Source organism: Lagopus leucura, unplaced genomic scaffold (assembly GCF_019238085.1).
Source record: "Lagopus leucura isolate 7727_CA_CO unplaced genomic scaffold, USGS_WTPT01 Super-Scaffold_100012, whole genome shotgun sequence".
NCBI lineage: Eukaryota > Metazoa > Chordata > Aves > Galliformes > Phasianidae > Lagopus > Lagopus leucura.
The window spans coordinates 14,374,967-14,513,861 of NW_024962267.1; the positions used below are offsets into that span (position 1 = coordinate 14,374,967).

The window sequence follows — 138,895 nt, forward strand, 5'->3', positions numbered from 1 at the left end:
CTTTTATTCGGTAAAGAAATGTTTGACAATCTAGCCTACAACAGAATGAAGATGCCTGGTTTCTGGCACGGTTATAACCTACATCCTTCTCCTCCCCTGTCATGAGCTTCTTCATACTCTCGTAACTCCTTCTCAGAAATGGTCTGGTTCCCCTTCATTGCCATTCGGTCCACCCCCGTAACAGGCTCAAATCCCATCCTGTCCTAACTATCTTTTCTGGGTTGCTGGCCAGGCAAGGGATGACACAGTGTAGATGGTCCAGAGCTATCAGTGCACTGACTAATGACTAAGCACATGCTGACTGGCTAATTAAAGGCTGCCAAAAAGGATGGGTAATGGTTGGGCTCTGCTTGCCTTCTCCTCAGGGAGGGCATTAGTAATCTTCTTTTCCTCTACACAGTCACTGTTTTTCCATAAAACTCACAGTAACACAGCGTCTTCAAAACCTCTGTGTCAGTCATTTTGGGGTTTGGATATTTTTTTCTATTTTCTTTAGGTTTTCCAACGAGTATGAAAACTACTGGGGCAAAGCAGAAAGCCAAAAGGCAGCTGACAGTTAAACAAATGTGTGAGTTTTCTCCTTTGAAAGAGACACATGTTGCTTGATTTTGGGGGCCTGAGTCATGATCTTTGAATAGCCAGGGTTGGGAATACTGTTCACTATTGGCAGGCACAGCGGGTAGAATGACACAAATCCCAAAGATAATATTAAAATGCCATAAAGTTCAGTAAGATGTGCATTTCATTTTTAACTCTTTGGTTTTGCTGATGGTAACGTGCTGCTTATTTTTAAATCATTTTTGTAAAATAATTTTTTTGGGAAACTCTTCTATCTGGTTACTTTCCTTTCACTTATTATTTACTTTTGTCACCTACATCTGTAGTCAGCATTATCCTTCAATGCCACAATGAAAGTCATAAAGAAAAACCATTTCTGTGTGGCACTGTTAAAGACATTGAGTGTTTCAGTACCTCCTAATCAAATGCTATGCCTTAAGCTCTCTCCAAATTCTTGCAGTCTCATAGAAAAGAAACAACAACAAGAAAAGATGAAGACAAAGTTATTCTACTAACAACCTACAGGTATTCAGAGAATGTGCATCACCATGGTGGCTGAGAGAAAGCTCTGCCCTTGCTCAAAGCTCGCTGGCATTTTCAGGCATGACAAATAAAGGATTTACATCCTGCAGTCATGAACAAATGCATTATTGACGGAAAAAGAGTGGCTTTTTTTTTTCCTTCCACAATCGTTACACAACACTGACAGAAAATCATGCATTAGTTCACAACAAGCCACAGTCAGTGGAAGACCTTGAAGGAGGAGGAGGCCAGGTCTCGCACCAGGCAAGCAGCTGCACAGCACAAAGAAGAGACATGCTGGTAGAGGCGTTTCTCACCGGCCACTTCTCTCGTCCCTTCTCAAACATGATGAGTGGCTCCCAGCCAGTCTGCCAGAGCATTTAATGATTCTGATTTTAACGACTGCGTCAGTGTTCCTACCTGTTTATTGATGGATCATCATTCCCTTTGGAACTGAATCTACTGTGAAACTTGGCACTATTATTAAGGTTTCCACTTGGGGGTAGATTCCCTTTTATGCTCAGCTTTTTAGTCATTCTGATTAATATAAAATAGCTTTATTATGATATGCATCGTTATAATACATTAAAAAGAACACCACGACCCAAAACAAATAAAGAACCAACTAAAACCTTATGAATAGTCTGGAACTGGGTTAGCAACTTCTGAGATTCTTTATGTGAATCATCCTATCCACCATTCATAAAGATGTTTTTCCAGCACCTGTAGTGTACTGGCCTCTTAAAAGTGCAAGAATACTAAGAGTCTGTTTAAAACAGTATGCTGTGAACATGGCATTGCAAACTCAGATCTCTCCTAACTTGTAGTTCCAGTGAACCACGAGCCCCTTTATGTTTCCATACACTGAGAGCACTGACAGGAGCATCTTGCATCAAAATAAATGCTCAGAATATAAGCTATCAAAATGCTTGCTCTACACATGGATCTGACTGAAATGAGAACATCAAAGTTAGACCCTAAAGCTGCAACCTGGAACATGTGAGCACAGCACATTTATTGCTTGCATCAACTTTACACCATGGAAAGACAATCAGTTTAAATCGAATACTCAAGATTTATGAGCTGAATATTAGGCTCAGTTCTGTGCCATGCAGTGAATTTCTGTGCCCTGGAAAGGTAATGCAAAATAACACAAATGACTAGGCAGAAAAAGAGCTCTTGGATTGTTCTGTCAAGTAGCATTCTTCCTATACGAATGTATGCAAACAAATGCCCGTATTTGCCACGCTTTCAGGTGTACTCATTATGGAAAAGAAACAAAAAAAAAAAGTGAAAAACTGACAGCATGGTCCCAACTTAGGCAAACTGTGACATTTTGCATGAAATTCTGGGATTTGTGTTTGCTCTAACATATAGACCCCCAATTCCCCAAATGAAAATGAATTATTGTGGTTTTTTTTTTGCTAGCAGCATGTCTAGTCTCATCTACATTAATGTAAGATTTTACAAGCCATGACCTGTAATTATACAATGCTGTCTAGGTGTGTCTTATGCAGTAAGCATATTAAAATCATAATTATAAAAATATAACTGGGATATAGAAAACTTACATGCTTGAATAGAAAGCCAAACACACTATCACTTCAGTTGGCATAATACAGAGGGACCCTGAACTGAAGTAAAATAGGATATGAAAAATGAAGATTTACTGACAGAAGGAATTTAAACAGTTTATGTCATTTACAAATTTCAGTAACAATGGAAAAAGCAAGCTGGACTATTTCTGTGTAATATTACAGTTGAGTAGCTCATGATATTCCTTAAAAATACCTTTGTTACTGAAGGTCTCTTAGTATCTAATTTGCTGCCCAGGATTTTGCTGACAAGGCAAACTTTCTTTGCTTATTAAGTGTCTACACACTTCAGTAATTCATTTTGATATTAAAGGGTCAAATAGTTAGCCCTTACTTTTACTCATACATGTACAAAATCTTTATTCCTGCTTATCTAGTACTCATGAGAAACACCTATTACAGTTGACTGAAATTTGAACTGCTTAATACATTTAAACTGTTGCACAGCACAGATTCCTAATGTTTGCAGTGTATAATTACGTATTTTTTCCCCTCTTTTTTTCTTTTTTTTTTTTTTAAAGAAATCCCTCAGAATTTTACTTTAGATAGCACAAACTTTCAGTCAAAATAGTGACAGAATCCTAAAGCAACTCTAAAGAAAGCTCTGTCTCAATTCATAGTGCAGCTATGTGTTCAGTGTTTATTTAAGAATGATAGCGCTGTCTTCCAGCACTGCTGCCCATAGTACTTGGAAACATATCCTTTCAGTATGTGAAGACGTATCCTCTATGAAGCCACCAGATAAATCAGTTCACCCTTGGCTGTAACTAAATGCTGTCTAGTGACTTGTGATCGACAGGGCTTTAACCTCTGACAGCTAGATTCATTGTTGGGACAACAACCAATCGTCGGTTTTGACGACATGAGCCTAATCAAAGTTGGAGTATAAAAGCCCCCTTGGCATATATAAGGCACACCAGTGTGGCAAGCTGTCTCTCAGACTGCATTTGCTTTCACGGATCTGTTCAGAACTGAAAGAAAAAGGGAAAGAGGGACAGGGGAAAAAAAAAAAAAAAAAAAGGAAAAAAGCTGCAGTGACTGTAAGATCATGCAAAAGCTAGCAGTCTATGTTTATATTTACCTGTTCATGCAGATTTCAGTTGATCCGGTGGCTCTTGATGGCAGTAGTCAGCCCACAGAGAACGCTGAAAAAGACGGACTGTGCAATGCTTGTACGTGGAGACAGAACACTAAATCCTCCAGAATAGAAGCCATAAAAATTCAAATCCTCAGCAAACTGCGCCTGGAACAAGCACCTAACATTAGCAGGGACGTTATTAAACAGCTTATACCCAAAGCTCCTCCACTGCAGGAACTGATTGATCAGTATGACGTCCAGAGAGACGACAGTAGCGATGGCTCTTTGGAAGACGATGACTATCATGCCACAACCGAAACGATTATCACAATGCCTACGGAGTGTAAGTAATAACCCTGCTGCTTTCGTCTTGCTCCGCTCCTCCGAGAGTTGTCTCTGTGCTGTAGAGCCACACAACTCCTTCTCAGGCTCTCCCAACAGGCTGCTGGCTGGAGTCTGTCGGAGGGAGGGAGGAGAGTGTATTTCTAAAGAATTTGAGTCAGGTTCAAAGGACCGTGTTGCGAGCCTTTGTTTTACTGTTCATTTTTTCAGCTCCTTGTAATGTGTGCCCTGTAGCACACTTAGGATTTGCCTAAGTGTGTTTAGAAAGCAAAAGGACATCTGCAGTTGGCTCTGTTACGTGCAGCATTCAGGAAGTTCCCTATTGCAGATAGAAAGTGCAAGTGCAGCTAATAAGATAACTATATTTTCTGCATGACGTTCCACCTGCTACTGTGTTTAAAAGCCATAGCAGTGAGTAGAAATATAGCTTAGAGTAGGAGACCTACCTAACTACAGCATGTTAAAGCAAGTGTAAGCATAGAGTTAAATTCTTGCTTCTTTGCCACAGGCTAGCACCACCCACCTCCGAGTTAAAACTGTATATTTAAAGCAAACCTATGTGTAACAGATTTAAATGTTAAAATGTCCAAATTATAGTTATCAGCTCCAGTAGTGGTGCCAAGGAAGAATGAAGGCATTTACTGAATGAGCAGATTCTAAGTTATCTTCTGAGTGCTAAACATCTGCTACGGCTCCTCTCAAGTATCTTTTGCACAGCTAATACTATAGTATCTTATGTTCTTCATCAGCTGAAGTATTTGGCTATGGCAGCTGTTTTTTAAAATAACACTTAAGAATATGATGTCAAAAAGGAAAAAAGATGTCAGGACATATAAGGCAGGTTAGCAGTTACAGATATCATTACCATACGTATACTAGAATAATATCAGCTCCTGTAGCCAGCTAAAATGGACAAAAGATTAACTTTGTCTGAAGCCTTTTTTAACTTTGATAAGATGCATGCTTAACAGCAACACATTATTGCAGCCTTATCGCAGACTGTCAGCAGTTTTATTCTAGCCTATTATGTACAAAATTTCAAAACTATTTTAATTAAACCTCTATATAGTCACAATGACTGGGGAAAAGTCATTATGCTTTATTGCTCTATTTTCTTCTTTTTATAAAAAGCATTTGAACTACAACACATACGCTAAAGAGGCAGTTATCTTAAGTGATCTGATTTATGAGTGTCAAAGATCTGTATCATTTAAGATGAGCATTATCTGTTTTATCCTGGCATGGAGATATGCTATCATGACTAGGTAGGACAGCTGCATTATAGGCTACAGGAATGAAGCATTGCACATGACTTTCCTTTAATAACGTTGAAATGAAAACAAATATTCAGATTAGCACTTTCAATTTTCTTTCCACTCAGAAAAGAAAATGAAGTGTTAAGGGTAGTTTGCACATAGTCGCCCCTCTTTGCACAGTACACAGCACCCTAAGGTTATTTAGTAATCTAAAACTTCCCACAGGTGACAGAAACATTGAGTCAGCTCATGCTAAGCTGCCGTTGCTTTATGAAGGTCCTCAGATGAGCAGCAGAAGTGGGCTTGCAGTAGTCACCATGAAGTTGCACTGGCTGTGCCCTGTCCTCTGACAAATTTAGTCTGGGAAAGAGACTTTTCTGCAGCTGCATGGGTCAGCCCACAGTGCTGGTGTGATGGTCAGATCCTTGAGGACCACAGGAGTCCCTTAGCTTTTCTTCTCTTGCCTACCATTCCTGAATTTCTGCCTGTGCACATCGCTCAACTCTGCATACCTACAAAGTGCAATGGATCAGCTACAGTTACTTAGAAAACTGTTAGCCAAACCTTCTTCTAGCCTGCTTACAAAACAACCATCAATTCCTTGTCACATTATGTTACTTATAGGTGACAGTATAATGATTATATTTGCTGTAGGATGTGAAGTGCAGAAATTGAATGATATTGCATCCACTTTGTTACCAGTACTGTTTATATAATATTGTAAGACATCCTACATGATCTGGAAAAAAAAATTGGGTTGATATATGCATATTTCTTTTTGTTCCCTGTTCAGTAATTTGTTCTTTCCATTCATTTATAGCTGATTTTCTTGTACAAATGGAGGGAAAACCAAAATGTTGCTTCTTTAAGTTTAGCTCTAAAATACAATATAACAAAGTAGTAAAGGCACAATTATGGATATACTTGAGGCAAGTCCAAAAACCTACAACGGTGTTTGTGCAGATCCTGAGACTCATTAAACCCATGAAAGACGGTACAAGATATACTGGAATTCGATCTTTGAAACTTGACATGAACCCAGGCACTGGTATCTGGCAGAGCATTGATGTGAAGACAGTGTTGCAAAATTGGCTCAAACAGCCTGAATCCAATTTAGGCATCGAAATAAAAGCTTTTGATGAGAATGGACGAGATCTTGCTGTAACATTCCCAGGACCAGGTGAAGATGGACTGGTAAGTTTACTAAAAAAGCCTCATTTAAATATCTTGGTGTTGGTTTTTTTTTTTATCATTGGAAAGTGATTGGTTGTCTTTTAAGGATAAAAATGGAAATACTGCTTAAGGAATGGACGATAAAGGTTCTATATACCCAATTCTTTCACTCTTTGCTCTCAATAGCAAAATCACTTAGACATTCCTGTGCCTCCATTTTCCTATTTGAAAAATTAAGATGAATTGAAATACCTCAGGGTCATGTTGTAAGGCACTGATTGGAAAATGTTTTGGCACTTACAAATGGATGGTACTATCAAAGTTACATTATTTCCAAACTTGAGAGCAAATACTGCATAATGTGAAGACTTTTTGCATAAAAGAAGCTAAAAGCAATTCAACTCTTTCTGTGATAAGAAATCTGCTGTAGATGGTGTTGAAAAGATTTTTCGCTCAATACATAAGAGAATTTCTCCCTATTCTGTATGCATGTGTTTTCCATTAATGACAATGAAAATTATCTATGTTTACGAACCCTGAGTTGTGCATCTTTTAGTGACAGAATGAATAATTCCTCCTAATAGGAATGTTTGAGTACATAAATTCTGCTCGATGCAATAAATGCATCATAATGATGAGCAAGCATAAAATAACTTGTTTTTTTTTCCTGCAAGGTGAACATAATAAATCTAAAGCATACCAGTTTAACCACAGCATTTTCCTTGTTGCTTCCCCAAGTTGCTAATCTTTTACAACCACAGCTGAACTTGCTGAAACAATCAAGAAATTTCTGCTTTTGAATAAAGTACTAGGAGCATAATTTTGCTTTTACTGCTACACAATAGATCATTCTGTTTATGTAGCTATGAGATGTTTAACTTCATAGCAGCGTAATGCAGTGAAAAGAATCAAGGGGAAAAGCACATCTTAACTGTAGATCCATCACAGATCTGAGTCTTCCGTAGTTGAAAGAGGCCACTGAGATATCAATAATGGCCATGCCACCTCCACCCATTCAAGTATCCAACAAGGTGTTTTCACATATGTGGATAAGCCAAGGCTTTTCCAGAGCTATCATCATCTGTAAAAACAAACTGAATCAAGAGCAATACAAGAAGAGATGCTCTGCAGTCCACAGCAGAGGAAATGTATTTCCTCTTTCCTCCATCTCCTCTCTCCAGCTGCTCTCTGTAGCGGGATGCCCCTCTCCATCACGCCTCTCTCCAAATTGGTTACTTCTGGAAAATGCTTTTCCAGCAGCTGAACAATGTACTGACCTAAAGGTGCGTGCCTTGAAAGGAACCAACTTGAGCAGCAGTTAGCTGGGCTGTTATTTACTCCTGAGGCAACTGCCTGGTCAGTGGCAAACAGGCATATTGCTGAAATTGACATGGGGCAGAAGAAACTTTGGGAACTTTTTCAAACTTATGATTACAAAGGTTAACATTTATTTCTATTCTCAGTTAAGGACTGCGCAAAGACACCTTCAGTAGGAAGCATGTGGCTCAGACATCTGCCCAAAGTGCTCTCCTGGCCACAAGGCTCTCTCACCAGTCAAAATATCACTTGTCCCTCCAAAGTCATTGCAGCATATCCAGCCCCCGGAGTAAAAGCTGTGAAGTGGAAATAACCTGCCTAGCAGGTTATTAATATTTTTCTACTACCACTCCAATCACTCCACCCAACCGTAATTAGAGAGATTTCCTGTCCTCCTGGGTCTGGAGGAGAGGCCTTCCCTGATATCCAGAAAAATCAAATACAGTAACGTTTGAATGGAGGAAATTTCAGATGGACTCACAAAAGGAATCCAGCACAGGTTGGATCCCGCCCTTTAAATGTGTGTGGGGTTTTTTTGGGTTTGTTTGTTTGGAGTTTTCTCCTTTTCGGAGTTCTTCTATAGAGAAGAAAGAAAGAAAGAAAAGCTCTTATTGTAGCAGCAAGGAAAACAACAGCTAAAGTAGGAGCCCAAGATCCTCATAATCTCTGAAGCTTTCTCTTAGCAGTTCAGGAAGAGATAGGCAGAAATTAACACTCTTCATGGAGAAGCAGCAGGGAAATGCTGGTCTTCAGAGTGAAGAAGAGAAACAATCCCTGAGCAGGGAACAAACGTAGCAGCCTTGGGTGAGGAAAAAGTTCTCAGAAGGGTAGAAGTTCAAAAAGGTTTGCAGATGTTATTTGAGAATATGAATTTGATACGTTTGTGTCAGAAATATCTATCTGCATGTTCTTACTCAAATTACATACGCCTACCTTGTTAATACTTCCGATTCCTTTTCCTCTTCTCTCAGAACCCATTTTTAGAGGTCAGAGTTACAGACACACCAAAACGGTCCCGCAGGGATTTTGGCCTTGACTGTGACGAGCACTCAACGGAATCTCGATGTTGCCGCTACCCACTGACAGTGGATTTTGAAGCTTTTGGATGGGACTGGATTATAGCACCTAAAAGATACAAAGCCAATTACTGCTCTGGAGAATGCGAATTTGTATTCCTACAGAAATACCCACACACCCACCTGGTACACCAAGCAAATCCAAGAGGCTCAGCAGGCCCTTGCTGCACACCCACCAAGATGTCCCCTATAAACATGCTGTATTTCAATGGAAAAGAACAAATAATATATGGAAAGATACCAGCCATGGTTGTAGATCGTTGCGGGTGCTCATGAGACCATCGTGAGATCCACCACTTCATAAATTGTGGAAGCCACCAAAAAAGCTATATCCCCTCATCCATCTTTTAAACTGTGAAATTACGTACGCTAGGCGTTGCCAACATCCTTATACTGTACAATCATACAGACCACATATAGCACAACACGAGCTGCAGAATGTGAACTAAAAGACGATAGAATTACCTAAGGGCTGGCTCTGAAACCACGGACAAAGAAGCTACAATCAAAATCATCGGATTTAACAAATGAGTTTCTTACACTGTGAGGGAATCAATATTCAGTCATTCAGACACAAATTTATATGTAGTTTTCAACATATGTTGGTAATCAAAAGCAAGCTCCTTCTCATCCAAGGACAGAAGGAGCAGGCTATTAAATCAACTTCTTCACAGCTTCACTTAATATTGTATTTACAGCAAAATATATACTGGTAATATATACACCACTACACAATACCACCAGAATCATCCTTGAACACTTGAATATATAGTGCAGAGTTGTGATAAGATGAAATTCCACGTAAATGGACAAATCCTGAAGTTAGGGATGGTATATTGTATTTAGCGTGTTTCCATTCCTTTTTTTTCATTAGTATGTTAGTAATCAATGGCAATGGTGCTACGTAAGCAGGCTGAGTAAATAGAAAGATAGTTATCTAAGTGAACGAATTTGGAGTAATAATGAATTTGCCCTATCCTCAGGTACACTATTCAACATTCGCAAGAAAAAGGTTTTTTTTAAAGGAAGGTGAATAGTTTTCTAAATGTAGTAAAACAAAAGGCAGCACGGAAGTCTAACGTTCAAACCATAATCCCATATTGTAATCTGCCTTTGCAACATTACCATTTGCACTATGATAAGCCAATGCAAATAGTTGGTTGCTACAGACATTGTTAAAAAACCACTTTGATATAACTGACTTGTGTAATATGTATGCATCAATATTTTGTAAATAAATGTTTATTTTTTAATCACTGTTGGTATATGTTCATTACAAAAAAAAGAGTGATGTTAATCTGTACTTTAGTTTAATAAACAAAAACCAGTATTCTCTTCATAACATAATTTCCTGGTTTTTAACAGTAATATGAAGGAACAATGCAACAAAGTAAGCCATATGCAGAGAATTAGACCACATTTTGTATTTTTTTTTTTTTATACTAGCATGAGCCATCTGTGGAGAAATGTTGGCTGTTGACATGTTTACAAGATTCCTGTAGGTTTCTCTGGTCATTTCGATCCATACCCCATTTTCCATATGTTGAATGTTATATCCATAAGAAATACCACCACAGAAGACTGCTGCTAAGTGCCCATTATTACACTGTAAATTTTGCAGCAAACTATTATCTTCATTTGGGTAAACATAGAATTTGGGTGAAAATCTGTTTACTATATTTTCCCCTTGTGATAAAACATTGTTGATTGAAATTAAAATGTTTTCATGTTAATGAAATACATTTTTCGCTATATTGAAGAAATCAATTTTGAACTTTTCTTTGTGCGAAGCCATTGTAGAATTGCAGCAATAATAGATTTTCCCCTCTGATGTATTTTTTTGCATGGGTGGTAAATATTTTTTAAAAGGCAAACAGTCTTGCTATAAAGAAATCATACAAGGATGAAATTTGAAGTTTGAGCGATAAACATGAAACTTAAAGAATGAGCAGATTTTTGAGCATTTCTTTTCAACTATGAAGAGTTGTGCTAAAGTTGTGCCCAAGCATCACACAGATGTTCACCTTCTAATATAGTTCATCTCAGCAGACCTCTGGAGCCCTTACGTACACCATCAGTTTAGTTTCCCACAAGACACAGTGTAAAAGCAGCCTCAAGCAAGCCCACCAGCAGTGCGCAGGATTGCGAGCCCTCAGGTACACTGAAAGCCTGCTACACTGCTCAGAGCTTTCCATAGCACAGCACACAGCTGTTAGCTGAGCTTGTTCATAAGGCAGCAGCTGCAGAGGCGGCGGCACGTTGGAGCTGATGGCAAAGAAGACATGGTCAGTCTGCACTGCAGTGCTGATATGGCACCCGCGTGCTGACTTCTAGTCACAGTAGCTAAACTGAAGCGAATGCAAAGGCAGTTACCTCACATAAGGACATCCTTGGCTGTACCCTGCTGGTCCAGCCTCTGCCATCGCTGCCCTCCTGCCTGCTCCTCAGCCTCAGCTCATGCTGAAAACCGTGCTCTGGTGGGAAATGCTTCCAATACGCTTAAATGGAGCTCACAGGAAGCTTAACTGCTGGCAAAGGAGCCATCACCACCAGGCACGTGTAAGCTGCAGCTTTTCACAGAGGTACTGGTTTGCTAGCTACGGGCAGATTTCAACACTCAACATAGAACTGCTCAAGGCCAATCACATTCACAGTTGTAGGTCTATTTTCCAGTTCCATAGAGTCTAGGTTCATTCTTCTGTGGTAGCTGGCTGGTGGTTTTATTTTCCTTCCCCACTTTTTTTTTTTTTTTTTTAAATCAGAGATTACCAAATTGTCTCATTCTTGGATGCAAAGGAGTTCTTTTGGCCAAATGCCTTAAAAAAAAGAAGGCCTGAGACTTGGACAGTCCAATCCAGGCGGTTACATCTTTTAAAGATACAGCAAGACAAAACATGGTGTTATAAAATGAAGCTCCCAACAAACTCAATAGCCAAATGATCCCAAGTCCACTTAAATATTTAGTGAAAAAAAAATTAAAAGTTAGGAAACAGTAGGTAGATAGAAGGCACTAACTAGAAACGTTATTTATATTACCTATGTATTTCAGCAAAACAGTCACCAAGAACCTCAGCCTAATGATCCAAGCTAGCTGGCGTATTAACTTCATCCCAAGAACAATGCTTAAAGCAGCAGCATCTCTGCATATCACAGCTATCTGTGCACTGATGCAATAAAACACACAGCAAAGACGCTCACCAAACCACTCAGCTGCCCCTGTGAGTGCTCCCTTGAACTGTGTTTTGTATCAATGAAATTGGATGTTCACAAGCTCTGGAAATGCTAAAGCTCCAGTTCTCTCTCCTGCTTAGCAAAGAAAAGCCCTGACAATATTCAAAGATCAGCTTATTAATTTGTATAGGCACAAAGTACTGCTCTGCTCACGCTTTGCTGTTTATCTAAAAGAAGAACTTATAGTGCCATCACCTCCTGAAGCAAACTTGTGCGAAGAACAATAGAAAAGGGCAGGCATACAGTTCGTTCAGCATTAAGCAGCTGTGAAGCAAAATTGCAGTGAATATTCTACAGCCTATTGTTTGGTACACCAGAAGTACTGACAACGAGAAGCCTGGAAGCCATCTGTAGGTCAGCTGGAAAGATGGGCAATGAGCTTTGGAGCACTTTGGGTGTAAATCTGTCTGACGTTCATCAGCCTTGGCTGCTAAAGCTCATTTTGAAGCTACAGGAGAGACTTCATTCTCTTCTGAAGTGGACATGATTCATCTGGCGTGTGTTTTCAAGATGGTACAGCTTCCAGGGAAAATAAACCAGCTCAGTGCCCATAAGTCAACCTGTAACACATCAGTTTGTAACCTAAAGGCCATCTCTTGCCACACTCTCTAAATCTAATTATGCACGCAAACAGCTCCCGCACAGAAATATCTTCCACTGAAAGTCAAAGACCAGAGTTAATTTCCAACCTGCTGCTTTTCTACTATCTATGTATCATTCTGCACTAAGCCATTAGAAGCAAAGGTAATCCCTCCGAGCACTGAAAGGATTCAGCCAAGATGAATCCTAGCTGAGAAAAGGCAATGGGAAATTAGCTGATTTGATCTGGGGGCTTTTCCACCAGAAATATCGTCACTTCTCCCCCCCCACCGCCCCTTCACCAGTTTCTCACCTGAGAGAAAACAAACGACAGTTCGAGCTGAGCAATGATATTACGGAGATCGCACTGCGAATTCCAACGCTATGGAGCGCTCTGAAGTAACGCTCACCTTCGGACAGCACACACAACAGCACACAGGGCACAGGCTCCCTTGGCGCTGCAGCACACGCACCTTTGAATGAGAGGCTTATCTCACTTTTGGCCAAGCGTTGAGCCTCTCTCCCGCCAGCACATTCGTCACCATTTTTCATGTCATTATCCGTCAAGTTCGGCCCCGCTGACATATGAACCAGGCAGACCGAACACCTGGCTGTCACGCATTATAGCATCAGGTTGCAGCACGGCGCCAGGTGGTCCCACGTCAGGCAGATGCCTGCAGGCTGAGGTCAGCTGCCTACTGTATGCCGCGGGCCGGCCGCGCTGACACGTGGGCAGTGCAGCGAGGTGCTGGGGAAAAAGCCTCCTGCTTGGCTGTGCCTGGCACCTACCGTGGTAGGCAGGAGCTCCACCTCGCCCATCGCTTTCTGGCGTGTTGCTCACATGTCACTGCTGGAACAGCATCTAAAATGCCTTTCCTGCTTGGAGTGCTTGGGAAACATGACGCTCTAAAAATTTCTCCAACTCAAACCCTATATGTTATCTCCTCCTTATGAGTTTCTAGAGTCTTCCGCACTGGTGATCATTTATACATAGGAATGTTCAGGAGGAGAGCATTGATTTTTATGCTGCATTTATGCTGCTGCCTGTAAGTCAGCACGGCAAAACCTATTTACTGGCTTGTGGACCCACCCTCACTCAGAATCAGAGTACCAGTCTGTGGGTACCAGGATTCACAGCCAGCCTGTCAGTCACCAGAAAGGTACAGAAGAACCCAGCATTCCAGCAACCACCTCTGTATGGCCAGGACATCCACTACCAAGGTCACACCAACCAGCACTAGCAAAACCTCCTCTTTTGTATGACAGCTTATTTCATTTTTCCCATACCTTACCAAAACCGGAAATGCTATCAAAGCATCCTTGCAGATGTATCTTCTCATTTCTATAAGGATCTCACCCCTCTGGTTCATACCACTGCCTCAGCTCTCCTTGTCAACCAGTCCTGATGTAGATCCAAGCTCAAAGATAATCTCTTTTGAGCTTATCATCACCTTAGGTTTGCTCATTTCTGTCAAAAATATTAGCTGCTAGCAACTTTTCATGATTTTTTTTAGACTCCTTCGTTCATGAAAAAAAAAATCACAGCAAGATTTTCTAAAGCCAACCAAATAAAAGCAACGACAAAACCTGAACATGCACAAAAAGTCTCAGGTTCCAGGGAAAGAAAAGTAGCCCCAAAAGCCCTTATTTTTACTGCTTTATTCTCACCAAATAAATCAATAAATAAAATTTGAATGGATTCAATTCCTATTTTTCTTTGAAAACAGCTGTCTGAGGAATATAGAATTAAAAATAAAAAGGGAAAAAGGTCATTTACTGAAAAATATATTAACTATTAGTGAAAAAGACCTGTATTAATGATTTTTCTTATGTATTCTTTCAGCATACGTTATTTGCAATAGGGAACAACATTTTTCTTGGTTTTATTTCAAAGCACAGATTTTAGGCAGCACAGTATAGGCCTGGTAACAGATCCTAGGCAGCCCTGTGCTCCCTTTGTGCCATAGTGACAGCGGCTCTCCTGGCGCCTTACCATTACCTGCATGTGTTAAGACTGCTGGCCTTTTCAAAGATGCTGCCAGAATCTCTCACTGTTCATGAGTTTCCATTCCTTTACGTCTCCAATGCTGTACGTCTGTCACATGTACAGGAAGCCATCTGATTAAATGTGTGCCAAACTGTCATTGCCACATAATCGTATACAACAGTCCTTTTCATTTTTACAGCAGATCTCAAAGTAAATCAAGTCTACAGTAGGTACAATGCAACCCTTTGTATCTGTTGTTTGGAATTAGATACGACTAAACTTCAGATCTTCAGCTGAAAAACAACCAAAGATTGGTTCCACAAATTTCTTTCGACTGTGATTCAGCAGGAGCTTAGTTAGAACCAAATGTGATTACTCGGTTTTGGCTATGCAGCCTTTGTGAGGCTTTCCCAGATCCGCTCCCACGGACACTAAAGCTAATTCAGAAGCCAATTGTTCCCTGGCAACGTTACCATGGGTCTTGGTTAGCAATATCTCCATGGGCTTGCAGCAAACACCAATGTGTCACACACATGTATCTTTCTGATAACATAATTTTAAAGCCATAAAGCCATAAATTCATTTGAGTTAAGATGGACTGTTAAAGATCACTTAGCCCGATTCTCTCACAGTAAAGAGGAACACCTACACTTAGATCAGGATGCTAAGAGCTCCATCTAGCCTGACCTTGAATGTCTTCAAGGATGTGGTACCCAACCATCTCACTGGGCTACCTGTTCCAGTACTGCACCATCCTTACTGTAAAAAATTTCTTCCTTATATCCAGTCTAAACCTCCCCTCTTTTAGTTTGAAACCATTTCCCCTTGTCCTGTCACCAAGAACCTACTAAAGAGTCAGTCCCCTTCCTTCTTATAGCCCTCGTTCAGATACTGAAAGGCCACTCTCAGATCTCCCCAGAGCCTTCTCTTCTCCAGGCTCAACAGCCGCCACTCTTTCAGCCAGTCCTTGTAGGGAAGGTGCTCCATCCCTTCAATCAGTTATGTGGCTCTCCTCCAGACATGCTCTAATAGGTCCATATTTCTCTTGTGCTGAGGACTCCACATGTGGGCATTGTACTCCAGATGATGTATCACCAGCACAGAATAGAGGAGCAGGGTTACCTCCCTTGTCCGGCCAGCCATGCTTCTTTTGACATAGCCCAGGATACAGCTGGCTTTCTGGGTTGCAAGGACACATTGCTGCCTCATGTCAAGCTGCCATCCCTCAGTACCCCCCCAACTCCTTTTTGGCAGGGCTGTGCTCCATCCTTACATCCCCCAGCTTGTATTGATAGCAGGGGTTGCCACAACCCAGATGCAAGACCCTGCATTGAATTTGTTAAACTTCATGAGGGTTCATCCAGGGCCCAATGCTTGAGCCTGCCTAGATCCCTCCCATCTTCATTATGATGGAGGAAAGAGTGGCATTCTGTGCCACCTGAGAGGTCCTCTAACCGTATCCTCTGCTGTATTATCGCTATAAATAGTTAAGTATTCTTGTAAGCAGAAATGCAACTACAGTCTAGATAGAAATATCTGATGTGAATACAGTTTGTTTTACAATAGTGAATGATGGAGCAGCAAGAAGCTGGGTGTATGCCTGCAAGTCAGCTGGTCAGGACCAAGCCCTTGAGCTTCTCCCAGTAGAGCTGGTAAGGCTGAATCTGCTGGGCTCTCCACAAGCCCCACACTTCATTATCTCTGCTCTTTCAAAGAGCAGAGTTGCATAAGGCACGTGGTAAGGGCTTAACAACGTGGTTGTGAAGTACTTCTGCAGCAAGGAAAGCAAGTCTTCAAAGCAGAATCCATCCCCAAATATGCCACCACATTCAGACAAGGAGCTGAGTCCCCATAGATATTTGACTTACCTATTTGCTGGTTTATCTAGAAGTACTCAGGTTTCATTTAACCAGTTCAAAACAACTTTACGCTTCTGTGAGGCTTATGCAAAAAGAACAAGCCTCTTTTCTGATAGAGAGAAGCAGAAAGAGAAAGGACTGTGAATTCCTCCTTTGCTATCACTCCGTTCAGCAGCTGGCTGCACAGCTGCTTGCAAACAGGTACGGATTCCTGTGATGGCAGGGCTCTCTCTGTAGGGGAGCTGTAGCACCTGCTCAACAAAGAGGCCGCAAGCATCTTTGCCAGCAGGCTTGCAAACCAGTGAAGATTTTCACTGGATTATTTGAAAGGTGGCTAACATGGGAATAGGAGAAATACCCGTAAGTGCAGGGCTGTTACAGCTCCTGAACAAGCTGCATGGCCACAGGGTCCATCTCAAGTGCCTGTACCAAAACATCATACATAATCCAAAAATATACAGCAGATGAGGACTCTCCAAGTATTTGCAGAGCTACCGGGGTCAAAGAGGTGCCTCCTCACACTGGAGGCATCATGGTGAGTGTTTGTTACAGACTGTTTGCTCAACAAGTGAAGAAGCCTGCTTTTAAGAACTTGAGGAAGTGTCATGGCCACAAGTTTATGGGGGGACTTGAACCACTCCACACCTGCCAGAAGCAGCACAGCCAGGCACCAGCTATGCCAGGGATTTCTGGTCCATGGCAGCAGGTGGACTTGCAGTGCAAAGCCAACCTGAAAGGCCAAGTTGCCCAAGATGACTCACTGATTCTCACAATGCCTTGAACAGTCCTATGAGATGGGCAGAAGGACAATTCCCACAAGGTATAACTTGCTATTATCAGCATGGACAGGAAAAAAACAAAAAAAAAACATGCACCATTTAACAACTCAGCTCATTATTTTGACAGCTATTTCTTAGCTTCTTGTGGCTGCAACACTTCTGGGCTGCAATGAAGAAATCAGCGAAATTGGTGAAGTGCTTTAAAACCTTTCAGAGCATTGCTTTCTGTGTGTTTCACCTGTTCAAGATGTGCTAAACATAGAAATACAGATTAAACTGAGAAACTTGGCTAGAACAGTTAAGCTCAAAGACAATTTCAATAATGGCCTCCTGTCTCTTTCTTAAGCCAAAGAATAAGGTTTCCGTGTCCAGAGCAGCCTTCATCCATCCATGCAAATACGACAGAATGATAACAGAAGGCCAAATCAGACAGTTGTCATTCAGTGACAGCATCTTTTGTACTTTCCTGTACCACCAACTTCCTGGAAAAAGAATCATCAAATTTTCATCCATAAAAGTTATGTACCTATTACAACAAAAAGAAACAAACAATAAAGGAAACCTTCACTTGCTTCCCTGTAAACTTAGGAAAACTAGTCAGAAACCAAGGACTTGTGGCTCTAAGTTGCAAATGAGATTCAGGGACCTTGCACTGATGCTAGTTTTTATTACTGAAATTGTAATAGAAATAACAATTTACCAGATCTACAAGAGGCCTCATTCTTCTGGCAATTGCAGTGTGCTGGCACTCTCAGCTTTCAACTTCTTCTGTTCAAGAGAGTGACACACTTCACATTCCTTACAGAACGTGCTATACATGAGAACATAAGTTGTCAAATATCCTACAGGTGGTACCCAGAAAGTCAGGTGGAAAAAACATAATGAATTCATGAGACAACCGACCTCTTTCACCTTAAATTATTTTTTCTACAAAATACGGCAAACCATATCTCAAACGGTATTCTTCTTTAGGTAGTAAATAACTTGGTAACTGCTCCTTTGGGACATGACAAGGTGATAGATTCATGGATTACACCACTGAAATCTCCCAGAATTCCCAGACTTCTCCTAGACTCCTATCCATTGTAATAAACACAGTAGATTGGTATTTTCCAAAAAGTTATTCTTAAAATTTTATTTTTCATCCAAACATTTGGCAACCTGGCAACATATAAAAACTGAACTCAAAAAAGAAAATTCAGCAGTAAATTTGAAACAGAATCATAGAATCACAAAACATCCTGAATTGAAAGGGACTTGCAAGAATAATCAAGCACTTGGTTCCACAAAGAACCACCCAAATTTCAAACCCTATGTCTGAGAAGGTTGCCCAGCACTCCATGAACTCTAGCAGGGCTGGGGCTGAGTCCATCGCCCTGGGGAGACATTTTAGAGAGTGCCATCTAACGCACAGGTGCCAAACACAAACATCCATTTCAATGAGTCCTGTAACTGCCTATGCCTTCTTACCCCTAGCACTAAATCACTCCAGCAGAAGTGCAGCCATAGTTTTTTTCTGACATACCCCACGCTCAGCATTAGACAACGCATTGTAATATTTCTGGAAAAATTATTTTGAAACAATTGCGCTGAAATGTTTGAAGTTTAATTATGTTATTTAATGAATAAGATTTTTTACCGCTTGACATCTCACAATAATGTTTGGCCAGCTTGATGAACTGGAAGAGTTACTGACACCTCTACAGAAAAGTTACAGAGATACCTTCTTTTGTTTGAGCAGATGGTCATATCCCATTAAACAGTAAAACAATGAATAAAGTCCATTGGACTCAATGACAAAATCATGAGCTGGAATCTGAATTTCATGATCATTTTTTCTAAGGGAGGTGAAAGCCTTCAATCCCAGATTCCAGTTGTGCTAAAGTAATCGGATAATCTTCATTCTATATGTATGGAAAGAATGTAAGAGAATACTGCCATTACAGCTGCCTGCTTTAGCACACTATGGAGATGGCTACAAGTAAGTGTAGTTCACCCCACTAACTTAGTTGAGAATATCAGGAAAGCTACACGGCCAAGTGGATGGAAGGACACAAATACTTGTTTGGTCTGTTCTTCAGAAACCAGGCATCTAGATTTCTGGTTAGAGTTCACAGCATACGCACGCAGTTTTCATTTAACTTTGGACACATCTGCTAACAAAAATCAATTTTGATTCACTCTCACTGCCAGCAAGGCAGTGGAATTTGGCTGCTCAAAGACAAGTCTCCAGTTGGCCTTTTTTAAAAGCTTTTTTGCTATTTTCTGTATTTGGTATTAAAAGGAAGTTTGATTACACATGAACTTGCAGGTGAAGAAGTGGTTTTGCAAGAGACCTCGTGTTCAGTGTCACACCATAGCCTCCTCCCTGATTAAGAGCTCAACCCAGGGCAGGCTATAATTCACATTAAATGATGCTTACAGAGCAAAGTTCTGTCAGGTTTACTCACGTGTTGTTCAGTGCACTAGAACAACACTATTTGGAGTCTATTGATTGAGTATCCCTTGAGGAACACAGACTTTTCTGAGCTGGTGCATGGCCTCACAGACCTTTTTCAAACAAGGGGCAAAATAATGAATCTACGTCCCATTTACCATCAACATTTCTGAACAAATAAAGCTCTTAGTGACTGTGACACTGCAGGGACACAGTGTCTAACTTTACAGTCATTTCTTATGATACAGTGAATATGCTTCCTAGCATGCTCTCCTCCCTTGCAAAAGTTAAGTCAGTAAGTGCTCCTGAAACATACTTGGATATACAGAATGACACGTTTTATTTAACTGTACCCCCAAAACATTCCACCCTATTTGGTAAACAGTAAAATGAAGTAGCAGGAGAAGGGAAGGCTAAAAAAATAAAAAATAAAACCTACCATGCACAAATTTTATCTTTAGCTGCCATGAAGCAGAACCAGCAAGATCCAAATATAAGCAAACATCTTTATCGTTAGGATAGTGCAGATAAGTAACAAAAATAATTCCTCCCATATTAAAGCATTATGCTTGCCCTTCAAAGTACTACTCTAAAGGTAAATTGGCTCCTAGAGCAGTAGTAATGGGCAATATCCCATTAAACCTCTTCTTTTTCCTCCTTCCTCCACACAATTATTTGTAGTTTCCTATAGCATACCTTTCTGTAGAGGCAACATAATGATGTGCAACAGAGATGCTGAGTGTTCAAGTCAGGTTAGATGGTTTTCAGATGGACAAAGTCACATCAGGGCAAGCCCGGTATCGTTCCTCAGAGCAGTACATCTACCCCAAGCACACCAGGGCGAAGATTCTCCAAGGATTTTCACTCTTTGAAACTTCCTTTGAAATTTAGGTAAAAGCCTACCATGATGTTTTCCCTCTTCACATCACCTTAATGGTGCTGAGGCCTAATCTGTCTGCACAGAGAAGTAAGAACTTGCCAGTTCTATTTTATTTTTCTGAACCTGTTAATCACCAACTGATCACTAGCTTACATTCAATTGTAAATCCAGTTTCCATCCCTAGAGAAAAAGAAAAACAACACAAACCTATCAAGTGATAAAACAGCAACTACAAGGACAGTGCTGCAAATAGCCTACTAACAGCAGATGCTCAGTGCTACTTGTCAAGAAGATGAACTGCAACCACTTCTTCGGAATAAGGCATTAGCAGAGAGCTATAACAGAATAAACATGCAGGCAAACACTTGTTTTTAGAGCAAAGTGCACCTCTGTTGTGGAAGAATTACTCCTTTCAAATACAGAAAGAAAGATTAAAAAAATATTAGAGTATCAAGCACTCCTTGCTTTAACAAAGGTGAATAATGCATTATCACCATCCCTTTGAAATGCCTTTTTCCCCTTTACAATTAAGGACCTATGCAAACAGAAGCCACAAAACAGAAGCCTTTTTTGTACTGCTGCCAGCTGATTTGCCTTTGTTCATGACCTGTGCATGTTACTGGGCTACTTCTGCCTTTCCCAATCTCCTGATCCATAAAGACATCCACAATTAGTAGCCCTGATGGACTGTTTCCTATGATTTGCAGTTTTTATCTCGTCTTTGTTTGCTATCCACCATGACTTCCCCAAGAGAGGCACAGCCCAGAGAACTCCTTCAGTTCTGGGCGGCACAGGGTTGGAAGGCTGAGACATCAGCAGCTTCTCCCATGAAGCCACCAACACACCCACATCTCCCAGGCCTCAAGATTGCCCTTGCCTGGGGACCAACTTACTCCACAAAGAGCAATGCAGCAGTTACCTCCAAACCCCAAAACACCTTGCTCCTCCAATTTTCACTGTCTTGTTACTTCCATAAGATGTGGGGTCTTTCAGCCCTTGACTTTCTGCCATTCTGCTGTAAATTTGGAGGCCAGGCATTAGGAAGGAAACAATTCTGAAAGAGATAGGTACAGGAATTACTTGAACGTGGCTAATTTGGAAGCAGTTAATGTGGTTTTATTATTACATCCTGTTTTTCATGACAAGGAAAGGAACAGAGGGGGAAAAAAAATGAATTTTTACATTAGTAGCAAAGCTTCTGTCTCCCCCTAAAAAAATTACTTGAAAGAGGTCATGATTTTGACATGTAAGTACAAAACTCAAGTAAACATGATTTTGCCTCATCTTGCCAAAAGCTTGTTGAAAAAGGATGGAAAGTATCAGGAAGCAGAGATTTTTAGGATCCTGGAGGCATCCATTTGTTGCTCCAAATCCTGTTCCTGTAATGTGAAGCATTCCTAGTGAAAGGAGACACCTGCTTTTCCACGAGGCAGTTCCCCTTTGGGCCGTGAATAATCTGATACACTTCAGCAGGGTTTTTCATCCTTCTGAATCCAGCAGTAATCCAATTTAAAATACAGAGTGGATTTTCCAAGGTAATAAATTATATCTGTTATTAACATAATGTTTTGGACAAAGTTCTCTTTACAAAGTTAACTAGAGGTTTCTAAGGACCTGGATAATTCATCAATATGGTTTTGGCATCCTCCTTTCTCAGTATTGATAATGAATATTCCAAGCTGAAATATCTCTCTGAAATAAGACAACGTGATATACTGCATTAGAAAAGTTCTTATACATGATAGGTTTGCATTGTTACATATTGAACCAACAGTCTGAAACAGCTGTACAACTGAGAACATCGGTAGAAAGCTAAGCCACATTACATAGTTAGTATTAGTAAATTCAGTATATGGGAAAACACATTTTCCAAGTCCAGAAATCCAAAGACAGAAGCAATGCATGTTAAAAATTCTCTCTACTTACACTTTTAAACCAAGTGATCCTGATTAAGTTTGTTTAGGTGTTCTATACTGAACTGAAAGCAATAATCTTCAAGCAAGTGATGCTTTTACTTTCTTGTTCTTCTGGCTTAAGAAATACTACAAACTTGCATATCTTTTTAAGATGCGCACATCAGATGTGTGATTATAGATGCTCAGCATATAAGGCAGTGACAGAAAGAAGCTACACCAGTGTTATTACCTCACCAAAACTAAGCACATTTACAGACACCAACAGCGTGACCACAGTGAGTCCACAAAAAGCAGTTTGAAAATAAAATACTGGTAAAGTTTTCTGAATGAACACAACATAAGTACATGTCACAGACCACCCTGGATTAGAGGCTGCAGTTTTGCTGCACATTCATGAAGCATCTGAAAGCAACTGGTGCTATCACAGTGATGCTGAAGAGAATTCAGAGCTGATGCTGGACTGTCCCGCAGAGCACTCCATTTTCAAGACCAACATCAGAAAGCAGCATTGGTGACAAGCTCAGCAGCGCGCCCTTTTGTAACCATAGCTTGGCACTCTAAGTGATTTTTCAAGTAATTGTTGTTAAATCTGCATCAAGCAGCAGCCCAGAGCTTTTACACGGCTTCTGAAAGAGTAAAATCACTTGCAAAAAAATATATATTCCTTTTTAAGTTCTTATTTGTGAAGCTTCTTGCAAAATCTTTTTGATGAGGTTTTTCAAAGTATTACTTTACGTGACTACATCCATTTCAGCAATGCAGAACAGATAATGAAAATCACTCAATATCATTGCCTTTCCAGCTGCAGTTCAAGCTGAAATATTAAGCTATCACATAACCCTGGCAACTCTCCAGGCAGAAAAAAAATGCTTTGCACCTGTTTACAAATGTATGTAGTCGTTATTCATCATTACCTTGAGTCTACATCTGATTAACTATGTTTGAGCCAGCCTTCTTTTCCACTACACCTGTTTCACGGCCCTCTTACAGTCCAGATGAATCCTTAGCTTCTAAATGGCAGAGAATCCCAACTGCACTCGCCATTTCATTTTCCTGCAACAGTCCAATATCTGTAAATCAATGCATTCATTCAACATCTCCTTGAAAATCTCTGAAGCAAACCTACATCCGATGTACATAAAAGCCTCTTAGATGTCTTTTACCAACAGAAACCACCGCACTGAAAATTACTATTTACTATTGATAGTTTACACTTCCCCGCCTCACTATTTTACAAAAGCATCCTTTCAAGTACAAGCATGAAGAAAAATGACATCATTATTTAACTGGGAAGAATTCACAGAAATGCTGACACTTCCCATTGTTGTCAGCACTACAACTGTTCTAGACGTTTATGTCAGGCTTGGAGTATTTTGGAAGCATTACACAGCTTGGGAATTGAACTCAATCGCACAAACCAAACACGATGACAATATTTAGTTACTTTGGAGCCATAATATGACATAAGGAACTACTGGGAAAACTTAAAACAAATGCAGTTCCTTTGTTGAACACCATCCAAGACGCTGACATCGCTGCTTAAACCAAAAAACACTGGAGGCTTCTTGAAAAATAAACAGCACCATAAGGAAAGCGTGTGAATCTGCCTACATGGAGCTCTGAATTATTCCAGTCATCATTTACCAGCTACAATCAACCCACTTACCCTTCATTTGTCAGACTGCCTTCTGATCTTAAGGAATATGATCAAAGACTGTATTCACAGAACAGATCTCAGAAATAGGTTTTGCCCATACATCTTGTGCTTGGATCAGCACAATCAGATTGCTAGGAATAAGTTTAACCTCCTTATTACTTGGAAAGCAGGACATTAACTGCACTTCAGCAGGGTTTTTTTTGTCTTTAACCTGTACTTGAGAATTTGGAATGAATACTGCTTCAGTTAATTGGGATGGAGAGATCAGAAAAGGAATCATTATAATTCTACAACTGCAGATAGGCACTTATTAGAACAAGAGTGAGTGCCTGGATTCCTCAAGTGACTGCCCACACAAACTCTCATCTGTGTGACCAAAAGGTATTTACACTGACCTTCAAGACAAGAGAGTGCTCCTATTTCAAGACTGAGGGTAGGAGAGACTCCTAGTTCTTTCTACAGCTCTGTCTCAACAGGTACTAGGAAATAACAAATAATTCAGTTTTCTCTGCATTGAGCCACAAAAAAAAGCATTTACATAGTGAGTGAGAAATTTAAAGTGGTTTAGATTATAACACAGATTTTGAGAGGAAAAACAGAAGATAAAACAGGAACATTTAAAGTCTAACACTGCCTTTTACAGAAACGTGAGAGCATATCCACATCCTCTTGCAACACAGAATACGAAAGATTTTCCACAAGATCCTTTCCAGATCACTTCTTCTGAAGCAAAGCCCCACTGAAGGCTGTATCCTTTTGCAAATAGCAGTAATGGTAAGAGGTTGCCCAGTAAAGGTCCAGTGACATAAGGGACACATGAGGCTCCTTACAAGTTCCCATGGGCAGCTTTTGGGAGCACAGGAAGGTGCACCGCTCGGAGATCCAGAAAGGACACATACAACAGCCTTCTACCAGATGCTCTGTTCTACACCTATGCTGATCAGAAGGGAAAAAACAAACTGGCTGCATAGACAACAATGGACTATTAAGGGAACTTGAGATGTTCAATGAGAAAGAGCCAAAACAGCCAATACCTTTTAACCCTGCTTGTGCCCAAACAGCCAACAACAGCAAAGAGAAGACTTGTAAGGAGATAATCAGTCCCAGGGGCAATGCAGTCCATAATATGCACGTTAGGGGAGCATGAAGCACTGCTGAGATGAGTTGAAGAGGAGAATAAAATGTGGTTGATGCTGCTTATCTTCAATTCTTCAGTTACAGAGGAGAAAAGGGCACTCACAGTGCAGGTGGAGGCAACGTTATTTGAAATCACCAGCCTTAAGTTCTGTGGGACTTGCATCAACAGAATTATGTTCACATATACACCACCACTAGAAATTGCACGTTTCCAGAGTGAAGTGCACATTATTATACTTCAGCAAAGCATGGATTTACCAGATTTTACAAATGAAGTTAAAGGAAAACAGATGACTGAAGCACGTGAGAGGAGCATGTAGAGCATAACATTTGTTTTATTGATGCCTGTCTCCAAAAGTCAAGGTGAAATTTAAATTGGTGGGTGACCAGTTAGAGAAAAACAAACCAAAGACATCCCAAAGACACTCTCAAGGAGAAAGAACTGCACGAATAGCTTTTGTACAAGATGAAAGAACAGTCTACAAAATTTACTTGACATCACTTAGTTCGTGATGAAGTCTTACGAGCATGACTTGTCTTTCAGATGAGGCAAAGGATCTAGCTCAGAAGAAAATCAGCAGAAGTAATTTATATATGAGGAAAAAAAGCCAAGCCACAACAGGAACAGGGAGATTGCAGGCTTGGCCATGCAAGAGACCCCAGCCACACTGCCCCCACTTCTGCAATTGATGGCTTGGCCGTGGCCGCTGCTTGCCCTCAGTGGAGAGAAAAGATTGGAAGAGTGGGAAGAAACAGGAAGGTTTTGCATTATGCTGTTATTTGCAGTGCCAGCAACAGCCAAAACAGATTAGTCGGTGTCCAAATTCAAGAGCACGTGCTTCAGAGCCAGCTTCCCAGTTGTTCACCATTTATCTACCCCTCATCTTCTAACATAGTGTGAACTATTTCAAAACTTGAGTAAGTCACCCTCAAATTACTTATCTCCATTTCAGCTGAAGTGAATATTCCTGGTATGAGTGGTTTTCTCCAGAGCGCAACTAATTCTCAGTGTAAATACCCACCTGTCTCCACAACCAATTTCACAAAACGGTTGTAAAAAAGTGGAATTTAGAACAGTCATTAAAGACAACATCCCCTAATGATGTTGAAATTTTGGACCATATACAGAGTTCTGTACACAGAACAGTTTTGTTCCCATGAATGGTAATAATAGTCCACTCTTCTGGGTAGAATATACAGTCCTCAGAACGTGAGGAGGTTGGGGCTCTGAAAATAAATTAGTTTCAATGCTTTTTTTTTGTTAATTTTTTTCCCCCCACATTAACTAGCACAGTAATACTGAAAACTATGTCCCCTAAAAGTTTAATGCAAGTCTACTGAACTGAATTTTGAAGATAATTTAGAATATTCGTTTAGCAACCCACCTCTTACATTACATGCAAACACAGAAGGAAGCTGTTGAGTGAGGGGCACTAAAACAAGCAGGCAAAGAGGTGTAACAATATAAATAGGATGGTTGGGGGGGGGAAGAAACGGTAGGAACTTGCAAGGAACAGAAAAAATGCCAAACATGGTCTTTCAACCTCAGATTAAAGACTTAAAAAACTGGCTTTATAGTTCAACAAAATGTTATTTCCAATTTGAAGTTGCTCTTGATAGCAGTGAGTGCTGGGGAAGAAGGAAGCTGTAGCTAGAAAGAGGGATGGAGAAAAGGCAGTTGTGGGTAACTAAAAACGCAAGAGTGCAAAAGCCACGCATGGGTGGAAGAGTGAACTTCTTTCTAGAGGAAGAGGCTGCAAGGGATGAAGAAGGCAGCAGAAATAAGAAAAAAAGATGGAAGTCGGGTAGCTGGAAAAGAAAGCGTATGAACAGTAGAGACTATTTGCTGAAGTAACAGAAAAATCAGAATTAAAAAGTTTACAATAAGGATAAATCCAATATACTCCTCGGATATTGACTTCTGACAAAATAAGCATGGTGCTTAAACTAACGGAATACAGATACTCAAAAGTTGAGTGGGTGTCAGGTAGTGAAAGAAGATAAAAAAAAAAAAGTAAAATGAAACATGCCCAAAATCACAGGATATGTACCTCCACATTACCTAGCTATGAATCTTCTTCCACTTAAATAAAGCCTTTCAATCTCATATTGGAAATAGAAGCTGGTACAAAACTTAAAAGGATGCTGATCTGCCAAAGATAAGACAAACATGTCACACACAGAGAAGGATGCAGAAGTCACAAGTACTTGTGAAAGTTAACAGCAAGAGAGAGTAATGTTATGCCTTATGGGGAGCATCAGCATGAATAAAGCTGTTTATATTTACTTACACATAAACTGACTTAAAATTGTAGGCTCCCTCTCATAACAGAATAACAGTTAACTTTTAATGAACACAGGAAAAACTTTACACAGCACAGTCATATTTTATGCAAATATTTACCAGTATATATTTAAATTACACTGTTAAATTCATAGAATCACAGTATCATAGGAGTCAGACAGGATCTCTAGAGATCACCTAGTCCAACCATCCGCTTACACCAGGTCGAGCAGGAAAGCATCCAGGAAGGTGTTGAGTATCTCCAGAGAAGGAGACTTCACAACCTCTCTAGCAGTCTGTTTCAGTGCTCTGTCATCATCACAGTGAAGAAGTTCTTGTACATGTTTATATGGAACTTTCTGTGTCCCACTTTTTGCCTGTCGTCCCCTGCCCTGTGGCTGCACACCACTGAAAAGAGCCCCATCCATTTGACTCCTGCATTTTAGGTATCCATAAATGGTTATGAGATTCCCCCCAGCCTTCTCTTCTCAAGGTTGAACAGCGCTACATCTCTCAGCCTTTCCTTGTATGGGAGATACAGGCCCCTACTCATCTTTGTGGCCCTCCACTGGACTCTAGGAGATCCCTGTCTGTCTTTTTTGAACTGAGGAGCGCAGAACTGGAGACAGGTGTATCCTTACCATAGCAGAATACAGGGTGAAGTTCACCTCCCTGACCTGCTGGCCACGCTCTTTTTAGCAAACCTCAGGGTACCATTAGCTTTCTTGGCCACAAGGGCACACAGCTGGCTGATGGCCGACCTGTTGCTCAGCAGGCAGCCTGGTCCTTCTCCACCGAGTTCCTCTCCAGCAGATCAGCCCCAAACCTGTACTGAGGCACACAATTATTCCTCCCCACGTGTAGGATTTCACATCTGCTCTTACTCAATCTCATCAGGTTTCTCCGTGCTCAATTGTCCATTCTGTCCAGGTCCCATTGAAGGGCAGCACTTCCTTCTGGTGTGTCAGCCTCTACTCCCAGCTTCGTATTGGCAGCAAACTTGGTGAGGATTAACTCTATTCCCCTTGGTCCAGGTCACTGATGAAGATGTTGAAACAAGACTGAACCCAGTACCAACGCCAAAGGAACACTGCTAGTTACAGGCCAAAAACAATTGTCAGGAGTGGGATTTGAACCCACGCCTCCAGGGGAGACTGCGACCTGAACGCAGCGCCTTAGACCGCTCGGCCATCCTGACTCATTGAAATTACAGTCCTAAAATTGTTTTTTTGTTGTTGTTGTTTTGTTTGTTTGTTTTTAAATTCTAAATGGTAATTTGTCTCTAAAATACAATACACCTGAACTGGTCAGGGCAATAAAACTAAGCTTCCCCTTTGGAGTTACAAAAACAAAACAACAACAACTATTAAGCCTTCACCAGGTAGGCTTACATTTAATCCTGGCTACATATTGAGTAGTGACTGCTTTCTCTGCAACAGATGAGCTGTAGGGTACATTGAGCTAAATGTGGTATCAGCTACTTAATTCAATTTATTTGAGCTTTCTTCACAGCTTAAAGAGAAGGATAAAGCTCATAGCATGTTCTTTCACTGACACACTAAGAAAGATTTAGCAAGATTTTCCACTTCAACTTTTCAAGCTTACTGTGTCACAGCAGGCTCCTATTTATTATTATTATTGTTATTATTATTTTACATAGTGAGGGTTATTTTTTTTCTTCAGTTTGATGACAGTTTCTCGTTGTTTTTCTTTCCTCACTTCAGAACTTCCAAAAAGCTCCGGAAAACAACTGCCTGAGGCAGGAGCCAAGACACAGAGATCCACACCAACTGAGGAAGTAACACCAGGAAGCTCTCAGAAGCTTGAGGAGTGCTTCATATTCACTTACATAGAGTCATGTATCTATTTTTGAGTTTCTGGTACAGGAATCACATTTGCTGTGCTATAGGAAAGATCACCTACAGAGTCTTTCAGCTTTCCCTAACGCCTGGGGAGCAGCTTTCCTGCTTCTGAGACCACCTCAAAAGATCTCTTTGAATTGGTCCCTTAGCAAAAACAGGACACAAAAGCAAAGATGATCAGGGATCTTCTGTTTCTACTCATAGCATACGTGCTGCTGGGCGTAGGAGAGAAACACCTGGCCTAAACAAATACTAATGCCAGAACCATGTGAAATGCAGTGGCCATCACACACAATAAAAAAGGCAAAGCCATTATGCCTTTTGAAATAGAAGCTCAGTTCATTCTCCTTGAATTATGCCCCATCCCTGGAGGTGTTCAAAGCCAGGTTGGATGGGGCCCTGGGTAACCTGGTCTGGTATTAAACGGGGAGGTTGGTGGCCCTGCATGTGGCAGAGGGGTTGGAGATTCATGATCCTTGAGGTCCCTTCCAAACCTTGCCATTCTGTGATCCTGTGCTTGCTGACTGCACAGAGACTTCCTGTGGAACACAGATTTATTATGGGCCACTCCATGACTGAAAGGAAGAGAGAAACTAACTTTTAACTAAATAAATACCAAGAAATCTCCCAGCATCACCATGTGCTATTTGCATCACAGACATGCATTAAAGAAAACCCTGTACTTAGACAACACTGGTTTTGAATCTCTGCATATCTGCCATATAACAAGATTACTTCTCTCTTTTCCTAAAAGCGTACTAACTCCTCATTTGTCTACATAGAGATAATATTAAAATTCATATCAATACACTTCCAATCAGTATGCATTAATTTAATTAAACTTAACACTGCTTTTACAATAAAAGCCAGTTCTGGTGTAATAAGATTGTAGAGAAAACCAGCAACTGTTTCAGAAGAGTGTTTGGATGATATTCCAAAGGCCACAGAGTACATCATATAGACACGCTTCAGTTGAGGCAGAGCTCACATGAGCCTTGCTATGCAGTCCATATTCTTCCTGTTTTTTCCTGTGGTTTGACCTTTTCTACCGGAAAACCTCTGGAAAGAAGTTCAAGAGGGAATTGGAGCAGTTGTTGATCCTATCTCAATTCTAGGTCTGTTGCATGCAGTTTACATGCATTCAAGGCTGAGATTAACCTACTGCACTTTAGAAAGCAGATAATTAAAAAAAAATTAAGCATCATAAATTACATTCCATCCCAAAGGATCTTAAAATGCTTTATAGGCTATGCACACGGAGCACTCCATCTGTCACCCAAAGCAAGTACCTCTGGGATGAAATGCAACAACTGTTGCACGGCGAATGGCAGCAGAGAGGAAGTGAGGAATACCAGCGCATCAAATTGGAATTGCAGGGGGAATTTAGGTAGGAAGAATGCAATTACCCACTTTGGAGCCCAGCCAGACCACGGGGGTTAAAATCTTATAAAGAGCCCTATGAGAATTTTAACAACCCCTCGTGCTCAGGACCTTCGATTTACGTTAGCCTTCAGGAACAAGGTTAACAGCTCCGCTCAAGTGGTTTCACACGCTGCCACAGGACACAGGGAAAAACCAACCTCTGCTCCTTCCCTGCAGCTTCCACCCAAGTACTGAGCAGATTAATGCTACTTAGTTGCAATATGTGACCAAAATGCAGTGGAAGGCAACGTGATTGAAAGCTGCAATGAATCAGAGCACTTCTTAGTGATCCTTCAAAAGCTCTACTGGAAAAAAATACTTTCTATTCCAGTAAATCCTCAAATCCTTGTAATGAAAGCATTTGAGGTCATCCCAGCAGGTATAATAATGTTTGTGAAGGGGCACAGAGAGAAAGATTCACAGTGCTAACATCAGAAATAGATATTCTCGCTCCAACAGCAACAACTGAGAAACAGCATGAGCACAGATCACGTCCTATCACATACAAAGCAAGCAATTGTCATATATTGCAAAAACATCATCTATCTCATGCTACCACATACATAGGTGTTACTCAAGTAAACCTGAAAATTAAAAGCAACAATCTAAGTGAGAAAGATGAGCAGGTAAGAAGAAACACAAGCACACGGCCCATCTGACTTCCTCCCAAACCAATGGCACTTCTGGGCTATAAAAAAAAATTGCAGATAGGCTTCCAAACCTTCTTCCTCCAAAATAACATATCAAGTGAAGCTGTAATAGAGCATGGCCCTTCACTCCCATTGAACTGAAAGTATTTGGAGCAAATTCCAAGGCACTGCCAAACACACTTTGAAACTGTTTACATTATGTACCCATACCCCACAAGTATCTTATTTCTTCAATGAGGTTACACACAATTTAGAGATATTTAACCTCTTTGCCACAGACTAATGCAACACATCAGATATTATGTCATTGTTTTGAAACTTTTACAGTTAGCTAGGGTCCATTTTGTTTGCCTTCGGCTAAAGTGTTTTGTTCACATGAGATGAATGAGGAAAGTACTGCGGTACTGTAGACGACTTCCACTTAGAAATCCTTACTCATTTCATCTTATTACTTGTCACCATGAAAGAAGTGAGGTAAAGAAGCAGCAACCCAAGGCAGAGCATTCGGGGCAGTAAATATCCCTCGGCAGCAGCAGAAGCGCTGCGCGTCACACGGACACTGCTACTGCTGCAGGAGCTCTGTGATTTATGCTAATGAGAAAAGCCACCTTGACGAACAGAAAACTAAGGACAGACCAGCTCAGTGCTGATGCAGATTTTGAACATTAGGTTTAGATTTCACAGGAAATACCGAAGACCAGTGGTTTCAGGAATCTTGCAATGCTGGTACATATCTGGGAGTCTTCACTGGAGAGATGTCAGTCAGAGGCACAAATCACTTACGCGCCATTTGTACCATGTGGTTTTATCCCAGGTCTTAGCAGCTCTCCTGCATCCTCTGCTGAAGATAGGATGGTTCCTGCTTTTCAGAGAGGATTTGCAGACCAATACTTCCACTACAAGCACATAATTCAGCCTCCTCTGTAAGATCATCAAGCACAAGTACTCTACAATACTGCAGTTGCAAGAAAGGCTTGCCTTGCTCTAAGTTTACATTTAAGCGGGTCTTGCCACAGAGTTGGTGTCATCCTTTCCTCCCCAGGCACCTCTGGTACAACTTCCAAGAGGTAAACAAGCATTCAGGAGTCTATTCCTTCACTGACGTTCAAGGTTAAATGAGCTCCCAAGTCCCTAAGATCCAAATTTTCAACAGCAGTTGTGAACTTACAGAGATTTCATGTGCTCTTTCCCTATAGATTTCAAAGCAGCAAGAAAAATACTAGCTCTGGTTTAAGACCTGTGTCCTTACTGCAGTCAAAGAAAATCAAAACCAATCGTATGAGGTCTCTGCATGGCCACAGAAGCAGAATTTTCAAGCACCACACATTCTCAAACTAGTTCTGTATGCTTGTTTCACTCAGATCAGCTAGTACTCACATACAGCAATGAGCACACTTGCACCTACTAGGTCTTGAAAGAATCTGCTTGGCATTGTCAGAAATATTTCTAACTCTGATGCCCATTTGTCAATTCACCTAAATTATGGAGAATTTAATTGGTCATAAGCCCACTAAGTGTCTCTTTCTGCTGACTTCTGGAGAACAGCAGGGATGCATTCAGAGCAGAAGGCGAACCAGCTTTGCTACTATTATTTTGCATTAAAACACTGTCAAGCTCTTCATGCATTTGTCCTGAGCTGCCTTTTCTTTCAATACATACCACTTACATTTTGTACACGAGTTCGTAATTCATGTTCTTTTAGCTTGATACACATCTGCTCCACCTGAAGGTCTAAATGCCTTCTAGCCCAGAAACTGGTCTGAGTAGGTACGTTACTTCCAGAGGTAAGCATCTTTCAGATCTCATCTTTCAGATCTTATCAAGAACAGGTCTCAAGTTATGAACTTAGGTCCTGTCCTTATTGACTACATAGAGATAATGTCAACTCACTGTTGGATTTTTTTTTGCCATCCATAGTGATTTGAGGAAGGATTTATTTCTTCAGATCTGCAAATGGTCACATCCATTGATTAATCTCATGCTTAACATTTTACTTGACTAAACAGAGCGCTAAGGGCCAATGAGCTCATTTCCATTTGTGATTACTCAAAGTGCCCTCCCTCTCCATAGCTTCTGAAAGGATACCTGTACTCACACATACTGCTTATTCATAAGCTATATTCATCCCTCACATTAAATGCACCAAATACTACTCATGGAAAGTGCTACAGGGTTACAAAACACTACTTAGGCACAGAAAATAAAACTAAAATCTATGTGGAGATACCTCCAGCTTGGATTTAGGGAGGGCTTCCAGTTAGGCTGCCAAGCAGAAGACTAGTAAGTGTTCCCACAATCATTAAATGGATGATTAAAATAAAAATGATTAGAACATGTTGCTGCTGACCTCGTCCAGCTAAACTGCAGAAATATATATGCTGTTTAAATGTAAGTAAATGGCTTAAAAAAACCCACTTCTGTAATTTGCAGGGTCAGCACTGCTAATTCATAGCAAGACCATGGCACACTGAGGAGGACTTTAAAATTCTCTAAATATATACCACCATACAGACACTGCACACTATGACACGTATGTACAATAATGAAACATGCACACCTTCGTCTACTTATTTGTAATGACATTTCAAACAAAACCACACAAAATAACACTTCTTGGGTTTAGTAGAAGGTGGGACAGAACAGGGAATGTATTTTGCCCCATTGATTAGAGTGAACAAAAGTGGCCATGATCTTAACACCTGGGAAAAGTCAGGGCATGCACAGCTGGCCGCGAGCTGGTCACACATTCCTGAGGTTACAATTACAACCAGTGTTCTCAAACCAGGCTCACTGACAAGCAGTTGCAGATGGCCAAAATGCTTATGTGTGGAAATAGCTTTACTCAGCAAAATCTTAGAAAAATAACGTATCAATAGGAACACTTGTATATGTAGATGTAGCATTTTCTCAGTGATGTTTTCTTCAGTTAGCCCACAGGTCATGTAATATAAACTGAAAACAGGAAATCTTTTGTGTTGCACGCCATATATATCACTCGGTACCAGAGTATCGCTTTCTGCAGCAAGCAGGCTTCCCTTGCAGTTGAAGCAGGGAAACAGGCTGCACACAAGGTCCCATTCCCAGGTCTGCCAGCACTGGGTCAGATCTGGGCTCCACGTGTTGGCTTCCTGATGGGGCAAACGGGTGCAGTGCTGCTCCCACCCATGTACACAGCGCCGTGGTGCAGACACAGGGGTGAGCAGCACTGAAAGCCATCAGGTACAATTTCAGAATCTCTACGAGTACCTACTTGCTCCCTCTTAAGTAATGACTTTCTACAAAGATGTTACAAAAACTGTAGTGATCAAAACTCAACCAAGGTAAAAATCAGAAACAGGGCCTGCTGAGGCACAATTACATAGAGCTTAATTCCTAGCTATTTACTGAACCATCCCTGCAGGATGCTCCTTCTGTCAGGTTGGTTACTTGGGAGCCACTCAACCAGGTGACATTCTTTCTTACGTACAAGATGTCCAAACTTCAGTATAAGAACAACAGCTCCAACTGTGCTAAAATACAGGAGGGAAGAAGCACTTCAGTGCAGCACATACCTTGAATTTGATGTTTTCAAACTCCTGAGTTGAACGTCCAGCAGAATCTTTATCCGAGTTATACCTCGCACCTACAAATTATCAGGCTTCCCACCAGAGGAGCCAGAGCAGGTAACCACGGAAAAATTATCAATTAAGATTTCAACCAATAGACACCAATGTCTATTTGGACGACTAAATGAATCTTGTTTTCTAGACAAAAGAACAACTACCTTTTCTAACACAAAATATGACAAAACCCTTTCATCTGAGTGCAATTACAAACATTCTAATTGCAGAATTTTCCCTACAAAAAACACAGGAGAACAAATGTACAAGAACATCGCTCATCCCTGCTGTCCTCTGAGCCAGCACCTCGTTGCTGGGATTATGACGAATATCTTTATGCACATGGTCAGCAAGACCAAAAGGTCACTATGGTTTTAATTTACTATTTGCCATAAAACTCCTATCGCAAGCAGAGTTGGCAAACATTTCTCAGACACTGCACGTAACTAGAAGTCAACAAACTGCAAAGTTAGGTTACAAACCACTCTGTGCAAAGTCCTATTAATAATTTCTGATCCAAAGCAGCCCAAAGCCCACCTCCCCAGGTGCCACCACATTCTACACTGCACTCCTTCACAGAGACAGCCCCTATGAAGATTAAGGTATTTTGCTAGGATCAAGTGAGCAAGGCCAGACTGTTGGACAGCCATAATCATAACGTTCTCCTAAACTAGCAGTGCCTGCACACAACACTTGTTATCATTTAACTTAAAAATCTTTTTAATAAGTAGTTTCAAATGTATTTCCTAAATGTGAAGGTCAATGACAGCGAGCATCAAAACCTCCTGAAAGAGTTTGCTGTGAGATAAACTTGAACTGGTCTGTTCCCTTCTGCATACTGAGATTTTCAGAGATAATTTTATTCAGCTTGTAACTACCAGCACAAATGCTGATTCTAAATATATCTGCTGAACTCTAAATGACTTCTGTTTATAGAAATAGGACATAACAAGCCATTAAACGCTCCTTACAACAAACTGCCCTGTGCCAAAATGCTTGTTGCAAATTTTGAAGTTAAAGACTTAGGCTGACAAGGTTAAGAAAACTACTAAGACAGTTATTATTGCAATACACTGTACCTTACAAGTCTTCGTTCAGAATTTTAGTTTTAATTCACACAGGCTTGCCAATAAAGAAAAAACCTGCCAGTGCTCGAGACTATGATTGCTTAGCATGATTTAAAGAATCAGCACAACACTTTCTTGCTATACAGCATCCAGGTAAATGCAGAAGGAGCAGCGCGCACTAGTTTAACAAAAGACTGCACAGTTTTGGTGACTCTTGGTACCATTTGTTCTAAAACTTCAGCCCAAAGGATTCTACAAAGAGTTCCTAATTAGATGAGAGTTAAGCACAGCCAACCATTAGCCATTACATTCAGACCAATTACGCCAAAAACCTAAAAGCAGAAGCTTAGCTGCAAGAACTGGGTTTCCTGTTCCCCCACCACAACTCTGCACCCAGCTCAAGCTGCTGATGGAGTTGTGTAGGAACTTCCATAACCTAACAGCAGTCGGTGCACTTTTCAGGATATAGAATCATGAAGGAGGAAAAGATCTGTAACATCATCTCACTCAAGCGCCCACCTACCACCAAAATTGCCCCCTAAACCGTGGTCCTTAATACCACATCTACACATGTACATCTACAGTAAAGCTTACTAACAGTACAAAAGGTTGCAGTTCTGAAAGGATGGAGTCCACCTTACTGCGCTCTCATAGTCGACGCAAGAATCACATTTACTTATTAGCAGATGTCAGCTCAAATCCATACTCTCTGAAGGAGCTGGCAGTGTTTTCACATGCTCAGAGGTTGCAGCAAACAGCAGAGTTACAGCTCTCTTAAGTGGCAACAGATCACAAGCAAATAATTTTCAAATGCAAAGCTTTAGGAGCAATAATGGCAGCAACGCTGTGTAAAGGAGGATGCTACCTTGTGGGAGAAGTAACTGAATCCCCCTGAAGAGGGAACATTTTCTACAACTAGTTTCACACATCTGAGTAACTACAAACAGGTTCTTCTACTAATTTATACATACCTACACTGCCAGGGAATAGAAATTTTAACTGACTAAGTAAGAGTCAAACTCTGTTTGTTTTAAGTGAAGAACAGAAATCCCATAGCACATTGCTTTGAAAGAATCTATTTATTACTAGTCAGTTCTGGCCCAAAGTTTGACGAGAATCACTCCTCACAGCTGAAACCATTCGCCTTTCAACAACTACTTTATATGAAATAAACTCAAATTATTTCCAGAAGGATTTTCCTTTACTTTCTCCAGAAGTTAGACGACAGGACTTTTTCTAAACCTACTGAATGAATACGAGAGGGTTCCTCTTATTATTTAATGGAGACAAATTCTCTCATCTCTTGTTGAGACCACTCATTCACCTTGTAGAAACAGTACCGGGCTAATAAGCACAGGGAAAGACACAACATCTTTGTTATTTTATATCCACTCAAATCATTTTAAGACTCGGCATCTTTACAATCCTCCAAAAATGAGTGCAAACTGTACTTCTACCAACGTCATTTTCTCACTGGACGACCTGAGAAGTGAGCACTCCTATAAAATCACCTCTAGCAAAATGGTTGCTCCTTGTGCCAATATTCTAATTTGAACAGGCACTGTAAGTGCAGAGACATGAAATACCGGTTATTTAAAACAACAAAAATGTTATGATCCAATTACTGCTGAGTTACTCCATGCATGAATGAACAAATTGACCTGAGTTTGAATACAGCATTTTAATAATGCAGCTGCCATATTCATTGGTCTTTACGTTTCCTGAAAGCTAATCTGCCAAACAAGTTATAGAGCATTAATCTTCTGTGCTTCCGTTCTTGGAGTGCTGAGTTAGTAATGCTCCACAATTTCACGTGATTTCACTGAAATGTTCTTTTCCCAAAATACGTGTCACATTCACAGATACCATAACTTCAACACGAGCACATTTTCATTCGAGGAACTATCAACTCTGAGGAGGTGAGTGGCAAGTACCCATTTCTGCACAACCTCAGGTCAATTTAGGCGCTGACTTTTAAATACTTGTTTTAGCTACACGTGGTGTCCACATTTGCAAGTTATTTTTTCCCATAAGCCGTCAGAATCATAGCTGTTCTGTACTTCAAAACCTCAGTAACACGACACATCTGTCTCAAGGCATACAGAAAATAAACTTGGGTTGAAGCTATTTTCACACAGAACAAAAATTCCCATGAGCTACCTAAGAGCCTCATTTGTACCACCTTATGAGTGCTGCCCCAACGTGCAGCGATGTGAAGTGCTGGATCTAAAAGAGTCTGCTCTGGCAAAGCTTTACCCACGATGCCAAGCAGCAATGGAGGGTGTAATTACCAAGGAAGAAATAAGCATTGAAAAACTCAAAGTTCAGGGCCGTTTTGCCTGAGTAATTCCAACAGAATTGTCAGTAAAATTACTGATGTGCAAAAGGACATGTCATCAATTGATAAAAACTACAGTGCCATTGGATAAACATTTACAATGACAGATACGTAGATGATAAAAAAAAACCCTGAGAATTCTGTAGCTGCAGATGACAGCACTACTACAGTTAATATTTAATCACGAGATTGTGAGAATGTTCAGTAGTGGGGGACAGGATTAACATATTGCTTTAAAACATTCCATTACTTTCTGCATCTGTTTACTGATAATAAAAGAAACAGCTGTTCTAAATGTAACATTAACAGGTGTAAACCATTCATTTGAGATTTTAAAACAATAATTCTCATCTATTTCCTCTGGAGCTATTTTGAAATGACATGACGAGCACCCCTCCTCTTAGCTTACACAATTAACTAGTAATTGTTTAAACTCTTCTCATGTCCGCAAAACATATACATGTGGAGTTAGCTTCCTTCTCGTTTTGTGCAAAAGGCTCTGTTCTTATGCAGGGCACATCCTGAACTAATTCACCAGATGTGTTCCATAAAATGTTTGGTCACACTATTCAGCAGCTTTCCTTTAGCAACTGTTCTATATCAAATTTACTGTAAAAAAAGCATCATAATTATGAAGTAACACTGTATCAAATTCACAGACCTAATACCTCACTATGCGTAGTTAAACTATGAATGATAATTGAGCTTGAAATTGTATATTTACTTTAAATAAGTCCTCCAAATCATCTGCAACAATGTGTGCTTAATTCGAAGCCATTAACAAAAGATTTAACATTTCCACATTTATACTCTTCATAATTTTAGATATGATACTCTGTGCTTAAGGAGGAGAGAGAGAGACAGAGAATAAAAGCCACTTCTGGTAGGTTTCCATTTGAAAAATTAAATGAACATCCCTTAAGCTTAATATAAATCTTAACCCAGTCTGCTAAATACTGAATATAAAACAAACAGATTTTTAAACTCTTCAATATTACTATTGTAGCAAAAAATAAAAAAATAAAAAAAATAAAAAACAAAAAGCAACAAAAACACCACCAATGGCAAACAACAAATGCAAAGCTGTAGGTTTGTCTAAGAAACATGCACACAGAAACCCAATCAACCAGAAACCAGGCCAGATCACAAAAGATACAACAAGTTCTGAAGACAAATATTAGCAAATCTTTCCAAAAAAAAAAAAAAAAAACAAACAACAACAAAAAACCCTGTTGTCCTTGATGCTTACTTCCATGAAAGTAATGCTAGTACATTTGTGAGGAAATTAAAAAAACAACAACAACAAAAAAATCACTTGAAAACGCATGAAAACCCTGCAACTGAAGAATTATCAGTTGTGCAACCAGAACATTGTTTGAAGGTATTGATTCCATTGCTAGATACTTTCAGTAATCCATACTGAAATATAGAAGAGCCCATTTTAACAACATGCACCATAGAATTTGCTACCAATTATTGGCTAAGGGCTCCACAAATAAGTCACCATCCCCCTGGTTTTGCAATTATTCTCTGAACTGGCACTGCTCATACTGAAAGAATAGAAATATACATCCATGGAAATAATCCAATCCCTTCACATACACACTTCTTAACCAACAGGAAACAGAAACTTCATTATTACGACTCTCAATACATTTAGAAAAGAAACAAGCAGAAGGTATTTTTGTGTGCTTATATTTACAAGCAGGAAAAATTTATCTTCCTTCGGTAAGATTCTTCTGTATTTAAAAAGAAAGTTATTGTTCAGTGGCTTCGTATTAAGACAGAACTTCTCAGAATTTGGGGGAGGTGGACACTCGAGCTGGAAGCGCACCAGCACAGCCAGCCAAAAAACACCACACACGCGATCCTTCTGAGAAAAGAGGAAAGACACAGAGAGCCAGAAGGTTAGAAAACCAAAGAGACAAAAAAGCCTTAGTCTGGAAAGCCTTATGTTACTGGACAGGAAATGCTGCTACCTGCACTAGGCTTATCTGGGGAAGGGGAGAAGAGCTCTCCATGAGCAGTTTCCCACATGGGAACACTTTGGCACACTGCTGACTGGAAGGAGAGCACGGTGCTCCCTCGTCACCAGCCCCGGAGCTGCCAGTTGACCACTTTGTCAGGCAGATCTACACAAGAATAGAATGCCAGCAGAGGGCAGTGCAAATACTGGAACTCCCCTGAGATGCCCACAGCCAGCCATTGGCGGTGGAGAGGGCCAGGTCTGAGGCTCCCTGCCTGCTTCACTGCAACCCGTCCTGCTCCAGCTCGTCCTTTAAGGGGAGAGCCTACTAGCAACCAAGCTTTTACACGGTGTTTCACCTCTCCAGCCTTTGTTTTTCCCTCCCGATAGGGAGCACAGTTCAGGGCTGCTGCCCGCCGATACCCCCGGTGCTCTGAGGAGACTCTGTCATGTCACCCGAGGGCTGAGAGACAGCAGACAAGGATCAAAGCTGATAAGGCATTTCAGTTCAAGAACCACTGCACCAAAATCACTGCCTGGCTTCTCCAAAGCTATCTACAACCATCACCAAGTTCCCCTCAGCACAGCATCAGAACAAGTCCCAGTTATAACTCACAGTGCCGCAGCCGCCATTGCTGAGGTGAGGTACAGCCTCGTCCCCACAGCGCCGTCCTGCAGCACTCGCTGCCAGCCCCCAGCCTCAGCACCTCACAAAGACTAAAAGAAGCCTAAACTGAGACCGAAAGAACTCTACGCTCACCTACCTGAAGGAGATATCTCGAGGTACCTCCGGAGCACAGAACAACCAGCCTGGGCAGGAAGGCAGGAGCAGAGCACACCTGCCCCACAGAAATGCCTGCTGCTCATTTGTTGTCATGGCAACGGAGCCCAGCTCAGCACCTGTGCAGCTGCTGGCTGTATCAATTTACCACCCACCTCACCTGTGTACCTTTGAGTGAACAACCGTTAAACTCAGGAACTGCTACATAGGCTAATTGAGATTTATATATATATATACACACACACATATACATACACATATATACATATATATATACATATATATATGTAGCACTTACTGAGATTAATGCACATACAACTAACTACTCTTCCTAACCAACTAAAATCAGAGCATGCAATCATTTAATTTCTTCACTTGGTGATCCATTCTCCGTATTGACTTTGGCATTTCTCATGGCTAGGGCTGCTCTTTCAACTCTTAACAGTTTGTATCCAAACAAGAGTAAAAATTAACTATAACCTCCCACATCCACTGCCACACCAGGATCCTGTTTTCCACTCAGAGCCCAAAGTCACATCTCATTCCTGTGCCTCCATACCCCTCCTTGCTTTCACTCTGAAAATTCACATCTTCTGCATTGAGTGGCATTTACAGACAACGTGAACCTAGTCTTCCACTCATGCTCTCATTACAAATTAAGATACCTTCCTTGTGCACTCTCTTGGTCCCCGCTCTGTTCTCCTCCCCCTGTCCCTGTGCTGCTGACCCCTCCTTCTCCAATGACTCCTTCTCTAATGACTCCTTCCTGCCCACAGGGTTTGCCCTCAGTGTGAGTATAACAGTTCTGCAGTGTACTGCTAGGCCTCTGATGAGGCTCCTAACACTCTCTTTAAAGTCATCCCAACAAAACCTGTTAAGATCTTTCACAGCTGGGAAACATAATGCCAGTGCAAAAGAAAGGTGGCAGCTGCTTGATCACCCAGGCTTTGGATGCATGATCCTCTTGCTGGTTTTTCAGTCAAGCACATCAACCCCGTGCCTTCTGCAGGTCTCTCATAGCCAGGATATTCACAGCTATCTCTTAGGACTCCCTCAGAGTAACAGCAGATATCAAACCTTCTCCAGAAAGAGACTACTGCTTCCCCCTTTACACTTAATTACTACTCTTGAAGGCTCTCACTGCCTAGTATTTCAGCTGTTCTCAGTCTGACATATGACAGGTGCACACAAGAGGTAGGGAACAGCAGAAGAGGAACGCACATATTCCTTGTGCTCAAGGCAAGAGGAAGGGAGCACCTTGTTTGCTACCGCACTTTTGCTGCTGCACTATCCTTCCACGTATCAGGAGAGGTAATAAATACTACTTGCTGTTGCATCGTTCATTAGCTCACCGCTAATGTTTGGTACGGAGCAGTATATCAGTAATCTGCATTTTCACACTATGCATTTCCTTGACACTCTGATATTCTTGCCCACAAAGCAGCTTAGATTCAGGCTTTTCAGCAACCTTTTAACCACTTACCTAGCAGCCACAGAAACACTGCAAAATTAGGCTAACTCCCATAGTTACACAGTACTGAAATGTGCTGTGACAAAACAATTAGGGACATACACAAATTTACAGGTCATCTTGTTTGAAACTTTTAAACATAAGCTTCCAGAGACGTGTTGCACAGAAGGCATAATCTAGTAAAATTATGGTAGAAACAAAATGAACAAGTTTACCAACATCAGCAGCTCTTTATATAGCAGATTTCTCCCTAATTATGCCATGCTCTTTTCGACTGAGGACTGTCTGCTTCCAAATGGCAAATGGTTCAAGTATAGCACTGCACTATTGCAGGTGTGTTGACATCTGCTTCCAGTGCTAACCTGTACTCTCTTGACTCTGATCCATTCATCTTTTAAATAATAAACTGGTTTTCATTAATCTGAAGTTTTAGCATTGTACTCAACTTTTAAGAATCACAACTTTGCACCTGAAGGTTAGAAATAATTGGAGTGATTTGCACAGTTAATAGAAAAGCTTTTCAGAGATTGAACTCTATGACTTCACAAAATAACAGTTTACAGATAGAAATCCAGCAACATAAATATGTGCCAATAACAACCACATATGGTAGGGCCATAATTAAATGCTTAAATAACTTACTGCTATCTGGCTTCCTTCAAAAATTAACATATCTTGTCATAGTGCAATAAATTTTGCCACGCTCTGTTGAGAGCAGCTTATAACCATATCTAAAACATTCTGACATACTGATATTTTCTAAATCTGCAGTAGTGAGAAAAGCATCAAACTAGTTGAGAATATTTCTTTAATAAATTCTTTTTAAAAATAGTGGAGCTTTTCTCTACAATATTAATTTATTTCCATTTCTCAAGTAGCATCTGAATTTAAATTTAAAAAAGAAGTCAAGAAGGTGAACTTTGATAATGAAAAGTAACTATACAAAAGCTTCACACAAAACGTGCTGAGGTTACAGAATAACGATCAAAATTAAGCAAGAGAAATCTGATCCCAAACAAAATGTTCCATTTACTGAATAATTTCCTTGGAGTTACGGCTTGTTAACTTCTGGAATATCTGTTAAGTGATGAAAAAAAGGACGACCATGAACGCAGCCTTTATTTTCCCTTCCAAGCTGTTGCTTCATCCTGTAAATTGTGTTTTCTACATCTTCTTTTGACAAATGTAAGGGCAGCTGCCGAGCTAAACGCACTGCTTCTCCCTGTGGAAAGGAAAAACAAAACAAAAAACCCAACAGTGTTAAAGTTCTGCTTTGTAACATGTTAACCTAGGGCTATCAGAAAGCATGAATGAAGCACTCACTGGGGAAAGGTCACTGTTTTCCTTTCACATTTATATACTCTGAATCCCAGAAACACAAATTAAACTCTAAACATAGCATACTGGTCATTTCATGCTCTTCTGCAACAGTCACACACAGTCTACTGGTTATGTTGGCACTTTTTCTGTTAGGGTCCCTGTGTTTCTGAATAGCTCAATTTCTCTGTTGGTGACAGTGTTGCCTGAAAAGATTTACCAGTTCACAAGATGCATTCTACACCACAAAATTGTGAACTGGTATAAATTAAACAAATAGTTAAACAGAGTATTAAAAATACTATTGTGAAATTTTAGGTCAGTGCTGTATTAAATATATACTTCATGCTATTGTCTCACAGTACTAGAAATCAAAAGTGACAGCTAAACACTGCACTACTAGCAAACACCCTCAAAGAATTAGTAGCTTCAAAATTAATTTGTTTCCTGCTGTTATCTTAGGCTGTCATGCCTTCACAAGGCATGAAACCAACATTTAACATTTTTTAATATGAATCTTTTCAGCCGTTCCCCCCCAGCCCTCTCTTCCAAATGGAAAAAATGATCACTGTGGACCATTCTCTACTTAAGCAGGCTTTTACTTTGACCAGTTCTCTATTTTTGCTTCTAGGTTTACCAGAAGATAGCCAAATAAGAAGATATGCTGATTACTCCAACTTAGGACAGAAACTGCATCTTTGAACATGAAGTGATAGTAAAAAATAAATAAAAATCCAGTGCTTGCTTTTAAAATTTATCTTTTTCACGAATGCAAGCCATGTACTTTCCAGGGAATATGCATTTTCCAGCTACTATTACTGCTCAACATTCTTTTGAACTGTTCCTCACAAGATCACCAACAGCTTTTAATAATGCTTTGATAGTCTCTTGACATACACTTTACTGTACCTTCATATATACACACGCTCTCCTTTTAAACATACAAATCAACTCCATCCCAATCCAAAAGACAGGTATTTGTAAGTAGAGAACTTAAAGCTTCTACCTCCAAATGAGGTTACATTCATACAGTCTCAATGTTTAACTGACTCTTTCCTTAAGAGTGCATGACAACAACAAAGGCAGCTGTAAATTTACTGACCCCAAAAAGCAGCAAAAGATTTGTATAATGAATGTTCAAAAGGTTGATATATATTTACATTATATTATAACATTATTACTACATTATATTATATATATATTCCATGTAAATGCCTGGGCCACACTAAGTACTCTAATTCAAAAAAACACACAGGCAAGAGCTTATATAAAAACAAGCTTAACATATACCTTGGTATTCTTTTGAACAGCTATCTCAAGAACTGTGGCTTAAGATGGCATTAGTAAACTATGTAGAAATAAGACAATAAATTATGGAAAACTACTTCTTTTAGTTATTCCAGCTCTTACTAGTACCATATTTATTAGCCATCTCTGTGAATTCATGCCTATTATTGTCTCTGGGCAGACAATTTTATCTACTGCATATCAAACATTAAAAAAAAAAAAACTAATTCTGGTTCCAACTGTTGCATAACAACATCTGAAAGAAAACAGCTTAAAGATTCTTCTACTAAAGCACCGTTTCTCTGGCTGCTTGTGAATAGTGCTGGCTGCTGGTAAAGAACACATGGTTTCCTGCAAAACTTAGTCACTAGTGCCTTGAGTAGAGTGGACTTCTGAGACTCAGTTGTCAGCATGTGCTGCCCTTAACTTCAGAAGTTACTGATGCTAACTAAATACAAGCATTTGCAGAAGCATATGGGTTTCACTACATGTGAGACTTCATTTCTTTCACTTCAATGTCTTTATTTCAGTGACAGCTTGCTTTTTTGGCAAAGAAAATTCTCTTTGTCTCTTATCCCCTTTTGGAATGAATCATAGCAATTTTTCTTCATCAAATGGAAATGGTGCACTTTCTGCTTTTCAGGACATGCAACTCTGAGGTTCACACAAGAGTTAAGTTTCTGTTAATTCCTACTTTTCATAAACTAATGACTTAAATCATTTTATTATTCCTTCACAGATCTACTTAGGAGGGAATAAAAGCTTGATTACTGTTCTGGATTCAACTGCATTGAAGAGCTGGAAAACTATTTTATGACTTTTCTGTATTCTGACAAGGAGAAATGCCTTTCTCTTCTGAAAACTGCATACCCAGAAAAACCCCTGTGAGCATAAACTCTCAGCATGTATTAGATCACAATGGATGACTGTTTTGTGGCATGTCTGATGGAAGTTTTTTGTAAGCAATGCAGAGCCCGTACACCTCAGAGAGGATCTGGCACTCTCCTTTTCAAAAGTAACTTCTGTTCAGACAAGAATTACATTACTTACAATGGAAAATTGAAAAAAGAATCTCAACCTTCGAGATTTTAAAGACTTGCTACAAGCTCAGCTAGCCAATCTTTACAAGTAAATTGTTATGCCTTACCTCCAAGTAGTTTATCACTTTGAGAGGTCTGCATTCATATACTTCCTTTGCATTTCTATTAACTACTGCATTCAGAATTTCTTTCAAATCAGAAACACCATAATAGGACAGACAATTAGCCATTCCTTCTATTTCCATATGGCTTTCTGTAGCTGAAGCACCTGAAAACACAAAAAATAAAACAGCAATTTATGCACTGCTTTGATTTCTACCCTGGAGCAATTCAGAGAAAGTTAAACGAATCTAAAATCACTTAATAGATTAGTACAATGAATTCAATGCAATTAGGAAACCTTTTTTACTCCTCCTGTGAAATGTGTTTCTTTGTTCAAGGTTTCAAAATGATGATTTGTCCATATTGACATCACTAGCCTACAGGTTCAATTTAATTCAAATCCTAGCTGGTGCTGCTGAAATGCTTAAAACCTTCTGCAGCATTTCCAGCCTTAAGCATAGCTTTAATTAAAGCTTCTACAGCTTTGATTAAAACATACGTTAAGTTAAATTAAAAGCTTATAATAAAATACAATTTAATTTGAAAATAATTAAAACAATGCTGGCCCTATTTTCTATGTAACTGGTTTAAACATCTGTACAGTTCAACTTCCATCATAACAAATCCGACTTCCACCAAACCAAAAAGCAGTTATTTCTCCCAGCACTGCAGAGAAAGATCTGAAGCCTGCATATCTAAAATTTCGATGACAGACTTCATACACGCTCACGTGACACCACTACAATTTAAAACTAGATTAAATCCTCCCTTAGTTTTGGCCTAAGGTGGGAGAATCACATACATTCAGCCTGGATCATGAATGACTTTGAGAAATCAAAAAAAGAGGAAACAAGCAGACTGGTATAAACTGGATTAAATTAAAGAACTGCAACAAGGGATCGTTCATATTCCTAATAATACACAAGCTATAGCACTAGAAGTATCTGAAGATTTTAGAGATTAGACAAAAATATACATACAATGTAAGTCAAGACAATGCATTAGCTATTGCAATTTGATCATTATTATCCACGACTGGTCATTGTTAATTTGACAGTAATTAAATGAGACTGCAGATGAACAGAAGGACTGTACAGGTTGAAAAGTGTTGTCTAAATATGGGTATGTCATAAAGGTAAATCATGCTGATGGAGTTTTTCAGGCTTTGGGCAAGAGATATTTTGATCCGAATGGGAATTTGATGCAAGGAACTAAGAATCACATAATCTCATCCCAGCAACATATTTAGCACCACTTCAAATTCGGAATTTTACTTCCTTTTTCATCCAGCATTGTTGTCATCCTCTTCCTCAGGCTGTCTTTCCCTTAGAATCCCAGTCTCAGCTAGTAAAGCCCAACATTTTTACATACTGCTGTGAGCCTGCAATCAGAACCAGCTGAAAGCAACCAAGTTTGCCCATTAGTAAAGATGAGGTAGGATCACATACAGTGCCACTATTTGTCCATAAGAAAGGCTGCAAGAGACTGCAGCAAAGATAATCCATTGTTGATCTCCTTCACCACTTCTCTTCATTTTTACGCCATTTTTGCTTTGAAGTAAGACTAAACTCGTGTTGCTGATTCAGATCACTTGCTTATGCTCCTCTTTCTACAATAACAGCACATCCTACCTGACAGCTTTTCAATAATTTGCAGCATAGGCAACCAAATGCAGGACACAGAACTTCCTTACATTTAAGATTTCCAGTTGAAAAGTTTGAATCCTCACAGCTACCCTTAAAATTTCACGACAGTAAGATTCTGGACTTGCAAAGCAAATTTTTGCAAATGCAGTAAACCAGTCAAACACGCTTCCTAATGAGACTGCTTGAAACTCAGGGGTTTTACCAATAACAATTTCTCCATATGCAAATTTTGACAGTCAAATTTAACTTCACAATACTGTTCATTTACTTATGGGTCAAATCAGACTTGAGAGCACACCATAAAAACAAATAATACAACGTCTGAAGTCTCCTTCTCTGGTAACTTCTATTTCTCCCTTTCTGCTTACGTTCTTCAGACTGAAAAGCAGTGCACTGCATGCTGACTAACATATATTTATCTGCAAGCCTTTGCAGGAATTCAGACATTGGCAACATTTGATGATATAAGCAGATGTCCAAACCTCAATATACTTGTAAATTTTTGACAAAATATACGTTAAAATTTTTGAGTACTCAAACAGCAGTCTTCAAGCAGTTTCCATAGTGAATTCTGTGAAATCCTTTCCAACTTCCAAGGAAAATATTTCAATGAACAAATAAACTAGTTTTCAACTGACTAAAAATGTGGATTTCTCATTGCTAAAAATTTCCCCTTTGTCTGTCCAAACAAAACATTCACCATCACCTTTGGATAATTCCTTTTCGATGGCCAGGAAAATCTGTTCTCTTCCAGCTGCCACCTAGATTAGGTGACACTGTAAGACTACCTAGCTTACAGACTTCGATCAAAATCAAACTGAAGTAAAGCAGCAGCATGATTTTCCACCGGTTGTTTACAAGCAGCAGCTTGTATTACCAAAGGAAGCAGGTTGGTTGTGTGTTACTGCTCTTTGAAACCTTATCAACAGTCTTTGTACACACATAGTTTGGATATGTGTACTCTATTAAGATTACAGCTCGACTCTAACATTTTGCCTTAGTTCAAGGCACACAGATTAAAAAAAAAGGGTAAGACAGTTCTCAGTTCATTTCCACCCAAGCATTTACACCCATCTCAAGTTTTCCCAGAGGAAATGGATTTGTTGTGAACATCTGTATATCATAAATATGATAAGAACTGGATGGAAAGTAATCCTTACTTCCTGAAATGGTTCTCTGCGCATAGCGATCACTGCAAGCTATACTCAGCAAACAAATGCCAGGAGGAACCCAGAAGTAAAAGCAATAAGAGCACTCTCTCAAAGGCAGCATCACTTGAAGACTCAGCAAGGCCAGAACACTGAGTGGGTGGGAGGGAGGTGAAGGAGGACCGGAGCTCAGCGTCTCCACTTATGAGGATCACAATTGGCATGTTCCACAAAAAAAACATTGATTTTGCCCAAGTGACATTTATGCCAAGAAACTTTCCTGAGTTATTTCACAACATGTTTTTCACTGTCAGCTATCCAGAGAAAAATCTAGTTAAAAACTCTTTAGAGTGCTGAGCAATCAATATAGAGAGACAAAGAAACAAAAATATTGGTCTACCAAACAAGAGAACATGGCACATCCAACATCTAGAACACTTAAAACAGCTTTGGTTGCAATCACTCAAACGACAGGTAAACTACATTCTCATTTTACAGCAAGAGAATATTCAAAGGACAGATGTAGCCTTAAAAGAAACCATACCCAAGCATGGTCTGGAACTCCTGCACTCTTGGAGAAACTACTGTCTAAAGGCTGGACTCGTGAAAGCAGAAAATGTTGCCACAAGTTCAAAGATTTCCCAATAAAATGGTAGAACAAAATCATACACAGTCCTTGTTAGGAAGAACAAGGGTATGAAGTTATCACAGGAGTTGAATCAAGTCTACATTAAGAAACAGCAATTAAAACAAGATCTATGAGAGCTGACAAATTGGATAGTAGAAGAGTTAAGGACCAACTGATGGCATCACAGACTTAATCAGAAATATTAATTCAACTACTTGTTTCTTTGCAAGAAAGTATTAGTAGGGATATAACTGTCACATTCAAATGCAAAGATAAAGAAAGGAAAACCTCTGCTTATAAAAAAAGAGAATTTCTGTCTATTAATACATACTCAAGAAACAAAACCTGAGGCAACTTCAAGTTCAAAAACAACTGAGTAAATGTCCTGTTTATAGGCTGTGTCTGAGTTTAAAAAACAAAAACAGAAAACAAAAACCAAACCACAAGACAAAACAAAGGACACTGTAGAATATTTAATGAAATGAACTTGTTCCCAAAGTTAACAAGTCCCACAGAATATTCAGGTGTAAGCTTTACATCAAGATTATACAAGGATATTTAAATTAAAGAACCTCAAACTACACAGAGAAATTTTCTAGAACAGACCATTAAGGAGCATTGATAATTAATACTCATGTTTCTGAAAAATAACTTCAATAAAGTGTTTGTAACAGAAGTAGATAATAGTGCATTTCAGAGCTAAGCTTAAGGGAAAATAATAAGGAAAGGAAGAAAAAAAATAAAAGGAACTGATGAAGTATTAAGTAAAAATCCATAGGTCAGTTGGAAAAAATGGCTGGGTGAAATTCCATTTTTTCTGTTGGCATTTCTACCTTCATCTGCAATAACATGCTATAACAGAGGCTGTAACTGCCATAACATCATTAGCAGAAGCTTATAAATATGACTGACAAGCCTCAAATGTTATTAATGTCTCATTCAAGTAGTTAAAATATAAGACTGTAACTAAGAACTGAAATAGATTTCCATTCCTCAGGTAGGCTGGCTATACAGTAACCATCAAGTCCTTGATTAAATGGTTCCTCAACCTGTACAGTGCACGTAAAGCTAACAGAGCACTGTTTGTACTTTCCTTCAACTGCATAGTAAACAAGGACAAGGTTCCTCACAAGACTTTATTTTCTTAATTTTATATAGTTAGGGACACAGGAAAACAATTGTTATTTCCTGGTTACTGCCATGAGTCCTATAACATTGTATCATACAATTTCACTCTTGTACTAAGCAAACTATTTTGAAAGTAGATTGCCTTTCCCATTTCCACAAGACTGAAAACGGTCTTCAAAAATTTATTCACATCCAGTTTAAAAAGATGGAAAAAAATAGGAAGGTACATAAGCAATAAGGCCTCCAATCCCTTCTTCCCATATTTGTCTAGAGACAAGTTGTAGATTTGCTCAGTTTTTTATTTGCTTGACTGACAGCTTCTTAAGAGCTGTCTCTTACCACAAGTACTTGATTCCCTTAATGATTCAATCTAATTGCTTTCATGAACACTTCTAGACAGCTCTCATTATTTAATCACAGGATTTAGCCACTCAGAAGGAAGCATCCTTGTTTTTGCTGTACGTGGTTCAGAAAAGAAAACAGCTTAGGCTCTGTTCTGCCCAAAAGCCAGCCCCTGACAGAAGGAGTTACTGTACATCCCTTTCTCATACCTACTCCTAAAAGATCCCATATGTTTGAGCAGATCTGTCATCACTGTACATATGCGGGGATCTGTAACACATGAAGCTATAGCATTTCTAACAGCTCCTATAGTGAACCTTTCCTCTGAGCTGTCACAGCTAGGTACTGCCCCCAAGGAAGTTTGCTTTTCTTGGAATTCTGCTGCAGAAATCCTGCTGCTCAGAATTGATTCTGGGCGGGTTGCCTCTGGATTTCAAACAGCATCACTGTAAATTATTCTTCAGAAAAAAAAAACCTATAAGCACTTAATTTTTACTGCTAAGCTGAAAGAATCTCAGAGTGGAGACCAACCTCTACCAAAACAGCTGATGATGACCCTCTGACCCACTCTTGACCGGCCCCTTTGGGCACTGTGCTACAATCCTGGTATGAAAGAAGACCTGTAACCAGTTCCATCTCCTTACTGGACCTCCTCAGCTGCTGAATAGAAGAGGGACAGTCAGCTGAAGCACTCACTCACATAAGATTCTGCAAGTAACTCTCATCTTCGAAGAAGCTGCCTTGACTGTAGAAGTCTCATCAGTTTAATCATTTCTGCCAGAATGGCAATTCAGCATTTTGAGAAAAGAAATAAAAATGTCACGAGATGCTTATGTGTAAAGAGGAGGTTATACCACCAGCTACATACCCTTCCTTTTTTATTCATGTTTTCTGTTATCAGTTTCCATTAATCACTATTGTATATAGATGAATACATCTCTAGCAAAGTAATAGAATCTTAATGTTTAAGAAAACAGGATCTTGGTGCTTTCAATGATAATGCGATGTAGGACAACAAAATAGACATCATTTAAATCATTAAATCAGAAGAAAAGAAGCTTCAGTCAGATTAAAAGACATTAAAACCATCATACCTTCTATCACTTTTATCTGGAAGCCATTTGCTACAAGCCTCAGGTCTGACAAATAACTTGATCCATTTAGTGTCTTGTAATCCTTCTGCATTTTATGAAGAGCATCCATGTAGTGAGATTCACCAAGAAGACTAGGAAAAAAAGCAACACCGCACAAGCCAACACCCAAAGGGTTAAAAAATCCTTAATTTTAAAATTAAAACTGCTCAGAAAAATACATTAAAAATGTCAGATATCAAGAGTGATTATGATTTTGAAAAGTATTTTGGAAAAAAAGCAGTCTTTTTAAAGAAGAAATACAGAATATCAACTATTTACATATCTTACAGAATGACCAAGTTTAGACAAATAGTAATAATTATGACAGCCACTCCGTAATCCATGGGGAAAGTTAGCTAGAGTGAAGCTGTGAAAATGTGGAGCATTTACTTCCCCCCTCTGGGAGAAGAAATTTGTCTTCACTACATTTCCAAACAGGTCACAATTCGTACTCATTTGTACTGGAAAATGACCAGACTTGCTCATCCTTTGTTCTTTTGTTAACCTGTAAGAGGATATTTTTATGTTTTGTACCCTTACAGATTCAAATAGTCACAGAATTTGTGAACAAGGCCTTATCAGCCTACTCTAGATAATTATAAATAACAAAAACTACAATTTTGTCCTTATCTGTACTCTACCTGTCTGATAACACAACTGGCTTGTCCAGTTTCTCTACTGGAAGGATATGGTTCATCAGCAACCTTTTACACAGCAGGGCTTCTTCCAATCTATATGGATTCAGCAACATTAGCTTTTTTTCAGTAGCAAGTATCCAGATATCAGGAAGACTCTGGCGACGGATCAGGCAAAGCTCATGTCCATCTGAATCATTCTTCTCATGCCTCTGAAACTGAGGTCTACAGGAACTCAGAGAAAAAGGCACCGTAACAACTTTCACAGGCTGATTACACTTTGGTTTCTTATCAATTCGAAAATGCACCATTTTGTCAAGTTTCTGCTGGTTGGGTGGAGGAGTCTTCAGCCTGGGCTTCTGTTTTTGTGTCTCCTTTACAGGTCTGTTTGCTGCTTCCTGCATGGCTTTGCTAGCCTCTTTGTTGTACCGCTCCAGGTCTCTAGCAGCTTTTATTTCGTACCTTAAAAAAGAAAAGAAATTATTTGAACTAAACAAGAAATCACAGACTGCAGCACCTAACACGTGAAACCAAAAGACAAGGCAACTACTCCTAGCAAGGTAAGAACTCCCATGGCTCACTCAAGTAGCCACATCGATACGCCTTCCACAAGGGGTGGAAAAGAGATCAGGGACTGTGCCCCTACACCTCTACCCAGTGAGGATGATGAGTTTGAAATTTTCCTTCATTATGACAGCCAGGAAAATCTGAACTGTTGAAGGGGGCTACATAAACTGCATTATACAATCAGCTACAGCAGATTGCCCTCGACCTCAATCCCAAAACTATGTTTCACTTGAATTTGCAATTAGACATAGTTTCAGAAGTTTTGTCACAGGCACATCCAACCCTATTCACAAGGCCGCTCGAGCTTCCAGAGCACTGCAAATTTCAAGTGGAGTCCTGACATTTAACTAGGAGTTTGGAGGCTAAATAATTTCATAAGCCTCAGGCTTTACTTAAGGTAAAGAAGCACAGTGACTTCAAATAAGATCAGCCATGAATAAAAAGCATGCAAATCCAGAGTAGATATGATTATCACAGAACTCTAAATAATAAACTTATAGATTTTTCAAAAAGTGACTTGGTAACGAGCCATTCTAAATGCTGTCTTGATAGTTAAGTTACCATACATACCAAAGCTCTAAAACCTGAAGGGATTCTTAATGAGCTTGTAAACATCAAGATGATAGCTAAAGCTTTATAGATGGTTTATGCTCGCCTCCCACGTATGAGCCTGACTTTTTTGAAGGACAAAGGGGCAATGTGCTACCTCCTTTTGTCCTGATTTGATACTCTAAGTTCTGTCAGGTTATTCATACCAATCTGACCTCCAATAAAAGGCAGCGCTATCATACATAAGTATTGGAAATAAATATTTTAACTGGTCATATTTATTTATTGCTACTTGCTGGAACAGTTTGATTCAATTATGTGTATGCATGCTGGAAAATTAAGGTCAACAAAAAGGTCACCATTTGCAATTAATTATGATGTGCTAGCATTCACATATGGTACCAATATTTAGTTAACTAAAAAAAGGCAGCTTAAATGGTTTCTTGCAATAAATCATGTCCTAGAAATTATGGAGTAAACGCTAAGACAAAAAACATCTGCTCCTTTTAAAATATATCGATGAAACCACTTGACCAGAACTTTTTCTAATACAGAATACATTCATACTATTGACCAGATCAATAAATACTCTGCTTTGAACAGACACAATTGGAACACATGACAATATTTAACTACAAGAGTACTGATAAATGCCATCCAGAACCAAAACAATTCCAAAGTCAGTCCTACATGCTTTCATTTTAGGCCACCACCAGAAAAACTTTAACCTTGCAAGACCTGACTGCAAGGGTTTTGCCTAACTAATGCATGGAGTTCTCCCACTGCTACTTGAGCCTGATAAACAAGAAATACTAAGGCCAGACACATGCACAAGATGTATTAAGAAAGAGCAGAGTGAGTATAAGAAATTAAATTCTGGCTTTGCAAAGCAAGGGGATAGGCAATGCTGCCAATATGGACAGGCATGGAAGCTTTCTCTTCTATTATAACTTAAAAACCATAAAATTTCACATTCTGGTTGTGTAATGAGCGCTGGCTTGTTTTGAATAGGCTATTCCATGTAATTATGTGACACCTGTTGGTTGTGCTGCTCCCAAAAAGGGATTTAAATTCATTTAGACCTGCTAGAGAAGCCACAAACAGAAATGCTGAAGCCGAGCGTACTGTAACCTAAACATGGGACTTCGTGGCAGAAGGACAGAGGTCTAGAGCCCAGAAAAGTGATGTCTTGCCAGAAAGGTTGCCTGAACCTGGAGGCACAGTGGGAGCACGGCCCTTTGGCTGCCTTGTTCTATAGACAGTTGTTGTTACCTCTAGGTGGCCCAATTCATCCAGAGTGTCTGGTAGGCAAAGACACGCTCTCTGGCAGACATGGAACAGTTCTTTGGGATTGCTGCCTTGAAGGAAAAGTTAGCTACAATCTCTTTACAGTTATTATTTTCTGGGGCTATTTTAAAAGACTGAAAGTGAAACAAAGATATACCAAAGCTGAAAAGTACTGTTAAAACTAGTGGTAAATCTTTCACTGACTCCAACATCTATTGGGCCATACTGCATTTATTTCTATAGGTAAGAAAAATTCCACTACCAGAGAGGTCTCCTTTCTGAACTAACATAATCTGTAGGCACGCTCTTAAACATAACAGTTGTACCAGGAAAGCAACCATGAAATCCCAAAAGCTAAAGCAGAGCAAATTAAAATTTTCTGAAGCAGCTGGCAGAACCTTTTGTTTTGTTTCATTAAAAGCATGAATATAATTGGAGTAGATTCCTATTAGTACATTAATATTCCTGCTGAAGGAGAGGTGGGCTAAACACCATTTCTCACACGCATGGTTTTGTGATCGGAACACTCTGCTTGCTTAGAGATCTCAATTCCACAGGTATAGCTTCTTTTTCTCACCATTCTCCTCATCAAATCTCTCAGCAGTGTGAAAATTACATTATTTTGTCTGCTGGCTTCCTTAATCCCCTCTTTTCACTTCTGTACCACTAAAAAAATACATTTTCACAACACTTAAGTGACTGTGTTGACAATAAACATGTAAAACTGCTGAAGAACTATTATTTCTCCTTTGTATGATTCTATCTCTCGCAACATTAAAAGAACCTCCCACATTTTGAATTGCCTTAGAATGCCTTAAAATCTGTCATTCTAATTGATCTTTCCCAGCAATATAAATTCCACATACATTTTAGCTAACTGACCACCAGATCCCCACTCTTAAAAAAAAAAAATATATATGTATCAGAAAACCCAAACTAAAGAAAGCTAAAATATTTTCCTTACTTGCAGATGGATTTCAAAAATTCTAGACTGATGCAACAGTCTAGAATAGGAAATGTTGATATTCAGACTGTAATCTGAAAAGAGGTTTGATTTAGAGTGAAACAAAGGACCCACTAGCATTTGAACTGTACTATATTCTGAACAGGCACTGGAATAGCTGTTGGGGGGAAAGAAATTCCTTGTGTCATTTGACTGGGTTTTATACATACAATAATGGGGTAGGAGAAAGACTGGGTTGGGATACTTACTAAATATAGGGGAAAGGAGTTTTCCAAATGTTCAAGCACTAAAGATCCTAAAAGAGAATTCTCACTTTAAAGCAATAAAAAGAAAACTGCTGGTTGGAAAAAGTTCTGCAGGAACGATACAGTGCCTCATTCATCACCGCGCTGGTTTTCATTGACAGTGCTTCTAAGTGAAGAGACACAGGCAAGCCCTTAAAAAGCTGATGTTTGTATGATTCACAAAGCACAGCTCTTGCCTGTTATTTCTAAATAACAATTCAAGGAAATTGTCCCTACTTAACTGCTGCACGGCAGATACAGTGGCCAAACAAGTAACTCAAATCAGCAGTGCATGTCAGACAATACCATCGCTGACCTTGGAAAGACAAAAATAATTTTCTGTTCTGTTTTTCATAAATAACTGGGAAGTCAGAATCTTTCTCCCACTCACAACAGATGACTCATTTGCTCATTGCTAACTGCTAGATTTAGAAGCAAGATGAAGCCTGGAAACTTACTTGTGCTTTTCTTCTTCATTTAAATTCTTCCACAGCTCTTCAATTTTTGATAGGATGTCCTTCATGCTACACCTCGGATTTTCAGAAAATAATTTTGAACGATGTTCTTGGATGAAGTGTTCAAATGCAGACTTTGATTTCCTTATTGTTCGACCATGAATTAAGTCATAACCTGTTACTTGTCCTGTTTTCTCATCTATTACATTTCTTTTCTTTACAGTTTGATTTGGGATTTGTGGATCGTGGCTTTGTTCATCACTACGCTCACTTTGCTCATTAATTGCTCCTCCAGCTTCAGGAATTAAAACCTTAACAGGTTCCAGGTTGTCTCCTGAGGAGTTTTTAAATGCATTTCCCATACTCCAATTATCAGCAGAGATTTCAGGTAAGTCTTCAGGGACTAAGGCTTCTTCAGCTTTATCAGAACTCAAAAGGTGTCCACCATCTTTTTTAGACCCAGGATCTACAGGAGCACTGTTACTTGAAATACCAGTTGTATTTTGTCTGCTCTGCTCCTCCTCACACAATAAACGTAAGGAACCCTCTTGAAAGGCATCATTCTTAGAAGCCTCTTTTCTTTCTAGGCGACTATGTACAGTATCACCAGAGAATATCTGATGGTTTAAACAGATCTCTGTGTTTTTTCCTGCTTGACAACTTTGCACATAACTGCTGAATGAAAGGAATGAAGTATGAGCATGTAGATCATTGTTTCCAGATGGTTCCTTTTCATTAACAACCACATCTGTTTGTCCTGCATTATGAACACACGTGTCTTCTGAGGTAACATCTGTTTTATTAGCTTCACCAGAGGCTGTAGCAGGTAGCGGCCCATACAAAGATTTCAGCACATTTTCAATAGCAGATAAGACACAGTCCTGAGAAGAAAAAAAAAAAAACAACAAAAAAACCCACCAAACAAATAAATAAAAATAACAACCAGAAAAAAAATACACATAGAAAGCATAAGTAAAAACCTAAATACACAACTGACAGATATTGAGAATACAGAGCCAAGTGATCTTATTCAGAATTTTTCAAAACAAATCTGAAGAGATTATGGCTTTTTTTTTTAAACACATGGTAAAAAAGGCTCTAAAATGGACAAATTTCACCTCAAATACTTGGGATAGGTGTTTTTCTTCACTGGTTCACACTGAAATCATGGAAGTGATTAACTGCTTTCCTTATAGCACAGTGGGCTGACTGCTGAAAACCATATCGAGTAAAGCGATTCCCACTTCATACAGCATCAAATGCTCACAGCTAAGACAGAAGCACCAGCACCACTCCAACTGATGTAAGCACGCTTGTGAAGGTGCTGCCAAGACACTTCTGCAGCAAATGATGCAAATAAGGAACAAACAAGAAAATCCCAACCCTCTTTCTAATACCAAAGAAAAGTTTTCAACTAGAACGGGTGTGAGAATGCTATGTTATTTTTGATATAAGTGGTGCTTCACCGGCAATGCATTTTCAACATTAACACAGTCAACTACAAGAACTTACATTGAAAAAGTTAAACTTACCTGTGTGACTGCCTGCGTGCAATGTGAATAGCTTTGTTAATTTCTGTGGCATTACTTTTTTTGTGAAGTACCAAACAGTGAAAGTAAACTTACATAATATGTATCACTAGATAACTTCTAAAATGTGGGCACATACTATTTAGTTAAATGGTATCAACAGGATATCCCAAAACTTAAGTGATGTCAACAATTATGTAAGCACATAACAGCAAATAGCGCATTCAGCAGAAACCGACTTCCCCTTCATAATGTGTGCAGTGTTATAAATGTTTATTACTTAGTGCATTGAGAATCTAAGCATGAGATTTATTTAAGGACACACATCGCAATTACATTTAGCTTTGGTCACTATAAAGCTAACTGGAAACAAACACGTGTGTGGAAGCACATAAATGATGTTCAAAATCAACTAGGAAATGAGTTTTGAATAATCCTCCTAAAATACTTCAGCAGCACTGTTTACCTGCACACATTTCAGCAGTTCCAGAAGCTCTTATTACCTGTGCATAAGTAAAAGTTGCCAGCTCAACAGCAGAATAAGACATTAGTTACCTTATACTGCAGCAGAACTTGAGTTTTATCAGGTGTTAAGTTCACATCCACAGCAGAGGCAGGTACAGTAATATTCAGAAAGAACACAGGGTATAAGCGCGTGCTGTCCTTTTGCATCAGCACACTGTAGTACTGTCGAATTAACTACAGATTAATTTAGTAAAGAGATGTCAGTAAAGGCAACAAAATACAAATAAAGGCACAGGAACAAAATTTGATGTTATAAAATTCTAACTCTATTTTTTCCCCAAATTAACAGAACGCTAAGAAAATATTTGAATACACACGTGTGACAAAATAATCACCAGAAGAGGACTTACTAGTGGTTCCCATGTATTCACAGCTAAATAAACATGAAAATAAAACAAAAAAAGATCAAATTCCAAGAAACAAATGGAAGCTGCTTTGACCTTCTGAATAAATACATCGATCATATTTGGAAAAACACACTTGATATGCTTGTACTTAAAAATGACCAAACAAGACTGCAATTCTAACGCTTACTTCCTTACTCAACCCAAATGCTATTATTTCTGTGTTTGTTTTTTTAAAGACAATCTACTTACACAGCTTGCAACTACATCACTGTCTCTTTCAGCCAAACCGAAGTCTGTTTGAGAAAGTAACACTTGCACCACAGAGTTGACCTTTTCCCAGAACAGGATTAGTCTGTTCCTTTTGTTAACCCAACTATAAATTTACAACTTTTCACAAACTTTGCTTGCCCTTACTGCTTTCTCTATAATCCCCTTGAAAACTCCCAACAACCAACCAAAAAATTCCTTAGTTGTTTCAGAACTTAGGTCAAAATAAAAGGAATCCACACTCCAAGAACAGCCATAAATGAAGGACAATGTATTTTTACTTGGCATTATGGTGCCCTGAACCCCATCCAGCCCCTGGTTAAGAAGTTGCCTCTTTTATGGGATCCAAACTGAACCTTACGCTGCAGCAAGAAACAGGTATATCAAATTCTGGGTGGAGATGTAGTACAGGATTAGCCTTGTTCGTCAGTTACAACACAAACACAAGTTCAGGGCTTATATCTACAAAACTCTGAGCGTAGACTGAAAATGAATTCATTTTCTCCACTTTGAACCCTACGTGTATACTTCAGCATGCGTTGAATTTTCTTTTCTGGGAGGTGCAAGGATTAGAACAGCAATGCTGCTCCAAGTGAGGTGCTGCAAGGTTCAGCAGTGTGAGAAACCCAAGAGTATCAAATTCTGCCTACACAATGCCTAGCTGTAGCCAGTGCTTCTGCACTATCACTTTCATTTTTATTGAACGCATACACAGATTTAAAGTGAAAGTGTATGAAAGCCTGGTAAGCCCTCAGTATGAAGTGCACAAAATTATGATTTTTATTTCAGAAAACATGTCTTGTGGGAAACCACATAGAGTTCCTGCATCAAAAACTGCACAGGTCTAATTCTGCTAGGCTAATAGTAAAAAAAATAATAATAATAATAATCAACTATCCTGGGCTCCTGTATATCCGAAATTCATTATTTTTTCAAGCAGCTGTAACTACAGCCTTCAGGTCTGCGGTTGTAAATGCTAGAGGGTGTTACCTTTAATATTTCCTTCTGATGAACTGGACGATCATTTATAAAAATAAAACTCCGTTCTGAGCTTGAGAGACTTGTCAAAGAGCTGTCTGACTCAGCCTTTGGGAGAAATCCAGAAAGATTTATCTGTAATGATAGAACAAATACAGCACAAAGGTCTTTAAAAGACAATGTCAAAAATATGTTTTTGAGGTGGGAAATTACAGTGAAACACACAGGAGGCCCAGCCATTTGAATACGTGCATTGCTTCTTCAGAGCTATGATGGTTTAGTAGGAAATACTGGTGGCTGGACTGGATGATCTTGGAGGCCTTTCTCAACTATGGTGGTTCTGTGATTCTATGATTCAAGCAATTTAAGTGTTAAAGTGTATAAGAAAAGAGGTTGACAAGGATACTTCTGTCTCTATTACCCCTCATTGAGACATTTCCTACTGGGACTGCAGGTTCACCAGGTTGCTGTCTGCAGCTGGGGTTGGAGATGGTTGGAGCCAACAAACCAACGCCAGCTAAGTGCATACTTGCTGACTGCAGGGCTGCCAACTACGGCTGGTATAAGCTGAAGGCAGTCTGCCTGCTGTCCAGCCTGGAGAAGTTGGTAGTGAGCTCACCCTAAGGTACAAAATCTAAAGATGAACTCCCTCTCTTTCCACACTCAGGGCATCTTAAATAGCCTGTTGTCAAGCCTTTATTCAGGGCACCACAATTTACCTATACCACCAGCATGCAAATCATCTGCCTTCAGCCTCGAGCAGAACCTGCATGCACCCATCCCTGATAAGGAGCCCAGAACACATCATACAATTCAAGTACCTGACATTAAGCACAAATTTTATAACTTCTCCATTAAGCCTTTTTAGCTTTGTTGTGTTTGTTTTTTTTTTTTTTTTTCCCCCAGCTGAAACAAGGCCAATGACTCGTGCTGCCTGCCTCATCAGTTCCTCCTCTCCTCCACCAAACAACTTGAGAGCCCTTAAAATGATTTCAATTATATCTGGTAAAGAAGCAGAAATCCCAAAGATGTTGTATTTCCACAATTTCTGTGATAACTGACAGCTGTTTGGACAGGACACCCTTGAAATAATGACCCTTCTGCAGAAAAGGCAATCGTACCTTCTCCAAAGACAGGATCCACCAGCACTGACATGTGCCAGCCAGCTCAAGTACTGCCCCACGTGCTGCTCCACTGCAGTTTGCCCAAATAGCTAAGGGCTCAGTGTGGGGCTGCTGCAAAGCAAAGACTGAATTCTGGATACGTGGGAAAGTATGGAGAACGTTCTGGTAGCAGGGTGGATCACAGAATACAGAAATCAGATCTCTCTGGTTTTTCTTTTGGCAGAACCTCTTGCACATACTAAGACCCAAGCCATCATGCATTTGAAATGGGACTTAAAATCCCTGGGACTTGGCCTATCCTCCCCACTCACCTACGTCACAGCAGCTCTCTGCCCATGTGCTCCCTTATTCCCTCCTGACCTTGTAACAAGCATTCTGTGCTAAAGCTGGAGTGTTCTGGTCAGCAATGTTGCACATAACCAAACACCACTGGTCAAGTTAAAGAGGTGTCAAATATCTGCTGGATGATTATCAAAAAACAACATGCAGCACTTCTCGATGTTATCCTGCAGCTTTAGCACATCCTCCCTGAACGTCCCTTCTTTATGCTTCAAATTTCTTTTCCAGTTTCCAAACATCTGTATTACTGTTTCACTTCAAACAGTATTTTTATATACAGACAACATTAAAACAAAACTGAAAGTCTCTAAATAAGTCACTTAAGAAGCTGCCAGATTAAGAAATGGCTGACTGCTGTTACTATTTAAAGACACGTGGAATATCAAGTATGCTCATTAGAAGTTAGTAATGAGTTCCAAAACTAACCTTAATTATTAAAATTATAATGTTTAAAAATATTTTTTTTTTAATTCAGGCAAAATTACAGAGACTGGAGAATATTAAATATATGTACATATCACAGTATATCTGTGTTGATTGGACAGTAAGCCTTTCTTCAGTGCTCACCTTGTTCCCAGCAACTTGTATACCCACCAAACTTAACCCTCATAGAATATAGGAAAATTCCTAGGAATTCCATAGGAATTCCTTTCTCTGTCAAAGTTTCCTGAGTGAAACTTTGCAGCCAAATTGGATCCACCCATTTCCAAGAATGGGGATGCAAAAAGCATAGATGATGCTTTGCACATGACAAACTGTCCATTCTTTATTTTCTTTGGTTTGCTTTCTACTTTGTGAGTACTTCCCAACTTTTCCATGCCTTGGAGCCAACATGAACTATGTTCTTGTTTCATGCAGTGCTCGTAATAGGGAAGTTTTGGAGAAGGCGAGTCTTCAAAATGCATGAATCACTTGTTGCAGAACATTTCAATGTGCAGTTAGTAAGGAACAGCTTACAAAAGGTTTATAGCAACACTGATTTCATATTCAGAGTCGACTTTGCAGTGAAGGATTAGGAAGCTGCACAATGGACAAGTAGGAAATGAAGTATTAGTGCTGCTCTCATCTGTGCACTAAATGAGACACAGACTGCATGGGAAGGGAAAAGTGGCACACAGGTTGTCATCAAATAGCTATCCCAATTCCTGCACGCAAAGGAAAGAGACAAGGGCTACACAGGCAGCCTTAATTCTGTCATTTCATTGTGTTTGCCTGCTTAAATTAGAAATATCCATAGTTTCTGAATGTTCTGTGCACACACAACATGCACGGATCACTTATACACCTATAAATGATGCACGTGGTATTTTACACACTATTTAGAGACAGAGAGAGAGATGGAATGTTCTCCAACTTCTATTCAAGGAATACGGATGCCTCATGATATAGCAAAGAGGTAATGTGAGAAGCTGAGTGCCTCCCTCAAGCTAGTCCCTTTTAAATACCCCCTGGTCGTCCCTGAAGAGCACTTGCCATATGGGGCACAGCCAGCGAGCGCTCAGGTATGAACAGACCATCTGTGCTTGTTCTGACATGAACATGAAAACTTTGTAAGCTATGAGAAGCAACTTCGCGCCCCCCCCCCCCCCCGATTCCTTGTTTATATATACTATAAATATGGAGTTTGTAAGAATGCTTAAGACTGACTAAACAACTTCTTGCAGCAGTCATTTGTGTTCAGTACTCTCACTTTGCCAAAAATGATTCATCTCATCTACATGACTATGGGCAAGACCCACTACTACAGGATACAGAAAGAAAAGTTAACCTTGCAGTCTCAGCAGGAGTACTACTCTCCTCTGTAAGAGTGTCTGCAACAAAAACAGAAGCAGAATTTTAAAAAAAGTGAACATATTAGACAAAGGGCATCTCCTCCACTTTCAACAGCAGCAAAAGAGTTTCATGCTCTTAATTTTTTTTGAAAGCTGGCAAGCATTTCCTTCAAAAGCAGGCTTGTTATAAATCTTACAAAATTTGCCTTCTAAGCATGTGCTTATTTTGCTCTTCTGGTGACCCTGACTGAAACTGAGAGAATGTTTAGAAGCTAAGGCCACGAGGATAAGAACGATACAGCTACTTAGTTATTAATCAGAGCACAACCTGCCCGCAGGCCAGGAATCCTAACTTAGACAGCTCTGAGCAATCAGCAATTCTGCATTTGTCATCACAACTGTTTTTACTGCCATTTGATCAGTGCCACATGAGTCCTGACGAGATGATTCTGGGAGCGCATTTTCAATCACCAAACCAATTAATTTTACAGAGGCAAGTATCAGAATCAAATGTATTAATCAGATGTCAGTCTGGAGATAACATTCTCTATTTCAAAGTCTCTTTTTTTGAGTACTGACTTAGCTCTTCATTGATGGGCTGTAAGTGGATTTGGGAGAAGGAAGCTTAAACTCACCTCAGGATCTTCGCAGCGGTGTTGAAAAGGTACCATACTGCCCATAACGGCTGTTCCCAGAACTGACATGCAGGCCATTTTGTGATCTGACACCTTGTTCTTCTGCCAAATAGCTGCCTGAAACAAGTGGCACAGAGTCAAATTTTTGACATTATATTTGCTGAACTTAAGTCATGTCTATGAACATGTATATGCAACTGCACACATACTGTATATGTAACATTCTGTACTTTGACGCTCCTACATTCACAAGTTTCTCTCTTAACACACACGATATGGTACTCTTTGGCAAGGTTTCTCATGTTGTATTTCTTTTCTAGACTTGTAGCTATCAGAAAATTAAGGAAAGTTTGCGTTCTTTAATGTTACACGGCTAACCTGGACTTCTGCACTTAACAACTGTTAAAAAACAAATCAATGAAAATACTATTTCTCCTCTTAGAGATATTGCAGTGAGCTACATGCCTTTCACTGCATACGCAGATTGAAGGTTTATAACATCTTTTTGGCATGATGGTTAGCATTTGAAGGTGGGCACTGTAATGCATATGGTATTTCATAGCTCCCATCTGGATGCTCTAGGTCTACAAGTCTGGTTTTTTTTTTTAGGAAGAAAAGCAGTTTGTAAGGAAGCATCCATAGGAATGTGGCTGTTCGTCTACTGAAAACTGAAGTTAGAAGCATATGTGCTCCATTAGATACATATTTTTTGTAAAGAATTAGCCAATGCAGTAAGGCTGCATGAACTGCAACTTGCATCAGAGAAATTTTCCTGTTGAATCCTCTTACATACTCAGGAAGTTTTAACAACATCGGGAAGTGAAATTTTGCCTCTCTAATGCGAAGCACCCTCACTAACATGAAACCCTATATTGAACAGCCACAAATTTAACCCTGAATCTGCTTACCTTTGACTTACCACTGTATATCAACAACAACAATTGTGCTCAACTGGCTTTCTGCTCCTGAGCAACTTCTAGATTCATACTGGCTTTGTATCTACTTCTGTCATCATTAGCTGACTGAGTCTATTTTGGTGTGCAACATTCAAACATAAAAGGAAAAAAATGCAGGAAGTCGCCCATTAAATCTGACATTATGGTGCTGGTTTAAAAATAGATGTTTAAATAGGTGCTAGGTGTCCAATAAATTCAAGATAAGCTCACAGTACTCTGGCACAGGATGTTATGTGAAAGCACGGTGAGCAAACTAAGACTATGCAATGCACCAATCTCAAGAAATGCAATACAGAGCCTTAAAATTCCACCTGTCCTGTAGCATATTCGCTGGCATCGAAGGGTGAATTGCACTGAAGAAAGCAGCACTCATATAAAACAATATCCTCTTCTTACGGAACAGGTGAGATTTTTAAAGCTTTGAGACTGGTAATCCCAAAACTTTTCCCCAATCCTTAACTATTTATTTCCAAACTCCCTCCTGCCTGAAGCTAACTCCCTTTCTGCACACCGCTGACACTGTGTGCGCTGCCCTACCAACCCACGGCCACCTGGAAGCCCCCAAATGCAGAAGACAACCTAAGTCAGGGAGGACAGGGGACACACAAAGGGGTGAAGGAGGAGAGGTGCAGAGGGCAGCTTGCCTGCAGCTCACTGCTCTGCAGGCGGTGGAGGAGGATGGAGCCCCGGGGCGCTCGGCCGCCCTGCTCCACACCTGCTGCACATCTCCTCAGAGACATTTGGGAGTGATGAAAGAATCTGTCCTCTTCCTCAGAGCTCATCTTATAAAACATATCCTGTACTGCTGCTATTTTAAAGTTGATTACTTAAAATGGAAACACAGAGTGCCAAACAATTTTTTCTTTACTGGATACATTTTAAATTAAACACTTGTGACAAACAGAGAAAGACGCTTGTTACGTGACTAGTATAAACACCCTGCTGTTTATTTTAGGTTATCCTAGCGTGATGCCACAGGTACAGATATAAATCCTAGCTGCTGATTAATGCAAGGCTGCTATTACCCTGCCTGGCCTGCTGAACGCTGGTACATGGGACTGTAAAAAGATCACTGTGGTGAAGTGCTTTTAGAAAAGCCATGGAACATGAGAACTTATTAAATGCAAACTTGCTAAAAGTAGACACTGCTAAGAAGCTCAGAGTTTATTTGTATTTTTTTCTATAAAATGGACATGGAATGGATTGCACACTGTTTTTTAACCCCAACTGCATGTTATGAAGCCACAATGTAAGAACAGCTGGTTAATTTGAAAGAAATTATTTTCTGGACTCTCCACACGTATCAGCGAGCTTTAAAAAGTAATCCATTAAGAAACAATGATGACTTCGTTTTACTTATTTTAAAAAGTGCCTGTTTCCATGAGGTTCCTGCTTCAGCCTCATCTTTTAACCTTGATTATACCCTTTAGTTCAGCTAAAAATACATACCCACACACCCCCCTCTTTTTTTTTCTAGGTCATATAAACCTGGTGTCCAGGATGAGCCAAGGAAGAATCCGACTCTGCTCAGTATGATGACACTGCAAAAACAGCCTACTCAAAGATATATTATTACATACGGACCATCTTAGGGTTTGTTAGAGCCAGCCAAATATATCTCACCTTCCTCTTGGCTTCATTGAAGGAGATTACATGATCTTGGCCTTACTTTGAAAGTCCCAATGTATATGAAAGTCTATTGCACGTTTACAGAAGATAAACACATGTATGTGTATGTATGTATTTCCTTGGCCCCATCCAGCTCTAGAACATGGATATCCACCTTTTTTTTTTTTTTTGCAGTATATTAACACACACATGCCTGGAACAGCAATCTCTATTTTATATTACACATAGCCTAGAAGGATTTCTCGAAAAATGTGTAATGACTGGAAAAAGAGTAGGCAACCTCTTCCCATCAGAATATCTAATATTTGTCACTGAGGAGAACAACAGCTATTCGCCATGTCTCCTCAAAGACCCCAAGGAAGGACAAAGGAACAACTGCAGCTGTTCTTCATCCCAACCCATCTTTCACATTCTAGATCTCCTATGAGCAGTCACAGCAATATGCAATCACAAAAACAAAAATCCCAGTTAGAGCTGAGGATTGGATGCTGTTGCTGGTGATGGTAATGCAGAACAATTACTATGCTGAGATGAATTCCTCCTGCTTACCTTACTCCTACCCAACGGCAGTACTTAACCAGCCTGCCTTAGCACAACTGAGATTCTGGAATTAAGGTGATGTGGACTTTCAGTACCCAAATCCCATATTTTTGCTTCATTTATTTTGTGATAATCATTGTGGTTTTTTATCCTGTAAAAAAGTCTGAGAGCGTAAAAGGCAAGTAGTGCAAGCTCTGTAACTGATCTGCAGGCTGGTGAAATCCATTTGCTCTGTTAGCAAGAGCTGCATTTCACAGCCCAACTTTATTTTACGTGCTCCAAAAATCCCATCCCTCTGGCACCTGAGATCTTACTTCAGACAGTTACCTCTTTGGGGCAGTGGCTTTCTTAGCTTTCCTGATGCAAAACAGCTTACTAGGCTCCCTCACACACATCAGCTATTTCTTAAGAGGGCACACAAACAGGAACCAAGCCAGGCAGCAATATAGCAATATCAAAGGTGTGAAATCAGTCAAAGGGAAATAAAAAACCAATCACCATGAAAGCAAAGCTTTTGCTCACGCTGCGCAGACACCTGGCTGCAAGGGGAGACACATTACTGAAGTGGAAGAAAAGCTATCACCTAAGATCAAGAACATATCAAGACAAAGACTTGGCCACATAGTTTAAAATCCCAGCCTTGAAGCATCAATATTGTTTGATCTGCTCCAAGCCATAGTTGGTGTATTGGTTTAAAAACCATGGTAAGTTACCCTAAGGAGAGAGCTCTGGTGTTCAAGAAACCTTTAGATGTTTTACTAAGGGACATAGCTTAGTGGGAACTATTGGTGATAAGTGAATGGTTGGATTGGATGATCTTAGAGGTCTTTTCCTACCTTAGTGACTCTATGACTGAGATTCTCTTGCATACTTTTCCCTTAAAAACAGCGATTATGGCAGTTTCTCGGTTAAGCTTAGAAAGAAAACAACCCTTTACCAAATCGTAACTGTTTTCCCCAAATACTTTGCATTTGCTTCTGAGGAATCAGCTACCTCATCCTCTTTGTAACTGACTGCGATTCAATCACTGCTGGAAGCGCAGAATAGAGAAACTTGAGGCACTGTTGTTCCCCATCATAAGATGCACTCAATGAGCCTCTCCCAAAGGCATCAGACATCACAGCTATCAACGGAGTTTGATGAAAGGTAGTTATTTTCCACTGCACCGTTCATTCTACAAATTCTTCAGCATTCCCTGCTCAAATTTCCCACTCGTGGTATGAGAGCACCCTGCCAACAAAGAGGCACTCCTAAGCATCATGCACTACAGAAGTGTTGGCCTGGGGACTGGAGGGTAAGTTTCGAGAGGAACCAAAAGGTATCGCGGGGAGCCACAGGCCTTCTTCTGGTAACAGATCTTTCAAAGCTTTCATGAATTATACAGACAGAAGAATGTTCGGGTGTTTTTGGCTGCTTTTACCACACACAGTCAACAAGCAGCCAGTTAGAGAAATCATTTCTCTAACGGGAATGAGAAAAACCATAAAAATCTCAACTATCCTTCAGAGGATGCAACATCATCACAGCAATTAAAGGGAGTTTAAAAGCCTTCTGTTGTACAGTAGTTAGCAAAAGTAACAAAGGGCATATTTAATCCTAACAAAGCTCACTGCTAAGGAAGAAGGGAAGCTCCCACACAGCTTTGGAAATGCCCTTTTGGCACTAACCTGTCTCAAGCCCATAAGGGAAATGTGCAAGCTTTACAAGAGCCAGAGGCACATCTCAGATACTGCAGCCCAGGCTGCCTATATGAAGCAGTAATTGTTTTGAGATTTCAGACATATACTGGGCTGTCATTTGAAAAAAGTGATGGATGGGAAACTGGAAACCTCAGGGAATTAGTAATAGGATATAAAGCATTTCACCTCTAGGTCACCAGTTCAAATTCAACCAGGTTGGTAGTGACCAAAAGTAGTTACCATCTGGCAGCTGTTCTCTGGCTGATGTAAGCTGAGTTGAGGGTCTCAGCGCATTTCCTAGTGGACAGGTGGCCACATCACAAAAAACATCAGAATTAACTCTCTGTTGGGCTTTCTCAGCAAAGCCACTTAACAGCGAACAGAAGAAAAGACTGAATTCCAGATCAACTTGAATGCATGTTGCTTGCAGAGCACTGCAGATTTTTGCTCATTCCCCTTTATATTTTCAAGCACAAGTGAGGGAGTCAATCATCATCATTACATTAAATAGAGTAGCCTTTCCAACTGAAAAAAGAGCTTACGTGCTGCTGTTAATGCTCAACATAGATTTCTTTTCAACATGCAGCTAACAAGAGTTGGGAAGGAGAGTGAGTAAAGATGAAGTATGATCCCATTATTAAACAAAAAATTGAAAACTTACCCTAACGCATAATTCTGGTTATTCCATCTCTGAAGGAAAAAAAACCCCACAGTTACTATGGAAAGTTCAGAGACAGAAACCAAACTGTTGTTGGACTAAAGGATACAGACTGTAGGAGGTCAAGACTTCTCCAAATTCTTACATAAAACTAATTCAGATAATGAAGCAGCAGCATTTCCTCACAAAGTACATACTTAGCACCTGGTGGCATCATTTAGGTCAATACCAACCACTATCACAAAAGGGCTCTGGCTAAGAAAGAATGCCAACCACAGGTAAAGAAAGAGCTGTAGGACAGACCACCTGCATCCCAAGGTTCTTTTTTCCCCAGAAGCAGACAGTAAACAGTCCTAGACCAAGGCTTCAATGCCTGAAAAGCACTTGGAAAAAACAACAACAACACTCCCTTTAGTAGATTTTTCTTAATAGAAACTGGAAAAGAAATTGAGCCTTAAGGCCCAGCCATCCTTTGTGCATGGCAGCAGTTGTGTATGATGTTACCTGTTGATAGGCACACCTAAATGAACTGTTGCCATGATTTACTCAGCCCTTCTATGTCTGAAATTGTTAGAAAAGGTAGAAATGCCAGGTGTCCTCTCTCCTCTTGGTGTTCATGGAACACAGATAACAAGAACAGAGTTGAAGTATACCACCTTTCAACATGCCAAGGTATCCCCTAAACACCACCAGCTTGAGACTGGGCCACAGACATGAAGTGGGAAGGAGCAGGTGAGGAGTTGCTCGAGGCAGAGCCCAGCAGCACTGCTTGTACAACACAGCCCAAACTTATCAGGGACTGAAACGTAGCATTTCGGGCCGAGGGGTTTGACGTGGCTTCAGCAGTAGCTGACTTTGGAATGTTCTTAGCACGCTTTCAGATAATGTTAACTTTAAATAAACTTGCTGAATACTCGTGTAAATTATTTCCATTTGGCTGTCTCATTATTCAATATGCTTTCAAGGAACATGGTGATGAAAGAAGAAAAATACCTTTCTAACATAACCATACTGGCAAGAGGATCGACATTATCAGTATTCAAAGAATGTCTTGGCAGGATAAACCTTCATAAAAAGAAGGAGCACTAGCTAATCCAAGTTGTCAAAATAGCAATAGTACTTCAAGGGTTGATCTGCAAAGTGATTCATTATTTATTGCTAATGCAAACAAAACATTCTGAGCAGAAACAGGAATTGACTATTCCCTATCAGAAATTCACTGACAGAGTTACACCAATGAATAAACCCTCGGAGGACTGACAAAAGGATATCTGTTTTTCTTACGTACTAGAAAACCACCCTAAGGCAGTAAGAGCATCACTCTCAACAGAAAACAAATGGGACAATTAAAGGCAATATTTTCATTTGTACTGACAGGCACACTGTGTGCCACAGCCACAAGAGAACAAAAACAGAAATGTCATCAGAAGCATAAGGCACACGGTATTAAAAAAAAAAAACAACATACACACAAAACCAATATAGTGGAGATACAGCATGCAGTCAGTGTATTGGGAATGCTAAAAATGCATATGCACCTCAAGAGTACACCTGACTTCCCAAAATAGATTCAATCCAGAATCTGATACACAACCATTTTCAGGCGCCTAACTTCAGATACATTAATGAAAGTATCTTCCTCATCACACAATATATTCTTGCTCAGCACGATGAGAGCTATGCTTTCTTCCATTCTCATTCCCTATAAAATACAGGATTTTAAGAAGGATCATCTTAAAAGGTACTGGCTTACTGCCTTCCAGACTTAATTGCAAGAGCTTTCTGAAATGCACTGTACTGTACTCCCCTTTCTACATCTTCAAACCATCTTTCCTCGTCTCCTTCTGCAGTACCTAATATCTCTGCTACCTCTTTGCTCTTTTAAGTCTTGGAACCTGATCTTACTCCTGACATCTATCATCTTCTAATGCAGCAGAAAGTATTGGCTCAGCCTCAGGAATCTGAGATTCTAGGAACTCGTTTGAATAACTGGACATACACATTTTTTAAAACTAATATGTAACCCATGAGCTCCATGACAAACAAAGCTATTTGAAAAAGGCAATTCATTTTCCAAGCGCACATGAAACAGAAATACAACAGGCACTGCCAAAAAATAATAATTAAAAAAAAAAAAAATCACAGGCATTCCCATTCAGTAGTGCATCCTAGCATACATACCCTACAGGATTGTTAAGGGAAAAGCACCTTCCAGTTTGACTTAATAATGCTAATGACAAAAGCACTTAACTGAAGGAAAAAGAATTAAAATTCACTTGCTATATAATGGCAAAACAAATGCATGTCAACCTGTTGAAAGTTATGCACCTAAATCACAGCAGTTCGAATTTCTGAAAAGGTATGGTGCAATTGGCAGGTTTTATTTTGCAAGAAAGGACAGGAGCAGTAGGAATACAAGAAAGTGTATTCAAAGGGTGTTTTTTCCCTGTTTTTGTTTGGTTTTCATACTTTTCAGACTGTTTTAAAGCAGTTACACGTGCACAGACAAACCAAATTTCCTATATCATGTTTTGGGCCTTTGATTCTCCCAGCTCAACAACAGCTACTGAGCGACCTCTTGTGTTTAAACCAATCTGAGCAGCTTCTTTTTTTTTTTTTTTTGTGTGTGTGTGTGTATATAAGTTAAACATAAATAAGGGCAGCAGTGCAACATCTCTGCCATTACAATGAACACATGCTGCCTGCAGATAGCATCTGTACTGATTCATTCTACCAAACTTGGAATTGAAGAATTTACCTCTGAAGCAAAGAGGATGGGCAGATTTTGTGTATTGCCAGCAAACAGAGAGATTGATTTGTTTACACGATCACAACCACAGGCCCTCACAGTGTACATTCTCATCACTATTCTTCCCTCCTAAACATTATCATTTTCAGCTTGCTGTTTTCCTCTACTTCAAAGTACAATTTCAACTGTTAAAAATACTTTCCACTTTCATAATCTGAACAAAATGTTTGTATGTGTACAGAGATAGCCTGATGACAAAACATCCCTATAACGCATTTCACAACCACCACCTTCAACATAACCAAGACAGTCTGGAGGACATTGGCTGCACTCTTTCTTCATTAGCAGCAATAGGATGGATTGGTAGAAAAGAGGCACAAATATCTCAGTGCGCATCAAGAAGAATTTCCAAACAGCTGGGAACATACAAAATCTGTATCAACCATGCAATAGATGTGTAGTTTGTATGGGAACTGCTGAGTCACGGCCTGAACCTCTGATCACCTGAGAGCAGGACGCACAGTCATGGTGGCCAACTTGGCTATTTCTGGGCCATTCACCAAAACACTTTCTGCCCCAGAATCCCACAGTCTTTATAACCAAACTGGCACACTTTCTCTAGGCTTCTGCCAAAAATCACTGTACTAAATCCATTAATTCTGTTGCTGTGTATGGCTGGGACGTTACATGTAAATGAGTCTGAGCAGGGGGCCACTGATCAGGCGGCACCCCTGCCAGTCTATCCTGCTCTTTTTTGTTTTCTGGGTTACAACAGGACAGACTTCCAGTGGATCAGTCAGAATTAGATATTCAAGATCTAATCTAGACATTTTATTTTCCTGATCAACCAAGTCTGTTGATTCAGGAGTCTGGTCATTTATTGAAATGTTACAAACTTGGCCTATGGGAAGATGTAGAATTGGTTTCTTCCCTGTTAAAACACCAAGTTCATGCTCCAGTTTTTCAATGAGATCTTTCAAAAGTTGATTTTCAGTCTCTAAAGTATTATTTCTTATATCCACATGATTTAAGGCACTCAATAGTGGCCATGCCACCGTAGAGGCAGACAGTTGTCTTTCTTTAGTGATGAGCACATCCTTGCCAAGTCCTTGAAAGTAGTCCACCATGCGATATGGGGAGATATCGCCCATAACGCGTAAGGGACCCCACTTTTCAATGATAACTGCTAACTCACAATAGGGGGATCCCTCAAATCCTTGGATCTGCCCTGGAATCCTTTTCTCTAGAGGATTATTGTTCTCCCCCTTGACCCATTTATAGAAAAACCAAAGAAAAGACATGATGTAAATTTTACTATATTTGGCCTGCCTGGCTCGCCAAGTGTGTAATCAATGGATATTAAGATGTTATAATCACAAGAGAGTTAGGCAAAATAGACTAGGAAAATAAGGAGAATAAATGGAAGGCTTACCTACAGAAAGCACCAGAGGAAGGGATCTCCAGGAGAGATCCTTCCCCGCTGTAGCCAGCTCTTAAATAGGTCTAGGAGGGGTGCAGCCAGGCTCCACCCCTTCCTGCAGCACAGGTGAATTGCCTTCAGCTGTGCTCCTCTGGCTGACTCATGGCTCTCCTCAGGTGATCAATCAGAGGTTCAGGCCGTGACTCAGCAGTTCCCATACAAGTTCAAGAAAGTCAACTGAGCAACCACATTCTACAATAAAAAAGATGTTTCCTCAACACAGCATGTCAAACTCCAGATGTGTGATAGAAGATAAACTGTATTCAAACAGGGAAAAAAGAGGTTGATGTATTGTACTAAGACCTTGCAGCAATCAATAACAGTAAACAAAAGCCTCAGCTTAACCACAGAAAAATTTCACCACACCCATCAAAGAGGGAAAAGCCACACCATCAATTACATACAAAATTAGGTTTTTTTAACCAATACTTAACACCAACTCCGTGAAGCACTGCTAGATAAGTCAGAGTGCTTAACGAAACCTAAGAAGTGCAAAACCTTGCAGTCTGTGGTTTCAATCTTCCTGTAGTCTCAATGCAATAAGACTGAAAGTAGTCACTGAGCTTTGGAATACAAATTCAGTAGCTGCAAAGCTGGCTTTTTGTTTTTGTTTTTTTTTCTTCACAATATCTACACTTAGAGATATGTAGAAGTACATATATGTATGCCATCAGAGCATGTTAGACAACTCCAGGCACAGGCAGGCAACCTGTTGTCTTTTTAAGAAAGCACGGCAGCACTCATCATTTCCACTGAGAGGGAACTCAACTGTGAGTGTTTGGTAGTAAAGAGAAGCTGCTTAAAACAGATTAATAAATATGGAAAATAAGAGGGTCAAAAACAAAAATAGTCTAAAGAGGGAAAGAATTGCTGAGGGGTCTGGCCAGGAGATGTCACTCTCTACTTTGTAGCAACTTGAGAATTCATTGGCCTAACTTTCCTCCCATGTTTCAAAAGTAGGAGCACAGCCAATAAAACGAGCTATATGCAATTAAGGGCCAGGTACAGGAGATCACCCAACATGTCATTTCTGTAGCTGTATGTTTCAATGACTGTTCAGTTGCCCATGAAGCCAAAGCAGTCCCCAGGAAGCCTCCAAATTTGATCTCCTCCTCAATAGCAAACAACTGGCTCAATTAGCTTAAACTACTAGCATAAGAGACAACATTTATACTTCATACATTTATCCACAAAATCTACTGGAGCAGACCAAAAGGCAGATCTGAGCCTGAGTCTTAGAAATTTTTAAGATAAAAATCTGTAACCATCCTGAAGCACATAAATACACAATGAAGAAAGAAGCAAAAGTCTAAAACTAATCTATGATGAAAGACAATTCCTAGGGTTGAAGTATTTTACGTATTATATTAATTGCACAAATTCATCAGAAAAAGATCCTTAACACAGCTGACAGAGAAATAACGATTATTACCTTATTATGTACAAAGGTTATTCTCAGTTCTGGCTTTATGATGCCATATGCTATCAGGAGGTCCTGGACTTTTTTCAGTTCTTCCTTACATTTTTTATTTGTTGAGTAAAACTGTTTTCTCACAGGAAGATTCTTAAACAGCTTGAGGACTGTTACCGTTGTACCTACGGCAGGTGACGAAAAAACAAGCAGACATTATACTGAAAGCATATCACCATCTGGATAGCAAGGAAACTTCGTGTATCCTTGAAGAGCCCTGTCTGTGTACCACTGCATGCAAATAAAACCTAGCTACACCAAATCAGATCACTAGATGAAATTAGCTTAAGGAAAAGAAATATCAATTAGCAGTCACCTCATGAAAATAAGTACCAACGTAAGCTTGGATTCCCCTCCTTTGTCTAGAGTTATGATTGCAGCTATAAGCATTCATTTGTACACACTGAGAGTACTTAGAATCAGCTATTAATTAAAGCCAAAGACTCTTGGAGTGCACGTTAAGTTAACCACTTTATTAGTGAACTCAGAAACCAATTAGACCCATCTAGAAGCAAAGGAACATTGTGCTCCATTAAGGTCTTTTGCTGGCATTCCCATTAGGGTATGCCTTAAAAGCCAGGTACCTCTGTTCAAGGCATATACGAGGTGAGAAGAGGAGTATTAATCTACCAATATGATCATGCAAATTCTTACCCTACAAAGATATTGCAAAGTACTAAAGAGATGCCATGGAATTCATTTTTCAATACCAATCATTAAACAATCTTGACAGAACACAAAGCCATGCAATTCACAGGCTCCATAAGGGGCTCTCTAGCTGTGGAAAACACTACAGCCTGAATCTTAAAAAGACTCTCTCGTTAAAATTAACTGTCTACATTGTAGAGTTTTCAGATTCAGCTCCTTCTACAAGAGTTGCCCATTAACTAGCCCTAGGCAGCTTTTTCTGAATCAAGGGCTCCCTGCTGCCAGTCAGCTGACCAAGAGCCAGGTCTGGCAGGCAGGCTTTGCTCTGCATTTACAAGGCACTGCACCCATCACAGGACAGAATACTGACAAGGAGCTTCCGAGGCTCAATCAAAATGTGCGAAGGATGGTTAACAAATGTATTGTTAGATAGAGGAGAGCAGCAACTGCTTTCTCATAGGTCCACCTTTATCACAAGAAAGGAGCAATGACCTCTTCTTTGAACACAGGTCTGTTAAGAGTGTGAAAACAAGGATACAGCATGGCCTTACAGGGCAACAAATAGCTGACCAGACTACAAAGAAAGACCAGTGCAACCCCAAACCCACACCACATCTGAACACTAAGGCCACTTGTGAGGAGATGGCAACCTTGATCTTTCACACACACAAATTTCTGGAGACACGACTGTATAACCAAGATGTTATAACTACAATATGATTGTGTATAATCAATAGATATCAAGATGTTATAATCGCAATATAATCAAGAGAGTAAGGCAAAGCAGACAACGATCACAAAAAGAGAATAAGTGGAAGAGCTTACCCTTGGGTTAAGCTCACCAGAAGACACCAAAAGAGGGGATCTCCAGAAGAGATCCTTCCCCTCTGGTAGCCAGCTCTTAAATAGGTCCAGGAGGGGTGCAGCCAGGCTCCACCCCTTCCGGCAGCACAGGTGAATTGCCTTCACCTGTGCTCCTCTGGCTGACTCATGGCTCACCTCAGGTGATCAATCAGAGGTTCAGGCCGTGACTCAGCAGTTCCCATACACACGACTTTACTGGGTTGGCCATGCTGCTCCCAGGTACTCCCTCACAGAGGAGTAGGGCAACTCTCTCCCTCCAGAATTTTTACAGCTTTTTTATTTCCACTCTGTTGGCTTGAAGAAGAGAGTCAGATAAGGCAAAACTAGTTTAAAATTACTACCTAAGGCAACTTCTGAAATGTTATTTCTCATGCTAACAACACATTCTTGGCTGACAGACATAAGCAAGAGATGTTCACAGCTGCCAAGATCTCATACACAGCCTCTAAATACAGAACAGATATTTTGACATCAAACAGAGCCCCAAAGAAACAAAATCCTTGTCACAACACAATGTAGAACACAATATCCTACCTTGGCCAAGATGGGAAGGCTTTTGAGAAGTTACATGCCCATTACTATCCAAAACATACTGAGTGCTGATATCATCATCAGCTGTCTTTGTTGTGACCAAAACCTGTGAACAATAATAATAAAATCATGTTAATGAAGGATTCAAAAAGATGAGAATGAGCTTAGATAAGCTTTGCTATCACTCTTAACAGCATATTATTTCAGTCACCACAACTACATGTAATTAGTTTATAGAATTCTTCTCCTTCAGGTGTTTCTTAGTCACAGAAAACATTCTGCATTATCACTCATTTTCCCACTCACTTAGTCAAAAGCTACACATTTCCATCGCAATGCTACACAGTGTAAGCTGCTCCTAATACCTACAACACATACTTCTTTGTCTTCTACTCTAAACACAACTTAAACAAACAACTAAGTCAACTGATAATTTTGCATTTTCAGCCTTCAAGAGATGACATACTGTGACAGCTTCTTAAATTCAGGTGAGGTTACACAAACGTAAGTGCTATCAAAGAGCGTATTAATCTTCCACACCCAGTGTATCTGGCAATCGTGAAGCCCTATGTTTTGTATGTTCTGTAAACTGCTAAGGTAAGACATAGATCATCTTTAGTAAGACAAGTTACAGTCCAGTAGTTGAACAAAGTTCCAGCTCTGTGAGTTCAGCTATCAATACTTTGAACCAAGTGTCGCTATGCTTTAAGCACCCGGGAGACATAAAGGCTGTAACTCAAAGAGAGCTTCAGGATGTTTGGGTTTATTTCAGTTTCCTCATATGAATCATCCTGAATTCAGCCATGCCTCTGGAGAGAAAAACAGTAATTGATTACTTGGAAACAACAATATTACAGGTCTAGTTATGGGCTGGTAGTAATGTACCTCTTAACTGAAACTTCAGGGGGCAGTTTGGGTAGGCAGAATGCAATTAACGCCAGGAGCATTTCATTAACATAATTACTGATCCCCACATTAACGAAATACCTACTATAGTACTTCATAGACCAGTCAGACCTACTCCTGTATCTTATGAAATGCAACACAGGCTGATTAAACGCTCGGTACAGATGGCATCCTGCCCTGACAACTCGTCAGGACCACTGAGATCTATCATCATCTGCCAGCGCACCACCACTTCTGAAAGCCTCTTTGGAAACCTCCATCCAAACACGCAACCCACTCCTGCTTAGTGCAACGTGAACGTAGCCCAAGGTAGCAAGGAGGCTGACTCTCTCACCCTCTGACACCTCTCCTGACCTTGAGAGCTGACAGTTCCCATCAGACAGTGATCTCAGTATTTTCCAGCAGTATCTGATCCTTGGGAGACAAGTCCAAACTTGACCTTGTCTCAGTACAAAGACAGAAAGGCAGAGAACCATGGAACAGGCAGATGCTGCGTGTTCACATCTCTCAGATGGCTTTGAACCAGCTTCCTTTTAGTCTACAAGTTAAATCTTAAATATCAGTACACTATCAATGCCAGCCCTGTTAGCACAGATATATGGATCAGACTCAGGTAGGCCAGGGAGCAGGTTCCTGTTTACTCATAAAGACAACTGTTTGTGCAACTGCAGTCACATGCATGTCAAAGAACAATATGGACTGCAACAAGATCCCATGACTGTTGATCACTTAGATAACATCAAGGCTGAAAATCCTTACTAGAACTGCAGCTATGTGGGCCATCAGCATCCTGAAGTGATATCTCCTGGCCACCATCTGCTGCTTCTTATTCTGAGTTAGCTCAGTTCAAGTAGCAAACTCAGCCAAGCTGTTAGACATCATAACACTAAGGGGGGGGCAAAGCATCATTCCAAGGAATCACATATCTATATGCTGATATGACAGAAAAAGACAGGAAACACTAAGCAAACTGTCTCTGATGAATTCTTGCTGAGGAAAACAAACGCAGCACTGGTATAACCAGTATGACAGTATGCAGGACACTAACAAGAAATCTGTATTGCTTCCTAACCCTTATGATATGACTTAGGGGTGGGGAAAGACAGCACACACAAACCAGACTGTTTCAAAAACAAGTTCCCAGTGGCTGCCAGAAGAGTTTAAAGACCTTGCAGTGATATTTATTAAAACTTTCACAGAAGCAGGCAAATCACAACACAGCAGTCCAGTCACTCACCTCTGATACGCTACAAATTGATCCCAGCGCTTCCCCACGGAAGCCATATGTTGTCAACCTTTCAAGATCTTCAGAAGAGTTTATTTTTGAGGTGTAGTGTTTAACTGCCATAACAGGAACATCAGCAACCTTGATGCCATTGCCATTGTCTCTTACTTCTATTTTGTCAAACCCATAATTTTCCTAATATAAAAAAAAACAACAGTAACGCATTGCAAAAGTAATGCATTAAGGCACAGACAAAGGAACTGCAAGCAGTGCTTCTCTTTCAATATTTCAGTATACGTGATTACTTGTCATTTCAATAAACATCTGCATAAGCAGATAAATCTCCAACAACCCAGGCAATTAGGAGATCAGATAAAGATGAACTTCAGATTCTCCAACATCTCAAACTCAGACACAGCAAACAAATGCTTCCTTCCAGCAACACTACAACCCGCACACAGAAATGACATCCAAAAAAGAAAAAAAATCACAAGCAAGAGGAGAAAGTGAGCAGAACTGCAGGATCACTAAGCCAACTTCTCTCCCAGAAGCCATGTGTGGCTCTTTGAAAAGATTATGATCTACCATCCAGAAAAGCGTGCTGTAGCGTGTGGTACGTTGTGGCAATCATACAACTGGTTTGCTTCCAAAAAATGTCTCAACTGAGGGGTTCCCATGTTTCCATAGCCCACTGATGCTGTGCAGAGCACACAGTGGGCCATCTCAAAGGATGACTGATTAGACAAACTCGCCATGTTGCTCCACCTGGACACAGCCTGGAGGCAGTTGAGGAAAACGTAATGTACTTACAGGTTACTTCTCAAAGAAAAATGAATGCAATGCAAAACAAACTACAGAGAATACGTGTATTCGCACACAGTCTGTGCTACGAGACATCAAAAGCTTCTGAGGTAGGCTGACAACTGCAACATTTAGTTGATATGCACTACAAATGTGGAGATGTTTTCCATTCCATGTTAATCAATGGTGCTATGTTCAGATTACGTTCAGATTGAAAAACAATGTTTTTGCTAATATTTGAACCATCTTCCTGCTGGAAAACAACATGGAAACCATAATATACCCAAACTGGGCATAAAATCATGTCAAGACATAGAAAATCTCCTACTCTGCTGCAGTATGCTACAATGCACAGTTTCTGCATTTTACTACAGACCACTCTGTTCCATTTTAATTTTTACAACCATGCCATTTGTCTGCTTTGGAAAAAAGAATGAGCAGATTTATCATCTTCAACTTGAATCAAAATGTTACTGAACAAATTCCCATTTCAATCCCAATATTATTCACTTATACTCAGGTACATTTTCTTTAAATATTACAGTGTTAAAACTTTGAATTCTGTAACACCACTCTCATGCTAAATGGCCTAAATACCACATGATGCTGTAAGATCTTTAAGTTACTCTTTTCTCTCTTACTTTAAGTTAAGACATCACTGCTGCCAAGACATGCAACTCCCTGTTCTTTTAATCACAGCTTCATGGTCCCATCTCTGCTACCCATTAGAACTCACGGAATCACACAACCGTAAAATCATTTGAGTTGGAAGGGACCTTTCAAGGTCATCTGGTCCAACTCCCCTGCAATGAAAAGGGACATTTGCACTAGATTGGGTTGCTCAGAGACTGGTCCAGCCTGGCCTTGAATGCCTTCAGGGACGGGGCATCCACCACCTCTCTGGGCAGCCTGTTCCAGTGCTCCACCGCAACTCTCTGCAAACCAATTCAGATCAATTCAGCTTGATAAAATGGCACAAATAATCCACTTTTCTCACTGGTCTTCAGCATTAGCAAGATGAACAGATCATGAAAGGCAGAAAGGCCTAGCAATGCCAAGCATGTGGTTTCAGGTCTTCACTTTTCAGGCAGCCAGATGGATCAGCTGTTGAGTGAAACTTTTCATCCTGAGCTAAACTTCCTCTGAGAGGGGTGTAAGACTTAAAGCTTCCACTTTCTGCACTGGGAAAGAGAAGCAGAAATAACTGTCTGCCTTTTACAACAGCCACTTCAGTAACATTAACAAACCTGTAGCTGAGATCCCTACTTCCTAATTCTGCTCTAAATAACAACAAAGGCTGTTGCTCATCTACTCTATTAAATTAGAACATGCAGGTATAAATTAGACTTTAAAGATTATTCTCATGAATTCCTGTTGTCAGAGCTCAGTCGGGGAAATTGATAAGACTGATGCCTGTGCAGTCTCTGCACTCCTAGTAAAGAGGAGCAGGTTCCAGCATACTTCCACCCAAACCCAGGACATCTCATCAAGAATAAAAGTATGATTCCATATGCTTACTGCACAGTCATGTTACTGAGGTAGCTGACCCTGCTGCTAACAAAGCAGGTTCCAGGGTGTTTGTCTTTCTAATAGCAACGCAGTGGAGGTTAAAATTAACAAATAGATATCACGTAATGCCCTGGCCACAGTTCAATTTTTAATCAAATGACTGGGTTTATATTGTAATGGAAGCAATATCACATTATCTAAAGCTATACTACAAGCTCACATGTTTCCCTGTCTTGTGTAACAGCTGGCTGACACATCAGGCAAAGACACTAAATAACGTCACCCATCAGAGTTTGGTTAATCAAGTTAGCAAGGATACAAACCTGTCCAGACTTCAACCTATACCTTGCCACTACAATGGCTTCTGAGGAATACCTCACCTGCAGGTCAACTCCTGTATGCCCATCTCCTGACTTATCAGGGAACTGATTTTGGACTATTTTTGTTTGAGGTTAAAATAGATACTTATAAAGAACACTAAGTTCTCTCACACCACAGCAATGTGGTGAAAAATACACTGGCAGAGGAACAACTTTCCCAGCCCCTCCTTTCATACACGAGTGTACAAGAAGGAGAGGGGCCTTACCAGTCTAATGTCAATAGTTGTGGCACAGGCATCCAAGGAGTTTTCTATCAGCTCCTTCACCACGTTGACAACTGATGTAATCACTTGAGAACTCGAAAGCAGACGAACAGTTTCTGCTGACAGCTGCTTCATAGTGGAATTAGAGAAGCTGCATAGAAAGATACAAGAAATGGAATGGAAAAGACACCATTACAAATACACACTTCTAAATATGTGAAACATAACATTAAGGCTGAAGGGTAACATTGTAAACACTCATTTGGACAGTGCTTCCTCTGCAGCCAATGGCAGTTTGACTTGTAGAAGGAACAGTATACCAAAGTCCAGAATAGAAAATACTTTCTGAAGCAGACTAAACTCCTACCCTCCAAAAAGTTCAAGAACTCAGAGATACAGTGAGCAAAACAGCAAAACAATATTACCCCACATTTAGCCATTCCTCTAAACTACTGTGACAAGCGGTTATGCTCTTGTGATTGTAACAGAAAAGACAGACTGCGTGGTAACCCACAGTACTAATCAGAAACATCTTCAGGCAGTGTATCTATCTGTACCATGTCTAATTCTAGCACTGATGACAAAATCTAAGGATTTTGAATCTTCACTATTTTTTTCCCAAACTCCTGCCATTATTTTTTCCCTGCTTTTGAAATTTCTGAGCTCAGCTCTGCTGTGTTCTGCATACAGTTCCCAGCAGCCAAAAATTCAAGAGACATGACCTCTTTCTGTGGGGCTGGGGAAGAAGGTGGGGACAGCACAGTGAGAAAAAGATGCATTAGCTGGCATTGTGACCTCTTGGCAATGAGGAGAAAAAAGCCAAATCTTCCGCATTGTAACTTTACCTTTCTTACCAGACTTACTGCATGCCCTCAGGCAGGTCACTTTATTCCTGTGTATTCCACATGAAAATAAAGATGCCCCATATTATAATAAGACAATAGAGATGCTCTTCTCAATGGAAACACTTACAAAGGGCCACAAAATTCCAGCTGTGTTATACATAGTAATACTGTCATGAAAATGGTAAGTGGATCTGCAAATTTTTGCAGGTATTAAACATTAAGTACATACATAGGCCTAATTAACCAATCTCCAACTGAAGTCTTTGGTGATCCTTGTAGTATGACACAAAGAACTCAACCACAGTTTTTCACACATATGAGAAAGGTGGCAGAAAGAGCATGACCAGCTCTTTGCATCTCAAGAACAGTTTGAGCACTATACCACCCTGACCTTCAAGGAATACCTCCCTTTTGTATCCAGCAGCCCCCTAGTGCAAGACATGGAAGGCCAATGTTTGTACTGAAAGGCAAACAAAGCCCACAACATGGGGCTCCTGTTGCATCCGTTCAAGCAACCTAGTGGAGGACAGTCTGACTGGTCCTCTGACTGCACAACCAGCATCCAGCCTGAGGCTATGAGCACGTGGGGAGTAATGGAGCAGACCCAGCCAGGATAGCAGGAAGGTGTGCAGGCAGGGCACTGCAGCCAGCCCCCAGAGCAGGACTATCCTGCAGGGTCTGTGCCGCTGGCACAGCAAGCACACAGCACTTCTCTGCCTGGGGAGCCTTCTCAGAAGCACAACTTGACATAAAGGGCCAAGCACATACACGGCTACTTGGGCAAAACAAATAAATTCAACCTACAGTGTTTGAAGAGGAAGCAGAACGAGCGCTTTTCTGAGAACAGCTGCAGAATTTTTCTTTTTATACATAGTAGTTACATTCCAAAGTGAATTTGCCTTTCAGATGTGGCAAAATGATCTGACAAATCAGTTTTCCACAGTCAAAGAGAAGGAACACAGGATGAGGTGTGTTGCTGAATACAGGCCAGCATTAATCATTCACACAACTTCTGCACACATCCACATGTCACAAAGGACTCCTGCGCAAAATGTTTGATGATTTATTGACAAGAGCCAGCCTGGAGTCGGGTATCTCCGTGAAAAGATGCTGACAAAGGGGAGGGAGGAGCTGAAAACAACAACACCGCAGATCACAGAGCCAAACGCTCTATGAGCTGTTCGCGATGCAGGGCTTAGAGGGAGGAAGCGGCTCTGAGCCCGTTCCCGATCCCAAACCTCGCCGTCAGCGGGCGTGAGTAGCACACATCCACGCCCGCTGCCTCTCGGGTACCACTTCTGGGGCTCGTCGTATCGGAAACAGGAAAATAAACATAGAAACACGCACGTGCGAGCTCGGAACGCCCGCAGCATGAGGGCAAGATGGGGTGACGAATCTCCAGGTTTGTCCGGCTGCAGGCTGCGTTCCGACAGGCAGAGCTCACTACGCTCGCGCTCATTTTCATCTGCCCGTGTTAGAAAAGAGGCAAACCCCCGCCGCATCCCCAGCCCGCGCCCTGCCCCACACAGAGGCCCTTCCCGCCCGCCCCGCGCTCCGCCCCGCGGCTGCAGGCCCGGGCCTAGGCCCAGCGGCAAGGGAGGCGGCAGCGCCCGCGCTCCGAGAAGCGCCCTTCTCTTCTTCCTTCTTTTCCTCCTCCTCCTCCGCCTTCCCCCATCCCCGGCCCACAGCCCGCCCGGTCCCGCCGCGCCCCTCCCGGCCCCGCAGCCCCCCGTACCTGCGCGTCCCGCTGCCCCGTGGGCGGCGCGGCCCGGCCCGGCCCCTCCCCGCGCGGAGCCCTGCCCACGGGGCGGCCGCCCGGCACTACCTGCTGCCGCGCTTCTCATCCTCGGTGGCCGCGGTCGGAGGACGGGCGGCGGAGTTCCCGCAGCGCCGGAAAGGTGGGGAGGCGCCCGGGACGGGCGGGATGGACGCGAGCCGTCGGCTGCGCGCGGCCGGTGGCGGCGGGCGGGAGCCGGGGCCGTTCTTCTGCGCTCGCGGGGGCGGCGGGGCGGCGAGCCGGGGCCGTCCGTGTCGCGGTGCTCCCGACCTCCGGGATCGGAGGTCGGGTTTTGGCTGTGCGCTGTCGGCGTGTGAGAGCGGGACGCCGTGTTTCCTGCGGGCCTTCGTCCAGAGAGCCCGACTTGCGGGACGTGGAACGACAGAACGGCTGGGTTGGAAGGGAGCTCGCAGCCCGACCGGCTCCAGGCTTTGGGCACCCCCACGGACGGGGCACCGCAGCAAGCCGGGCTGTTCTGTCACGCTGTGTCTAAAAGTCCGCGGTGAGGTGAGAGGACAGGCTGTGAGATGCTTTCTGCTCGTGCCCCGTTTGGCGCGGCCGCGTCGCCTCACGCCTTCTCACCTTTCTGCCGGTTCCACGCACATCACGTAGCAGCACACGCTTCCTACCCTGCGGCTGGAGCCTGCAGCCCTGCAAAGCAGCTGTGCTGTGGCAGTCCTGGGTGCGCAGGTGTGTTTGGACGCAGAGATATGTTTGTAGGGGCCTTGAATGAAACCGTCTGGTGGAAGTAGAGAAGTTGGTTCCAATTTCTTAAGCCAAAATACAGCTGCGTTTCTGGCAGTAGGAAAGAAAACACAGGAATGCAGTAGATGAAGAACATGTCCAGCTGATTAACTGAGAGATGCTGAGGAAAACATAGGTTCATCATATCAAAATACAATACTGACTAACTATGAAATGCTTTGCAACAAAGGGAGATTATAATTGGCATCGCCACAGTTCAATTTCAGGCTCCTCTCGTCTGTTTTCATGTTACCAACTACTGTTAATACATGTTTTACACACATAATACACACATCATAGTGCATTAATCTGTGGTGTTACAGATATGACAGTGCTCTGCAATACTGAAAAAATACTAGAAACAAACTTACTTAACAAAAAAATAAGCCAATTATTTTTGCTAGTGAATGTTCCTGTCAACTGATTCAGAAGGCAGTTAACAATTCTCCATCCCAGTCCGTAAACATTTATAAATAGTCATGAAATGACTATTTATGTTGAAATGACTATTTATGTTTCATGAAATGAAGCAAACTTTTTTCTAGTACTTAATACAAATTGTAGTTCACCAGGCTGATCTCCTAAAGAAAATTGCGGTTAGAAATTGCCTTGTGTGTGTTTGCGTACGTCTGTCAAGTAGAAACCTTCTGAGCCTTTGGCTATCATCAGATAAAAACAGCAGGGTAAGAGTTCCAAAACCTGCAGGGGATGGAAAGCTGAGATCTGATCTCATGCTACGAAAAAAGTAGGAGTAAATTCAGTCTTCCTAGCAACAGGTTGCCAGGCAGGCAGTATATGCAAAATTCCCAAATAGCTGTAATGTGAGTGAGATGAGGGAAAACTGTTTGATGAGAACTGGGAAAGAACAGTTGACATCAGTGGCAGAAGAAAGGAACTGAAGGGATAAAAGATTGGTGTCCTTGCTGGTTTACACCTTGCCCTTGTGACAGCACAGTTCACTAATCCCACATCATCCCTGTTGTGGCAGACCTGGTGGTGTTTGTATTTGCTTGGTTGTTTCTTTGTGAACAAACAGCCCCAACTGTCTTGATTTCTTTATAAGTCGCACTTCACTTGAAGCTCTTGAGGTATGCCTTAGTTTGTGTGCAGCGTTCATTCCAGACCTACTTCTTTAAACCAGCCTCTTCCCTAGTTTGGAGCTGCATGTATTAGATACCTCTACAATACAGTAGTCTCACTTTAGGAACAGTTCTGTTCTGTAGGGTAAAAATGAATGTCGGAGTTGCCCACAGCGAGGTGAATCCAAACACGCGGGTGATGAGCAGCCGTGGGATGTGGCTGACGTACACGCTTGGAATCGGCCTGCTTCACATCGTCCTGCTCAGCATTCCTTTCTTTAGTGTCCCTGTCGCATGGACTTTAACAAATGTGATTCACAACCTGGTGAGTACCTGCTCTTGTTGAGAAAGTTGTTCACAAATGCTTAATTTTAAAAGCAGGCGAAAAGAGGAATAGCTGGGCTGTGTGGATACTGAAACCAAAAACACCTGTATGTGGCTTAGCTGCTGTTGAATGGGTTGGCTCATTTGGGGAGGAGGAGTGATAGAGGATCGCTTTGGATTTAAACATGAGGGCTTTGAGATATTTCTTATTCATTAATCCACTGAATGTAATATGTAAAAAGAGTATTATCTATTAATGTTTCTGTATAAACCTGGTTGTATCTCAACATGTTTGATTTCAGTGCTTTAGATGATACTTTTCCTTAGACAAAAGCATTTGTGTTCTTTTTCTTGCTTCGATTTCTAGTCAAACCAGACAAATTTTAGCTGACTGACTTCAGTGCAGAACTCTGTCCTATGCACGACATGGAAAAAAACCATAACACTGTATTTGGGAGGATCTCGATCACACTGGGTCAAGCCCTGAAACCATTTCTTATTTAGTGGGTTGTGATATGAATTATGACTTTAGCTTCCAGAGGCTTTTGCTTACAGAAGATCTTAAAAATCTCTCTCTCTCTTCTCCCCATGGTGCTATTCATGTAGGTTGCTATAATGACAGCAGGGATGATAGCATGCACTTGCCAAGTTGTTTTCTAGTGGAATGCAGAAGATGGATTTAAACTGCACTTTGGGTATTGAAGCATTTAAATAGCACTTTTTGTTTAAAATTATATATTTATCTTTGAATGTAGAAAACTTTTAGCTGACATTAAAAGCAATTTTAGGGTTTAGGTTGGGTTCATTCTGCATGTATCAGTGCAAAATGAAATGTGGAGTAAGCATTTGGATGTCCTGAAAGTGCCTTTGTTGTTATTAAAATTGAGGTGCTGGCAAAAGCATGAATCAGATAATTAATTAAGCAAAATAATTCTCCAGTAGACCTCCAGACAAGAGGCTGTTTCAAAAACAGATGCTTGGTCAGCTTTCACCTCCTTCATAAGACTTCAGAAAAGCGAGATTTTGTTTCTGGATAAAGCTTTCCATCTCTGTGCATGAGAAGTGGATGCACCTGGAAGAATGCTGAACTCTTTGATATTTTCTGGTAGAGACTCTTGCTTGGAGTTGGCAGATAAAAGACAAATGATTGTTAAAATTGGAAGCTTTGCTCATTTGTTGAAACTGGGCTCTCCTATCTGGAATTGACAGCTGCTACTTCATCTTTCAGAACAGCCTAGCCATGGCATCTTTCCATCAGACAGTAACAAAGAAACCAACACGGTTAAGGAGAGGGACAGATGGTATTCTGTAGGTTGCTGGTATTCAGCTTCCAAGCATCTGAAGCTAGTGGGAAGTTGAGGAAGCTTTTGGAAGTTCTTGTATATTGCCAGTATTCACCAGCTGTAGATTTCTACTTTGTGCAAACTCTGCCTCATAACTCAATTTCATACTGTGCTAGGAAAGCAGTAACATAAATCATCAGCCCAGAACTTGCTACAGTGCTTGTGTAAATTCTGTTGGCTTCATGTGATCTTTGCCATCTAATGTAGACGAGGAAGCATTGCGTTGTGCCTCACGTAGACTTTGGCTTTAATGCCAAATGTGCCACTGACTGTAACTTCAAGCAAAGCACTTCTTGGCTCTTCTTTGCTCTGCTATAATTTGTTATTTCAGGTTAGCAGCTCTTTTAGATAATTCATTTACTCTTTTTTCTTTGTTTTGTTTGTTTGTCTGTTTTGCAATGCATTGAACAATGTAGCAATTACGTAATAGCTAAAAGTACCAATGTACTCATTTATTTTCCTCCAGGGAACGTATGTCTTCTTGCATGCAGTAAAGGGGACTCCTTTTGAAACACCTGATCAGGGGAAAGCGAGGCTCCTGACACACTGGGAACAACTGGATTATGGAGTACAATTTACATCTTCAAGAAAATTCTTCACAATCTCTCCTATAATTCTGTGAGTTCTAAACTATATCATGAATGAAGTGAGTCACAAAACCATGGCTTAAAAGCCTCCATTAAATGAGTTGCAATTTACTTTTCTTTCTTTTTTTTTGCTTGTATCTAGGGAGTACTTATTTACAGGCCGCATAGTCAACAATCTTCCTGCAGTTTTCAACACTAATTCAAAGTACTGGAGTTGAAGTTTGTAAATGGTTATTAATGGAATAGGTTTTAAATATTAGAAACCTTGTGAGAAAACCTATCAACTCTTGAAGTTCTTTAGAAGAAGACTGTGAAGTCGTAAATATTGAAAAGCTAAGCTAATTGTCTGTTAGTGCATGTCCATTACTTTGCAGTAATTGCTAACCGTTCTGTAACTTGTCATTTGCGAGGAATGCGGCAGTCCTCACGAAGGGGATCCAGGCTATTACAGATTGCCTTCTGTTTACACTAGTTATGTAAATAGACTGATTGGAAATTCTGCACCACCTGTTTCTGTTGACAAAAGTATGGTTGCGTAACAGAAAGAAATCTGATACGTATTTAATATCCAGTTCTAAAAAATCATTCTGTTTTTCCTAAAAGGAAGTTGTCTGCTTGCTTGGCAGGGCTGAGGGGTGAGAGGGAAGACACAGTATTCTGCATAGGAAGTTGTCTTACGTCGGAAAGAAATGGGAATAAAAACGTGTAACTGCTCAAAAAAAAAATCCTCTTTCTTCAAAGATAGTTTCCTGTAGGAATGCTGTATTACAGCACTTGCACACAACTCTTCACACACCTAAGAAGCTGAATAAATGTTTCCTGTTTGCTGTAGGGAAAACAACACACTGCTGTGACATTTCTGTAGAGTTGTTTTTTTAGCACTTTGAGGAGTATTGGAAGAAGATACTTAGTCTACAATACTGTTGTATAACATCCTAGAACCTAAGATGAGGTATTTAATACAAGAACACATCCATGGTTAACGGGTAAAATTAAGCTGATCACTGTAGCATCTTTTTCCAGCCATGCTTTGTTGGTGTGCTTGTGGATAAGGCTGTCAGCAATTAAGCTTGCTCCCTTTTCTCCTGCAGGTACTTCCTGGCGAGTTTCTACACAAAGTATGATCCGACACACTTTATCTTCAACACCACCTCTCTTCTGACAGTGCTTATCCCCAAGCTGCCACAATTGCACGGTGTTCGAATCTTTGGCATCAATAAATACTAGACAGAAGGTGTGATGCTGACTGATCCTGACACAGACTCCACTTCTTGGGCAAAGGAAACGAATAATCTGCTGTTATCTAATTGTATTCAATGAGAGATGCATTTACATCTGAGATACAATTACTACTTCCTTGCAGCACTGTCTGGGGCGAAAGTTGAGTTTCTAAGATGCCTTCAAATACCGAAATGTGGATAGGAAACTTATAGATGGAAGATTTCCTGAAGTTGAAGGCAGGCCCAGCTCTATGGTGTGATCAGCACTACAAGCAGATGTAGGTCTGGCTGAGGCAGGTAAGGGAGGTGTGAATAACTGCTGAAATGGGGAGCGATGTTTCACCAGCGCCAGGCAGCCGTGACGCAAATGGTAACTTACTGTATAAATCCAGCAGCCTCCATTCAAAGGACTGGCAACACTTTGTAGATAGGTGAAAGTAGCTGGTTCCTGCTCTGTGGATTGTGAACGGGTGTGTTTGTTGCTGCATTATGCAAGATTGTCTCAGTAAATACCGTGACAGTTGGTAAAAAGGGATGGTATGATTCATGCCTTATCTGTCCTTGTCATTTTTGTCACAGAGACTGGAGAAAGTCCATAACTGTCGGCTCAGGGATTGCTACGTGCACTCGATAGCTCAGTTTAGGTATGCTTTTGCAAGCTGCCACTGTTGTGTTTATTTCAGTTTGCTAACAGAACATTGACTTTTCTATCTGTAATTGGGACTTGCTGAGCCCTGCACCAAGGAGAAGCAGCTACACCATAGAACAAGTGAGAGGAATAAGAGAAATTCTGCACAGATAATAGGTCAGAACAGAAGCGGTGCGAGCAGCAGGTGAAGAGACAGATGACACGGCCGGACCGCGTACAGCTTGCAAAAAAACACAGGAAGGACTTGTACGGAGACCTGCGGGAACGGCAGCGGTGCGTGACCCACGTGAGCTGCCCTGGCGGCGGACGGGAGGAGGTGCAGAGCTCCTGTGCCTGCCTGCCTGCCTGCCTGCCCCACGGCTGCCGGACACGGGCAGCTCGGAGCTGGCGGAAGGCTCGCTTTGTCTGCTGGTTGCTGGGAGGGGAGAGAAGGAAAAAATGTTTGTTTTCCTGCCGGGATAATTTACCAACGTGTGATGAAGATGCTGTTCAAAAAGCGCGACTTTTCTGATTTATTGGAAGTAAATAACTCCTTCTTTGTGCAATGAAGCCTGAGCTGGCTCCTTTTTACTGACATCCCTCACACGGTTTACCTCAGCGCTCTACAGCGTTTGTGTAAAACACCCCCCGGTTGCACGGGTGGCGCTGACGCGGGTGGCGGAGGGGAGCCGTGCTGCCGGCAGGGGGCGCGCTACCTTCCGGCACAAAGATGGCGGCGCCGCCACGGAACCGCGCAGCGTCACTTCCGGGATCTGCCCCGCCCCGTGATGGCGGCCGGGGACGGCGGGAAGGCTGCGGTTACGGCTGCCAAATTGCCCCATGCTGAGTCCGCCCACGCTGTAGCTGTTAGTGCGCCGTGCACGGTTTGTAGGCTCTTAAAAACAGGCTGTGGGCAGCGAAATAGCACGAGGAACACTCGAAGGTAAAGCTCATCGCTGGCAGGAATCGGGCTACGGAGGCAGCGACGCGAGGCTGCTCGGATCGCGGTGCGAAGCGTTCCCTTCCTCGGGGCTGCGGTAGGCGGGGCAGATCCCGAAGGCATCGTCCTCAGGTAAAGCACAGCCACGGGTCCCCGCCTCCTCCAACAACAACGCCAGTTCTTGTTAAGCTCTTAAAAACCGCGGGGTATTCCAGAATAATTCGTAGACTCGCTCAGGTTGGAAAACACCTTAAAGATCAACGAGTCCAACCACGTCCTTACCATAGCACTCTAGCTCTTACAACCCTCTGCTAAACCATGTCCCCGAGCACCGCATCCAAACGGTTTTCAAGCACATCCAGGGATGTTGACTCAACCTGGTGTATTCTATTTATAATCAGCTAATTCACTTGAGTTCTGTAACAGTACGTACTTGGAAACCCCTCTGTGACGATCAGTTGTACAGCTCCTTTCCAGACATCACCACGAGACCAACTGCTGCCAATGAGCGGCGCGGCCACGCGCCTCCTGCAGCCTGCGAGGCACGGCTCGGCTGCGTGGCTGAGCAGCAGCTCCACGCGCTGTGCGAGGCCCCCGAGACTTGTGCTGGGCATCGAAACCAGCTGCGATGACACGGGCGCGGCGGTGCTGGACGAGGCGGGCAGGGTGCTGGGAGAAGCGCTGCAGAGCCAAAAGGAGGTGCACCTGAAGTAAGTGTATACAGCTCATAGCATCCTTCTTATGCAGCCGTGGTTGTGGCTGCAGGTGCTCGGTAGTGACGCCACTGTTATCTGTGATAGCTTCAGTATGAAAGCATCTCAGGAAAATTGATGCGAAGAGGGTATCACACAATCACAAAAGTCCTCTAAGTCCAGCCATCAGCCTGTCCCCACTGTGCTCATTAACCCTGTCCCTCAGTGCCACATCCACCCTTTCCATGAACACCTCCAGGGACAGTGACCCCACCACCTCCCTGCACAGCCTGTGCTCCTCACCACTCCTGCAAAGAAGCATTTCCTAATATCCAATCTGCACCACCCTTGGCACAACTTAAGGCCATTATCTCTCATACAAAGACTGTCTTTCTTTGTCTCCAGCTCACTCCGCAAGGCTGTGGAAAGAAATGCTGTGCATTTATTAAGTTTCATCTTCTTGTGCTAATTTCTTTCCACAAAGGTACACAAATTCTTCATCGATTTTGGTTAAACACTACAGCGGCACTACTAAAACCACAAAATATTTTCAGTTAGGTGAAAATTAATCAGACTTAGGCATTGTTTGATAAGTACATCAACTGGAAAGTGGAAGGCTGTGTTCAGTTTCAGCCATTGCTTTGGAATGGCATAGAGGTAGTTTTAAGAGTAGCAGCAGATTTAAGAGGAATGCATGCCAAGCAAGGGAAAGTTGGATTCTTTCCTTATGTCCCAGTGATAATTATGCTCCATTCAGTACACAGATATAGTTCGTGTCATTTAGACTAAACAAGGCATTTGAAAACATGCTAAAAAAAAAAAAAAAAGGGCTGGGTAGGGCAAGTTTACAAGATGTTGAAAAAGCTATTGTTGTGATTGTGTTACGAAATGCTAATATATTACAATTACTTGTTTCTAACTAGAGCAGGTGGAATAATTCCTCATGTAGCACAACAGCTTCACAGAGAAAACATCCAGCAAGTAGTAAAGGAAGCGCTTAGTGCCAGTGGAGTTTCTGTAGATGAACTTGCTGCTATTGCAACTACAGTGAAACCAGGACTTGCGCTGAGCCTGGAGGTGGGACTGCAGTACAGCTTACAGCTGGTGGACAGATACCAGAAGCCTTTCATACCCATTCATCACATGGAGGCTCATGCACTTACCATCAGACTGACAGAGCAAGTGGAATTTCCCTTCTTAGTTCTTTTACTCTCCGGAGGTCACTGCATCTTGGCAGTAGCACGAGGAGTTTCAGATTTCCTTCTGCTTGGACAGACCATAGATATAGCACCAGGTGATATGCTGGATAAGGTAATATTTCAACGCACATGTGAATCTACTTGTTTTCCTTCTATTGCAGTTAAGCTACTTAAGCATAGTCTTAGCATTAGCCTGAGTACAGCAGTATAACGTGACAGGAGCTTTACATTTTGTTTTCTTTTGTCTGTTTTGAAATACCATAAATTTAAGACGCAAGAGGCTATTAGACATCTATGCTCCTTGGTAGTACCAGTACTAACTAGCTTATTAATTGTATTTTTAGCAAATAGATGGCATAACTGAAGCTGGTAATGGAAGGTTTGATGAGAACCATTATACAAATGAGTTGTATTAACTTGATAAGATCAATAGTAGTATTTTAAAGGATACTGCCAAACCTAAAACAATACACATTAAAACATTTGCTACTAGTTGTTCTGTAGTTATTTGTTCTTTTAATAGTTTGAAAAGCCCGATTTGGCTTTGACAGTCTATACTGCTTGGGTTACTGAGTGCATTCTATAAAATCAGGCACTTCCAATTTTGTTTTCCAGCAACCATATTTTTTAAACAAATTATATTTGTGCTCATGCATTGAAAGAGGAGGGCTGGAATGGGAAATGGCTCAAAGTTGAAAACAACTTTGCTCTCCTTTACCTAGTAATACAGTATGAGAGTCTGAGGTCTAATCAACATTTCCTGCAAAATCTGCTGGTCCTGCTTCTCAACTTGTTCTGGAATTGCATTTCTCATTGCTGTGGCAAAAAAAAAACAAAAACTGTATGCTGATTGCATAAAATGATGCAGAGAACTACATTAAGTCCTCCTGTAATTATTTTCTCTATTTTCTCCTTAGGTAGCAAGAAGGCTCTCTTTAATAAAGCACCCAGAGTGCCACGGCATGGCTGGGGGGAAGGCAATAGAGCACCTAGCTCAAACTGGAGACTGGCAAAGGTACACATTCAGACTTCCCATGCAGCAGTATCGTAACTGTCATTTTTCTTTTTCTGGACTTCAGAGCCTTGTCAACAAATCCATTATTCAGAAAGAAAAAGAAGAAGGTATTTTTAAAGTCAGATACGACCCATGTACTTCATGAGCTATACACAGGAAAACCCATCTAATCATACATTTTTGTAGGTATTCAAGAGGGTGAACTCCTATCCTGCGTTAAGGACATTGCTGCAGCTGTACAGCATGTAGTGGCTGCTCATATTATCCAGCGGACACACCGAGCCATGCTTTTCTGCTTAAAAAATAGCATTTTACTACCAAGAACTGCAACTCTGGTGGGTACACATCATTTTTGTATCATTTTGCATGTTGCTTTTCATATTTAAATGCAATGTCGTTCAGGATGCAGATTTCCCTGTACTATTCCCTGTGACAGAACTAATCATACTGACACATAACATAGATGTCAGTATGTATTAAACTTAGCTAGAATACAAATAATACAAATAAATAGAATACAAATACAAATAGAATACAAATAATACAAATAAATAGAATACAAGGATTAAAGTAATATTGATTTCAGGTATTTCTATGACATCTTTCATAGTTAGGGTTTAAGCTAGAAGGGGATTTTCACACCAACTAACCTGACCTTTTCTAACAGCTCATGTCAGACAGTTTGATCTAGGGCAGCCCAGTACTTCATAGCAGTTCTATTTATAGCATGCTTTCACTCAGGAATAGTTTTTAGCCATAATACACTCACATTCTTTTCTAATAGGGTTTCAGTCTTCAAAAATGGCTTTAGCTTGAAAAAACTTTTTTTTTTTATTGCAGTCTTCAAAACTTTACCTGATGTATTTGTTTTTTAGATAGGATGCTAATTTAGTTTGACCTAGGAGGTCTTTCTTTTGAGTTAATACCTTTTTTCTTTTTTTTCCCCCCACTTAAAACTGCTGTTAGGTCGTATCAGGAGGGGTTGCAAGTAATCAGTATATCAGAAAAGGCCTGCAAACTCTGGCAAGTGCAAATGGTTTTGCTTTTCTGTCTCCTCCTCCAAGACTGTGCACCGATAATGGTGTTATGATTGCATGGTAAGGGCTGGTTTTCTTTGTGTGTTTCTGTAACATTCTTTAAAATAATCAGCATCGGGCATTTCTGTATATGGTAACTAAACCATATATTTATATATTCAGAGAGTTATGACACTTACACATAATTGCTTTCTTGCTTAGGAATGGCATTGAAAGGTTGCACGCAGGATGTGGTGTTTTGTACAGTACTGATGGCATCCGCTATGAACCAAAGTAAGTGACTCAGTTCATTCAGTCTTTCTCTTCATTAATTCACTGTACTCAGTGAAAGTGGAAGCACAGACTAGGACAAAGTGACGAGGAATGTCTCTAGAGGGCATATAAGCTTCCAAAGTTACCATCACTTCCTTTTCTATGTATTTGTTAAGTACATGTCATCCTCTTCCAGTACTCAAGGGAAGCTTATTAATAGGAGGGAGAGCAGCTTTCTACATGATCTGCTAGCGATGGGATAAGAGGGAATAGCTTTAAACTAAAAGAGGTAGAATTTAGATTAGATGTTAGGTGAAAATTCTTTACTCAAAGAGGTGGTGAGTCACTGGACTAGTTCCCACAGAGGCTGTGAATGCCCCATCTCTGGAGGTGTTCGAGGCCAGATTGGACTGGGCCCTGGGCAGCCTGATCTGGTGCTCAATTTAGTGGTTGGCAGTCCTGCTCACAGCAGAAGGTTGGAACTGCATGCTCTTTGAGGTCCCTTCCAACACAAACCATTTAATGATTCTATTATCTTCAGCATTTGTTTTGAGTCAGAGATTTGAATCACCATACATCATAAAGTTTTATGTATTTACTGTTACTGTGGTAGCATGGAAAGCAGGAGCAAGCTAAATAGTACGCTCTCCCTAGCTTCTTAGTTGTTGCAGTCATAAACTTAAATGCTCTGATTCAAACTGTGTTTTCATAATCATAGAATGGTTTGGATTGGAAGAGACCTTTAAGATCATCTGGTTCCAACCCCCTGCAATAGGCAAGGGCACCTCCCTCTGGACCCAGTTGCTCACAGCCCCATCCAGCCTGGCCTTGAATGCTTCGAGGGAGGGAGCATCCACAGCCTCTCTGGGCAATCTGTTCCTGTGTCTCATCACTTTCACAGTGAAGAAAGTCTTCCTAATGGCTGGTCTAAATCTACCCTCTTTCAGTTTAAAGCTAACTCTTCCTGTCACTACCTGCCCTTACAAGAAGTCCCTCCCCAGCATTCCTGTAGGCCCCCTTCAGGTACTGGAAGGCTGATGTAAGGTCTTCCCAGAGCCTTCTCCAGGCTGAAGAGCCCCAGAGGGACAGCCCTCTGATCATCAGATGATTTTACATTAAAAATTCACGTGTGACATAATTTTTTAATAGCTTGTTAAATATGGCTTGTTTTCGGGATTCAAGTAGACCCTGGGCTTAGGACTGACCAAAACGCCAGGTATTGTTTTGAATTGTCAGTGTGTTACAAGTGCCAGCTGGTCTTAAACTCTTCAGTTGTTATCCAGTTTGTGCCTTTTCCAGGGCCATGAAAACACACAATTGGAGGGTTTCAGGATGGAAGTTTTACCATTTTCACATAAGAAATGGTAAAATACTGTTTTCAAAAAAGAATGCTTTTGTATGTATATAAAAAAATATAACTCAATGAATAAAATACAAAGTTATCTTTGCTGTAACTATATATACCATACAATTATCAGAGAAAAATACCTGTCAATCTCTGATGTGTCTTGCATTCATTACTGGAATGTACCATTATTTATCAGCTCAAATCAGAACCTGAATAACATCCCCCAAAGGCAGCTGTGAAGTCACAGACCTTCGTGAGTTAGGAACAGCTGAAAATGTAGACAACTCCCCATTCTAGAGATGTTTTTGGGCACAGGCTCAGAGCATTTTCACAGTCTTACGAGTGAGGAATTTGTGAACATGCTGCCCAATTCTCAGCATTTGGGAATTGGGCACCATTTACTAAACATACTATTGGGAATTTCCCAATTTGATGGTACACAAGGTCTGTGAATCTGCACATCTGAGTACAGGGTACAGTCATCCTACCACAGCAATAGCACTACTTACCTTTTAACATACAGGTCACTTGATTTTCTAGAGCTCCCCTTGGAATTGATATTTCAAGAAGAGTTGAAGAGGATTCCATCAAAGTGCCAAGACTAAAGAAGATACAATGGTCAGCATGTGAAGCACATAAGTAATACAATAAATGCAGCTAAAACTTGTTCACTGCAACAGCACTGAGACAGTTTTCATGTACTGACTTTATGTGGCTTACAAGTGTTGAAGTAACATCCACCAGAGAAATAAAAACATCTCCACGTAGTAGCTGTGCCAATACAACTGAGTTTCAACAGCACCTACTTTTCTCTGCTAGTGAAAGAAGATGATTCCTACTCACTAGAATTAAGATCTAGGGTTAAATCACTAGCACTAATTAATTAATTTATTTTTTTAAAGTAAAAAGAATAACAGTTTAATGTAGGTAAGAGGACAAACGAGCTGTTAAGATGCAAACTCTGGGTTTTGATGCTCACGTGTTATTTCACCTTGCCTTTTGACAATCTGTGCTAGATGATTTCATTACTCATCACATAGGTTTTAACTGGAATAAATACAGCACTAAGCCTGTTTATATATAAACCAATTTTATAAAAACATCTCTTGAATAGAAGCTTCCTTTCTATACATGTTCTTCAGAGTGCATTAATATTTAACTTACATAAAGCACATGTGTAAGTACAGTATGCAGTACCACAAATGAGGCTGCCATGTTTGTCTGTCTTGTTGAAATTCATTGACAAAATTCTGGTTTATTTTTCCATCTCTGCTGAAGTTACTCATTAGGTGGGTAACTGCTTTGTTCCTGCATACTACTTATAGCAGATTGTGAGCAGTCTGGAAGCTCCACTCAGTGGCTGGGGCTGTACAAACATAGAAGAAATACAGTTCTTATGCTTACTTAAAATGTATTTTCTTAGCAAGTAACCATTTCATCAAAAAAAATGTATTATTTCAGTTCATACAAGAATTTGTCACTTTAGCAACAACATTCAAAAAACAGATAAGATGGACAAAGAGATGTACACAGAGTTGATGAAAGTATAATCAAGAGAAGAGACAGAAAGCATCCACCGAAGTCAGAACAAATGCAAGAAAATAGGCCTCCAATACTAGCTGAAAAGAAAAAGCAGAAGTCTTTATTATAATGGTAATTCAGCATCACTTGCTCAGAACCACATCTCTCCAGGAGGTGGAGTAATAGCTGTAGATACTGCTTCAACCCAATGTTACCTTGTAAAACCTTAATTGTCTTTTTGCATCAGAGCAAGTCTTAGTTTTTTTATTTTACTTCTTCATACCATGGATACTTAACTATTGAATAATTCCATCAACCTGTATGGTGATGACGTCAAGTGCTTTCTTGAATCTCTCCACAAGCAGACTAATGGAAAAAGCTGTATGGGCAACCAGCACACCAGGAATTCTGTATCACAATACCCTGTAAATACCTTTCTGAAAAGCCATTTCTGGTAGCGTGGAGATTATCTTCTTGAACTTGGGGCCTAGAAGCCATGCATCTGTTGTGGCTGGACCATAACAGCAGTTACGCCTTTGGAGCCTTCTGCAAACATACTAGACTGCTAGCTACTTTTTTTAATTTCAAAAAAACATCTGAAACCATATGAACCAAATGTAGTTGTGCTCTAGGCCACTTAAGAGACATTCTCGCTAATCAAGTAACAAATCCATGTAGATATTCAAGAAATATTAATTTTAATGTCTGCAACTTATTCATTTTATAATGTTATTGCTCCTAAACTGAAATTGTTACTTTCTAAATTATTTGGAGGCTAATCCTAAGACCATCAGAATAAACAAAACTCTTCCTCTTATAATACATCCTGCAAATCGCTGTTCCAATTAAAAGTGAAGACTGATGCATGCTTAACTGCAGCCTGGATGTTATAATAAGGGACAGTTACTCTTAATCACAAATTAATTTCTCACGTTTACAAGGATTAAGTAATGACTTTTTTATTGCAAATGTGTGCCTGCATTCAAGTACATGCACTACCACATCACTATTTCTAGTATAGAAGATGCATCTCACATTGGAAGAAATAGAGAATGAACAATGCATGATTTGCTGGCAATTGCACAAGCCTTAGCCATGTTTTGGGAACAGAAATTGAAGCTGAAGAAGAACGATAGACATACTAAAAACAACAGAACATACAGAAACGGTAAGTCCAGCCATCTATTCTTTCACAATAGAGGTAAGGATAGTGAGTGGAACAAGTTCCTCAACCCCTGGCTGTTAGGAAGTAATGCTAGTAATGCTCTGCACACAGTTCATCATCTCGAATAAGGTCATAGGGCAGCTGACCTGCAGATACCTTGCAGCCCTGCACTGCTAGCATGTACACAAACAGGAATGCCTTGTCTTCACCCCATGCTAACCTTCAGGATATCGTTACAATACATGGAACATCATCAGTTTATGTCACCTCATGAGTCATTCTGCTTTTAAAGTTAAACAAATTAAGTAAACACAAAATCCATCATTAAGTTTTATCTTTGTTAAATGTTTGAATTGTACAGTTGTTAATGCAACAATCAAGTTGCTGTCTTTGCATATGCGTGCCTCACACTTCCACTACATACTGAGTCCTGATGAAAATTAGTCCAACTTTTATATCCATGTATGCTGACAAGTGCTGTGCTATTTGACATCTACACAGCTGAAAGGTTTAGCCAGCAAATTCCACCAGCCATCTCTCAAAAGTCCAGTGGGTTTCTTAACCGTAGAAGAGCATACCTGAATCCACCAGTGCTTGCAGCGATGCTGTCAGGGAACGTACTCGTTTTTCAGCTGGCCCAGCAGTTCAGTGGGAAGCTCTGCGAGGTAGCAGTTTGTCTCTGCTTAAAGCCAGCCACCTAGGGGACATGGTGAAGTTGTGCTGCTTGCTGTTGTCACAGCAAAGGCACAAGCGTTTTCCTGCACTGCCACGTTTGACCACTAGGTCGCCTCATCAGCTCATTCAGCTCCATGTAACACTTTTGTCAGGCCTGAGTATCCCTCAAGAATATTCTGCAGTATTTAAAATGCAATATTTCGAGATGCTATTAACAACATGAACAGAATATTATTTAACCAAAAAGTTACAGCACTATTTGGAAGTAACCACTACATTTCCTAAGGACAAGATAAAAAAACACAAGCATTACTGCAGGTTCCCCTGGTATGTAGTCATTTTTTTTTTTTTTTTTTCCCCCCTTACAGAAACAAACATTTGGCCAAGAAACTGCAAATCATAGTGATAACCATACTTTAAGGAATAATGATGAATTTATTGTTGATAAGTAATAGGTTAAACTGAAAGCAAAAATGCTAAAACCAAATTGCATGGTGTCAAGTAATAGCACAACAGTGACAGCAGAGCAACAAGATCCCAGGCTGCAGCGAGCAAGGGTTTGCTCAAACCCAACAGCAACACACAAAGAAATAAGGGAAAGAAGCTGCTTACCTTCAGAAGGTCTCAGGTATGCACGGACCTCCAGCAAGATGCCATCACCTCCACTGCCAGCCCTTAAATGAGCTCTGGGAAGGGGTGGATCCTGGTCCCACTCTTCCTTTCGCTCAGATACATTGCATGATACATTGCATGCACCTGAGCTCCCCGAGTCTGCCCTGCCTTCCCACCAGATGCTCCATCACTGTTTCAGCTCATGGCTTGACAACTACGCATAGTTTCCTAAGGCTAATACCTCGAAAACCAAAAGGTTAAGTGTGATGCATAGGGGGCAGTGGCCCACGACCCTCAGCTCTCGGTGGTTCTAGCAATCCAGGTCAGCTCTACACCGCATTCTCCCTTCTAAAACCATAACTTGACAGACTGGAAGATTCAGTAGGCACTTAGCTGAGGAAGGAGGAGAAGAAATGCCAATCTCTGGCTATCCTCTGCTCCACAGAGACCAGCATTCCCTTCTCCCCTAAGGACGCATTCATAATGTGTCTACGACAAGTATGTACTATGTGTATTGTTCTGTTGACTGTAATAATGCCCAAATGTGCAAAACAAACAAACTAAGCCAAACTTTTTTTTAAAAAAAACCCAAAGATTTACTGAATTTACAAATAGGATAAATAATATCTTCAGATATAGCTTTATAATTCATCTACTAAAATAACTTCAGTCTGTTGCATGTGTGGTGTGCTTTTTCATTGTTGCTCTCCAGTTTTGCAATCCGAGATCCAAACTGTACAGCCCTTTTTGGCAGAATGCTTGAAGCTTTAAGGCCAAGTTCCTTGGCTCCAAGGCGCAGAAGCAGCTTCTCACCAATTCCTCGAGGTAAAGTCAAGTCTGCTTTCTCTGAGATGGGCAGCGAGTTGAGGAACGAAACGACATCTTCATCAATAAAGGGAAACCTGAAGACATGGGGGAAAACAGATTGTGTATTAAAGATCAGTGACATGGTACTGAGGGAAGTCTCCAAAGCAACTATATTGTCTAGGAAGGTAGGTAAAAGGTACAGTTAAACTCAGAAGCCCAGAAGTTTTCAAATTTTGAAGTAACACCCCAAGATAACTTTAAAGCATTAAAAAAAAAAAAAAAAAGCTGTATAAAGCCACACCATAATTTAGAAACAAAATTGTCTACAAGAAAGATCTTAAAGATCTTCACAACCATCTGAATGCCAGGCATTGATATCGATTCACATGCACTATTAACACCTGCCTGCCACTGCAAACACTTCCTGCTAAAATGAAAATGTGTGATTAAGAACATGCCTGGAAAGACACCACTGGGCACCAAAACCTTTCATGCACTTGAGCAGCCTCGGCTGTTAAGACTACAACTAAAGGGATTTTTTTGCAAGTCAGTGAATAGTAGTGTGGAGGAGGTGAACTCAAAAAACCCAATTCTTTAAGTATTCTGACTTAATGACATGGAAATGCATGGGATGTCTATCTTGCTTTTATCACATGGATAGGAATATGCAGCCTTGATGCTGGTGCATCACAGCCTCTCTCTCTGTGTTAGGAAGCTGTCATTCTCCAGAGTCACTCCTTAAGCTACCTCAACAGAACACTACAAAGCTGAGAAGACTGCTGCACTTAATGATAAAACCCACTTGATTTTGCTTTCTCCAACATCTGTTGCTGCTTCTTAAAACATCCAGATGGAAATCCAATGTTCATGTTGCTAGATTTCCTTAAGTAACTCTGCCATGGCATTACAGATTACCTTCTTTTTTCCCCCCTCAGAGAGTGCATCCTAATACAAATGGAACAGAATTTGGAGACAAAAAAAACATGCAAACAAGTTTCAAATAAAGCTTTTTCTCAGACTGATAAAACTAGAGCCTAACCAGTAAAACCAGCTTTGTTTCATGTTACTATTACCTGGCTTCTTTTCCATGATCACCAATAATCCTGTCATCTCTACCAAGATTCCTAGAAGAAATGCGACCTAACTCCATTTCAAGCTCCTTATTCAAACCTTCTAGGCCACATTTTCTGAAGCAAACGCGATGCCGGGAATACCCAGCAAGCTGTTCATCTGCTCCAATTCCTGTAAGCACAACCTAAGGGAAAAGAACAAAAATCTTCGTTAATACCAAGGGAGGCTAATAGTACATAATGGATCTTAGAACTACACACGTGAAAACAACATACAAGAAGGAAAGAAATATTCTCTGTAGCTTGAACAGTCAGACTATAATTACATAAGATTGCAAGCAGTCATCTTGTCTGTCATAACTGATAGCTACTTTGTCACAAAAATTGTCACATTAATCCTGAGGAACACACTGAGTTTATGGATTTGTTCAATTGGATTAATAGCACTTGCCTACTAATGAGTTAAGGCATTGACTTTTCTCCTAGTCACTACTGCTTAGTCAAGCTTACAGAACAGCCATTCACAGAATCAAGGAACTGAATGCAGGCTTTAATTCCAGAATTACTAAAGATTATCGGTATTGTATTCTGCCACTGAACTTCAGAAGCCTTGTGAATATTAAAGAGCCCAGCTAGTTTCTGAAACATTCACAAATTAAGTGTAAGAAAGAAAAAAAAAGACTATAAGAAACAATCAGTACCTTTGCAGGACTTGTGTATGGTTTCATTTCTCCTTGCTTATGAATATAGCCCTCTCCTCTGGAAGCAAACCAGATTGCACAGCCAATGCTGTCATCCAAAACTGTATCCAGAGGATAAATCAAGTGATTGATGAATCGTTGTCTCATTTCTTGCAATTCCTTTAGCGTGACATTAATTTCCACAAAGTTCCAGGTTCTTGAAGGGTTAAGGGCTTCTAATTCTTTCAGTCCCGCCCTACCAGTAATTCTGTCAGGAACATCAAAGCAAGATAAGCGATCACCAGTTTTAGCATCAAGATCTTCATCATTTTCTTGAACACGATGCAAATCAAGCTGCATTTCCTGGCCGATACAGTTTTTAGGGGTACCTGTTTGCTTAGTTTGTTCTTTTGGCATGAAAGCTACGTTGAGAAGATCAATTGGTTCCTCCAAAGGAACATGTCGATCAGCAAGGGCTGCAATAACCATAGAATCAACGCCACCAGAAAAGAGCACTGCAACATGATCTTTCCCGGGAAAGACACCCTCAGCTTCTCTTGTTCTCTGATCTTCACCTCTAACTAGTAATAAAACTCGTCTCTTTACTGCCTCATCTAAAACATCAATGAACTGATGGACTAGTTTTCTCTTGTGCTCCTCTGCAAGATATCCCTCAAGAGTTTCTATGGAAACCACGTGGCTCGTGTTGTTACTACCAGTGCTTGCACACTCAGCTGAGGCTTCAGAAATGGTTCTGTTGAAGGGCGTTACTGGTGTGCTGAGACATAGTTTTGACTCATTCATCACAACAGAGATGTGATCTGGTAAGTCTTTTGAAACTCGATCCAGAATATCAATGAATATTTCTTCTTCAATTTTCTCTGTGCAACTGTACTTCCATGGAAACCACGTTAAAGACAATGATTTAGTTGTCACACAGCCCTTGAGATCAATTTTGAAAATTCCAGACGCTGGGACTTCTTGACATCGGTTGCAAGATTCCAAATTCACACTTACAGATGTGAGACAGAAAACACTATCACTCACATCACTGAACTGCCAAAGCAAACTACGACGACCAAAATAATCTCTACCAAACCATAAGCTGTGTCCAGATGCTTGATAATAAATAAAAGACCACGGACCCCGAAGTGATGAGAAGAGCGATAAGAAGTCAGCATCACTACTGCATAGTGCAAGATGACGAAACATAACTTCCGTGTCGTTCTCTGAATCTCCTACGTGCACTCCATTAAAAATTTCTCCATTCCAAAGCAAAATATTGTTACTGACATCTTCCAGAGGCTGAGGAGTCATCAGTCCCCTCAGGTGAAGCACATGGCCAGAAAAAAGACACTCGTAGGACGGCTCAGACACAGTCTTTATCAACTGTTGGCTGCTGTCTGGTCCTCTTCTTCTAAGACGGCAGTACAGATCCTCATTAAAGCCATCACAAATGGTATGCTGACTAGACAAGGCAACAACACAACAAATACCGCACATGGCGACTTGAAATTCAGATGGACTATTTCTTGACTTTAGTTTTCTCTGAGTTTTCCAACTCTTGCTGTGCTTTCTTTAATTGATCTAATGTATCTGTGTGATGAAAATACCAGAGTAAACAGTAAATGAGTTCATACCTAAGAAATGAGTGTCAGCTGTACAATTAAAGACAGGAAAACAAAAGTAAGAAACATGTGTTACAGTATTCATCTATCACAACCATACCTCACTGCAGCTTATTTGTCTTCAGTAATACAAACATCTTTTTCCCCTCAAGGAAATCCATACTACAAGTTTAATAACGTAAAGAAAAAGCCAATCATCGCCTACATAATCAATATGGTTTACACATTTGTAGTAAGAAAAGTGAATACACAGCGTGTCAACATGGTAAACTCCAACCAAAAAAGATACTGACAACTGTTCAGTCCAGGAAGTAGTTTTATACTTTTGAATTTATTTCTAACGCCTTTGTTCAATTATCACATCTCTATCTTCCATTCCCTTTTCTTGATAATCCCAAGAACTCATTCTCTCAAGCACCTGAAGACCTCTAGACTTCTAGCTTTACTTCTAGTTCCATACTCATATTTTGTGCTCATCCCATGAAATCTTAAGGGTTAACAATTAAAAAAAAAGGAGGAGAACTGAGCATGCACAGCTTCCCAAAGGGTGCTGAGAATAGTGATTCCTCTGCGCGAGGACTCTCTCCTGTATCTTCAGCACTTGCTGTTTTACCACTCGTGCAAATCAAGCTGAAACCACATTTACCCAACCCAGAAAAGCAGGCACATCTCAAATCCACTTGGTATCTAACATGCAGTTGCCAGCTCTTCCACTTGACTACAACTTTGAAATCCTTAACAGCTACAGAGAAAGCTTTTAAACAGTTAAACTATTACCTTTTACACTGCAAACTTACTTTTGCACTGAGACAGTGTTTCTGTTCGGTCTACAAGGAAGAATATGTTGCTATTGGGTTGCTGCCTATAAACTTTCTGTAAAACAAAAACAATGCTGCATTAAGTAAAAACAACACAGGCTGCAACCACACTGCAGCACAAATCCATGTAAGACCACTGAGATACCCTTCCTTTTCATGTCAGAAGGCTACTTTCTACTCTGCCATGAGCAACACCCTCATGTTGCACCAAAACATTTCAGGATCGACCCACAACCATTCTGCATTTTTCCTTCCCTTGGGGGATCATATTTTATGTTACATCATACACACACGAAAATTAGGAAGATTTTAACATAATCTGACCTACTCAAACATTATCATGCAAAAATTCAGCTAAAACAAATAAAATCTTCCGACACCACACTGTGTTACACTGCACAAGTGTAAATACATCCTCAAGTGGTGTGGAGAACAAAACATTTTGGTACTAGGCCACACCTGCATTAAAATCTTTAGCACGATAATTGAAGATAACACATTTACATATGATTTTTTGGCCCCCTTGCCTCTAAACAAATACATCTGATGCTAAAATGAAGTAGCCAAAAGAAATTTCATGATTACTTACCCTGTTCTTCTTTAAATTAGAAAGCTCATCAACCACAACCTTCTGTTCTTTAATCTGAAAGACAAAAGACACGTATCAATGTAATTATTAACAACAAACTACTGTGTTGCAATCCCAAAGATGAAAACCTTCACCCATACTTTAAAGACAGCTAGAAGAATCTATGCCACTGTTCCCTGAACAGACCTCTAAAGTGAAAGTGGACATAAAAACGAAAAAGGTATTCCATTAGCCATTATTCCAAGCACACTACATAACTAAATTACAGTTAGCATGCTTCTTTTGAAATCTAAGTTACCAAGTCAACAATAAGCCAATGAAGCAGTCTAAGTAACTGCTTTGGAAGGGGGTTATCTTGCATGGGTTAGCATTGCTCCCATCCCCCAAAAGCAGTCATTACTGAGAAGCCAAAGTAGCCGTAGCTGTTCAGAATCTGAGATTACTTCCCTCCCAACCTTCTCAGAAGGAACCAAGCAAACATGTAAATAACTATTAACAAAAACATCAAGCAATTTTGAGAAACAGAACTTACCTCCACAATACTTTATAATCTGATATTTTCCAGCTTCAAAACTAAAACAGTAACAGAAACAAACAAAAACCCCCTACAAAATCAAAAATCAAAAGAAAAAAAAAAAAAAAAAAAACAACAAAAAAACCAACACCCTAAGAGAATTGTGAACAATTGTACTATACTGGAGTTTCAGCACAAAGTTCTTATGCTGGATCTACCACCATCAGTTCAACTGCACTGACAGAGACAGCCCGGTGCTCCTGTTTTCCTGGACAACAGCCACCAACGACAAAGAGCAAGCAAGAGCCCTCCAAAAAAGCTGAAACAGAGCAGAAGTGGTTCAGCACTCACTGTTATCTGTAAGCACCAATCACACAGCTCGCTCTGCTCCTTTCTGCCTCCTGGAACTGGCGCAGCTAGAACTAACAACTACAAGGCCGGATTAGCCAAACTAAACGGAGCACACAGAAAAGGCTGCTCCAGCAGCAGCTACACGAGCACGTAGCATTTATTACTACGAAAAGGGCAGTTTGCTAGTAGGGCTCACAGGCGCCGGGCTCCCCCAGGACAGAGGCTCCCCCAGGACAGAGGCTCCCAGCCGAAGCACAACGCAGCCTCAGGTAGGCCTTCCTCTCATCCACGCTAGCCCAACAGGCTGCACTTTACCCTCCCTTCCGAGCCGCGAGAAGCCCCAAAACAACGCCTAGGGCTACTCCGAGCTCACCTTCCGACTCAGCTCCTCTTTATGGCGCAGCTCGGCGCTTTCCTCCTCCTCCCGTCGCGACATAACGCCGCTTCCCTAACCGGACCACAACACGCCACCACACGCACAATGCCTGCGCCTCCCGGCGCGCAGCTTCCTGCTGCTACAGCGCACGCGCTACCAATGTAGCCGCAGCGGGTGCGCATGCGCGGTGGGGAGTAGCCGGTTGCGTGTCGCGCGCTGCAGCCGTTCGGCGCGTGCGGCTGAGGTGGAGCTGCTGTCGCTGCGGCTGTGAGGGCGGTGAGGGGCGGCTTCTCCCGGTGCTGGCTGCTGTCCGGTCGGATCGCTGGCAGCGTCCTGGCACAAAGAAGGACTTGGTGCTAGTCCCGTGCTTGTTGCTATCCGCCATCTGTTCTGTGGGAGCCAAGTAGAATATTTGCAATGAGAGCTGAAAAATGGTTTTCCGACAAGTAACAAAGCAGAAAATGAAGTGCTTCCCTCTGAAGTAGTGCAGTGCTGGCCCTGCAGTGGAACTGGGTGGCAGAATTTAGTTAATCTGTGTGGTGATTGCAAAACAAGCCAGGTTTTGGAATCTTCATTACATGACATGTTACAGTAACCAAGGATGCAGAGTGAATGCTTTCTCATTCTGTGCTGTCTTTGAAACTGTGTTGGTGCGTTGGTTTATGGTGCAAGTTAGATATTGGAGAAGTAGCAGGGTGTCTTCTTGAAGCTGGCTTGGAAGCAGAACCAATGAGTTAAGACCACCCAGCCTGAGTGTTGGCATCATGAGTAGAACAAAGAAGTACCTCATGTCAGCAGTGAGAGAAGCAGGCTGCTGCAAAGCCACTGACTGCAATGGTGTGGAGAGCATACAGGGCATCGTCCCACTTCCTATCTCTTCGTGCTGAAGTGAAATTGGTAAGTGTACAGTAAGAGTTTGAGACACTATGATAGGTAGTAGCAGATAGGGGTGTAAGAGATCTCTGGTACAGGCGGTGCCATGTGGGTGATGTGGCAGAACTTAGGAATACAAAAATGTTTTGTGTTCATAGCAATCTTTTCTTATTTTTTCTGATTGTAGTCTTTGTAACCAAAAATCAGTGAGGTAAGTTCATCGTTCTGAACATACATACAATAAAACTGTGTAATCACTCACACTGGAGACCTTTGTCTGACCTGAGCTCATGCTTTGCTGGCAGGAAAGAGGCTCCTAAATTACTTGTTGTATGGGATCTGGTGAATCATGGCCCGAACCTCTGATTGATCACCTGAGGTGAGCCATGAGTTAGCCACAGGAGCACAGATGAGGGCAATTCACCTGTGCTGCCGGAAGGGGTGGAGCTTGGCTGCACCTCTCCTAGACCCTTTTAAGAGCTGACTGCCAGTGGGAAACAATTTTTTCTGGAGATCCATTCTCTGGAGTTTTGTAGTGAGCCTAGGGTGTGGATAAGCTTTCTATTCTCTTGTTGTTGTTGTAACTTGCTTTGCCAAACTCTCTTGTTTATTTCATTATTATGACATCTTTATATTTGTTGATTATACGCTTGTGTTGGGGTTGCTTAAGTCTGTGGAATTGTCAGAGGTGCTGTGTTCAGTAGCTCAGTTGAACTATTCCAATTTTATATCTGTGATGACTAGAATCCAACTCTTTGGTGTGTTGCATGTTGCTATAGTATTAGACTTTATCGGGCCCCTGAGCACACTGTTCTTGCCTATTTTGGGAGTGCTAGTTCTCTATTAAGGAAAAGCTGTTTGAGAGACAGCAGCAAACTTGGAGCTCTGAGTAAAAGCTGGAAGAAGCTTTAGCAGGACATCCCCAACTAGGTGTCCTAGGAAGCCTGAATCAGGGCCTGCTCCTCCTCTTGAGAAATGTAGTTCTTTTCTTGTTGCTTTCAAGCAGAGCCTCTTGTGTTTGCCTTTCACCTGAGCCCCTGTTGTAGTTGTGGGGCTGTGTAGGCAGGATGTACATTTGGACCTGGACCCTGACCCACTGACTTGTTTCCCAGCTGCCCCCCCCTCATCTTGTTACTGGGACTTGCAGGCCCTGGTTACTCTGTCTAGACTTGACCCTGACTTGTTGATGACTTACCTTCTCATTTTTACCTTGGACCTGCCTCATCACTGTGAAGTTGTTGAGTGAATTGGACTCTGCATCAAACCTGGTGGCTGCTGCTGGGTCTGCCCTGCTTGCCATGCGTGTATACTGTGGGACAGCACCCTTACTGCTGAGGCCACAACCCCTGTTCACCCTTGCTACCATCCTTAGTTCCTTTTCCCTAACACCTGTGAGGTTACCTAAAGTAACATTCTAGTAAGGGCTAATAATATTAGCAAACACGTAGAGCAAGATGTCATGATAGAGACAACGAAACCCATAAAGCAGGTAGATTATGCTATACAGTATCTGGAATAAGAGAAAAACTAGATTGTAGCTCACACGCTTTTTATGAATTTCTGCAGTGTCAGTCTCAATTAGTTGTTGCTAAAATAGATAAAAGTTTACCACAAGTTTGGCAGTCTCTACATGCAGTCCATGTTATATTTTACCAGATTGCTGATCAGTTGACGTACAACATTATTGCTTCCGAGGAGAAATACATTATCTGCCATATTTTTTGTTTGACAGCCAAAGTAGTTCTTGTTCACCTGTGATTCTCTTAGCATGATGCAGGGAATATGAGCAGTGAGGGAGCGATGAATCCGTCTTGCTTCAGTCATCAAGCCTGATACTTAACTTCCAGTCACATAATTGTTATCATAATATCTAAGACAGAAAGAATTCAGCTTGGCTGTAGTTTTTTTAGTCTGGATACTTCTGAATGAACACTGTTTTATCAGTGATCTGATTTGAGATTTACAAGCGATGATGTAATTTGTAGAGGACATGATGTATTTATCTTCAGTTTCTGTAACTTATTGGCTCTGATGCTGTTCTTGTTCTTTTCAATGAATTGCTGTAGGTAATCTCTTGTCGTTCCTGTTATGTATAAGAGAAGTACAAGTGAGACTAGCATCATAAGGATACTTACTTGAAATACTTCAATAAGTTGGATTGCAAGTAGTTCAGCATCCTTTGACAATCTAACAGTTACGACTTGTTATCTAAGAAAGATCTGGAGAGGCAAAATTCAAGACAAATACTTCAGGAAGTTGATGTATTGATATCTTGCTTCCAGGAAATTGTTATATAATGTAACAGGATGTCTGTTTTTTAAATGGTGATTATTTCCTAGGATAGGTCTGAAATTAGCCTGGATTGACCAAATCTTTTTCGTTTGAATTTAATATTGAGACAGCTGAAGACATTCTTGCTTATGATAACGTAACATCTCTGCTGTAGAAAAAGCAATTGTTTACATTGAGATGTTAAAAAGGGAGAACAGATAAATGCTTCCTTGTGAGCCTACAAGTGCACTTAAAGGTATTCCAAAGGAGACATGAATTATATCACACTTATGGATTGTAAGATTATATAACTTACTCTCTGGTTCTGTGATCTTAATGCTCTGTCTTTTTAATTCTAGTATAGACTTATTGCAGTGATGTATGTCCTCCTGTTTTTGTGATGCATCATGGAAGGAGAGAGTTGTTTAAGTGGTGGGATGAAATAGGACGAGGACAAATAATACCATCATGATTTAATATCATAAACAAATGTAAGCTGAGAAATGAAAAAAGAGCCAAATTGCTAAAACAAGAAGAATTTGAAAATGTTTTTTAATAGCACCTCTTTTTAAGTATCAAATTTAAGACAGAATTTGATTTAGTTATGAAATCAATATTAAGTTCTGATCTCGTAATTGGTTGGTGAATGAATCAGAAGTGAGAAATTTTCTGATTTCCATGGAAAATAGCACATATATTTATCTGTGTATTAGTGGGCATTGTTGAGGAATTTGGGTAAGAATTCAGTAAGAAGATTGAGGTGGGAATATCATAGTGTTTTTCTTTGTCTCATTTTATCCCTCTTTCTCTTTTTAAATCTTGTACATCATTTCAAAGACTCAAAAGCCATTCCAAGCTTAGCTACTTATAGCTCAGTTCCTTTAGAAATGTCATGGAATCTCACAAGTCTTTTTGCTACTGACTGCACTGCAAACACAGTGCAGATCTCTGTGAATTGTCTGAAACATTTGTTACTTTAATACACAGGATTATTGACTTTTGCTACTTAATAATTTATGTCTTGTGTAATCGTGTATGTTTTTAAACAACAGATATTATAAGAACACTTTCAGCTTCTGAGCAACCTTGTTATGATGGTGTCCATGAGCTTCACTGACGTTGACTGGAGTTTTTGGCAGCGGTAGAAGAATAAGGATTCTTGTTCCTTAGCAGAGTTATGTAAAGAGACAATTAGGATGTAAGAAGAATTATCAGTATAGTAATTCACAAGCCTAGATCTGCCTTCAAGGGAAAGAGGAGCAGGGTAGAGTTTCATAAGGAGCGAGTCCTGTTCCTCCCTCTGCTTTCAGCCCTACTGCTGCCTCCACCCTTGTATCAATGTAGCTCTTTGTGGCACTGTGTGGTGGTGTGAGTTTGGCCAGCTGAGCGCTTGTTCATCTGAGCAGTGGGTTAACTGAAGAGCTGCAGAACTGTCGTCTAAGGGTTGGAGGAGTTCAGGGCCTTATCCTTCCAATTCTAGAAGAAATACCCGCATCTGGATAAGAGTTGGGATGTTATTGCTTAGTGCACTTGGTAGTTTGTCACTCTTGTTCTTTGGAGCAATTCATTTAATCTGAGCGCCTCTCAGCAATCTGCCTCCTGAGTGTTTTATTTGCTACTGTGTTACAAAGGTTGATGATTAAGTAACCCAGTAGTCAGAATGTGGTTTCTGTAATTATGATCCTTTTACTGTTCAGTAATAAAAACGGTTAATGTTTATTAATCAAAAATCCCCCACCACGTTTCTGAGATGGTTTCATTGGTTGGTTCATGAGAGTGACAGCAGTGAGTTTGAGGCATTCTTAATGAATGTGCGATGTTCTGAAATTCTCATCTTACTACGGACTGTGGATACGCACTCAGGGGATGGACTTTTGATGAGACAGTTGAATAAACAAGTGGACTCCTGCTATGTGGTCACTCCTGAACTCGCTCACATTCATACCCACAATAACAGTAGCTGTGTTTAAAACTGTTTTCAGTGAAGGAAAAGGTCTTCACCTTTCCTCTCCTTGTGCAAGTCTGTGAGGCTTTAAATCAACTTTGCTTCAGGGCTGCTGCAGCTCTGTTGTTTACTATATGCTTGCACTGAAATTTTTGAGGAGGGTACTGTAGGTAGTTATTTTATCTCAACAGCAGCCTTGAGAAATAACTAAACATGAGAGTTAATCAATACTTTTCTCTTGCTCTAAGAGGTGAGGAGCCTAGGAAAGGATTCGGTTTGTTGCAGATAGGCAGCAGCCAAGGCAGCCTTTGCATGTATTTTCCCTTAGCTTTCTTTCTACCCCACCGATTACACTGCCTACTCAGCATGCTCTTTCACAAGTGAAAGAATAGAAACTGCAGTCTGCATAGGTTGCAAGAACTGAACGGGCAGGGCAATTAGAAGGAATTTTACTCTTCTGCATAGCTGAGTTAGACAGGATGAAACCATTTATTTTCTGTCTTGGAAATGCTGGTATCTACTAGCGGTTATGTTTAATTTGCCGCTTTGGCTCTTAAAAATAATTGGAACTGAAGACTACCAGGGCTATTGTAACTCTAATGTTGGCCACAAGAGAGCAAGCTGGAATTGTGCTGGCTGCTCAGCAAATCCAGCGCTGCTCCAAGAAAGAATGCGGACTTGGATATAAGATGGCTAGGTGGGGTGTCTAGAAGAGGGGAGAAAGTTGTCTGAGGGTATTTGTGTTTGCCTTGTTTGGAATAGTTTCCACTGTGATCCTGGGTTATTTTGTATGTAGGTGTTGCATCTTCAAAATCCGTTTGAGTAAATTCTGATACAACAATGATTTCTACATTAACTTACCTGTTAAATCTATATCTTAATAGCTTACTAACTCTTACCAAGAACATTCAAATTGCTGAAATGAATCACTTTTGCTTTATAATAATGCTTCTACTAACTTGATTGAGGCACTGGGATATGAAGTGAGTTAGGTTAGTTTACACAACCAGGAATCTGGGTCTTTGTACCTGAATCTATGTAAATCTGTGGTTTGTCTCCGTAGGTTAAGTATCTGGATTGTTAATTGCACAAGACACCTTGCAAACCCTCTAATCATTCTGTTTTAAATGTCCTATTGCTACAAACAAAACAAGAACTGAGCATGTTGTGAGCTTGTAGTACAGTCAGGTCTTTTCAGTTTTTACTTCTGATGAACTTTGAAGGCAATCAGAGAACTTCTTTGTACATAAATTCTATGTAGGTCAGATGCACACAGTTCTTAATTCTCTAATTAAAAGCAGGTTTTCATCAGTTGCCCATGAAATAGTTTTAGGCTGTTGTGAAAAATAGCTAAGAAGTTGCATAGCATTGGTCTATCAGTAAATATGAAGATATTCCCACCATAGTGTTTCATCTGATGATTTAAAAATGTCCACTCTGTGTTCTCTGGTATAAAATTAAGGTGCCTAATGACTACAAGGGCCTTACTCCAGGTCTTATGCCACTGAAGCTGAAAATACAGTCTGAATTTCAGTTCTCATAATCTTTCCTTCCTTAGCACAGAATACCTTGTTGTACACTGTTGAGAAGTTGGTGAGAGTTGTAGTTGGACTTAGAAAAGTGGAAGAAAAAGACTTGGTAGTCGTGTTAGTTTTACAGACTTAATAAACTGATATGGCACTTATTCCTCAAATGTGTTGAGTAACGCAGGTTTACTTTTAAAGTCTTCATACTTCTATGATTAGCAGTGAATGTCTAGGTCTCTTAAATAAGATATCTAGTGCTGTGTCTTATAACAACAATCATTTTGTTTGCAGTACGAAGCTGGAAGTTTGGTGTCTGGAAGCTGGGTGCCCTACTTCCGATGCAGTTAGAAGCAGGAATATGAGCGGCTTGGAACTGCTTGTGGCACCAGATACAGCTGTGCCTCCTTCACATTACCCTGGGCTGGGACATCTTGATGCAAAGTCAGATTACTGCCAATGTGTCCATCTAATCAAAAAAGGAAAAGAGACCTGCACCAAACACACACCGAGTGATGAGGCAACCTGACCAGTACTCTGTTCTTTCGCAAGTTGAGCTAGGAAGCCTGGAGGAGATTAGGGAGTAAATTATGTGCTTGTTTCTATTTCCTGTTGGGAGTGCCTCTCTGTTGGTAAGTACTGTGTTTAAAATATTATGTACAGCTGGTATTTTCTTGAAGATAAAGCACAGATTAGATGGTTTGGAAGGATTAGGCAGACCCAAGCAGTATGGGCTGAAGGTACAGAAGTAGCAGTCTGCTTGTAATGTTATGATATAGGTCTTCTAGAATCAGAAACATTGTTTCAGAAGGCAATCTATTTCCATTAGTTACAGTCAGTCCTGTAAGTTATGTTCCCTCGACATAAAATGACCCTGCATAAATGTGAACTTGAGCAAACCGAAACATTCTGAGTAGGTTGGAGAGAGAGGGAAATGCTTAATATCTGTGCTAAGCTTTGTGAGGCAAGAATAAAGGTAAGGCTGCTCTCAGGCGCCCAGGTGTATTAGGATTTTGCCTAGACTGATTTATTGAATATGTTGCTCATGAGTGCTTTTTGTCCTTTTGCTCTCTTTGTAACAAACATTTGGACTTCATGCTTGCTGCTGAGCAGATAGGGCAAATGTTTTACAGTTATTGTTTGTTGCTGCTACAGTTACATGAAATGTAGTAATGTTGACCTAATTTCTAGTATTTGCAGTACTGAATTTTGAATATGATGGTTCATTGTTTGGAGCCAAAAATAACCACCAGAGAAGGGGAGGCATTGCTATGTAATTTCTGATATGTATTTTAACTGGTGGATATTTAGCAAAACAGTAACGATGGCGACAGAGCTTTAAGAGTAATTGAGAGAACAGAAGGCTTTAAGGAGCTCTTTCTGCCAGTGAGATACATTAGCACATGTGATGAAGGTAACCTAGACAAATAATGCTATTTTACAACATTGAACATTAATGTGTAATTTCTGTAAGCATTCAAGCATTTGTTTAATGAAAGTTCCTAGTGTTTAGCACTTCTGAAATCAAGACATTAAGGTAGCATCTGGAGAATAAGCTAAAAGCTCCTGTAAATTAGAATCTCAGCCAGCACACATTGTGAGTTCAGTTTATGTTGTTAGAGAAGGCTTTCACAACCTGTTAAAAAGGATAATCTGAGAGTATCAGTGTAACTTCATACCCTCACAAGTAGTGATCCTTCTTCATGGTGAATCAGTAATAAAACCTGCAAATTTAGAATAAAACAATCTTGGTCAGATTCTGCTTGCAGCCTTGATAAGCTGAAAATGGCAGTAGGATCCATGGTCAGATCACACAGGCATAAAGAGGGAAAATTCACAGTGTCCTAACAGTAGGAACATAATGTAAACGATGGAGCTACGCTTTGGCACGATTACAAGCAGCCTGAGCAACATGTGTCTATGTTTGATTTTCCCTGGGTTAGAACAGAGAAAACCAATGACAATAAGTTGTAATGGAAGAACAGAAATTCCAAGGATTACATCCATCTAGAAGGATGGAAGTTTTCTCAAAAAATTGGGAAGTATTTTTCACCCTCTTTGTATCTTCTGAGCTTTCTCAGATGTTTTACTGGGAAGATGGAAAACTGGAAAATTGCTATCAGGGAGATGCTGATTTTCAGTCTTAAATACAGAAGTTCGAAAGTGGTATTGGGGAATGTGGTAGCCTTTTTTTAGTGTGGGCTATGTCTGTGTTGCATAGAAATGGCTCTTATAATGCATTGAAAATAGTTAACAGTGTTATCTTAGTCATAAAACTACTTCAGTCTGCTTGTATCTGAACTACTGTACTGAATTGATACAATGGCAATTGTGCTGCTACTGATACACGGTAATACTCAGCGGAAAAGGTGAGCGAGAGCCTAAGGTAGGACGCATGGAGTCAGGTCAAAGGTCCTTCTGGGTCTGTAGGCTGTCCCTGTCTGCGTACAACAGCTGACGCCCAGGAAAGGATATACAAAGAGGTACAACAGGAACAACTAATTTCTTTCCAGTGCTGATTACACTATAAAGGTTAGCTGTATGGCAGAAATTCTCTCATTTTTCAAGTAGAACTTCCTTCTTTAATGAGTTGAAGTGGATTTTCCTGCTGTTTCCTACTGCTGGCTAACAAAGAGTCAGATGTGCGCTTTCTCAGGATACAGAATGTGTATAAAAACTCTCATGGGTTCTTGTCAGTTGTTACAGGTAGGCAGCTAAATGTTTGAGAGGAATTCTTAAGGGTTTTTTCTTTGCTTTTAATGTGTTAGACTAGGAGAACTATAGTTTTATAGCACAAGTGCGTGGCCCAGAGGAAAAGAAATACATTTTCTCTCATTAACAATTTCTGAAAGAAGTTGCATTGCAGAAACCTCTTTATAGATGTTAGAAGTATGTGTAATCCCGTGTTTATCATGAAAGTAGTAAATGGCAAGTAATTAGTCCCCAAAGTGGCTGATGAAGACCCTACTGCATAGCTGAATAGGGGACAGTGATAAGTTGATTTGCTTCATTCTCCTTGTTTGTGTCGAAGCTAGGATTATAATTGGGCATTTGGTTTGCTAACATGCAGAACACAAGGCTGTGCTACTTCTCCATGAGGATTTATCTGCAAATTAATCAAAATCCTCTTACTGATTCAGTTTGAAACTCAAAATAAAATAAAATAAAAAATCAGACTTTAAAGCATCCTCGGACATACAGCTCAGCATGGTTGGGTTGCTGATATCTCAAAAGAAAAAGCTTTTCACCTGATATTTAGAGAGGCAGCTGGATTCCATGGATCCCTGTGACATCTGTCCCAGGGAAAAAGAAACCTACCCTGAACAGCAGAGTTACAGCCTGTGCCTGGCATGTTGGAGAACAGCATTGAAATGATACGTTTGTCTCCACTGCTAAATAATTTACACTGTATTCAATATGATTAAGGAGCAAATTGGACTGATTTGACTAATATCTTCCCCAAGGCATTTTTAAAAAATGAGACAATAACTGGGCCTGGGAAGTATCAGATTTGCTCCATTAGTTAGACAGCTATGGTAGAAATTATGTTAAGATGATAATGATGACATGTAAAAAAATGCTATTAACTAGGAGAATATCATGATCATCTTAAAAGTCAGACTGAGATGAAATAATGCTTTTTTTTGTTGTAGTTTACTTAATTTTTATCTGAGATTTTTAACTGGCTTTTAATTATCCATTAAACAAGTCCACTAAATACACTCTTACACAGTTTGTATGCTAACTGAAAGGCAGGTGACAGTGCCTTTACACTACACAGAACAACTCAGAGTATTTTTGGATAAGAAGGGAAGGCTCTCTCTTTCAGTTACTGTGCATGTAGCTTGCGCTTATTTGTTTATTGATCTTTACACAACCTTCCCAGGAGGTTGCCATGCTTCTTTCTAGTCACACATTTGAAAAGACTCTTGCACATTGTGTTTCCTCCTCTACTTTTATTTTTGCAATGCAAGCTAACACCTTGGAGAGTGAAAGGTATCTTTGCTCTTTGGCTATCAGAGCTGTGACTGCCACGTAAGAAGACATGCTGAAGGTAGCTTTTAAGTCCTGCTGGGAACTGAAGCTTTCAAGCTTCGCCAGTAACTGTCAAGGGTCTCTGAAGTACTTGCTCTTTTGTCTTCATTGTTTTCTTAAGTAGACTTCTACCAGATTAGTTTTCAGACTAATTAAAACCTGAAATCACAGGCATTTTCATGACTTTTGTGGGAATATAAGGAATACAGTCTTGAAAGCCTTGCTTTTCCCATTGGCCTAAATGGAACTTTGAGTTAGCTTGTGAGTTAAGAGAGAGAAGTTTGTGTGTGTGTGTGTGTACATAAACATACTGTATTAGGTAATAATTATCCTAGATATTCTAGTAACTCTATTAATAACATTTCTTTCTATTGCAGAATTCTATAATGCATATATATGTATGACACCAAATAAAGGTAGTTAAATTCTAAAAAAAATCATTTCCAAGTTTATGTCATTTATAGGAAAGAGTGAAGCAAAGAAAGATAAAATATTTTAAGTCTACACAGAGAACCTTAAGAAATTGTTAGTGAAAATGAAATACGAAAATGTACAACATTGGCAAGGACTGAATTAACTTAGAGAAAACAGTTTGGAAGATGAGAACTGTGTAGTAAAATAACATGCTAAAAAGAAGAGTCTTTAGAAACCAAAATGGAGATGATTATATAATACGGGTGCTGAATCTGTGAAACAGCATTTCCACTTAGGTAGTTTTAGATTCACATGGATTTTTTGTGAGGTCAAAGTGTAAATCACTAGGAATCAGTGGAAAAGAGACCACATGTTTGTGCAAGATCTTCTATAGAAACCCAGTTTGAGAATTAAGTTTGAACTTGATCAGATAATGTTGATACATCATGTTTAAATAGCATATGTAATGTCAATTATTTGGAAAATATTGTATGGGCAGTGGAGTACATTAGAATAATTGGTGTTGAGTAGGGTGACAAGGCTGAACAACCTAGATGAACTCTTTTCAGGGTGAAGTGGCAGGTATTGAAGTAAGGAATATCTGTTTCCAGGATGAAGAACTGAGAAGATACTCATGGGGAGAGTCTGGCTTTCTTAGTCGAGCAACATTTTTTAAGACAATTAAAAATCCAGTAGAGGTTTCAGAAGGAAGTTAGGGGCTGCTCAATTGTTCTTCAAAAAGTGAAGGAAAATAGAAAAATTGAAAATGATTTTTGTATCTTAATAGATGCTGTTCTTATTCTTCTTCAACCTGCCTTGCGTAGTGGTAACATTTTTCTTGCAGGCTTCATTTCTTGATGATGCCAGATCCTATTTTGAAACGGCTTCTTAAATGTCATGTCAGCTAATTATTTTTTTCAAGTTTGTCAAAACCATTAAAAGCCAAAATCAGATGAAATTGAACATCAATAGAAATGAAGCAGGAAAGTGAGCAGTTTGCACATCACACGTAATGAATCAGAACTGAATGTGCATCTAACACCAGTTTACTTTTTTCTTCTAGGCGCTACTCCTTTCCAGTAGCACACAGAATCCATTACTGTTTACCTTGATATTTAGAATTATTCAAGCTGCATTTAGATTTTTCAAAACCGAAGGTAGAACACGTGGCTGTGTTATGTCCTGAGCTGATGGGGTAGCTTAAGACTTATCTTTAGTTACTGGGTGATTTCTTTTCTAGCCATTGCACCACTGCAGTCGTGTTTCATATGCTGATGCTGAGAACAAAGCTGGTGAGAAGATTTTCTGTACTAATGCACAGATAGGGAAGTGACCTGGAGGAGTGAAGGGAGGAGAAGACTCGTGGCATTCAGCCCCTTCCCGGCAGTGTTTCTAATGACAGCTTGCGCCACCTGCTCTGCCCAAATATCTGGCGGTACACAGAACAGCAATGAGGAAATACTTGCTAGGTGACTGGCAACATAACCAGTAACAGTGTTGACATGAATTATGTTTCTGATCTCATGCCTCACCGGTATTATGTGATTGATGTGTGGGAGAATTCATTTACAATCGTATTAGGACTGAAAAGTTGAAGAATGTGACATGCAGAATTGGACGGCCACCTCTTCTAGATTTAACTAAATAACAAATAAGACCTATGGGCAGTAGAGAAGTAATTGCAGACGTGAAATGTTCGTGTTGCATGTGGTGGGTGAAATGCCACAGGAATTCTAAGTTAAAAATGCTGGCTTTTTAAAGGGACTAATTTTATGAGCACTATCAGCATTTTTTGTAGTGGTGTGCAGTAGGATAATGGTAACCGTATATCATGCTTCAGGGTATAAGGATTTTTTTAAGCCCTTAAGTATCCTTCTGCATTGGTGAGTGCAAATGCAGCAGTGCATTGCACATCTGGTTCTGCTGAAATCTGCCTCGACAGCACTGGCTGTTGGTCAGACACTTAGATTGTAATAGATTTTTATGCTCCAATACCAATTTTTCCTTTTAAGAAATCAACAACAGCACCAAAATGGTGCAGACTCCTATTCCTAACTACTGCTAGTTATCAAGTACCAGAAGTAAAACAATTTCACAAATGCCGGTATAGTCTGACTTGTTGCCTTGCATGCAAAGATAGGCAGTAGGCAATCCTAACTTTCAGTTATCAGGTTCAGTACTATGCTTTTCTATACTATTGTTTTTAATATTTAGAGTAATTAAAAATGTCTTGATTCAAGTTAAATTCCTTGCATTTCCATCTGAACATTAGCATGCTCTTTTTGTGAAGTGTTTGTTACCACTTTTATTAAGAGAGATAACAAAAGGAAATTCTGCTTAGACACTTCTGTGATACATTTAAGTTTATGTTCTAACTAGCTCATCTTCAGAAGTAAGACTTCATCATCTAACTGCAGGCAGTCAACAGGTCTTTTGTGCAAGCGTTTCTCATACATCTCTCAATTTCTGCTCAACAGAATAGGTGGCGGTTGCTGTGGAATTGTTCTTACTTCCTGCCTGGAAAAATGATTGTGCAGTATTTTATTAATTAATTCTTGACAGAAAATGGTATGTGCTTGAATTAAATTCTTCTTACTGCTTATGGAACCGTGGCAGTTCCACATAGAACCGTGACAGGAACAGTTGTGTACAGATCAGTACTGGACTGAGTGTTTTTGTTAAATTCAGCAGCTAAAGTGAATAGGCTTAAATTTTTTTTTTGTTCCATGTGTCACTATTATTTTATGTTAGACCATATTTTAGTCCTTCTAACTTTAAAATAGCTAAGCATGTGTCCTGCTTAACTTTGGTGCCATCGCTTTATCTATTTCCTTATCGTTCTGGTGTGAAGTGAAACTTCACCTCTGGGAATTCTTAAAAACCATAACCTAGCTCTGCATCAGTATGAAGCAATCCCCATTTCCTGGCCAAAATCATTGCATGTTTCTGCTGTGCACAGTGAAACAGCTGCAACATCCGGACTGAAAACTTTGTATGAGAGGAGAAAGTGGAGTAATGAGTCCTACACTCTGTTCTTGAATTCTCTGCATGCTCTACAGCTTAACCCGGCGCCCCCCCCCCCCAAAAAAAAAAAAAAGATCTTCAAAAAGGAAGGATTACTATTTTGAGGAAATTTCCTGGGTTGCCCTGACGAGTTCAGAGTGTGCATTTGTGAAAGCTCTTACTGTGATGAGGCTGTCAAGCATTTGACGGATACCAGCTTTCCTGCATGGCAATAGAGACCTGATGAAAGTCAGGAGTGCCTTCCCTCCCCACACATGTGTGGGAAGGGCATTTATCATTGCTTGTCTGAGACACAAATGGCACTGTTGATTTTTTTTTTTTTTTACTTTTCTGAGATGGTTGGCCCCTGTTTCAGAAGGCACACACAAACATAAAAATCTGTATCATGGAGCAGGTTGCTGACCTTGATTCTTTCTGTAACTACTTCATGCACAGCTGTTGATCTCACTCTGATTACTTGTGGTTCTCAGGGTAGAAAATATACAAGCTCTCACTCCAGTTGCTGTTGATGTTTTCTGCATTGTTTTGGCAGGAATGCTTGCACAGCTGCTTTTTTTTTTTTTTTTTTTATCATAGAGCATCACTGGGGACTGAAATCCTTGTTCTGATGACATATTTTTAGCCTGTACTGATGGAACTCCTAAAATCCCTGTGCTGACACCTCTTACCTTATAGCTTGTAGGTACGACAATCATGAAACTGTTCATCACATGGCAGCACTACCTGCTAATGCACTACAACCTCCTGAACAGGAGTGGATTTTCTTAATGCAATGTCATCTCCCTTCCATTTTGTTCTCATCACATTGCCACTGCTCTAATATATGAACTCCGCAGAAAAATAATTTCTCTTAGTTATGCCTTATTAGCAGAGTAAAAGCAATTCTGACCTGTCAATAGGAATGAAAATGAAACAGGAACAGATGCAGGAGTAGTTTTGCGACTGGAAACACTAATTCATTCCTCAGGTGAGACAAAAGAAGATACAGATGAGGACAGTCAAGCAGTGGAACAAGTTCGCTAGAGAGGTTTTCTTAGTCTTGAATCTTTAGAGGTTTTCAAGATCAGCCTGGATTAAGTTCCAATTAACCTGTTCTCAGAGCTGACTTTGCTTGGAGCAGGAGATTAAACGAGAGACCTGAGGTCTCTTCAAACCCAAATTATCCTGTTATTCAAATCTGTGAGTTCAAGAAAAGCTTAAAGGCATCTAACACAGGGCTGATAATACCTGCCACAATCTGGCCTGCTGTTTACCTGCATCCTCCTCGTTTCTTTGCCCTTCTTTCTAGTCAGACTGCTTCCATCTGCTTTTTCTGTGAGTTGACCCGTGTTTGTGTGGGGTGCTATCTACAAGAATTACAGAATGACCAAAGTTGTAAAGGACCTCTGTGTCCAAATCTTGTCCACCCCTTCTTCTCTAGCAGGGCCACCTAGAGCAGGTTGCCCAGGAGCATGTCCAGGCAGGTTTTTGAAGGAGAGAGACTCTGCAGTGTTTCTGGGCAACCTGTATCATTGCTCCATCACCTTCACAGTGCAAGAAGTATTTTCTGATGTGTGGGTAGAACCTGCTGTGCCTCAGTTTGTGCTCATGGTCTCCTGTCCCGTCACTCTGCACCACTGAAAAGAGCCTGGCCTTACCCTTTTTGTGCTCTTCCTTCAGGTATTCATGGACATCGCCGAGTTCTCCCTTGTCATGGTTTTATGTTTGGTTGTCGGTATTCCACATCATAACATCATGTAATGCACTGGGAGTTTGGCTGCTGATGCTGAAGTTCTGGGTGCCTGTCCAGAGGAGAAGAACTACATTTCCCCAGGGGGCTTTGCAGTCAGTGAGAAGATAGAACTCCTGGCAAGGTCACCTGATGTGCGCTTCTCCTTCTGCTCTTCTCTGTCTGCTCTTCTTCATCGGCTCAACTGGACTGCACTTCTCTCCTCAGCGTTGTGGTGAGGCCTATCCACCTTTCAGACACTCTCATTTTTTGCTGATACTGTATTTAGTGAATTAGTTTGTTTCACCTCAGATCGTTGCTGCTGTTTTCAATTATTCTGGGGTCCCGTTTCCCTTTTCCGGAGGCACGGATCCCTCTGCCCCACTGGTCACGGAGCTGGGCTGAACCAGCCTGTAAGCCATTGACATCCCTGCACCTCCTTTTCTCCCCACTGAGCAGTCCTAGCCCTTTCAGCCTTTTCTCGTAGGAGATGTGCTCCACTCCCTTTGTAAGATTTGTGACCTTTTGTTGGGTTTTCTCCAGTATGACTATGTCTCTCTAGTTCTAAGGAGCCCAGAAGTAGACTCGGCACTCTAGGTGTGGCCTTGCCAGCACTGAGAATCAGCTCCCTTGAGCTGCTGGTAACACTTGAGCTACTGTAGCCCAAGATATCATTTACATTCTTAGTGGTGAGAGCTTGCTGGCTCCTTTGCAACTTTGTTTCCACCAGGACCTCCAGGTCTTTTCTACCTGGCAGCTTTCCAGCTGAGCAGCCCCCAGCATATACTTGTGCATAGGGTTGTTCCTTCTCAGGTGCAGGACTTAGGCTTCTTGCTGAACTTCAGTGAGTTCCCATCAGCCCATTTCTCAGAACCCTCTCAGCCTGTTTCTCAGATGAGTTGCTGTCAGTCAGTTTCTCAAAATGCATTTCTCAAATCCAATGACCTGCCCCTACACTCCAGTACAAAGATCGTACTGATGAATTCTCCCCAAGACCATTCACAAACTTCCACAAAGTTTTCCTGGGGAGAGAAGTGAACAGGAACAATGTGTTCCACATTATATTTTCAGGAAGTCTTGCTGTTTCCTTTGATGTGCTCATATGCTGAGGCTAATTTCCTTGCCTTTTTCATGCTGATAATAATACTGTATGTGATTGGTTACCCTGTTTTCCTAATTTTTATGCTTTTTTTCATTGCTTTTGATAGAATAGCCTTTTTGACCTGCCCAGTCAAGCCTCTTTCAGCCTCTTAATCTGGCCATTCTTTAATCCTTGTGTTTACTCAAACACTTCCAATAAATGAATCACACCTTGTATTTCATACTTATGTTAATTCCACTTTCCCTACTGTCTCTTCCATTCAGTAGATATGCGCTGTTTGTTCCTGCGCCTGATCTCTTTTCTGTACTACTGCACACTCAATCTTCAAGTCATTTTAGGTGATCCCACATTTCTAATTCAGTCTGGTCATCAAAAAGCTGTATCAAATGGGAAAGCAGATAAGCACATGGGAAAGGTGTTATGTGAGGAGGTGGCTCTGAAGACACTCAAGGGAGGTGCCCTGAGGAGAACCTAGGACAGAGCACACATGTGTTTTAGATATGAACGTGACTTTTCCTCCCAGAGAACTAATTATGGCTTGTGAATTCTGTTAACAGTGCACATTCCCCTGGGATTTTAAAAGTCCTTGATATCCTGCTGTAGGAATCTGTAACAGGAACCTGGGGGATATTGCGAGAGAAGGAGCTCAGCTGAGTTTTGACTCATTTGAATTTCTCATCTGTAGCATAGTAGATCTGTAAACTGAGCTACACATTTTTTTCCTACATAAACAATTCTCAAACACAATTAACTCTGAGAATTGACCTCCTTTTTATGAACTCTCTAATTTATAATGTCACAACTAGTAGAGTACTGGGTGCTAAGCCTCAGCTGTTGTTTCACTCAGTTAATTGAGTATAATTGGCTTAAAATGGCCATTGTTCTAACATCAGTCAGGGCACAATAACACCACTGTTCTCTGACTCCTGTTCCATGGCCTCTCTGCAGAATTACTCTTTATGCAATATGCATGTGGTGAAAGTAATAATAATATTCTTTGAATATTGCCTCCCTTTTTATGTTTTCAGAATACTTAACTGCATACATGAATTAACCTCTTAGTGACCCATTAATTATAACACAGGTAGCAATTGCCATTTTACAAATGAGGGAACTGGAAGTTATAAACTAAACATGACTGTATGTTGCAGCATCTGAATTTACTATGTAGGATACTATTCATCTGCAAATTTTGAAAGACTGCAAATAACTCACTTTTCACGGCATGGGGCATGAAGACAAAATATGCCCTTGTTTAGGAGTACATGTAATAAGAACAAAACTAGTCTCTCACTAGTGGATTGTCACAGTACTGCTATCAAACTGCTGACAAAGCATGAAGGAAAATGGGACATGCTACTGATGTGTTCTGCCTGGAATTCATAGCACTTGCAGGATTAGGTTAGTATGAGTACCAGTAGGTGTGCTGCTTAAAGCTTGGCATGGACAAAGCATCTGAGCACATGCCCCATTTCCTATGTAGACTGTGTAGCTTTGCGGAGCTCTGCTACCGTAACTGGATTGATTTTAGATACGGCAGGGAAGGTGCACCCTGCATTACTAAAAAAGCTGGAGAGGATGGATTCAACTTCCTGAGTAGCAAGGCACTATACTGTCCTGCTTTGGCATCAGAAAGGAGAGAGCACACAGTCTCATCCAATTTTTTAGTTAAGGCACACGCATGGGCATTTTTTTCTTTTTTCATATTCAGATGTAAAAGTTTAGATCTAATGTCACTATAAGAAGTTTCTTGAGCTGTGTTATGTGTGGTGCTCTCAAATGTTAGAGATTGTGTTTATTTGTGTTCGGAGATACAGCCCATGTTTATTTTTAAGTTGTCTGCTATTTTGTTTTGCAAAACAATTGTATCAGCTGCAGGCAGATGTTCTGGTTCTGTCCTTTCCCCGCTCCTTAGGAGCTCCTTGCTGGCAGTGCCATAGGAGAAACTGAAATGTCCTTGGATCTCTGTAAGCACTGTTCAGCAGGGACTGACACATCGCTGTGTTATTGGTATTATTTTCATCCTAAATCCACAACACAGCAGCAAATCAGCTACTAGGAGGAAAATTAACTCTATCCCAGCTGAGACCCGGAAAATCGCTTAGTAAGCTATTATTTGTGTTTGAAAAAGTATTGATCAGATTTTCCTGTAGATATGTGATAAAAGATAATCGCTTTACCCACACGCCACTTACAGCAGAGATTCTAATCTGACAATCAGTTGGGCATGTGAATAGCTTTAGCTGATAAATAGATGTGCATGTATGATTTTCTTGAATCAAACATTAGCTAAATACCGAGAGTAATCATGGAGAAAATAAGTAGAGGACAGAGTAGATTGCAGTAATAGAATGTTTTGAATTCTCTCTGTAAGAATAGGCTATTTTTGCCTAAAAGGAGTAAGCAAGTTAATTCATTGTCTCCTGGCCTTTACTGCAAGTTTGGCTTATTATCTTCCAAGCACTTTCCAAACATTTATTAATTAATCTTTACAACACTCCATGAGATTGGTAGATAAATACCACTGCGTTTATGAGAAACTGAGGCATTAAGGTGGAGTCATTTGTTCACAGCCACATGGTGACTCAGTGATGAATTAGAGATCAGATCCAGAATTGCCTGGCACCCAGCCTGTCACTCACTAGATGCAGCCTCTTTCTGTTTTGTCTTCTTGTGTGCCAAAGCCTTACTGTTTTTCCTTGCTCTCTTCCCATGTGCCTTCTACTTCTCCCAGGCCATGCTGGGAGGACAGATCACGTCCACATTGCAAAGTACCGTGTTGAATTTTATTTTTTTCCTCATCAGTTCCTGATTTAGTAAATGGCTGGTCTTCCTGTTCTTTTAGGTGCTGTCTTTGGTCTCTGCAATTTAGAGAAGGTAAATTTAAAAAAATTAAACTTTAAAAAAATTAAAACTTAACTGAATGTATCTTGCATTTGTTAATTTGATATATCAAAACATAATGATGTATATTTTACTAATTAAATGTCAGGATGTAGCAAAACTTAATCACAGGAATGAATCTCATGTCTTGAATTAGTTAATGAAATACTTTTTAATATGGCTTCCTTTAAACCTCTAAGTCTATCTGGTTAAAATCTCAAGAAATGTAGCAGCTTTATTCTGAACAATGATTCCCAAAGCCCATGCATTTAATTGCATGCATTTAATTAACTAGAAAACAATAATTGTGAAGACAGACATATTCCCCTGCCCACTTTGAAATGATTCTCTCCATCCTGATAAGCAATTCCTGCCTTGTAACAGCCCAAGATCGTGTGTTTTGGAATCCTCTTTCTCTCCTTTCAGTTCTCCTTCTTAAAATAAATCAGGACAAGTTCCCCATTAAGGCTGCATCCAAGGTTCTGATGGCTCGAAGCAGTCATCCTGGAGGAAGTTACTTATGTCCAAACTAAAGATTTCGTACGTCTCCAACAGCCCTAGTAAGGTCTGCGATGAGGGAGGGTTTGAACTGGTTTTCTAAATTCAGACATCTGCCATGCAGTTCGTACTCCAGAAGGGCACAGATTTCTTATAGAACCTATTCGGGCACACAGGAGTGTCTCAAACTAAGTGCCTATATTTAGGCAGCCTAATTTGGGCCTACGTAGCATGTAGTCACTTCTGTTTTTCAGCTAAATTAATCGCCATTTTTAAACTGGTGATGTAAAAGGGCATAAACAAAGCAGTTGTTTTGCAATGGGAGGTATGAAATTGATTGCTAACAATAAGAATGTGATCAAAACAGAGAGACCACAGAAGAAAGGAATTCACAAACAAAAAACCTATGCTCCTCAGGATGGGTGTAAATATTGTGCAAATAGGCATTGAACTTAGAGGTTTAATTGTGTCAATGTTTTCCTCAATAATTATATGTTACATCAACTCTTTTGTTTGTTCACAAGGTTAACTACATCACAACAGCACTCCTGACCATGTCTGACATCTAGGGTTACAGATTCACTTAAGAAATATCCTCTGCTTGTTTATGCTGTGGAATTTCCCAACCACTTTGTTATGGTTTGTTATGGACTCATCCATAAAACACTTGGAAGCACGTGCATAATAAATACCTGGCTATTTGTACTGAATACAGTAATGGACAATTACATGTTTTTGTAGGACAGAAGACTTTATTAGGGAGCAGCTAGTTGTTATAAGACTACTTACTTGAAATTTACCATGAGAAGCAACTTAAGCCAGTCTTTGATGCAGTGAAGCAGGAGTCCTGCCTCAGCTGCAATTGAAGCCAGAAAAAAAAATCAACATACCATTTTTAAGAGGCAATTTGTAATCCACTGGTCCTGCTGTTGTTTTACTTTTCTGACTGCAAACCAATGCAGTGTAGCTGGAGAATACAGCTAATAAACAACTGCCCTTCACAGTATCAGAGATATCTAGACATCATGATATTCTTTTCTTCTCACTGTTTGGAAATATTTGATCTTCTTTTCTGATGTGAGTACTGTAGGAAAGGAGTCTTGCCAATTCATGCTTGACTTTCTTGCCAGGCTACATATATATTTAGACCAAAACCCCCCTGGCATTACCGACTTTTCAAATCAGTTCCCTTAGTTGATTGATCTACTGATGTGCAAAATCTTAAGGATCTGATTCTGTTTATTATTACGCTAGCTTAAACTTGGTTTAAATGGAGTTGACTCATGAGCACTGAATATAGATTTTTTTTCATGAGCAGTTTGTCTATAAGAACTAGTCATTTAGAACCTTTCCCTCAAAATCAAATCAACAGTGCTTATTCAAACAGACAGAATATATTTCTGACCGTTTCTTCTTTACACATACTGATGCTACTTGGTGGAGCCGTAATGGGATTATTTAAATTTCCTCCAGAAGAGTGGTTCACAGCCTGCACTTTGAGAAAATTAACTTTTGAGATGGTAAAATGTCAGTGATTATAGAATAATTTAAGTTGGAAGGAACTCTGGATGCCATCTACCCAACTCTGTGTTCAAAGCAGGTCCCAGAGCAGGTTAGTCCATTCTGTGCTTTGAATACCTTAACGATGGGAATTCCACTGGCTCTCTGCCTGATGTATTCCAGGCTTTGATCACCTTTGTGCTAAAAAAAAAAAATTGTGGTTATTAGAATTTCTCACGTTCCTACTTCTATTTTCTCTTCTCCCATTACTGTGCATCTAGAAGAGTCAGGTTCTGTTTTCTCTGTCTCCTCTGAAAACACTGAGGTCTCCTCTCAGTTTTCATTTCTCCAGGCTCAGCAGGCCTTGCTCCCTCAGCCTGTCCTTCTACGTTGTGTGCTGTATCTTTGTGACCATCTTGGTGGCCCTTTGCTGGACTCACTCCTATATCTCAATGTCTTTCTTCTCTGGAGCAGACAAAAACCGATCACAGTACTCCAGATGCAGTCTCACAAGAGCCAAATAAAAGTAAATAATCACTTTTCTGGGCCTGCTGGCTACACTCTCATTATCACAACCCAGGATGGAAATGGCCTTTTTTGCTGCAGTGATGTGCTGCTTCATGCTCAGTTGCTTCGTGTTCAACTTCTTGTCTACCGTGTCCCCCACACTCCATTTCATCAGCACTACAGCCTAGCCAACTGTCCCCCAGCCTGAGCTGTTGAATGGAGACATTACCTCCCAAATGTCAGACTTTGTGTTTGCTTCTGCTTGACTTTTTTTAGAAATGTTCACTGCACATTTTTCATTTTATAAGTGGGCTCTTTTGCTGAGACTTGATTTCCATAACTAATCATTTGAATGCAGCACAGCTTATGCCACTGAGCATAATGGTTCCATGAAAAAAAAAAAGTACTTTAGCCAGCTATCTGGGTTAGGATAATGCCATCCATTTGGGAGAACTGGCCATAATAATGTGGTGGAGAAGTATTATAGTAAGATAGCAACAAGCTATCAGCCATATTTATGTTTTTTTCTTAGCTCTATTTCAGCTAATAAGTAAATTTGTGCTTAAGATATTGATTGAAAAAAAACTGTGCATAAAATACTGCAAGCCACATTTTCTGCTCTGATGGAGGAGTGCCTGCAGAAAGCAGAAAGTGAGAGCTAAGACCACCATTCTGACCAGAAGCTACAAAACATCCTGAGGCAGTGAGAATTTTCCCTTGTCACTGAGCACAGCTGCTATACTATGTGGTGCCAACAGACTCTGCAGGCAGCTTTGAATATTAGCAGGGATCTTCCAGGCAGCTTCTCTGTAGTGTGGTTGAAATCATTGGTGTCGGTAAGGGAACAGAGAGTGAGTGCTTTCCCTGGTACTTCATTCCTTTAACTTCTCAGATAAATCAGACAAATAACTATTTGTGTGTATATTCTAGTTAGAGCCACTATAAAAGAAATTGTAGAACAAATTTACTTTCTCAGGCTTTCTATTTCATTTTTTCCAATGCTTATAATGATAAATACGTTTCAACAAAAAATCCTGAGAATGGGCAGAGCTTTCTACAGGAACAACTGAAACAATAGCTGGTCATTACTAGTGTTAATGAAGTCATCTACCAGGTGACAAGAAGATATCAGATGGGGCCTGGAGAGTAAAACTACTGTTTCAAAAGCTACAGCTCGAATTTGTTAGAGTTGAAAGCTAAGTAATTGTAGAATGATAGTTAATTAATAGGTGGGTTATTATGATAATCAATGTAGCACTAGCTCCAAGGGATTATATTGCCAAGTGGGAAAAGACTGACTTATTAATTCCTAATAAGATACAGCAGCTTAGTTAATCATGGTCTAACATCAAGTACACTCAGGTGCTAGTACAAGTCTTTCTCTCATACCTATAAATGCACACTAGAATCTTCTGTGCAGTTTTTGCTGAAGATATATTTGGCTAAGTATTGTGTCCCACTGCAGTCCCGCTCACACAGGGTACTCCATATGGGCCTCACTCATCTTTGTCCACCTGCAACAGTGGTGCTGACAAAACTGATGGCTTTTGAGGTTGATCGTAGTTTTATAATTGCAGAGCAGATTATTTCATTTCCAGGCATAATCTTATTTTCTCATTTAATTCAAACTGTTGCTCGTACTTTATGCTTTGCCTTCAAAAAAATTAGTTTAAAACTATGGCTAATTTAGATATAAGTGAATATCAGCTCCAAAGACTGAATGTGTTTATGTAAGGATGGGCAGCACACCCAGAAACTGAAATTGATAGTGCATGTGGGTGTCACAGAAGAAGCTCTGTGGAAGAAGAAGCTCTGAAGGATTTCCTTTTTTCTGCTTGGGATCACTCATACCACAGACAGTTCATTTCCAACTAATGCAGGTCATAAAAAGCTTTTATTCTCCAGTTCACTTCTGTTCTGAAAAGTCTTTCAAACATTGTCTTAAATCTAGGATTTTTTTTTGTTTGTTTTCTTGAAGCCAGTGGACGTTAAATGTAGGCCAGAATTTAAAAGTGTGGGTATTTTTCTTGGCACAGAATCAGAATATAATATTACAGAGAGGTGAACAACGATGTCAAAAATCTGACTATCTTAAGGATGTGAAGTGTGATCTTCCATGGGAGTTGCACAAGAGAAGAATACCTTCTACTTACAACAGGGTGTTTTGAAGAGATGCCAATACTTCCTGACTTACTTTCACATTTGATTTAATTGCATGTGTCAAAATTCCTGAACTAAAAGCTAAAACCAAAACTCATAGGTGTTAGAAGGCTGTAGGGAAAATAACAAATCTAAATGTTTTCATATTGCCTGCTGAAATACGGACAGGAAACCAAATGCTGTTTCTTTCACATCATTGTATTGTTCAGTAACAGAACAGTGACACCCTGGAGGTGACAGATTGCAGCAAGGTATAATGAAGAAAACTAAACCAAATGAACCTGGCTTGCAAATAGGCCGTTATCTCACTAGTGAGAGTCATTTCAGACTCCTGCTCAGTACAAAGTGTTCAAATTCAAGTCAGTAATTTTGCACTCTCGAGAATTAATGCTCAGTACGTTAGAAGGAGTCTGCAGAAATCTCACTGCTATCATTTCAGTGTGAAACATGCACTCATTATCAGTAGATCAGGTGCTTTCTTTTATTTTGACTTCTTTTTTTTCTCAGTTGGTCAAAGATGCAGTCATTATTTGTGTTTTGGGTACAGTGTTTCCTTATGGCTGAAAATGATCTGACAAAAGGAGTCTCTGAAACACGTTGTTACATTTTAAACAAGTGTTTTGTTCGCTAGCTAGGCAATCACTTCCATTACAGATGTCTCACTTCCATTACAGATGTCTTGGATTTAGCATGTGATCAGAGAGCTGGTTCAGCCTTCTGATTGGGAATTTTATATAAGCTACATCAATCATAACCCCCCCAAATAAACTGCTACATTCTGAGTTTGCTAGAGCTTCTAAAAGATTCCCCGACAAGGGTTTGTCACAGGCATCCATCACTGGTAGTGAGGTACCAGTAGACACATAACACCATTAGTCTTAGAGAAAGGTGGGAGGGATTAGACATTTCCTTAATGTAGGTATGTGTAGATATTCAGGTTACCTAAATATCAGTGAAGATAATGGTTTTTGAGCCAAAAGCTCTCTCTCTGAATGGGAGCATAAAACCTAGGAAACTTAAGAGATTTTTCTCCAGCTCATCCCCACCTGGTTCTCTGTGCAAATGTTGTGCGAGCTCTGGACTCTGAGTGTCAGCTGATACAGAGATGTTAGTTCTGAGAGCTGGATGGATGGGCTTGTAAGCAAGAGAGCCACAGTGCTCCACTCCTGAGTCACAGCAGGGACCAGCTTGGTCAAGGGTTCTGTGCTTCACCCTCTAAAAAACCTTCTTGTGTAAATGAATGAGTAAAAAACCACTTTGCACACTAAGAGTGGAGACTTTATGAAGAATGGTAGCATCACAATAATTAAACATCATGAAACCTCTCAGCTGAGTGTAATATCTGAGCTTACATGAGTTCTTTCACTATTATTCACACCTCTTTGGTTGAATCCAAGATGACATTTGTTGGAAGTATTTTGTAAAATTGCTGTTGCTCTAGATTTGGAAGTTCTATTGCAAGAACAGAAACCAGCTGCCACTGATGTGGGCAGTGGTTTAATGCCAAACATATTATTTCTTATTTTTCAAGACGTGTCTTTCCTGGAAGTGTATCTTTGAACATTCTTTGCATCATTGTCATGCGCTTAGCCGCTGCTAAAACCTTTTCTGTTGTTGATGTCTTGTAGCTGAGTTGTCCTTTCTGCCTGGCAGGTTAAACGTAAGAAGACTTTCTTACTTATGGGCAGATGTCCCATTAGAAACATTTTGAAGAATATTTGTGTCTTCTGAATTAGGGAGGGAAGATTTAGGTTGGATGTCAGGGGGAAGTTCTTGACAGAGAGAATGGTGAGGTGCTGGAACAGGCTGCCCAGAGAGGCTGTGGATGCCCCATCCCTGCAGGTGTTCAAGGCCAGGTTGGATGGGGCCCTGGGCAGCCTGGTCTAGCATGAAATGGGGAGGTTGGTGGCCCTGCATGTGGCAGGGGGGTTGGAGATTCACAATCCTTGAGATCTCTTCCAACCCGGGCCATTCTGTGAATTAAAATCTTGGTAGATTTAATCTGAAGCTTAAAAATGTTACCTGTTCTAGTAGTTACATTTCTTTGTTCTTTATAACTAGAGAGACAACATCTATCATATTCTGAAGAAAGCGGAAGGAATTAAAGATCTTTTTATCCCCTGAAGAAACTTGACTGGGAAGGCTATAACATCGACACAGGTTTTGTTGGTTAATGCGCATCTCCAGAGGGAGGCTGTAAAGAATTGAGAGATTTCTATTAAGAATTAAATGCCTTTGTAATAGCTACAATCACACTAATAGAAATTCTGAAAGGGTTTTCCTCACTTGAAGAACAAACAAATCGAAGATAAATTATTTTTGGGCTGTCTAATAATCTGGAAAAGGCAGTCATGAAATAAGTAATTACATCTTCCTAGGGAAAGGCAGAGATGTAGGTAAGTTAATAAGCAGGCTGGGGTTGGCCTTGCAATAGAAGAGGCTACTGGGTTGCCCACAAACGTGTACATTCCAGTGAATGGTGGAAAGCCAGCATTATCTGCATAGCAAGGTTATCCTATAGTTTTGGTCAACCCATGCAAACATAATCCATGGTTTTACACATACTGGTTGCCCTTGTTGTAAAGGAAAATTTGAACCCCACTGTTTATAACCTCTGGAAACTGAGAAACTCTTATTTGCAGACTTTCTGCATCTAAAGTCAGCACAAAGGAAAGGCCTTGTGTCTCCAAATCTCACTTTTTTTGTGTCTCCTACTGCACTCTGTCAGTGACAATTAGTCAGGCCTGGGCTCAAATCCACTGCTTTCCAATTATGTAAATTACTGCTGTAAGAATGCTGAGTCTGGACTATACCAAGTAAAACAGGTAACTCCTCTTGCACGGCTTCCAGCTACAAAACACCTCCCTAAATGCATCTGAAATCTGTAAATGCTGTGGTGCAAAACTCCTGAGAGCCAGTCAGTCCTCCAGTAGCAAGACCTGCCTCTTTAAATAGTCACAGATTCATTTGAAAGTACTCACAAAGAAATGCAATAACTTTTGGAGTTATTGGAGATGTAAGTCCAATATCTTTGGGATTTAGCAACTTTTTAGATGTAAAAATCAAAGGGCTTAAGCTCATGTCTGAGGTCAGCATTGTAAGGAATGTTGTGTGATTCCCCATCTTATGGAAAAAAAAACCTGGGCACAGACAGTGTAATGAGCACCTGGGAAAGATCATGTAGCAAAGTAGGGGCAAACTTAGGAGAACTGTGATTGCAGCTACAGATTCTAATGGACGTGTGTAAAGGACAGTGAGCGTTCCACCAGAAATGCTTATTTGAATTTGAATTCATTCCAGTTGTTCTCTAGTAGCTAAGAAAGGTATAACCAGCAGTGGTTTTCTGGTCTGCATTCTGTTGTTACTGTACAGAGGGTAAATCTCTTCAGAATCCAGTTCTGCTGTTGCTGTGTTAGGTACAGCAGCAGGCAGGCAAGGTATGAGCCCAGATCCATCTCATTCAGTTTCTAAATTGTATCAGCATCCAGAAATGCCACCGGGTACAGGGATAGAAAAGGTGCAGTCAGCTGTGTTGCCCTGTGACAATGTGGGGATCACACAGGCGTCTCTCAGTGCTGCCACAGAGCTCACTGCTCGAGGCACAAGGCACTTAGATGCCAGAAGAACGCAGAGCTCATTCAGTGCCTCTGCTTGCAGACACACCTGAACTGCCGGCAAAGGTGCAAGGACAGCAGGTGAGAACTGGACTAGTTCAGTATCGGGTGATTTTGATATTCTCTAAATTACTTATCTAGTACCGGAGATTAAAATGTGAACTTTTAGGAAAATCTTAGGAGAGGTTGTAGGAATTTTTTTATCTGCTAGTAAAGGAGAATACAGTTTAAGCACTATGACTATATGAGACAAGCAATCAGGAACGTTTTTTAAGCCGATGTGAGAAAAGGTGTTGTGCTTTTTCTAAGGAGAACTCCATGGGAAGAAGCACTTAACTTGTCTAGGATGGCCAGTCCCATGAAAATAGTAATTTCAGGCTTCCTCTGTTTATATGAGTTTTTATTTGTGTTATTTTTTACCAAGATAATTCCCCTTTATGCAAAGGATAAACTGTGATTCATGCATAGAAAGTCATCTAATTAATACAACGAATACTTTGAACATGGTCACAAGAGTGGCAAAACCAGAACAGACTATTGGTATTATGTAAGGCATTTGGCGGCCTATATAGGAGGGGAAAAGGAGAGAAAAGATTTTACACGTGGAGGAAGGAACTTTGCAGTACTACACAGTGAAAAATATATTTCAGCCCTGGCAAGCAGGAGCAGTCACAAAGTGTTCAGAAGGACAGAACAGATACTCCTCAAATATTTTCTGAGGATCCTCATGTTCTGACTATTTTTGACTATTTTCTAAGTCTGTAAAGATGCTATTTTTGCTGGTGGAGGGAGGAGAGGAGAGGAGAGGAGAGGAGAGGAGAGGAGAGGAGAGGAGAGGGATCTCACGGTAGGAAATAGGCTACTTGATCTAAGCTAGCGTCAAACGAACGGATTCACCATCCTCATTAGAAAAGCAGCTTCTTTCAGTGAAATAGACTTTGTTAGTTTATTTTGCCTTTTGAAAGCAAACAGTTGGGAGCGCTGTCATTTACAGGCGTAGCTTTGTGATACTCGGTGCTTCTCTTACAACTTCAGCTTCGTGAAGCGTTCGAATGTTTGATGATCTGCCGTTTTGAAAGATGTCAGGAAAAGGGGACAAAGAAGGAGCGAACCAAACGACAACGCCGCGAGCCACGGCTGCTGCGGCTGCCCGGCCCGCCGCGGAGCAGTGAGCGGGGCCGCCCCGGGGCGGTGCTGTGCGGAGCGGGGCGGTGCGGAACGGGGCGGTGCTCGCTGCCGCCGCCTACAAAGCGCGGCGCGGCTCCGAGCCCCCAGCCTTTGCGCTTCCGGCAGAGCCGCGTCGAGCCCCCCGGGCCGGCGCTGGGCTTCTCCGCGCCGCAGGGTCGCGCCGGCGGCGGCGCATAAGGCTAGCGCTTTCCGACTTCAGCTACAGTGCTAGCTAAGTCGGGGAAGGCAACACGGAGAGAAGCAGCGCGTCCCCCCTTTTTTCCTCCCGGCGTCGCGCACCGGCGGAGCGGGCCGGCATGGCGCGGGAAGCCGGGCCGGCGGGCGAGCAGCGGCGCTGCGGTCAGTGCGCGGCGGCGGCCCCGCTCGGCTGCCGGGCGCGGAGGGGCTGAGGGCGGGCGAGGAGCCGCGGCGGGTCCCGAGCGGCGAGGGCGGGGAGCCGCTGCCGGCCGGCCTCAGCCTCTGTCTCTTTCTCGTTTAGGAGCCTTGGTTGGCTATTTCACGTCTGCCAAATTTCTGCTTTACCTTGGACATGCGCTGTCCACTTGGGTAAGTGGGACGCCGGCCTGCCGGAGGTGGGGTGCTGCTGATCCGGCTCTGACTTACCTGCGCGTTTTCGGCACTTAGCGAGAAAGGGTCGCGGAACAGCGCTACGCCTCCGAGACAGAGGATTTGCTACTGCACTTTGTCGTCGAAAGCTTTTGTAGTCCTTATAAGATACGCAAAGCTTTTGTAGTCCTT

At 40.7% G+C, this 138,895-nt stretch overlaps 7 protein-coding genes, 1 long non-coding RNA gene and 1 other non-coding gene across 13 annotated transcripts in view; 4 read left to right on the forward strand and 5 right to left on the reverse strand.

Moving 5' to 3' along the window:
• LOC122181907 overlaps window positions 1–4,287 on the reverse strand; it is a 26,610-nt gene extending 22,323 nt beyond the window's left edge. For both annotated transcript variants that reach the window (XR_006179622.1, XR_006179621.1), the window contains exon 1: window positions 3,757–4,287. This is a non-coding gene — a long non-coding RNA (uncharacterized LOC122181907). The remainder of the gene's footprint in view (window positions 1–3,756) is intronic.
• MSTN (myostatin) lies at window positions 3,605–10,170 on the forward strand. Its single transcript, XM_042874763.1, has 3 exons — window positions 3,605–4,096; window positions 6,172–6,545; window positions 8,813–10,170. The coding sequence occupies exons 1-3, from the start codon at window positions 3,724–3,726 to the stop codon at window positions 9,191–9,193; spliced, it is 1,128 nt and encodes a 375-aa protein (XP_042730697.1). The 5' UTR covers window positions 3,605–3,723; the 3' UTR covers window positions 9,194–10,170.
• Window positions 10,171–28,778: 18,608 nt separating this feature from the next.
• On the reverse strand, window positions 28,779–28,861 carry TRNAL-CAG. Its single transcript has one exon. It is a non-coding gene; the product is annotated as a tRNA-Leu (tRNA).
• A 14,969-nt stretch (window positions 28,862–43,830) lies between these two features.
• Window positions 43,831–85,698, reverse strand: PMS1 (PMS1 homolog 1, mismatch repair system component). 2 transcript variants are annotated; one of them, XM_042875053.1, is made up of 14 exons: window positions 85,657–85,698; window positions 83,080–83,227; window positions 80,196–80,378; window positions 78,056–78,158; window positions 75,971–76,134; window positions 64,848–64,964; window positions 60,990–61,112; window positions 59,416–59,559; window positions 58,864–58,875; window positions 57,335–58,212; window positions 53,232–53,687; window positions 52,552–52,682; window positions 46,571–46,731; window positions 43,831–44,041 (listed from the first exon to the last, which is right to left on the reverse strand). In XM_042875053.1, the coding sequence occupies exons 2-14, from the start codon at window positions 83,209–83,211 to the stop codon at window positions 43,871–43,873; spliced, it is 2,775 nt and encodes a 924-aa protein (XP_042730987.1). In that variant the 5' UTR covers window positions 83,212–83,227; window positions 85,657–85,698; the 3' UTR covers window positions 43,831–43,870. The 2 variants fall into 2 exon arrangements, with proteins under 2 accessions (XP_042730987.1, XP_042730988.1); XM_042875054.1 differs by lacking the exon at window positions 58,864–58,875.
• A 28-nt stretch (window positions 85,699–85,726) lies between these two features.
• On the forward strand, window positions 85,727–92,189 carry ORMDL1 (ORMDL sphingolipid biosynthesis regulator 1). 2 transcript variants are annotated; one of them, XM_042875055.1, is made up of 4 exons: window positions 85,727–85,819; window positions 87,653–87,846; window positions 89,655–89,806; window positions 90,867–92,189. In XM_042875055.1, the coding sequence occupies exons 2-4, from the start codon at window positions 87,673–87,675 to the stop codon at window positions 91,000–91,002; spliced, it is 462 nt and encodes a 153-aa protein (XP_042730989.1). In that variant the 5' UTR covers window positions 85,727–85,819; window positions 87,653–87,672; the 3' UTR covers window positions 91,003–92,189. The 2 variants fall into 2 exon arrangements, with proteins under 2 accessions (XP_042730989.1, XP_042730990.1); XM_042875056.1 differs by having other exon boundaries at window positions 87,666–87,846.
• Window positions 92,190–92,405: 216 nt separating this feature from the next.
• On the forward strand, window positions 92,406–98,888 carry OSGEPL1 (O-sialoglycoprotein endopeptidase like 1). Of its 2 annotated transcripts, XM_042874537.1 has the most exons (8): window positions 92,406–92,695; window positions 93,030–93,273; window positions 94,179–94,566; window positions 95,372–95,576; window positions 95,656–95,804; window positions 96,436–96,566; window positions 96,708–96,779; window positions 98,647–98,888. In XM_042874537.1, exons 2-8 carry the CDS (start codon window positions 93,068–93,070, stop codon window positions 98,747–98,749), a joined length of 1,254 nt encoding a protein of 417 aa, XP_042730471.1. In that variant the 5' UTR covers window positions 92,406–92,695; window positions 93,030–93,067; the 3' UTR covers window positions 98,750–98,888. The 2 variants fall into 2 exon arrangements, with proteins under 2 accessions (XP_042730471.1, XP_042730472.1); XM_042874538.1 differs by having other exon boundaries at window positions 92,406–93,273.
• A 3,762-nt stretch (window positions 98,889–102,650) lies between these two features.
• ASNSD1 (asparagine synthetase domain containing 1) lies at window positions 102,651–106,139 on the reverse strand. Its single transcript, XM_042874536.1, has 3 exons — window positions 104,658–106,139; window positions 103,960–104,141; window positions 102,651–102,981 (listed from the first exon to the last, which is right to left on the reverse strand). The coding sequence occupies exons 1-3, from the start codon at window positions 106,137–106,139 to the stop codon at window positions 102,735–102,737; spliced, it is 1,911 nt and encodes a 636-aa protein (XP_042730470.1). The 3' UTR covers window positions 102,651–102,734.
• Window positions 106,140–106,143: 4 nt separating this feature from the next.
• ASDURF (ASNSD1 upstream open reading frame) lies at window positions 106,144–109,030 on the reverse strand. Its single transcript, XM_042874539.1, has 4 exons — window positions 108,910–109,030; window positions 107,672–107,725; window positions 107,062–107,137; window positions 106,144–106,232 (listed from the first exon to the last, which is right to left on the reverse strand). The coding sequence occupies exons 1-4, from the start codon at window positions 108,970–108,972 to the stop codon at window positions 106,162–106,164; spliced, it is 264 nt and encodes an 87-aa protein (XP_042730473.1). The 5' UTR covers window positions 108,973–109,030; the 3' UTR covers window positions 106,144–106,161.
• Window positions 109,031–138,283: 29,253 nt separating this feature from the next.
• Window positions 138,284–138,895, forward strand: part of SLC40A1 (solute carrier family 40 member 1) — a 14,390-nt gene continuing 13,778 nt past the window's right edge. The window contains exons 1-2 of the mRNA XM_042874532.1: window positions 138,284–138,496; window positions 138,636–138,703. Of these exons, the coding sequence (XP_042730466.1) occupies window positions 138,454–138,496; window positions 138,636–138,703 (111 nt within the window). The 5' untranslated portion in view covers window positions 138,284–138,453. The remainder of the gene's footprint in view (window positions 138,497–138,635; window positions 138,704–138,895) is intronic.

Excerpts from the sequence above, each read along its gene's own strand:
- MSTN (XM_042874763.1), top strand. The coding sequence starts at position 3,724 with ATGCAAAAGCTAGCAGTCTATGTTTATATTTACCTGTTCATGCAGATT. Across the intron at positions 4,097-6,171 it reads TATCACAATGCCTACGGAGT|CTGATTTTCTTGTACAAATG; the intron begins GTAAGTAATAAC and ends ATTCATTTATAG. Across the intron at positions 6,546-8,812 it reads GACCAGGTGAAGATGGACTG|AACCCATTTTTAGAGGTCAG; the intron begins GTAAGTTTACTA and ends CTCTTCTCTCAG.
- PMS1 (XM_042875053.1), bottom strand. The coding sequence starts at position 83,211 with ATGAAGCAGCTGTCAGCAGAAACTGTTCGTCTGCTTTCGAGTTCTCAA. Across the intron at positions 64,965-75,970 it reads TAACCTTTGTACATAATAAG|GCAGCTATTTGGCAGAAGAA; the intron begins GTAATAATCGTT and ends CACTTGTTTCAG. Across the intron at positions 46,732-52,551 it reads CCAGATAAAAGTGATAGAAG|GTGCTTCAGCTACAGAAAGC; the intron begins GTATGATGGTTT and ends TTGTGTTTTCAG.
- ORMDL1 (XM_042875055.1), top strand. The coding sequence starts at position 87,673 with ATGAATGTCGGAGTTGCCCACAGCGAGGTGAATCCAAACACGCGGGTG. Across the intron at positions 87,847-89,654 it reads CAAATGTGATTCACAACCTG|GGAACGTATGTCTTCTTGCA; the intron begins GTGAGTACCTGC and ends ATTTTCCTCCAG. Across the intron at positions 89,807-90,866 it reads ACAATCTCTCCTATAATTCT|GTACTTCCTGGCGAGTTTCT; the intron begins GTGAGTTCTAAA and ends TTTCTCCTGCAG.
- OSGEPL1 (XM_042874538.1), top strand. The coding sequence starts at position 93,068 with ATGAGCGGCGCGGCCACGCGCCTCCTGCAGCCTGCGAGGCACGGCTCG. Across the intron at positions 93,274-94,178 it reads CAAAAGGAGGTGCACCTGAA|AGCAGGTGGAATAATTCCTC; the intron begins GTAAGTGTATAC and ends GTTTCTAACTAG. Across the intron at positions 95,805-96,435 it reads TACCAAGAACTGCAACTCTG|GTCGTATCAGGAGGGGTTGC; the intron begins GTGGGTACACAT and ends AACTGCTGTTAG.
- ASNSD1 (XM_042874536.1), bottom strand. The coding sequence starts at position 106,139 with ATGTGCGGTATTTGTTGTGTTGTTGCCTTGTCTAGTCAGCATACCATT. Across the intron at positions 104,142-104,657 it reads CATACACAAGTCCTGCAAAG|GTTGTGCTTACAGGAATTGG; the intron begins GTACTGATTGTT and ends CTTTTCCCTTAG. Across the intron at positions 102,982-103,959 it reads GATCATGGAAAAGAAGCCAG|GTTTCCCTTTATTGATGAAG; the intron begins GTAATAGTAACA and ends CCATGTCTTCAG.
- ASDURF (XM_042874539.1), bottom strand. The coding sequence starts at position 108,972 with ATGTCGCGACGGGAGGAGGAGGAAAGCGCCGAGCTGCGCCATAAAGAG. Across the intron at positions 107,138-107,671 it reads CTAATTTAAAGAAGAACAGG|AAAGTTTATAGGCAGCAACC; the intron begins GTAAGTAATCAT and ends TTTGTTTTACAG. Across the intron at positions 106,233-107,061 it reads AACACTGTCTCAGTGCAAAA|ATACATTAGATCAATTAAAG; the intron begins GTAAGTTTGCAG and ends TTCATCACACAG.